Source organism: Hetaerina americana, unplaced genomic scaffold (genome assembly GCF_022747635.1).
Source record: "Hetaerina americana unplaced genomic scaffold, ioHetAmer1.1.p SCAF_6, whole genome shotgun sequence".
Classification (NCBI taxonomy): domain Eukaryota; kingdom Metazoa; phylum Arthropoda; class Insecta; order Odonata; family Calopterygidae; genus Hetaerina; species Hetaerina americana.
Genome location: NW_027287205.1, coordinates 48,118,488 through 48,262,666, shown reverse-complemented (window position 1 = coordinate 48,262,666; position 144,179 = coordinate 48,118,488). Strand labels below are relative to the sequence as shown.

Below are 144,179 nucleotides of genomic sequence, written 5' to 3'. Positions count from 1 at the left end.
ATAATCCTAACTAATTTATTTAAAACAACATCGCAGTGGATGGCCCTAATTTTAAATTAATTTACATCAAATTAAAATATCATTTCATAGAGCTGATGAGAAGAGAGGAGAGAAAGTGATTCGAACGATTCCTGCGCCACGTACATTCTATCATTTAAAAGCGTCGAAAAGTATTTCGCTCATTTTTCATTTTTAACGATGCTTGAAGTAAAATGTTGATTTTGATTATTACATTTTATTTTTTCATTGGATAATATTTACATGTATTTTCTCAAGTTCAGTTTCTCCGTGTTATATAAGGTATTACAATAATTAATTAGCGCTTAAAATCTTCGTGAGCGTTACTGGATTTAAACATCAAGACTCAAACGCACGTTACAAAAGGTATTTTTCCTCATTTCGCGTTAGAACCATAAAACTAATCGATGTTCATGATATCTGCTGGCATTATTAATTTTTACCATTAGACCTTCAATCGTATCAGGGATCGGGAAGGTGTTATGGCCAGTTTATTGACTTCTCACACCGAGGGTTCGAGTTAGTATCCCGGCAGTGACAGAATTTTTCAGAGATATCCCGATTTCAACAAGGGTTTAGTTAACTGTAATATAATTAGACTTCAGCAGAGATAGGGATGAGTCACAGAGAATCAGTGGAGAAAAAGGCTGGAGTAATGATACCATTACGGAATATTACTGCAATGAGATAAAGATAACGCTACGACTGAAGGAATTTGTAATTGGTACTTGATCTTCATCGAGAATAAAAAAGTAAAGGCAGTAGAGAAGCTCATTGTCTCTCTAATTCATTAATGCGTTTTTGAGGAGGTAATATCGGAAAACTGGCACAAATGAACTCTAGATTAATATATTGAATATAAAGAAATCGGCATTTGGAAAAATTATTCCTACATAAAAAGGGATCTGAAAGGGATCCTGGAATATATTTTCAATGCATTAAAATTATATCTGCATAAAAAATCCTAAAAATTGAGATAGTGTTCTGAATTACAAGGAAGTACTTCGAAAAATAAAAGTACGAAAAAAACGATTGAACATATATTTCATTTATAAAGCAAGATTACCAGCGATGAAAGTAGTCGGGGAGAAATGATAATCAGTCTATTGCAAGTAAAGAAAAATTTCCAACATGAAATTACCATTAGCAATAAACTGTACCATCATAAACATAACAAAATGATTCAGAAAAACCTACACATTGAGTTTACTTGTTGAATTGAATGATGTAAGCTGCCGAGAAAAGGAACTCAGTAGCCATAGAAATGCGGTGATAGAGGAGAATTATGAAAAAATGGGCAGTTCAATTGACCAATGAATTAACAATAAAATGAAATGTGAATTTGCTTGAGAAACTGTTGACAGGAAAACTGATTGGATACAAATTGAAGCATAATAGTTACTGAAGACTGCATTTGAAGGATAAATGTAGGTGAAATATTCTAATTACCGCAGAAATCTATAAAAGAAACGGAGGAAAACTAATCACAACCATTCCCATATAATACGACTCAACAAATTTTTAGAATCCTAACAGAGGGATTCACTATGGAAGAAATAACTAATTAGGAAGGCCAAGGATGATTTTTGAAAGAATGTGGAAATGAACCGGTTTATATTGAACATCACATTTTTTAATTATTTTTTATTGATGAAATCAATAACTAAAATGAAATTGGATGAAAAGAAACTCAATAGAACAGATAAGTGTCATAAAAAGTAGCAAACTTTCAACATAACGGGTTTGAATCCGGCGGCGGTAGATATTTTTCAGTAGTATTCCCATCCCTACTTGAGGTGCCTTGTGGAGGTCCGTCGCATGGGACGTTAAGCTGCGGACCCCTTGGCGCCTTCCGTAAAGAGTAGGCTAATGCCGACGACGGGTTTCTCTCCACCATTTATCCTTTCCTGTCCATCCCTAATGGTACAAATGACCTTAGCTGCCGGTCGCCTCCCCTATATACTACTAATATTGGTAAATGTTATCGTTTGCATTTTTTTAAACTAGATTGTGTCTATTTCGTATGCGTCAGAGGTAAAACATAAGTGGTTTCGTAGATTTCTATAGCAATGTTTTCAATATTTACAGAAAGGACAACAAGAAGTATAACCATGATGTACAACAAATTATAGGTGACAATAACGATCGGGCATTCATTAACTTAGGGTTGAGCAAACCGTGGCGCATTTCATCCCTGCGCCTACTTATTTTGTTTAAATAGGTGTCATAACTGAATCCATCTTAATATTTTCAACACCAAAGTGATCTCAGTTCAATTGGTACAGCCTTCAGTAGCCTTCTTGGTGCCTGAAACTTAGACTGGAACTTGTGAGATGTTACTTTAGGCGGGTTTACAGAAAGAAGTATATTTTTATCGGTGTTGCCATTCATTGCGCGTCCCTACTCAGATCGCAGACACCACTAGCACCAATATCATGTGTTTTAAGTCACGAGCGAATGAGCGGTGAAAATGTTTTTAAATGTTTTATATTGAAATATGACTGCATTATACACCAAGAGGCAGTGCAAAGAAAAACTTAACTAATTTTTTTAAACCACAAGGCAAGGGTAAATTATTTCCTAACTAAGTAAATAGCATCAGTTCATTACCCTAATTATTTAAAATTAAATTAAAACTGTTAATCCCCCAGTTAGAATATAAGGATTTAAGTCAATTTCCAGTTTTGAAAGAGCAGAGTGAATGTGCTGCGAATAATAGCAGTTTGACTAAATACATAGAAATAGTCAATGTATTGCAAGTCTTTGAAAGTCGCTTTCATGATTTTAATAAAGAAGAAGACTGCATGCTCGTATTTATAATCCCATTTTCACTTGGTGAACAAAACTTAATGCAGATGCCTAGTGACATACAAACGAAACTGATTAATTTAAAAATAAATTCATTCATAAAAATGAAATTTCATAAGCTTTCCCCCTGTACAAAATGCTTCTGATTCAATTAATTTCTGGAATTCATTACCCAGTAAACATTTCCCATAGCTAAGAAAATGTGCAAAACGGTATAGATGTCGCTTTGAAACGACACATAGATGTAAATAAGCATTATCATCCACGAAATTGATTACAAACAAAACAAGGTCACGAATAACGGACTCATATTTGAAGAACTCTCAGCTGCTTTCAAATTTAGCACCAAACATTAAAAACAGCGAAATCCAAGCAGGCGCCACAGTTTCCATGAAGGTAAGTAATGTTTTGCACTGTAATAGATATTGCTTTTTCAAATTATATTAATTCATTTAAAAATGTCAATTATGTCAATAACCATACTTTTATTCAAAAGGTCCACCACTGTAACAAATAATATGGCAGGACCCCTATATAATAAACATACATCTTTTGGAATGGCGTTAATTCATTAAATCAATTGAGTGATGGAATTATTCATATTCCTCCCTTCAGGCAAAGCAGATACTACTCCTTCCTCTATTTTATAACCCCGAACATAAAAGTAAGAAGGTGAAAAACTTGCTTGAGTTGTATGGAGCATCTGACCTGGTCTGTGAAAATATTGGTGCATGGTATAATTTATGTCGACCACCATCGCACTATCTCAAATAGAATTGGGTTGGCAGGGCTAGCCAATTGGGTAACGCGCTCTCCTACTGGCCCAAAGGTCATGGGTTTAATTCTGTCTCAGGCTTGTTTGCTGTGTCACTATTGGGCTTAGCCCCTGGGAAACCTGATAAAAGCCATAGGCTTGTCAATACCCGAAGAGGATCAGGGATCAACAGAGGCATCCGGAAACAAAATAAGAATTATATTATTATTATTTGCAGTATTTTTCGCTTTCATAGAATATTTAGTCATACACGCACATGGTTAACCTCAACATTCATAATCTATCACTCACTAACTGCAAGATGCACTCTTAAATTGGATAGTTCAACATGGGAATTAAGGAAGTATTGTTGCTGTATGGATTGTATTGACGTCGAATTCAGGCATGAAGGCGACATCAATACAGCCCATTATGCACGTAGGCTTATTCTCCCATATGGAACCCTCCATGTGTTCAAGAGTTTCAGCGTTTATGTTTTACAAGTAATTTTCCTATACTCCCTCCAATGGACTACAACCTTGACGGGGTGGGAGGGCTGGTGCGTTCCGATGACCCCTAGAGCTGTGCTAGCGGGAACAATGATAATCGCTCCTGGTAGGGTCACCCATGCCAAATAGGTCGAAGGTTAGGAGCCAGACGAAAGGGAGTCCACGCAGCGTCAGTTCCTCAGTAAGGCGGCTACAAAGGCGTCTGACCCCAGTGGGGCGGCCATTGAGTGATCGTGTCTCGTCAAAAATACTATTGAGAAAGGCAACGAGAAATGACCTAAATTATTAATCCCAAAATGAAATGATGGACAGGATTTTTGTAGTGAGTCCTGGCAACTATATGTACAGGATTCGGCCCAATAGGCCATGATTCCTACCCGGCAGCGGGAGAGTCAAAATTTCCGCAGTCCTCACCTCAAGAAAAACCAACAGCAGCAGCACAGAAGACGTAAAAGAAGAAAACCAAATTATTTAGAATAGGAATTCAGAATATTATGACAATTTAGAGGATAGGAAAATTTGATAATATAAAGTAAGAGATAGATAGAGGAAATATAGATATTTTAGGTATATGCGAGGTGAGATGGGAGGATAGCGGGGATGACTGGAGTAACATACAGCGGAGAGGATGAGAGCCAGCAGGAGGTTGCAATAATGTTGAATAAAAAGGTAGGAAGAAGTGTAGCCAGCATTAAGCAAGCAACGGATAGAAAATAAGTAGTCGAGGTAAAAGCAGAACCGACGAACTTGGTCATTGTTCAGGTACACTTGTCACCTAGCAATCATATGGAGAAATATGTCGATAGGGTATACTATCAGTTTCAGGACATGATCGCGTGTGTTCTTACAGGGAAACATTAGGCAGTGATGGGGGACTGGAATGAGACGGTATGCGAAGAAAGAGATGTTAGGCGAAGACAGAGATGGTAATGAGGTGGGGGACAACGGTTTAGGTACGAGGAATGATCGCGGGGAGAAAGCAACTCAAGTTCTGTAGGAGACAGGGGTTAGTCAGCACAAACACTTGGCTTAGACACCACAAAAAGCGTAGGTATGCATGGAAAATGCCAGGTGACTCACGAAGGTATCTGTAAGATTACATTATTGCCAACCACAGATTGATAAGGCACATATTCGAACAGTTTCCTGAAAGCGGATGAGGACTCTGATTACAATTTAATACTTATGAAGTGTAGGGTATGATTTAAAAAGATAAGGAAGAGTGGTGTGTAAGATAATGAACTTTAGTAGCACTCATTGGAATTACAAGAAGTATCGGTAGGCTTTGGAGAAAATTATGAGTGTGGGAAAAGAGATGAGTGCTATCGAGGTAAAATGTTAATATATTAAAAGCCGGCAAAAGAAACTAGATGAACTGTTAATAGGACAAGGAAACCAAGGTTCATGGAGGAGATAATCATAAAGATAGATGAAAGAATAAAATGGAAGAATGTAAACACAGAGTTTGACAAAAGGAAGTACAAAGATTTAAATAATAAATTGAGACGGGCAACAAATAAAGCAAAAGAAGCATAGTGGAAAAGGCAATGCGAAAATATGGAAAGTTTGCAGATGGGTGAAATAGGTGCACTGTACATCAAGGTTAAATCACTATCTGAAAGTAAGAAGGGAAGATCTGTGCTAACAGTTATAGATACGTAGGGTAAAATAATAGTTGGAACAGAAAAGATCCAAGAGAGATGGAAGGAATATATATGCAGAAGAACTGTATAGTAAAGACCTTAGGTCAACAAGGTTAGACATAGAAAGAGAATATGACGAAGATGAAGATAGCTTAGGTCCAGGCACACTCGAAAATGAGATAGATGATAATTACTTAGGGGAGGATCAGTTTGGGTTTAGGAATGAGAGAGGAACACGCGATGTCATTGCAGTAATGAGATCAATAATCTAGAGGAATATATAATACAGTCAGGAAGTATTTGCCTGGGTCGTAGATTCCGAAAAGGCGTTTGATAGATTGAATTGGGAAAAACTCTTCTGTATATTGCAGAAAATAGAAATAGGTTGGATGGGCAGGAGGCTAATCCGCAACCTCTACATGTCTCAGCCTGCTCAGGTGCGAGTGGGGGACGGACAGTCCGTATGGGTAGGGTGGGGGGCAGGGTTGCCCATTGTCACCGGTGCTGTTCAACATAAACATGGGTGAAGGAAATGAATAGTCGAGAAGGTCAAGAGAAGAGAAAGGAAAATAAATGAGGAAGTGCTGTGTATGTTGGGGGCAAAGAGGGGATTGTTAGGAGAAATACTTAGCAGACAGGAAAAAAGGATGAAAAGCATTTTGATCGGCAGTGGGATGTTGAAGATTGTGATAGAGGGGAGAATGTTTGGCAAACGATGAAAGGGCAGGAATAGGCTAGGGATGTTGGATAGAATGAATGGAGGAAAGAAATATACGGAGATGAAGAGAGGTTTGTTGTAGAGTGTGATACTGGGCTGTGTTTTGTTGGGAGGAATAAAATATTTTTTTGGTAGGTGTGTCCATCCAAAATCTGCCTTAACCGGTAGATTACCCAATAATAATGATTCCAATACTGTTAGCTCCTATATCACTATCCTAGTAAATTACTATATTCTTCTCCTAGCAGTATATTATTGTTTTATAATTACATTTAAGATTTTAGGTAGACATGAGAACTCATAAATTCTCCAACCACCTTCGTCCGGCCTGCTAAGGTGGCACAAGTGACTTACTTCTGTGGCCAAACATGAATTATAAACATCTTAACTAACACCTTGATCTCATAAATCTGTTCTCCATACTTAGATTGATGTTATCCAAGACCATTCAGTCTTAAATTTACCCCAACCTGTCCTACCGGGAATAACAGCCTTACACTTGTACTAAAAATCTCGAACTTCCGATGAAAATCCCGCTGAAAATTAACTAGTGTCCTCTAACGGAGACTCTTAGTACTTTAGAGCCATAGCAAAGGTATTGCAACCCTTATGCACCATCTAGCGGTTGATGAATGCAACTTGTCAAAATATTGGCGCTGTTGCTTGAATTGGAAATTAAAATATCGTTCTGTATCGTTAAATCACAAATTTATAAGTTAACCATTATCAAAGTAATCAACCCCAATAATCAGCATGTGGAAAATATAATTAGACAACATATAATTTTAATTCATATACACCTATGGAACTTCTTTGAAGTTCTCAGTTGTCTGTTACATGAAGAGGGGGATGAAAAAGTGTGTTTTTATGAAGTAACCCAGATCATAATAGCATTAAACCCCAGACCGTAGTGCCAACTCTATTCCCTATCCATTAGCTTCAGGTTCGACTAATTATCCTGCCACGTGAAATGGAATTGTGGGTTTTATTGTACTACATAAACTTCATTTAATTGTAGCCATGAAGTCGGCAAAGTTCATGATAGTCAATAAAGTTCATTGGCTAAATCACTAGGATTTCTATTGACATGAATTGAAAAATTTAAATTTGCCATTACTTTTTTCAGATATTCCATAATTAATTAATACATTCTGTCCAAATCTTTGCCTTTTATAGCATCATATATGTTTTCAGAGTTCAGGCACAAATGTTTTGTTGACAAACTTTAAATAACCATGACAAAACAATAACAAAAATAAAGCCCGGCATATCATATTTGAAATAAAAACTTTAGGCATCAAATATTAATCACATTTCAATGCCCATCGTATCTCAATCATCTCAGTTACATCATTTCTGTAGAAGTTAGATTGAGAATTTTCTTTAAGAATTTCTTCTGATTGAAAGAATTTCAAAGAAGGTTGGAACTGAGGAGAAATAATCGGATTGTGCCTTGTAAATGAAACTTTCCTCGGAAAATCAATGAATATTTAAAAATGCTCAGACACATTACATTGGCACGGAATATTATAACGGCTTCCCTCTTTTTTCACACATTAAAATTCCATAAATCTTTCGTCTACCACCAATTCGGCCGCTTTTTCTTTCGCCGCGTAATATTCCTCGTGTGAGAATATGCAAATTTTTCAAGGTGGCAGGAATCCTACTTTTTATCTTCCACCATAGTTCACTGAATAATTAGCTCGGCTTAGCGGTAGAAGACAGAAAGAAGATCGATGCTCTCCGTTCTTTCCTAGGAGAAACTTCGCATACATTACAATCACTCTGTTTAAAAATTAAAAAAGACGAAAAAATTACTCGCGAGGTTACATTTTCTGATCGGGAAAACAATATTTTTTTCTTTCCATCCTCGAAATTTAATTTATCAAAAAAGGATTAGCTTCAGTGATTGCATTCCCTATGCAATGGTTCTATAAAATAAATAGCATATAGAATTTAGGAAATTCGGAGAAATCCCCAAGTGAGAACCATTAGAATTATTCTAGACAAAGGTATGTAATCATGAACTTCTACCCATCAAGTAATTTCAACGCAAATTTTGAGCCCGTAGAAATAAAGCACCATTCACTCCACTCAACACCAACGCATACAGGCAATTGCATTTTAATTATTATCCTCCCAGAATTAGTATTTTCGAATTTGACTACGAAAATCGTTCATTCAAGGCTTTTACTTTTTTCAGTCTGAGAGATAGTACGGTTTAATTAGCCAATGCATATGGGTTTGAAATGAATAATACTGGATAACGATGCCAAATAATAATCACAAAGGCATGACAAAAGGTTTCCACATAGTCTAACTCCTTCTCTGAAGCAGATCTTTTCATCACGGAAACCCTATTTTATAACTTTTCTAGTGTAAGGCCTGTTGCCCATGTCTCACATGTGAAAACGAGTCTCTTACAAAACATTCCACCTTAAGGCGTTGGCTCAATACCAAAGTACTATCCCGTATGTTTCCCACTTCAGTGCAGCTTCCTCCTCATCGACCTATTTTCAGCCGCTCGAGTCGTTAATGTGCCTACGTTCTTGATTCACATACGCACAAACTGCCTACACGCCGCTCTCTGTTAATAGTGGGCGCTGACAAGAAAAGCCTAGTCGTGAAAGGAATAAGACTCTTTTGTCTGTTGTCTTCATATATACCCATCTTTTTATAAGTTTTCCGCCTTTATCAGACATAAATTATTTCATATATGCTCTTATATGTTTCATAATCCTATTTCTCGTCTCGTTGTGATAAAATATTGAGAATCTCTCTGACCACATTCCACCGTCACTCTTTCACTCTATTCCTTCCTCTCAAGTCATTTCCTATTTTCTCATGTACTTCTCTCATTGTGACTTCTCTCATGCCTAAAGCCAGAATAGTACACTTCTTTCATACTTGTCTATTATCGGTGCATCTAATTTAAGTTCCTTAATAACTCACTCATCCTTCGCCATATCTCTCCTATTTTCACTAAAAACATTACTCGATTATCCCATAACCACCTTATTCGGCCGACATTTGTCTTCATCCTGGTTTGCCCAATTTTCGCTTTAATGCAGTGATTTGTGGCGGTAATATCGTATTCTCTGATTTATTTGTTCACCAACACTAAACGCAACCCCTAAATTGCACCACACCAAAGACTAAAAGTATAGCACAACAAAGCATAGACAATTAGCAACAATCGATGGACCACTTTACCTGATTTTGAATCTGTATAAATGGTCACCATTTTTTTAAAAAGGCGATGCAATCTGGATAAATAAAAACAGGAGACGTGTGAGTTCACTCGAAGTGTCTTCATTCTTTGAAATTCAAATTGATTATATTGAAAAGAAATTAAAATTCGCCGCGACTTTGAATAACTGATCAATGATACATCATATTTGATATGATGATATGACATAATTTTTCCAAGCAAGTTCTACTTTTGACAAATTCACTCACAAGGCCACAAATAGGTCTTTTTAGGTTTTATACCATAAATCATGTAATCATTACCTGTTTAAGTTAATTTTGAATATACTGTCAGAGTAAAATGTCTTTTTTTTCAAATATTTGTTTCCGAAATAAACATTATATGAAGCGCCAGAAGACCTGGAAGTTCATTCAAATGTGTTTGCATACGATGAAGTTCTTAGCGATGAACTTGGTTGAACAATAAATAGCAACCTAAGAAAATCACATTGAATGAATAAATAGAAAAATCCGGAATATATTTAATACAGGAGAAAACGAAGGTAAGATAATTCCCAAAGGTTAAAAATGGCAATAGCAAACCAACGTTCGGATAGAAACTCATACTGTTAGACTGGCTATTTTCTTTAGTCGATTACTAAACAGCATAACTCAAAGCGAAGGCTGATTAAAGGGGGGGAGGCACTAGGCCAGACCGTGTGTGAAACTCATATTTTCAAGGTATGGGGTTATTTCTCTTTCCTGTGGCAGCTGCACCTTTTCGCTGAGTTATAGGCTACATAAAATGGAATCAATTATATTTTATATAGTTGTCCCACAAAAATATATTTGAACATAAGATACTCCAGTCAGTCGCCCAACGATCCCATCGGTGACATCAAGCCACCACGCCAAACCAATACAAGCGATAAGGCTTATCTCCTGTAGGTTATCATTGACAATACGAGAAGAAATTTATGATTTGACAATTTCATTGAGAAGCCAATATTTGTATCTGTTTTGTGTGCTTTTGTGTTTGAGTGTATATGTTTATCATAGATTCATGCACATACATGCATACCACTTTTGCTTTTTTTAGATTCAGAAAATAAAACACTGCCATCCTAAGAGGGCATTAGGATGAACGAGCAGTTGAAGACAATGAATCTGACAATGAAAAAATTGAGAAATGCAGAGGTTATCAGAGAATAAAATAAAGGAGAAAGATACCCATCAATCCAAGGAATGTATACAGATACCTGTGAATGTATACAGATACCTGTATACGTATTATAATGAGGAATGGGTTTACATACAGTTAAGTGCCTCCCATCAATTACCTAGCAGGTGTCCAGTAAATAAAGATGATCGTAAATACTTTGAAGTAACTTAATTTAGTACTTTTCAATGGAGTTAAAATTTTATTGAATTCGACTAAATTAATAATGCGCTTTCTATTAAAGCAATATTCCTTATTTGCCATAAGCACTTAATGGTATAATATAAAACATTTGTTACCTTCACCTTCTAATCATTGATGAGCATAGAAATAATAGGAATAAAAAACTTATCAAAAAATAAATAAATATAATTAAATAACCAACAAAGTTTATGCGGAATTGAAGAAATTTATTGAAGTTTTGGGTGTCAGATCGAGCCTTGTCATGCGAGACAAGGAAATTTAGTGCTGTTCATCCAAAAGAAATGCAGTGCTAAGTCTATTCGATAAATCTATCTTAAAATGCACACTACCAAATAATTATAATATCCGAAAAATTAAAAGTTTCCACAGTAATTGGACGTTCCTAGGAAAACGCCTCATTTTAACATCTAAGGATAATTGCACACACAACATCATGACAATAATAGCCCATTCCCGATCTCATAAAATTATTTATATGTGTGTATATTTGTATATATATATATATATATATATATATATATATATATATATATATATATATATATATGATTACTTCTCTATCTTCCGACGAAGACGGAGCATAATTCCGTCGAAATGATCAAGAAATAACTAGTGAGTGATCTTTTTATGCGTTTCTATATTGTTTGTTGCTGTCCAAATCATTATATATACATATATAATTTTATTTATATATATATGCATATATATATATATATATATATATATATATATATATATATATATATATATATATATATATATATATATATATATATATATATATATATATATATATATATATATATTATATTTATATATAATTTTATTTATATATATATATATATTTATATATAAATATATTTATACATATATATTTATATATATATATATTTATATACATACACACACATAAATTCGTTCGAAATGGAACGCTCTTCAGCGACGCACAAATATATAGAAACACAGGTATAGATTTTTAAAACATAGAAACACAAAGAGAGGACACTCACATATGCACTCATAGTTTTGACGTTTCGACCGTCGTCATCAGAATCAGTTCTGATGACGACGGTCGAGCCGTCACACATTCACACACACAAGCACAAGTGGTGTATAAAATTGGAAAAAATCTTGTCTTTTGCCTTAATGTCTAAATTTCAGTTGTCTAGTTTACATTTGTTTTTATTACAAATTTAATCGCACAGTGCTTTGATGTAAGTATTTAATACCCTTTAGAACCGACTTTAGCCTTTTTCAAACGAGTAAATTCATATTTAAGGTAAAATACTGCATCCCTCTTGCCTCTCTCTCGCGGCCTGCATTGCTGCAACCGCCTACGAGTCCCTTCTGCCAACTCTTGGAGTCTTATTCCGACGATTTGTTTGGTTACCCTTCTCTTGGTTTTGGGTCCACTCAGTTCACAATATATATACACATATATATAAAGTTTCATATCCATTAATAATTGATCGAGACATTCATTAAAATATTATTCCGTAATGGTTAAAAATCGAGAGTGCACTTTGAACACAACATTTACAGCCATCTTCGAACGCCAGTTAAATTTTAAAGATTGTAATAAACCGTACCAAGCGTAAAACGAGGCATCGAAGAGAATATCAAAATATATTGCCATCTTATAAGCTATGAAGGTAGGCATACCAATTGAAGAGTTAATCTTTAAAACCCATTAAATGGGCTTTCGTTGGTCCCTTGAGATCAAGGGTCACCCGAACTGTCCAATGCCTACTTTTAAACGATAGATCACCTATCATTATATTCTAACATCCGTGACCGTCTTCCTAAAATCCCAGTAATTATTCTTCATTTGTGCTATTGTATAAAATCTCCATGAACATAATGCTGTTCCAGTTCCTTTTGAAGTAAAACTATAACAATCGTAAATAATCACACACGGGGTGTAGTTAATTTTATTCCTAAAAGTGTAATGAAATGAAGGAAACACGAATTATGAAATAATTTTTTTTCTTCAAGATATGAGAAGATCATGCATATCCTGTATAGTATTTAATGCAGAACAGTCTACGCACGGGTGAACTAAGGGAATGAGAATAGCACAGAAAAAGAACTTAACTTGGGATTAAACTTCTCGCCAGCGATTAGGAATAATATTTGAAAATGCAGTGAATGCTAATGCGAAGAAGCTGACTTGATTTGTCTGGTGGATCGTCACCAAACAAAGACGATTTGGCTTCAAATCCCTCCTCGCATGCAGATTAGGATCTTCCGCAAATCGAATTTTTACATTTGAATAATCTCTTACTCCTCCCCGATCCTAAATTGTGAACAGGGTCAAAATCTTTTTGCCCTACCAAACCATCAATAACTAATATTTTCTGTTCTAAAAGCCGCTATACAATCATCCGGCGTTAAATATTATTTTTTATGCACAAGTTTAAACACTTAAAACTTTTTGCGTCTTCTGATTTATATTGTTCATGAATCAAGCATCATATATCGTTCTTTGTCTTACAAAATGTTAAATTAGCAGCTTTTCGTTGGGTTGCGAAACAAGTCGCACTTCGAATGAATTTCATCTCGTATTAAGAAAAATTATGGAAAATTATAGTTTCAGAGACCGTAATGTTCCGGATTTTTCTGAATCGTGACCTGTTTAAAACTTAACTGTCTCTTGGTTCTACTAATTTTTAGGAGGAAGACAGGAAAATGTATTTTGGTTGAAAGTAAACAGATAGAAGAATACAGAGGTAAAGGATGAGTTATTTCAACAGGTAGCGTAGGATTTAAAATTGCATTTCATGAGTTTAATCCTGAAGTCATGGAACTTACAGCGTTAGCTGAGCAATTATTAAAAATTGCGTATTATTGACGGTAGCCTACCGGCCTAGTTTTTGGTGAACCCTGGCACTATTTTATAAACAAGTGGTAGTAATAGCATTAAGGGGAGGCGACCGACAGTTGAGGTCATTTGCGCCATAGGGGATGGGCAGGAAAGGATGAAATGTGGAGAGAAGCCCGTCGTTGGCATTAGCCTACTCTTTAACGAAAGGCGCCAAGGGGTCCGCAGCTTAACGTCCCATCCGACGGACGTCGTACTCACTCAAAGTGCCCTCCACAAATCACCTCAAGTAGGGATCGTTTTATACCAAATTTTGTGTAGGTAGACAGTGTCATTCTATTTTTATGATTATCCCAGGGAAATACATTATTATTAGTTGAAACAGATGATGATGATGTTTAAATATGAAATAAGTATTGTGCTGATAAATAAAAGTTATGTCTAGTTTTACCTAGTTATTTTACCTTGCCACATTAAAATGCGAATTCATGAAATCAAGGTTTCTACAGCCAGCTTTAAAGCAGGCTCGTTTCTAATCCTTAAATAAGAAATGTATGAATTATTTTTTCAATCTTGGGATTATGTATCAGCTTCACGGGCAATGACAGGAATTACCTTACGGAGTCCTCGCCATACGACGGACAAGCTACACCAGAAACGTTCTCCGCGAGATATTCGAAGAGAAAAAATACTAAAATGTATAATTACCGATAGAATTCGAACCCGGTTCGATGTCCACGGCAACCAGAACACAAGTAACTGCAAGAATGGTTTACTTAATAATACTTTCCCAGAACTTATTATATCGACTTTTCTAAAACTGAAAACAAAGAATGCGCTTTAATTTTAAGGAAAATAGCATGCGATATTCATTTGAAAATATCACATTATTTGAAGTAGAGAGAAAAAAAACGGTTTAGGGCCTGTAACACGGTAGCCGAAAATTCGCTGAAACGTTAACACTATAAAATACCGAGACCTGAAACATTCACTCCGATTATCATTCAATTACTAAATTAATCATTATGAGTAACCAAGGAATGACCAACAACAACATACGACATAATCTACGAAAGAGGCAACTTTTTTCGCAAATGGTAAGTAAGAACCAAATAAGTCTCCTTTTCACACACTTAATTAACCAGCGAGGTATTGTTTCGACCTCAATCTTCTCTTATGTCATATCAGCGATATGATGTGTGTCCAGATTATTAAATAATGGAATTTGATTTCATACCCCTTCCTAACGTTTAATTATGTGAATTTCTTAATTTCCCCAAAATATAGTATATCAATCTCGTTCAAAATGGAAAGGAATGTGGAATTTCTGGGGCGTGAATATTGCCCAATTACCGCTCAAAGGTGTTTTCCTTTGACGGCAGTCGAAGAAAACAGCATTTGAAGAACAACAAAAGAGAAACAAAATGTGAGGACTTATTTCTGCCTCGCAAAAACCTATATCGCTATGTAGAAAGTCTTTTATGGCTGCAAAGACTTCGAAATACCTTAAATAAATATTTCACACATGCAGACCTAAAAAAATCCTCCTTGAAAGATAAGATCTTCTTTACCCCTAATGCATGGATTTAAATGAATGAAAGCTCGTAAGCCCGCTGGCTGGAAGAAAGCCACATGGAAATATCGACCTTATCCAGAAATGGGGTTTTACGGAACATAAGCTCTGCAGGGAGCCCCGAAAAAAATGGCACGTCGAAGAATCAGAAAAAGAAGGCATAGCTCGAGGGTTTTGCCCTGAGTTGTTCCTTTTGAAGAGTTAAACAGCTCAAGCTTGGCATCTTAATTGGCACAATAACAAACCTATGATAATCGAGTGGCAGAACATTTTCTACTGCGAAAAGACAAAGGAAGACTTTTTTTTATCACATCCTTATCTCCGAATTCGTGATAATTTACCATACACTGTATTAAATATTCTTTGTTTTTCAATCGGAATGGTGACATTCTTTTGGTATTCTTAAATATTTTAAAGAGCACTTTAAAATTCAACTTGTTAGGGTACTGGTTAAAGTTAGCAACACCTTCAAAATGTCGAAGGCAATGGTAATATTAATTGCCACATTTAAGCCTGAATAAAACAATAAAATTGAGTACTACGTTTTTCCTTAATGCCATCAGGGATAATCGCGAGGAAAGCCTAAGTATATTTGCAAACGGAGTAGTTGTCCAAGTCCGTTCTCTCACACGCGCCACTACACCACGCGAGCATAGAAGCATTATTTTGAAGTTGATGGGAAGAGGAAGTTGGAGAACAAAGACTCTAGAATATCAATGTAAAAAAGGAAAGCTATAAGATAAGGAACATAAAAAAATAACATTGAAGAACAGAAGAGTTGTATTTGCCACCTTGGGAATGAAACCTTATCATGATGATAGCAACATTTTGGATAAAAATATCACCTTAGTCTATCACTCCAAAGGGCCAGAAGTAAATAATAATTAAATACTAAGTGAAACGCGACGTAAAATGACAAAGATACTTAAATATACGATTATTTTTATTTTAATTTTAAATTTTTCACCAGCATATATTTTAGAATAGTGTTCCTTCGGCAAATAACCAAGGTGAGAAAATGGCTTACTTCTTGATGTCAATAAAATAATTCTCATGTAATCAAATAACATTTTCTGGAGCATTTTCTCACAAAAAGGCGTCACTTTTTGACCACCTAATTCATATAAATGATTTTTCTAAAAATTATGACCCTTAGCTGATTGGCGATATGATGATTTGCAACACATTCGTCATTCCACATATTAAAGAAAGAGACTCCTTGTATGGTTAATTAAGTCCTATTCTAACAATAAGAAAATAAATACCAAACAGGATCGTTTCATAATCTGATGAGAGCACAGAATAGCACAGAAGAGGGAAACACAAAGGTAAGCTAGGCCCTATAAAGCCTTTGTTGATTGCCAATCACTTCGTTGCCAAAGATCAATTGGAGACAACCTCATCTGCATTCGTTAGACCAAGTTTTGATCACAGATAATCACGAATTTTCATTGGAGGAACTAAATAAACAATGAAGTCAATAAATGACCAGCAATCAAACGGTGATTGGTGACGGAGAAACCAGATACCTGACATTCCAATTACGACACACATCGTATTCACTCGAATGCACACAATGAACGAGTTTTGTTTTCCAAGAGGGAGAACAAACGAGTTTTATTCTCACATCGAATAAATAATTAAGGGCCAGACTACAGAAGCAGATTACCCCATCCTGTTAAAACAGAAGAAAAACTCTCGGGCACTTATAAATTCAACCAGATAAATTTTCATGTTTTCATTTGAACAATTCGCTATCCCAATATTTTCAGCCAAATCACGATGTGACGCTCTAGGGGAACTATTATGTAGTAATAATACCTTTTAACTTATGCTATTATTTATCGTTAGAAGAAAAAATGCAGTTCGAAAGTGGCGTAGGCTAGATTCAATTTTAGTTGAGTCTAGATTTAGGCTATAATTTAGGCTAGAAAGTATATTTGGACAGGGTGAGAGACGACGGCCAGAGTTTTAAAGGTGGTGGGCGAAGAGAGGCAGTTACTAGGATAAAATCTAAAAATGCACAAAAAAGAGTAGAATGGCTATGTAAGCTGTGTAGAGTAAGGAAAAGATCAGGCTTGTTAAACAGCATAAAGGAAGACAGACGTGACGAAGAAAGGAACAAGGATATCATGTAGCCGGTAAACACAAACATAGGAAGTTGTGATCGAGAGGAACTACATTACTTGGTAGATTACTTGAATGAAATAAATAACAAAATAAATGATTTTCCCAAGCCTTTTCTCTCCTCGGAGAACATAAAAATATCCATATAAAATGCTATGCATTCCAAGGCTATTAGTTATTTACTATTTATAATGATCTTTGTTCCCAGTCAAACACCATTTAGATTGCATTTTGACTGCAATACTTCAGGTTTTGCCAGATTTCTTTCTGAGTAGGTCCTTCAATCGGTTTTATTCACGAAATTAATCTAACATCCAATTTTGAAAACATTACCACGAAAATTGAAGTTCGATAAAAATGATAATCTGAGGATGCAACCCCAGTCCACCCTTATCTACTAAAGGCCCCAAATCGCAAATGCAAATTAGTTTCTTATATTTTTGGAACCATAAGAGTCAAGTGGCGTTCGGTTTTTAGTGTTTCCGCGACGGAACTCCATACCCAGAAAAGGGGTCGGAGCTCGTGATACGAATCATACTTTATAAGCACCGACTCAGTGAGCGCATAGCCAAGCCATTTCCTGTTATTCCTCCTCCTACCCGCTCGTTCAGAGAATTCTTGGACTCCTTTCTTCCTCAGAAAACGACAAAAGAATGTCTTTCTTTTGGATTCCTGGACAAGTCGGGATTAAAGGGAGTGAGAAAGGAGATAGAGCAAATTCGGAGAATCGAGTGGTTTATGACCTACTTTTGGAGTCTCAGGACCTTAGAAGCATGTTTGAGAACATACTCTGAAGATTGAAGATATATGAACACTGTACGTATAAAAATAGAGTGAACACTGCAAATATTGCTCTTTATAAGTCTTCGTCTAAGACTTTGCGGATAGAAGTCGTAATTTCATCTTTGAGAATCGATCTACTCCCACCTCTTCCCTGAAAATTAAGGTCTACCGCCTCTTCGACGGCAGTCCTTCAAGAAATATCTATGCAATTAGTGAGCATATTCTGGAAGCAACGGTGTAGGCAGCTATCTATCATAAAGTGATGCTCAGTGAAATTAATGGTAGATGATCCTAACATGACAGGCCGAATCTTAACACTTCATGTTCCACCACGTTTAAATTTTTACCATCCAGTGAAAACTTAACCGTGATTTTGTTGTAACGTATCAGTAAGCTTGTATTTGTTCATCCTATCTTCTCAAGAATAAGCATTTATGGGTGTTTAGGGAGGAATGTAACGTAAAAATCAAATAACAAAATAGCTTCACTCCACTCTGTTGAATTCCTAGAAATCCACGAAGCAAGAAGCTATACCTTTTAAATTTATTCTTTTCCATTCATGTTCTCATTAACATAATGGATCACGCGAACCTTTCGACTTCCTAAATCGGTATTGATCTCCACCTAAATAGCACCAGGAACAAATTAGAATCGAAGATACGCTAAATGTAAGGTTCCTCTCGGGCTTTGATGATGGAATATCTAGATTGGTTATTGGTATTGAGAACTCATATTTAGAAAAACGATATTTTTTTACGGGTGAATATACTTCGATTATCCCCAGGAAGGGTTTTCGCAGGAGTGTGAGAATTATTTCTAACTTTCCTTCGTGTAGGTACACAATATATAATTTGATTATTCGCACTGTGTTATTATTTGGTAGTCTAAGGCAGGTATAGCATGGACACACATTTCTTAGTTAAGCGTAACAAGACAACCTGACACCCTACTCTGCAATACGCCCTTCTTAAGTGTCACATACATTCTAGCTTCCTTCATTCCACTCAAAATGACAACTCGACTCCCTACATCGCCTGTCTTACGTCCTCCTCTCTATCATATTTAAACAGAAAATCCGCCAAAATGAAAACAAAGACTTTATTTTATACAAATTACCTTTCTTGATAGATTAGACTAATTTTATTTGCCTTAGCATCAAAGGCAGAACCTCAAAAAGCGCGGTTTCATATAGTCACATCAGTTTCATACACGAATACGGGAAATAACACATTTACTCTTGGGCACATTTTGTTGCAAATTAATATTTCTTGTCTTTGCATTTTCCTTCAAATGAAGTTTCGAATTATTACGGATGATAGATTTATCTCTAGGCATTTTTTGCTTCACTTGGTTAGCATAATTTTTCCAAATAATAATGTTGGTACGCCTAAACCAAGGGAAATCCATAGATCAACTTTTTCGCGTCTTCCTGGAGACGAGGAGTCCATTTCTTATATTGGTATAATTTTTTATGCGTTTCCTGAATAAAGCTTATTTATCGTAAACTTATTCTTAGATTAGTAAAATGTGTAAATAGTTATGTATCCCTGCGTAATCAATTAGTTAGAAACATAACCGCAGGCAAGGGTTGAAAATTATCGAGCATCACGTTATTGTTCAATAAAGTCGAGTTTTTTGGCAAATTGCCACGGTTATTTATTAAACTTACCGTGGTAACTTATAGACTGGCTGGAAATCAGAATCAGCAGCGACGGAAGAAACAATAAAAGAATTATAATTAGAGCTTACCGGTAGAGAAAACAACTAACGGCTACAAACGATGTTAATACATTGAATGGAGGATACAGTTCATTACAACATTACTTGGGGCACGACTATCTAGGGTGAGCAATAGGAGCATTCGCAATGTGGAGAAGTGAATCATCGGTAATGTACTAAAGAAAAATGATGAAGATTAAATGAATGAGTGTAATAAATTCTGAAAATGTTCTGAGAGGTTTAGCAGAAGAATTTTTGTCTTGACTGAAAGAAAGGATAGCCTAATGGTAAAATTTTGAGAAACAATGGCCCGATGACAGCCTCTTTGAGAGAAAAGTGAAAGGTCAGGTCAACGGAGTAAGACCCCTAATAAGATGGGTATATAAAACTAACGTCTGTCACCAAGCAGAAAAAAATAAGTCAGGGTGAAGAGCTCAAACGGTAGGACAATTGAGTGTGTAGTTACTTCAAGCTAATGCTGGGATCAATGACCAGTGATGGTGATTTTAATCTTGATCCTTTGGCTATTGATCTTTCTCTCTGACGCATGTCCACATCACGAGACTAAATGGAGTGATGTCACCACGTGAAAAGGGGGGGTTGGGAATCCAAAAGCCGTTAGTACGATGCATGTCAACATTTCGATTTAGAAGCGATATAGGGGGAGGGAACGGGTCGTAAAATCCTCCCCCGTTCTCTGTCCTTGTTGTGTCTCTTGTGTTATCCCATTTGCAACACTTGAACTGATGCTGAGACGTTCTCTCTACCTCTAATAAAATGTAAATTAATTATGACGCCCACACTTCACGACTATTCAGTAATAGATAAGGGAATAAGTTCCATTTTCACGCAGACCAATACGAGAGACAGAATATGGTTTGAAAAATCACTGGATGAAAGTCGAAATGGACTGTTGCCAAATCGAAGGAAATCAAGTCGCTGTGAGACAAACAAGTAGAGCAAAGATAACACTGAGATCAATAGCGATGAAAAGTAATAGTACAGCTCAGGCTACTTGACAACATTCCAGCGGTATGCATGACGACGTTTAACCGGTTCGACGATTCGTTTTATGCTGACTCGTTGATTCCCTGCTATATTATGAAAATAGAAAAGTGTCAGAGCCTAACAAACTCCTAACAATAAACAGCTAACACTTAAGATTCCGAGTAAAGTTCTTTAGGGTGGGACAGGAGTAAATGAGACGTTCCTGTAATCAGATCCGTCCGACGGCCTATTACGAATTAACAAGCCCTTGGCCGCAATTAGTAGAGATTTGACGATCAATAGGCCTTTATCATAAAAAATTACGTTATTAAATAATGAGTCATGTACAATTACGAACTGGAAATGGTACGCTTTAAGCTCAGCTTCGCGTGATCTTATTCCAAAAAGCTTGATTATTTATTGGCAAGTTCATGGTAAATTTTTTGATTAGCTATCATTATCTTAAGTCTGTGCAAATAAGTATTTTTTCATAATTATTGCAATTACCCATGAGAAATAAGCCAGCCCTGAAGTGCGAAATATTTTGCAACACCGAGCGCATCCAGGGTTAAATTTCGAAGGAACCAACCTGGCCACAGTTAAATGTTGGGGATTGGGGAAAGAGATGACTGAAGTTTGCAAGAACGTAGTAAATGTATCAGTCTTGTCAAAATCAAATTTAATCAGTTTGGCGTTTCAATGTGAAAAGCAATTGATTGGAAACAAAACGACATAAATAAAGAGAGCTGAACCTCTTACGGCTGCACCCCTGAACTTGCAACTGTCTACACTTAATTCTGGGAGGGGCCAAGAAAAATATTTACGATCGGTTTACAGTCTGCTCTTCGCGGCTAGAGTGCTAAGCGAATGGTGAATACTTGTACTTCGATTATTAGCCACCGTACTCAATTATCTATCCCTACCATACCTAACGAGCAGTCTCAGGGGTTTGTGGATCTAATTAATCGACGGTATATTACTCTAAATTAGTCGTTTTTGCCCGATACACCAATGCGGTGTGGAGCTTAAATTATTTCATCGACGTCGATTGAATCAAACGATTGAACACTGCCTTGCATGTACGATATGTAACAAGTTCAATCTATCAGTCTTCACACCTCACAACCCCAAATGATGAAATGATTCCGTGACGCTTTGTGCGATGCCAATTGTTCGCAAATCGAAGGGTTTCTCTTTCTCTTTTGTACGGTTCTCGAATCATTGTTTGGGATGAGGCGAAAGTGCTCCCTTTACATTTGATTTTTGGACTAACTACGGAGGAACAGCATGCTTTCTTCACGTTTTCATCTCTATTTGGCAAAACTGTTTCATAAATTCTAGTTTTTCAGAATGGCGCCGTATGTTACTTTTCTTCCCCAAGTAAGGTCCGATGTGATAGTACCCTCGTATTTTTCGAGGACACTGATTGGAATATCTCCGAGTGTACCCGCAGGTCTTTCCGTCCGTCCTCCGTATTCAGAAGCACGCGTACCACCATATATTCTAGTATTGAATTCTATAACGAAGTCAACACGCTATTCATAAAAATATGAATTCCGCCGCAGAGTACTTCACAGTCTGTAATATTTTTGCTAATTACGCTATTGTCCGCAATAATTCTGATTTTGATGCTCGTTTTAGAATTGAATATTTTGCTGTAGAACAATATAGTAATTTTACCCTAAATGCATTTGTAAATGTCTGATCATTGGTAATTTTCTAAGGCATCAATCTATTAAATTGTGATAAATAATGTAGCCATCTCTTCATATTCCTCAAGGATATTGTACTGGGTGCCATCTCACACTAAACCAAACCCTTCTTCAATTGAGCATTCTCTGTCACTACCCCATCCAATATGCCAATCCTTACAAGACCTCACTTGCCCGACATTCTCCCAACTCTCATCATCTATAACATTCCTTCGCCAGTCATAGAGCACTAGATTCACTTTCCTTCCCACCTTTGGATTTTTCCCAACACCCCTCTCCTTTCCCCTCATATAGTCATATGCACTTTTTTGGCTGTTTTCCTTTCCACTTACGCTGCAACTATGTCTCAAAATCCTCCTATCTACAGCTATCATCCGGCCTCAATGACAAAGATTCTGAGCCAATACACTGCCACACCCCATATCAAAGTTTGCATGTATGTCTTTTCAAAACACCCTCAAGGTCCTTGATGATGAAAGTTAAAAATCCATTTGCGATTTAGGTAGCAGAAACGTTTTTGTAGCAGTTCTAAGAAGATGATAAGAGTCAAATTTCACTTTTTCTGTGCACTTTTACTCAATCAAGCCTCACCTGGTTCATCCTAAAGGCTGGCTAGTGAAAATAATAGTATTTCAACAGCTGGCAGCGAGGCCTCTCGATTTTCTTCGTACAGACTGAGGATCAGAAATAGTTCATGTTAGAGAAAGGAGGTTGTGTTAAGCCCTCAAAAAAATAGTACTGTTTTTCTACATATTTCTCTTAGCTATCTTAAAACAAAGCAATTGTCAGTTCATATATTACGTAGAGAAGGGTGGAGCCACCTCTCATTTCCAAACAAAACTTGTAATTTACATTCTCTCATAGAATAGTGCCTTGTTTACTCGATTTGCAGATATTCATTAGGTGCCAAAGTCCATGTTGTCCTTCAAAATTGTATGTAATTGCTTGAATCATTTGTGTGAAAATATAATCATTGAAGGCTGCTGGCTGCCATGAATTGCAAATTCTGATATTAAATAATATTCTCAGGTTGTGTTTGCCACAGAATAGAGTGAGTAATATTCTATTCTATAATATTAGAAAGATGGTGAATTTGAGTAAAGATAAGAGTTATAAGCTGAATTAAAGGTAAAGAGATAATTTTGCACAAAACTAAAAGGAACAGATGCCAATAAAATGAACCACTTTCACATGACAAAACATATTGGAACCAATATTCAATCATATAGTTGTCAGATATTGAGAAAAATGATTAAACAGAAAATTAGAGAGGACATGCCTAGCAGAGCCAAAAAATACGACAGCATAGAGAATATAATTGTAAGCCAGGAGAGGTATAATATCATTTAAGGATACATTTGGAGAGGATAGAAATATCAACAGCTGAAGAAAGCAGACACCTTGAAGAAAGTTTCAATTAGCTAACATAGGATGTGGAGTTGTTTGTGCCATTATAAATGGAAGGGTAATCAGGGGTCAGCAGTATTTAATGGAGATAAAAGCACATATGAAAGCAAAGACATTGTTCTAAAAAGGACTGCAAAAATCTTCAGAGATCACCATTGTAACTTAAGAAAGTGAATATACCATTAAGTCATCTCCTCACAATAGTTAAATGATTGAATATTTTGCATTTGGTGATGCATATGCCAAATGAGTGAGGTAACAAAGAGAATTTTCAACTAAGGTGATGTGATGGCAATATCGTGGAAAAAGATAGATCATACACAAGATGTAAAAACCATAAACACAGTAATCAACCGGAAGGTCGGTTTAGTAGGTGATGGTAGAGTTCACCTAGTACTAAGTCTGACGTCTTGTAAAATTCACATATCAGGGTAGCGGGGCCAGTTCCTTTCCCTGTGCCGGTTATGGTTTCCCGGGAAGATCTAGTAATCCGAAATATCACATAGCTTGGGTGGAGCTGAGGGTTCCCAGAGAGACTTGCCCGGAAATCGAACCCAGGACCCTCTGGTCAGTAGTCCAATGCTTAACCCCTCGACTACCGCGACCCACAGACAAGATGTATGTGTGTGTGTGTGTATGTACTACTTGATTGATTACTAATAATTAACATAACCCATCAGTCAGGATGTGGATGATATGATTAAGTACTTTCATGATCTTCATTTTCAGACAGAGTGGTCACAAAAACTAAGGACAAAATTCCATTACATTTCCAGGTATTCTAGACCAAAATTGCAATTCTTCCACTTTTTTGCAATTCATAGTATAAATAATTTAATGAAATCATTCACAGATCCAAGGGAGGAGGGTATCCCTCCTTAGGGAATATTTTTGGTTTTAACGAAATCAAAATGACTATTATTTACATGCCCAACACTACTTTTGCATAGCTGCTGTCCCCTGGGTATAAAATTTTCTGCTTCATTGCACCATTTCAGTCAAAATTACTAGATTTTCAAATGTAAGATTACTTCCAACATTCTTTTCAAGAAAAATTTTGTGTCTTTTCACACACAAATGAAAATTTCAATCTTATTGGAAGTTGTTTAGATTCACTAATCTCTGTAACAATAATAAAAAATTTTCCTTCTATAAAATAATCCACATTCCACTAAGAACCCATTTTCTCATAAAAAGTTAAATGAGTTTAATAAAAAAAATAATAATTCATCTTAATGGTGACTTGGTTGCATTAGTTATGTTCTCTTCATTATGCAAGTGTTTTTACAGTATAATGTATGCTTATAATATATATATATATATATATATATATATATATATATATATATATATATATTATATATAATATAATATATATTATAAGCATACATTATATTCTAAAAACACTTGCATAATGAAGAGAACATAATTAATGCAACCAAGTCACCATTAGGATGAATGTTTGGATCTTTTCTTTGGAGTTCTATAGCATTCTAAAAACTGACACAATATAAAAATTAATAATTGAAGAAAAAGAATAATTATCAAGATTAAATATCAAGACAATACACAATTGAATCACCTCTAACAGCTTCGTATCACTTTAAAAATGTTTAGATTAAGCATAATGACTACATACAATGCCTCTCACATTCTACTCATATTTGGCTTCAAGCATAAATAAGGCATTTAATCAATTAATAGCAGCATGATTCCAGATCAACCACCCTCTTTTCAGTTAATTGATGGGCTGCATAGCATCTAAAATAATAATCTCTCATGTTATGAATTTGCGGTCTTGGTTAACACTGACTACAAAATACTAACAAATTAACTCTTTTAAATTGGAATGAATGGAGTGGCCAACAACAAGTTATTCTTTTTTTAACCTATGGTTAAATGTTTAACAAGTGATTAAATATACCTGCCATACATCAGGTAAAATTAATTCCAGATCTTCTGGCCTTACAGAATTTGACTCTTCCTTGTATTCATCATTGACTTTGAGTGAAAAAGACATTCCTTAAAAGAGATGACACATCACATTTGATATCTGGTAGTTCCTTCTCAAATTTAATCAGCAATGTCAATGCCTTTTATAAAGGAGTGTGTATCTCTGGTGCCAAGATAATAACATTAAACTTAATCTAAGGTGGTCAGACAGTTTCCTTATTTCCGCACAAAAAATATGTGACTCCTCTAGTATCATTCTAAAATTGGAAAAATCATTCATAGCACATTATGAACCGGTCATGTTCCTAGAACTACATGTAAGTGAAGACCTTGACTAACATGCACTCATTACTAAGATCTTAACAAAGACTGCAACTAGCATTTGTATTTTATGGAGGCTAGCACCTCCCCTTTTAGTTGAGGTAATTAAGATGGTGAGTAGGCAAAGCTTCATTCCCCTGCTAGGTTTAATCTTTTCGGTGAAGAGCAGCACGGCTAGAAAAGTCCTTTCTTTTCAGAAATAGACCATTGAGGTAATATTTCAAGTTTCCCGCCAAACACATAGGAAGCCCCATTCATTCATCTATTAATTGTAACTTTATGCACAATATACAAAGTTCAATTCTAAAATGTATAATTTTTGTGAAAGCTTATCTTCATCCATTACTACTAATAACATCTATATAATACTTACAGTAAACAGGATGTAGGCTAAAATAACTAGGGAAAAGCTGAAGTAGTGTCTGGAAGGACATTGTAACACAGCATCTACTCAGTGTAATAAACTCACCTAAGCTCCATTAAGTTCATTAACTCTTTCAATATTTACAAGAACATAATTAAAGCCCCAACTCAGTAAACCATATTATATTTTTTATCTCCTGAATGATAATTGATGTTATTTCCTCAATCACTTATTTTTCACTTTCTTTATCGTACAACAGGTGTGTTCATATTTTCAACCTGTATTAATTCATCTTTATTGGACTTGCTGAAGTAAAATAAACATTTTAACATATTATTAATATGAATAAGATGATGGTAAAAGTGATTTTGGTCAACTCTGCCCCTGTCTCTTAGATGTAATACTGTCCTTGACACTGCAGGGGACTACAGCCCCTCTTGATCATGAGTAATTAATAATCACTCTTATTGTTATGCACTCATATACTCCATTGTGTGATACAGCTAAGTACCTACATTCAGATAAGAACTTGCTTGCTAACCCTGACAGCAGTGCCTTTGATGAAGCTCCTCCATAGCCAGCTTGGAGATTAGAATAAGTGTCTGAAATGTGCCATGCAGATTAATTATTCATGGCTCAATTTATTTGCCTAAGTGAAAAATGAAAAGCTATAATTTTTATTCAGCGTAATTAGTTTGTGGGCCATATTTATTTTTAATGCCATGACTTTAGCCTCTGTGCAATTTGCAACTTTCCAATGTTAGCTAATAACTTGCATTCATTCTTAAGCAAAGCCTCACACATTGTACGTAACTTCGTTAATTCTGCGGCTAACTTACTGTGCTGTGACTGAGTGTGAAATTTTAATTAGATGAGAGCATTGAGAGGCACATTTCTACAATAACAATTTTATATTTTTCAACAGAAGTTTTACTTCAACATTTCATGCAGCAATAAAAAAACTGAATGTCACATGACTTAATCTATTTGTATCTGATCAAAAATAACGAATAAAATGTATGAATCGACTTAACAAATATAGTCAGTACCTAAATACGTTTTGAAATTAAGTATTCCACATAAGCATTTAGATACCTTTCAATGTTATCAACAATGTGTACTGTTTTATGTTTACTTTTAAAGAACGATTATTTAATTCTAATTGCCTGTTTTTGTGCGATAAATCCTGGTGACCTCCTCCGAAGTATTGGGGCTGCACACCTATCTTCTTCTTTTACCTCAAATGGAGTTTTTGGGTCCCATTGAACTCTTCACTCTAAGTTATGCACATATGAATTGATTTAATAAAAGTACATACCAATTAGTCACCTTCACCAATTCCAATTATTAACAAACCACTTTGGTAATAACGGCATTAAAAATCGGGGATCGCCAAGCTTATTACAGAAATCACTCGGGGATTTGTCGTTGACTTTTTGGGCGAGAATGGTTTATAATTTACCTTATAACATCGAAAATGCCGTTTACCAGAAATACTCACTTCAGTGGAATTGCATTTGCTCCTAGTTTTAGAGTTTTTAGTTTAGCTAGTGTAGTTTTAGAGTTAATGAGCTAAGAGTTGAGTAGATTCCGTTAAAAGTTACGGTGTTAGACTGACGACCTGCTAGAACCTGAGCATATAATCCTGGCGCTGAAAATTAAACCAATGAGGATTCAGGATACAAATTTTTAAATTACAAATATTTTTAAACACATTTATTATAACTTTGACTTGAAATATTTTTATTTTATTAACGTTAAGTAACGTTTATCAGAATTTTTATTCACAAAATTTAATCTAATACTCATATTACACAATATTAAATTTTAATTTTAGCCACACAATTCCCGCTTAGAATATGTATCGAAGTATAAATTTAATTTGTTATCAAAGGAATTGTTATTAACAATAGTGTTTTTTATAAGGAAGATTTGACGTAAAACTATTTATCAAACATTACTCATGAGATTTAGAGCATTTTCTAATTGTTCCACTGACATCTGACACCAGCTCCTCAAAACTACAAAGCCGGTTTCCAAAGTCATCTGAATAAATTCTTAAACGTAGCACAAAAACTTTCAAATTTCACTTTTTAATGTGCGAAATAAACAAGTTCTGCTATAATTATTACCTACTGCTAATTCTGTATGGGTAATATACAAGGGTTTATAAACTGCTTTGTAGTTTTCAAAAACGTAACCTGATTGGAACATATAAGTAACTAAAATGAATAGTGCCTAATATCAAAGAAGGTTACTCCTTTGAAATTCATAATATTTCCCGTGGCATCCAATGGTATAGTTAAAGTAAATAAATTATAAAGGAAATTTTAATAATTTTTTTTACAATCAATGGACTAGTAGTGTGATCCCTCAGAGGTTACAGTGTTTTATTTCATACTGCATTCATGTTTGAGATACCATTTTTTAAGCTATTCAGCAAAAAGTAAATTGATTAGTTCTATTTGAGGTATTTAAAAATGAGGATAAGTACACTCGCGTTTACTTGAGCCATCTTCTTCATTTAAAAATATATTTTAAACATTTAAAAACATATTTTTGATTAATTTGGTGCTTTATTTGCGCTAAATCTATAGGATAAGCAATGAACGTTAAACAGTAGTTTTCGTCTCTCCCGCGAAATTTATTAGCAGACGGTCATTGTTAGGGGGTAGATATGCCGTCTGAATCACCCCGTTATTGGTCTTATAAACGACTAATACCGAATAAAAATACGTAGACTCGAAATTTATTGTATTTATAGGCACTTAATTTTCCTCATTTAGGATTTATGAATCAACAACTGTATACCATCAAAGCATTTCTCTTTTGGTGTTAATCCATTGAACAGCAAACCTCAGTGAAACCGTGTCAATAGATGTCTCGCCATTCAATTCTCACAAGAATGAAAATGGCCTCAGAAGGTGAAGACTGTCGCGAAAATCTGTTTTGAGTAGCGTCTATGGACGTATGAGTTGTAGTGGTTTTATTCTGAAGTTGACAGTTTAGTGTTACATTAATGAAGGAATGTTATTCTTGTGTTATTTCGGAAAATGAATTGCCACCAGATCTTAAGTGGATCGTGTAATGCAGGCGATCATTGCTTTGCTGTGGGAAGTGTGGAAGGAATACCTTTCACGGTATGTATTAATTAAATAACGATTGGGTATAAACATTTTTCCAAGGGTAGGCCTTGGTAGAATCTCATCCTTCCGATTTTACTTTTAAAATGACTGGTGACATTGATGTGTCGAACGTCATTGATTGGTAGCAGACGGCGTTTTGCTGAAACCAGCCCCTTTATTTCAAAGCAAACATTTCTTAATAAAATACTGTTCCCTGACGGATGGACTTATTATCTCTGTGAACATTTTGAAACAGTTGCGGGCTTAATTCTTGTTTCAGTGCCGCTAAAATTGTGGTTTGAAGACATTATCATAAATCTACTTAATATCGATGTGGTAAAATTCCTTATTTTACTTCAAATTTTTGGCGACCTATGTATATTCTTGGAAATATATAGAAATAATGATATATTGTTGCTATTGTCGAAACGTGAAATGTAGCATTAGGGTCACACTTTGCCAATCATGGCAACATTAAACTAAGTATTCATGCAGTATTGTATAATTTCTCATTCCACCGTTTACAACTGCTTCAATTTTCCATATAGGCATATGCAGCTGGATGTAACATTGTAATTTTGGCGAGCACATTCGAACGAGTGCAAATCATACCTGGTGCTTGTCATAATTACATTAGAATCAGCTGCCTTGACTGCTCTACTGATACAGGCAAAATTGCTGCGGCCTATGAAAATCAAGTCTGTATATTTGAACCAACCCCACTGATTAATTGTAACAGCTCTCATGTAAGTATAAATGTAACTACGTATATCCATTTTACGGGTGATATTGATTGTTTACATAGAATTAAATAATGTTTGTGTAATTAGGATAAAGAAGTAGTTTGTCGTAATGAGGGTTCTCTGAGCCCCATTTCTCTCGTAGTTCAATTCTATAACTTCACATTACTTTGATTACTCCATGTCATGATATTTAGTGAAGACTAACCAGTGACATCGTGTAACTGCAAAGTTCTAGAATATGCCTATTTTGTGTTTCGTTTGTATTTTTCTTGAACCCATAATCATACATTATTACTTATCTGGCGGAAGTAGCTCTTCACTAGCATTTCATAGGACAAGCGGAATATTTTGCCCCTCCTTGTCACGTACGTACATCCTTGTTTCATGGTAAATTAATAAAATGTCTCCGCAATAGAATTATCAAACTCGTATTATGCTCTACTTCATCTGCTACCATCCAACTACTATATTTTGGAGTTTTGACCCCTTCAATGCTTAAATTAAGCTGAACTACTTAGCCTTCAGAAAGTAAATTGTAAAATTACATGGTGAAGCTTTAACGTCGTATATCTTTCTGTGAATATTCATAGTCATTGATCAGCATGACACACTTTCATTTGAGATTGTCGAGAAACAAGACGTCATTAAGTATATAGTAGTTATAAGCTTCATGTATGTTCCAGTCATTAAGTAAAGGGTTTCCTGAGGGCCAATATCCCCGGATTACCTTTCAAACATTTAGATATTGCTTACAAACTTGATTATGCGTATGGGCTTTTATATCTTGTAATAGGATTAGGTTTTGTTACATTACAAGTAATTTACAATTTTGCTGTTTATTTAATGCTTGCTTGTTGGATATTGCTATTTGGTATAATAATAATGAATATCTGCATTTCAATAATATTCTTTATTCATCCATGGCATAATATCATCTATGAAGAATATCGTACCACTGCAATGTCCTCCAGGGTTACTTTTTGTATATATTACATAGTTCATCCTGCTGTCTTATTTGATCAAGTGAGGCCTACTGCGCTGATATTTTGCTTGCATTTAATGCCACAATGTTTTAATATTTTATTTACTCTCAAACAATGTAATTACTGCTTCATTTCCATGTGGAAAATTAGCTTTCGTTGTCATAACATAGTGCTCAAAGCTCCCAATAAACAAAATGCCTATTACTGAGAAGTAAATGTGTGTAGCAGCTTCATTATCATCCCGAATATTCTACTTAAATGAGGTGAATATTACCTTTGTTACTGAAAATGTATGAAGGGCATATTGATCGGTAGTGGGATGTTGAAGACTGTTGTAGAGGGGGGAATGTTAGGCAAACGAGGAGAGGGAAGGAACAGGATAGGGATATTGGATGGCATGAAGGGAGGAAGAAAGTACTCGGAGATGAAGAGGGGCTTGTTGTAGAATAAGATGTTGGGTTGTCTTTTGTTAGGAGTAACAAAACATTTATTTGGTAGTGGTCCATCCAAAACCTACCTTAACCGGAAGATTACCAATTAAAAAAACTGAAAATGTAACATTTATAAGCCCATCACATAAAAGGGAAAATTTTAAAAGTGTGGTGATGTTTGGAAATTGAGAGAACTTATCTCCCAGTATGTGGCAAGGGAGTGTGTTGTGTGTACAAATTAGAAAACAATGTTCAGTGAGTGTTACTAAACTGTATCATACAATCATGAAAGTTGTGCAATAAGTCTGTTGACAATTACAGTTATAGCTTTTCAGCTATCATGTGAATGCAACAATTCTAAAATGACAAAATTATGTAACTTTCACCCATGCTCTGAAATTGAGTTCATTTCTTTTTTATCTGCACGCAAGTGCAGTTATGATCGTGCTGCCAATTATAAAATAGCAGCCATTTAGGTCAGATTCATACTGCTTAAGTATCAAAGCAATTATCACTAGTGGTGATCAATGGTAATTCTAATTAAGAGAAATGTAAACTTTGAAAATAAGGCTCAAGGTATAATTAATCCTTTCTCCGAGATCTAATCGATGAAGTAACAAAGGGCTTGTAATATTTAATGATCAGTTCATTCAAGATTGAGTACTTATGAAGAAAGTACATGAAGAGGTTAGCCATTGAAGTCTATGACTAAAGTTTCAAATTCTATCTTCTAAGAGATGATGTATGATATCTCCATATCTTGTCACTAAATTATTCATGCCTCTCTCTTATTTTCAGCTTTTAGATTATCGATGGGTTCAGACAGGCACATTGCAGACAGAATCTCATATTACATCCTTGTCATGGAACTTGGAAGGCACCCGCCTCCTTACAGGGGGTGGAATGCTGCAGCTCTGGCATCAAAACATCCCCATTATCCAATCTGGTGATGACAACGGCGTTAATAATGGCCATGGTGGTGGGGATACGGGGGTGGAAGGAAGTGAGAATGGAAATTGCTTCTTACTAAGCTTAAATTAATTATTTGGGCTGTCAGTGGCATATGCTATTTTTATGAGCTCACTAATGCTTCATCATTTATTTATTTGCTAATTTTTTTATTCAAACCCAGTTGTTTCCTGACAATGAAGCGATCATTTTTTATTATAATTATTTAATTTCTTATTATGAGAGAAGATTGAGGAGATCTTCTTCTTACAAATTTATTTTTATCATGTCTTCATATTTATGGCCCTGCCTCATAAGCTATCAGTTAACTTGCTAGTTTTTCAATTTGTTGCTCGTCGAGAACCTCCTAGTGGTAAAAATTTTGTTCAAACATTTCTCACATCTATGTTAGATAGGAAATGTGGTCTCAAATCATTTTTATTACAATAGTGATTGTTTTTGTGGGACTTTAAATAGATTTTTGGATTTGAAAAAATAGCTCCTAGCAGAGAATTAACTTCCCCTTGCATTAAGAAGCTAGGTACTTATGTACATGTTCTTAAACCATAGTTTGGGTAATTAATAAATATATTCTATTAAGTTTTAAACCTTTACTTAATGGGCAGTTACCTTGGCTTAATGACTCTTAAATCCAATAAATAACAATAATGTCATGTATTGAGTTAATGAAAGGTTTTATTGAATGCTCATGTGAGTGCAACAGCTAATTTCATTTCTTTTCAAGTGTGCTAGGTGAAAGTTCAGTCATATATTTTCTGTTCATGGTGTATATCACATTAATGAATTTTATTGTTCAAATGTAAGATTACATAACAGTTATATAACTCATAAGACTTCAAGATATATAATCAAAATTCAGGAAACTGATAAAAGATTAAGGTACATGTGTTTCATGAGGTGTACTTTCAGTGAAGGAAAGTCTGATAATGCAATAAACTAAGGCTTATTTTTTTTGTAGAAAGAGTATGGTGGTGTATGAAACAGTAGAGCAAATTCAAAGTTTCTTTACACCACTTTTTAATTTGTGTTCCCTTATTTAATTACTCACTGTTTCTCTTGCATTCACATTATTTCACTTATGGAAGCATTTATGTAATTGTGGTTAAAATCCTAGATTTGATTCACCTCTGTTCACTGCTGTTTTAACCTCCCTAATTAGTTCATATCTTTGTTCTTGTTTTGAATTACTTTTTTTGGCAAATGTTAAAGTAATGCCCCATGTAATCTTATTATTTGTAGCTTTTCCCTTCCATAATACCTTCTTTAGGAGTGTATGTCAAAGTTAGTCATATTACATTTCCTTATCTACTTATCAATGTGTTAAACAGTCTTCTTTTTCCCCATTCTTCATAGAAGCTCTTCATTAATCCTGAAGTTTTATATCTTTTGAGCCTTAGTATTTTCTCTAATCATCATATTTTATTCTTTTGAATAGACTAAATACATTTTCTCAGGTATGGTTTCTCCTATTGCAAGCTGTGATTTATTTGCAATCAAAGCCCCTACCAAAAATATCTACAATCACTTAGTTACCTCAATCTTTGGTGGATTCTGGCACTAGTGCAGGAACTTGTGTCAGAATCCCTTGTATACTGGCATAATACTAGGGTAACTATAAAATTTCTTGGAATGGAATAGAAATAAAGGACTTACCTCAGTGAAACTTTTTTATTTTTGAATGTTGTCTCTCTGTACACTTAGTCCAGCAATGTTCCAATGTCTTGATCCTATCTTGAAAATTAGATTCCTTCTGCCCTGCAAAATACCTGTCTACTTGGTCTGTTTGTTTTTTGTTTGAAGAGAATCTCTGTCCCCCAAGGAAATTTTGAGCCTGGGGAAGAGATGCAAATCTGATGGAGCAGGCAAATAAGGCAGGTGTGGCAATAATTCATATCTTAGTTCATGTCTCTTTGCCATGGCAATGGCACTTGCATTTTCTTGATGAAAGATGACTTTCTTCCTTGCCAAACCTGTCCTTTTTTCATGTATCTTTTATTTCATTTGGTCCAGGGGGTTAGCGTAGTATTTTCCAGTAATTCTTTGAACAGTGGGATGGTATTTCTCAGAAGAATCCCTTTCACATCCCAGAAAACTGAAGCCATTGCCTTTCAGGCTGACCGCATTGCCTTTACTTTCTATGGCTGTGGTCAATCAACATGTTTCCAATGCTTTGACTGCTGTTTTTTCTCTGGGGTATAGTAGTGGATCCAAGTTTCATCTGTGGCTGGCCATAAATGGGTGCAGAAAATCTTGTTCATTGCTCTTAAAATAGTTCACATATTGTCAGGAAATTTCTATTCTGATGCATTTGTGATCCTGCGGCAAGAGTCATGGCACTCATCGAGCAGATAATTTTCTCATGTCCAATTTCACCGTGAAAATATGATATGCTGATTCAGATGACATCTCTGCAGCTTCAGCAATTTTTTGTACTTTCAGTTGGCAATTCTCCTTGACCATTTTATGCACTTAAGCAATAATTTCTGGGGTAGAGGCACATTTTGGCCTGCCACTATGTGGATCATCATCTAAGCTGTCCTGACCAAACTTAAACCCGATTGTCCTTTCGGCAACAGTTGAATATGAAGGAGCAGAGTCCCCTGGAGTTTTCTGAAAGTCGGCATGAATTTCCTTTGTTGTCACACCTTTATGAAGTATTTAATCACTGCAATTCAATCAAGGGGGATTGGGATGGTGTGGTGGCTAATGTACTTGCTTCCCACCAAGAGGGCCCGGGTTCAAATCCCAGTAGCAGCAGATATTTTTCAGTGGTCTCCCGATCTCTACTTGAGGTGCTTTGTGGAGGGCACTTTGAGTGAGTACACAATCCGTCGGATGGGAGGTTAAGCTGTTCACCCCTTGGTGCCTTTCTTTAAGAGCAGGCTAATGCTGATGGTGGTTTCTCTCCACCCTTCATCCTTTTCTATTCATCCATAATGGTGCAAATTACCTCAGCTGTCGGTTGCTTCCCAAAAAATACTACTTTATCTATTTCAATTATTCAGCTAATGAATTGATCAAATTTTTACTTTAATGATGATAGTTTTATCTTCAGAAAAATGGCGCTCATTTTCTTTTGCAATTTTAACAGTAATGAACCAATGTGTGGTCACTACTTCTCTGGTATGTGAAAATGCTATCATCTATTGTCTTAATATATTTACACATGATCTGTAGATGGTGGTAAAATATTTAAGAATATTAGCGGTGATGATGTGGCACAATTTGGTTGGTGACACTTTAATTTCATTTGATTTTAGCATAGATTATGGATGAATGTTTTTATGATTGAGTTAGTCAGGATTTGCCCAGTTAATACCACCATGTGAGCATTAGCTTGCAATTTTTGTGATGTGCCATTTCGACAAAAATATTTTTGGATTCTCACATTTATTTCTTCCTTTAGGATTCCCAAAATATCAGTTTAGGTTTTCATCAATTAGGGAATGAAATGATGATGTCTTTTTTCATAACCCCCACAAGCTTTGCATTTTTCTAATTCTTTTAAGTAGAGTGTGGTTATCAATATTGATATTATCCCTTGACAGTACCCTTAAACCAGTGGCTATGATCAGCATTTGCACACATATGTTTGGACACCTTTTTTTTATCAATCTTTCAGCTGTGAACCTTTGATTCATATTGTAAAACTAGCATATTTTCTTTTGAAGCGCTGCAGTTCAGATCCATTTCTTCTTTATTATAGACCTGAGATTATTGTGAATCATATTCAGCCATCAGTGCTTTGCATGTGCTCCTTTAACTGGTTCAACTGTGTCACTATCAGTTCCACTAATATAGTTACCTATGTTGTAAATACTATACCTCTTCCTAAACTGCCATAGCCTACCAACTTGCAGTGAAGTTCTCTGCATGCAAGTATTTGGCAAGATTTTTATGCTGTATCTTGTATGTCAGTGCCATGCATATCTACTTCATGCAAAAATTTATGTGCATACCAACTGTGGATGGACCATTCTTATCTTTCATCTTTCAATAACATAATATTTTGAATCTGCTATTCAATTTTGGGCTATTTAATGCAATTGTAAGAGCAAATAGAAGGTCTGTAGTCTCCTTTTTTCAGATTGGATGATGTCAAATAGTAACTAACACAACAGAAACCTACGCATCATCTCAAGAAACTTTTATTCTTGAAACAAAAGAAGAAAGTTTTTTTTTGATGTTCTAAGTTATGATTATTTCATTTACTGACCCTTCTTTGATGCCATTGGCAAGAGTTTATTTCATCGTTCTGTAAATAGATTTTATGGTAAAAAGTATCTAGACGTATGAAAAACCACGAAATCAATTGGGAAGGGTTAGCCATCTATTTCAATTATAGTTGTCAAATCTTTAAAATGTGTGATGCTTAGGTGAAAATGAACTATGTTCCAGTGGCAGCAGTTGATTCATAATTTCAAGTTTATAGTTGGAATATTGCTTGAAATATGGTTATTTTTAATCATATTCCAAGATACTTGCATTTTAATCTTTTTCAGCAGAGTAAAGTTTTCTCTCTTGTAACCCCTTAATGAGCCATCTACAATATTCAGTTGCTCTCTGTTTAGAATATATAGCAGTCCAAATTAATGTGGTTACTCTGTGTGAATTAGATAGTTCAGAGGAACTTCTCCTTCATCTTTTATCCCTGAGGACTGAGATAACACAATGGCTTTTTGATGAACGTTCCATGCTTCTTCGGGGAATTACCATCGCATAAGTTTGCTTGTTGGACAACAGTTTCACCCCCAATCCTGGAGGTATCTTAAGCAGGAAGGTCCATTAGATGCAGAATTAACAAGCACCTAAGGGCTACTGACAAGAAACAGTTCAGACTCTCAGCAATCGCCAAACATGCGTGGATGGAACCAGGACACACAAGGTCGACCAAAGTAAAGTGTTGGCTAGGGAAAATTGCTATTTCCCGAGAATCTTATGGGAAGCGATAGTAATAATGAAAAATTCAAATAATTTTAACCATGAAGGCAGCTACACCCTGACTTTGGTATGGAAAAGGTTAATTCCACCTTACCACCCAGGAACAACCAATCAGAACACTCCGGGCCGGCCTGCATCTCCTATATATATAGAGACCAAAATGCAATGAAGATCACTTTGACCATCCAACCTACGCGATGGTAATTTCCGGAAGCAGAATGGAACCTTCATGCTTCATGATATTTCATATGCCACCTATAGACACTAATAATTTCATGGCCTTCTAGTAACAAGAAGTTGAATGCAATTGGGATAAAAAAATAGACTACTGCATTGGTTAAAGGAACAGATGTAGTTTAATATCAAATACCTCTGGTATAACATTAAGAGGGTACAAAACTCGGTCTAAACTTATGGGTTGTTATAAATGAAAATTCTGGGTCCATTCCACAAAAATCTCTATTTTGTTTAATAATATTTGAGCGAAGAAAAAATAAAAATATTAAAATTCAGGAATTTCATTAGAATATGACTCCATTAAAGTAACAGTTGCGGCATCTACCACAGTTCTTTGAATTTAATAAAAATTGTCGCATAAAATACTATAGGGATCGAGGGAAAACTTTCAATAATTGTAGAGGTCATTGAGGAAAAACTTCAAGAATTGTAGATGTGCAGGGTTCATATGTACAACAGACAGGCCTTGGCATAAAAAAGTTGGCACAATTTGATCCAAATCGAAAAGTCTACTGGTGAAACCTTAGTTGTGATATAAATTGTTGTCCCTAATTTATAGGATTGTGCATATATTGTGGATCTAAAAAATACTGCTCACAGAAGAAAGTGAAATAATATACATTTTTTAAACTTTGCAGCAATTAGTTCAAAGCAAGAGCTCCTGGAAGCTAGAAAAACAAATGTGCAAAGTCATGACAAAAATAATTTAATAATGCATGAAAATTTAACCGTGGGTATGAACCCTTTCAGGTCTTTGCACCAAAATTCCACATCTAAAATTAATAGCATTTCAATCAGTTTCCATATGGCCATCATTTTTATAGGTAGTTGACATTTTTTATTCTTAAGCAAAATATGTAATATTAAATATGTCTTTCCAGATGAAAAAGGGATAATAATCTGGATAGTAATAATAGAAACATGAGCAAATTTCCTTTCTTCATGAGTAAAGGGAAATATTTGCTGAATCATTGAGAGACACTGTGCTGTCTCCTTTCATCTGGCAATTTAACTGTCAATGTGATACTTCTCATCACACAGTTAATCATGAAAGTTTGGGAACCTTGTGCTGTCATGACATCCAATAACATATTGAGATAAGGAATTACACGCACTTAATCACATTGATCGACATTTGACTGTTAAAATTCATTAATGTGGTTTAAGATTGTTTTTCTTTAATATTCACAATTCGTTACAGAAGTAGCAAAGAGTTGATTTGTTAATTGATAATAGATTTTAGTATCTTTCAATATACAAAACCAATCTCTTTTGTGCTGGTGTTAACATTGATCAGCTATTTATTTGTGTTCACCTTGACAAATTTATGAGATTACTCATAAAATTACCTATAGTCAGGTGATAATGTCCATTTAGGGGCAGAGTTTCTAGCCATTTTAACTACCTGGTCATAAGTCAGGGAATGTGTGCATGGTTTAGATTTTTATTAATTTATAACAGAGTCCCTGATTCTTGTAGTGATGAAAAGGCATGGTTTTGGTTGAAGTGCTTTGATGCTACTGACTGCTTGTTTTGCGTGCTGAAAAATGTAGGCCCATGTTTCTGGTCATTCTGTGAATTAAGATAACCTACAAGGTAAAACAAACCTCTGCTCATATGAATTTTACTCCTGGTTTTTTTACTAATTATATCGCTATCAAAAGCAAAAGTTACTTAATTCTCTGAAGTTATTTGATGATTGCTTGCAATTTCCCTTGAATCCTTGTATCAAAAAATAATCCTTTTAAAATGTAAACTGATTGCACATTTTTAGCAAAAATAATACTCTTTTATTAATGCAATGCTCATGCATGCTGATAACTTTATCTCTTTACTTTCTTAAGCAATGGAAAATGATATTATTTAATCATAATAAGGCTTTCAGGTATGTATATGCTGAAGGTAAATATAAAATGAGCATGCCTATGGTGGTAAAGCAATGAAAAACCAAATAGCCGAGACCATAAATGTGATTGGCACTAGGTTTGTGAAGGGGGAGGTAAAAACAAAGGTACAAGCAAGGGGAAAGATATGGAACCCACCCTTGGTCACTTGGGTGTGTTTGGGAAACAGTGGCCCCCATATACCTCAATAATACACAAAAGAGCAAAATTAGTAAAAAATTAAACAAACGTACCACCACTCAATCACTAAGGTGTGTTCAGGAATAACAGTCACTCTCGTGAATCGCATTCATATACACACTCAGAGTTTTCAAGGATGTCTTTTATGCCAGGGATCTGTTGCAAGTGCAATAAGGACAAGTTTTTACATTACATCATTGTAGCATAAAAATTATAGATTTTGGCAATTTTTCAGGGGTATTATTTTTTCAGTAAAGTGACATCTAGTTTTTTTGTAATATTAAAATGCATGGATGGTTAGGTATTTAATCATTTTATTCTCATTCTTAAAGGATCAAGTAATATAAAAAGGGAAGGTGCACATTCCCTCTTTCATTTTTACTCATTTTCAGGTCAAACACCTGTGGGTGTAAAATTCCAATTAGGGGAGGATGCAGGGGGAAGCAGTGGAGGACCTAGAGTCCTCCATCATAGTGACGAAGATGACAAGGGATGGGAATGTGTTTGGAAGTGTCACACCGCCAGTCCGGTCATTCATATGGCATTCTCACCAGATGGGACCCTTTTTGCGACTGCAGGAAAATCTGATCGACTGGTTAAAATATGGTTTGAGAACAAGCAGTGTAAGTTATTTCCCATTGTGGTTGGGAAATGTGTAGTTGAGGTCTTCAAATATGATTTATTAGCTCATTGTTCCTAATTAGCTCATTTCAATTTATTTTTTCTCATACTTTCATTGAACAGTGCTGTTTCCATCTAAAAGCGTGGATCATACGATGTCATATAGCCAATCTACAATGAGTGAATACAATTACGGGTTTGTTTACATTGCTCATCCTCGTGCTGTGACTCAAATATCTTGGCGGAAAACAAGCAAGTTTATGCCAAAGTAAGTATGACTATTTTTCTTAGGGTAAATATAAATGATGATGGGAAATTACAATCAAATACTATATTAATAATTTTTTTATAAGCTAAACTAAAAAGTATAAAATAATAATTTTATTTAAAAATCAACTTTTATCTTGTATGCATGTTTGCTTCAAGATATTAAAGAGCACTCTAATAGTTGGTTAAATTTTTTGCCCAAGTTTCAATAAATATATGTATGGAGTTAACTCTTCATACATTTAGTGATATTAAAATGTTTAAAAAACTTCTATAAGTTATTTTTAGATGGCTATTAATTATCAGTATGACGAATACAGGCATAATTATTTTGGAATTGTCATAAAAATATATCATATTCCTCTACTTCATTTTTGTACAAGATGCTATGTTTCCCATCCTGAATATTTTGCAATGATTTAACCAAAATTCTAGCAGTGATATGACAGGAAGTGTGTGCATTTTGTGGTTACCAGCATATTTATGCAATTGACAACATGTTTTGCCTTAGTTCTGCTATTTGAGTACTAAGAAAATACATTCACTGAAAGATGTGCATTTTGTGGTTACAATCAATATGTCTGTACTAGGTACCATCAAAATTGTGGCAGGGTGTATTCTTTAAAAATATTTGAAATTCTTACAGTGATTTACTATATGGATCTTGGTAAAATATTCCTCATTTTTCAAGATTCATCTTGATTACTTAAATTTTGATTTTTCTTCCTCTTAAACATGCCTGTACATTTTATCGCGAGATTAAGTTTTTGAGCATATCCTATAGATTTTATGTGCATATTAATGTATTGAAAGATTAAAGGTTTTTCTGCATGTTTTTACAAAAATGAATGGATTTTTTGGTATTTTTAATTTTATTCTTAACATTTATAGTACTTGCCACTATTAGAAATAAACACTAGTTACCCAAAAGTAAACCCCTATAAGATATATGTTACTCTGTTTTGCTGTTGAGACTTTCATTTTGTTGGCAATGCTTGTATAATGCCACTCTATGATCTCTTCATCAATTCACATGTACTTCAGTTGCTTGCAATAATGAGATTCCATGATATAGTCCTCTTGTGCTATACAAGGTTTGTATAGAAAGTGTCGGGAATATTTTCTTAAATATAGATTTATTTCAGATATTATTTCAAAAATTCTTAAATGTACATCCCTTGAGTGTTGACACACTTGTGCCAGCAGAATTTCCATGAGTCGAAGGCTCTCTGGTAGGCGAATTCTGGAAGGTATATAAGGGTAAATGTGCAAGCTTCTTTGACAGTACTCAGGTCCCATGGTGGTGTCCTTGGAGGGAGAATTTCACTTTAGGATATAGTCTGCTAGTCCAAGGTTGGCATTGTAAGGGGGTTGGGGAATCATTGTGATGCCACTGCAGAAGTTCTTCCAAAGCAGACACTTGGCTCTGCTCATGGTGATCCAACAAGACCTTGGGAACGAGTTTAATGCAGATCTTTCACATCGTCAAATATTCATTGATAAAGATGTACTCTGTCATCTTATCAATGCCAATATGATTTGCAATCATGCGCACCCTTAACCAATGGTCTGAATTAAGCATTTCATGCACACATTATAAAAAAGTTGTTACCGATTTATTTTATACAAACCTTATATTTTATTAATAATAAGTGGCCAGCAGCTGCCCTCTCATGATTAAGGCTAACTAATAGAAGAGCTGGAAACGAAGATGTGTACTATTATTTTTTGGGCTGGTAATATTATCCTAAAATAAAGGAAAGATAGCCATTTAAAAAAATACACTTTATTGACATCTGGTTTCTATGCTGGAGACAATCTTCCAGTCCAAGAAGATATTCCGTATCGAAAACCAATCAAATAAATTGTATTTTTTGAAACAGTAATGTTTTCTAATTTTTTTTATGGTGAAAGAGGTCACCTAGTCACACCAACTAATAATGCATATGGTAAGAATGTGATTATCATAGTCTGCGATAATCCCTCTTTAGATTAGTATCCTGCAGCTCACCACTTGTTTGCTTATTTTTTCCCATCTATTTTTCTCTCTATCAAGGCCTTCAGGAGATAGCAATGTTGAATGATATGTATTTTCACATCTTCTTTGCATTTTTTTCATCAGACCCAAGTACACTTAGAACTTCATGGGTTATCACTTTTCTGAAGCATCACATTTTCATTGGTTCTACATCTATGTTAGAAATCTTAAATAACAAATGAGAGATCAGAAACCTGTCATTTCTCAATCAACATGTTCTGAAATTTTTAGGATGTAATCATACTAGTTATATCTATGTAATATGCTTTCATAAATTCTCAGACTACTGAAAATAGAATGATATTTTGTAATTTTCCTCATGGTTTTGCTATATATTGTCAACTGCAGCATATACACATCATTTTACGTACTTTTTTATGAAAATAAAGTGTGTATGTTGAAACTGCAGTTGACAATTTCTGATAAAACTGTGTGAAAAAATATTAAGTATCTTTCATTTAAAACTATGGAATACCCAGTTAATCCAGGTGATATATACTACTAAAAAATGTTACTATGTGTACAGTCAGGCAATGTTTCCCTCATTTTTTGAGTCCCACAGTTAACCTATCCTTGCCTTGCTAAGTTCAATAAGATAAGTAAAGTGCAAAAACCCTCATAACTTAAGGAAATACTTGGCATTAATTTCTTGATGTACGGTTAAACACTGGTTGTACATTGTAACAGGAGGGTAGCAAAATAGGGAAAATATTTTTCAGAATTCATTTATCAGTGTGAGGTTCTGTATTTTACTTTTATGTCATCAACTTTTGTTCTCTTTTGCTTAATTTTTGTCAATCTTTATTCTTAGGGGCTCAGTGGCAAACATGCTTGTAACATCCTGTCGGGATAACATTTGCCGAATTTGGGTAGAAACTGTGTTACCAGAAGATGGCCTCATCAATATGAATCAGTTTGACCCATTGGCATCCCAGAATCCAAAGTTTAGAACCCATCGCCACAAGCATCGCTTCATGCAGAGGCTTAAGCATATGAAGTAAGTGATATCAGTTTACATCTTAGTTTCATGTAAGTGATTGTAGTTCGTAAACTTTTATTTATTTAAAGAGTTTATTGGGGGTGATTGAGACTTCACAGTCCCTTCTTCCACCTAACCCCTACTTATCAATTAAAGACAATTACAAACATATTAGCCCTACGTGGAGGAAAACCCACCTAGGCAGGAATTGAACCCGTGACCTCTCAGTTGGCAGGCGAGGACATTGCCCTGCTGCCACTGAGACCAAGCTGCCAAGACTGCGCGTTTGATATAGTGTGAAATCTACCATCTTGTCTAAATTTACATAATAAACAGAGTTTTAGTTTTTTCTCACACTGAATTGTGTCAACATATATTAATCTAGGAAATATGTCAGATGTGTACCTCTGAACCATTCATAAAAAAATCCCATAGGGTTTACATGTTTTTTTAGTTTTTTTCATCTTTATAAGTTTTATATGTTCATCATTTTGTGTTCAAATTAGTTTTTACTGTGTTTATTATTTTTATGGCGTTAAAATTGATTTATTAATAATCACCTGTGAAGTAAGTTTTCTGTGCATTATTCTAAACTGTGTAAAATGCTGTTTTTGTTGTACCAATGGGAGGTTTTTTTCTGAAATCTCTTGAAATAAAACTAGCAGTCTGTTTTCCATAATGTAGCTCAATAATGACTAATAATAACAATTATAATTCTAAAAATATTAATTCTAACTAACTTTTACTTAACTCAAAATAATTACAAAATATCAATTCAAACGTATACAGCTCATAATATGCAGCAGCAGAGTTTTATCTCTTTAAGTGATCCTAACTGTCGCATATTAGCTGTGTGATTACTCGAACATAAATTTGGTCTGTGTGAAACCTTTTAAAATGTAATTTAAGGTTTCTGTGGGGAAAGAATACCACATATTTTGCGCAATATATATTTTTTAATAATGCCTTATGAAAACCCAAAATCCATGCCCTTGAGGTGGCATGGTGTGTACATTAATGTATTGTTCATTCAAATAATATCTATTTCAAGTGGTATTTAGAAAGCCTGTGAAGGAAGGAGTGAGGATTAAGATCAGTGAAAAATGTTCCATAATTAAAGGTTAATAGCTCTAGCAAACTCATCCAATTCTACTTGCAAAACCGTGTTTTTATCTCACTGTCCCTCGGTAGATTAATATTTTTCTGTATTAATGCTCCAAGTATACTTCTATGTAGTCAAGTGTTGCTTCTATTGTTACAGGACATGCTTTCACATCAGGCGGAATGTGAAACACAATGGTGGTTTAATTATGGCAGGCAGTTCAAACACCATACCAAGCCTACCATCAACTTACAGCGTTCACGATTTCCACAGTTATGGTTTTCATGGAACTGGAATAACCCCTGGTGCTCTTCACTTCCATCTAGCAGCCAGTATTAATGCAGAGACTGGTAATAGCAATGGTTCTCTATCTTTATTAGGTTCTCATATCTGTATTTAAAAGGATGTTCCCATATAGACCAGGGCTTTGCAAAGCAGAATTTATTTGGTCAGATTGGATCACAAATCAAAAATGGAATTACATTTCTCTCAGCTGCCAATCTATGGCCTTGTGGCATGATGAAGTATGTATTGTAAATTCATTGGCCTCATAAATTATTAAATCTTGCTGTCAACCAGTAATTGAAGGTCTAACACAATTTTTCCTCGTCAAAGCTTTATTCCTATGTAGTGGCTCTATGGGGTAGTATGAGTTTCAGGAGAAAATGATTCGTACCTTTAGTTTAAGATTTGTGGAGCTAATGAATCAAATGGCATCACACAATGGCATATATTTATCCCCTGGACCGTGTATAGGCTTAATGAAGTTAAGTTTTATTCCTACAAATAGTAATATAAATTCCTATAAAATCTGATTCACATTTAATTCGTTAAAAATAATATTTAATGGAAGATTTTAATTTATTTTTATTAGTTAATTCTCCTCCGAATTCTGATATTTCCATGTGCTGGTCTCAGCTAAAAGTTAAATTCCTTTCTCTTTGGATTGTAGTGTCTTTGATGACCTATCAAAGTCAGTCACATTAAACCAGCCAAATTAATTATGTGTCAACAGTTATGGAAACTATTATTAATAAAAATTAATTCAAAAATACTTCTGTGCATAATTCAGTTCTGATATCAAATGACACTCTGAATGATAAGAAATTAGAGTGCTGGCTTAGGAACCCTAAATATTCTGGAATTAAATGACTAAGAGTTTTAGGGATCGAATATGAATAGTGCAACAGTCAATGGACGCTAGTTCTATTGTTACTGTCTTGTAAATGGAACAGTATTTATTCCACAAATACTTTTATACCAAATAATAATGCTAAACAAGGAAATCAAGAGACATAGCCGAGAAAACAAGAGTGAAATAAAGTGTCTGCTATCATTAGTATTTTAATTCAGTGTGTGTCAAGTTTTAAGAATTCGGTTAAATGAATGGAATGGTGACTGGGTTACACAGGTGGTCAATACACTTTCTTGCTATAGCAAAGATTTTGGCATGCTGCAAAAAATAAAATTGGTATAAATGTGAAAATTTAATCTAAGAAATAGTTTCTTAATAAGTGTTTTTCCATCTTTTTTATGCAGATATCCCTCTAGTTCCAAGCTTAGTCACCGGTGATCCAGATGAAGAACCTAACCTTATCCTTCACTGGCTGAACAATAAAGAAATGCACTTTTCCCTTCAGGCTGATGCTATGTTACAGGAAATGACGCGGAAGGTGTTGGAGAAAGAGGATGGACTGGACAGTGATAGAGATGTAGACCACCATGATTCTGAGCATGATGACCATTCTCCTAGTGAGTGTCAATATTAGAGTACTTAATATCCTTTTGTGTGTTTCAGTTACATACCATTGGTTTAGTCTAGCTGTTTTTCTCTTAAATATTAGCTGAATTAATGCTAAGAAGAGCTCTCATCAAAGGTATTGGTCCTATTTTGCTTTTTAGTTTGTATGAATTGGAAACATATGCAATTAAAGTCAAATCCATGACATGTGATTGGTTTCATACAAAAAAACTCCACTTCCAAAGCATGTTCTTTATGCTTGGTCAATAATCAATCTTAAATTACATTCAATAACAGTCAGAATATCCAAAGAGGGCAGGAAATATGGATGCAGAGCATGTTGATTGGTAATGGGTCATTGAAGACTGATAGAGGGGAGAACATTTGGCAAGCAAGGAAGAGGCAGGAATAGGGTAGGGATGTTGGACGAAATGAAGGGAGGAAGGAAGTATGCAGAATCAGTATTGGGTGGTGATATGTTAGGAGAGGCAGTTGTTGCTGATTTGTTTGGTAGCTTGTGTCCATCCAAAATGTACCTTAAGTGTTAGATTACCAATAATAATAATAAGACAGACATATGAACTATTTTAACCTTAAATCAGTTGACCTAGCATGAATTTTTGTCTTGAGCTGCGATGTCTCTTTTGTTAGAGTGCTGCAATGATTTGTTTCTGATGCACACACTAGTGCCCACGTCATGGAGGATATATTGTGTGTATTTCCAAAAATAGAATAAATAATGCTCTTAATTTTGTATTTGATGATTTCTGGCCCAGCTTTGTGGAAGTTCATGTTCATGGGATGAAGAACACAATGTATTTTTTCACTGTTCTTTATTTTGTTACTACTAGTTTCAAAGCTTAGGCGTCGTCATCGGGTACAAATTAAGTCAAGTTGTAGTACATTTATATACCATTCTTGTGGGGGAAGGGGTGGGTGCGAGGGGGGGGGGAAGAGGAGGGGTTGTGTTCAGCATTGATGGGAAGTAGGAGAGGGATGTTTAGCATCAGGAAAGGCGATTAGTGGGGTTCACGGGGGGGGGGGGGAAGTTATTTAGATCTTTCCATGAAGAAAAGGGATACTTCTAGGATTGAGGAGAGGTGTTCAAACAATAACTCGTTAATATAATGACCCTTTTTCAAATTCCTTCTGATTTCCAGCTCTTGCCACTAGTGGGATATTTTAGTGTTAGTATGCTCTAAAGGCTAAAAGCCTCTTCACAAAATGTTTCCATGTCACATAAACAGAGCTTTCATTTCCTAGGTGGAATCCCAGTCTATTTACAATGTATGGTGAAATATATGTAAACCTGAAAGGAATTACAAAATAATGTAACTGCCTAGTTTGTTATAGCAGTCTTAAACGAGTTAGTTTTTGTGATATTTTTGTACATATTTTAGTGTCAACTTTTTTCAAATAATTTTCATTTATTTTAATTGGAGTTATTACTTATAACTTATAATGAGGTGAAATTAAAAGGAAAAAAAGGAAGAGGAAGGCCAAGAAAGAAATTTGAAGTACATATAAAAAGTACAATGAGAGTAACAACCTACAATGAACTGAATAGAACAGCAATGGAGAGAGACCAATGGCTGCAATGACCAGGCTCTGCCTGTACAAGATCATGATGACTTATAAGTTGCATGCTTATTTTTTGAAAAACTTGTTATTATGCAAAGTCATTGAAAACATCATACAATATTGTACAGTCATAATTAAAGAAAAACCTGAGGTCGAGGAAATGTATTTAATAATGAAAAGAGAAATCATTTATGTAAATTTAGGCAAATATATGAGATGTTTAAAATCTTTGAGAATCCTAAAAGAAAATCAGAAAGTGCTAGTGTATTTCTAACTAATTGAGGGTTACCTTAATAATTGATAGTGAAAGAGAATTTCAATGCAACTCCCAAGCAATTAAATGGAAACGAGGTGCAAACAAAACATTGAACTGTAAAAAGACAATATTTCAATATCTGTTCTGAAAACAGTATTTTACTGATGGGCTTAAACCATTAGAAATGTTTAGCAATAATCTGTATGTAACATACCACAATTCAAACATGAATTATGTGATTGATTATTCTCTCTGGCCTTTCAGGAAAAAAACTTCTTAAAACAACTGAACAACATAGGGTGAAGAAATCACAGTCTCAAGATGAGAGTGGTAGTGATGAAGTTAGTGGCCATCACCAAAGTGTACAGTCGAGTAGCATTCCTAGTCATCCATCCTTAAGGTGTGTAGATTATGGATTTTATGAAACCCATTGTCTTCTAACATAGACGAAAGGGTTATAGGAATTCACTTTTCTCTGACTGAATAATGTGATTTTAAACATATATAAAATATTTTTCTTAGTGTAAGGGGAATTATATTTTGAGTGATTAATTTGAGGACTCCATTTATATTTCAGTGCTGCAACGTCCATTAACTCCTTGGCAATGGACCCAGGAGCAACAGTTGGTCAAGTAGGGGATTCATTAGATGCCAAAATAGAATGTCTTCTAAGAGATTGGCATCATGGCCCTGATCTCCTTTTCTCCATTCATCCTATTGATGGCAGTTTCTTAATCTGGTATTAAAATAGCTCAAGCATTTTTTTTCATTATAAAGAGTAGATGGTAACTCATAGTGTCGTAAATTTGAAAATATTCTTGCTACTCTGATCACAGCTTAGGTTAACCTAGGTTTCTGATAGTGGGAAACTTTTCTATTACACTATCCCTTATCCTATCATGTTAAAGAAAACAGCAGGATAACCACAGAAATTCCATTTTATTGTGATAGGCTCTCAATGAACACATTGCCTACAGCAAAATCATTTTTCTGAAATCACCAATAAAGCAAGTAATTATAATGAAAAGTAGATTTCACTGGAGTGCCTGAAGTTCCTTCACAGGTTGCAGGTTGATATTTTAATCTTTGAAGATTTTAAAATAATATCTTAAATGTTACTATAATTCTTTACAATTATATGATATCCATTCTGAAAAGCTAGTGGGTCAGTTTATTTTCATATGGATTCATAATCAAATGCATGGCAAATAGTATTGGAAATTTCTTTCCATAATTTTTCTCTTCTCTTCTTTCAAATGAACAGGCTTGTTGATTGGCTTGATGAATACCATCCAGGCTCCTTCAGGCAAGCACAAGTATCTTTTTCTACCAGAATCCCTTCTGCATTCCCCCTTGGAGATGCAATGACAATGTCAACCAATGTTTCCTTGTACCATACATGCCAACTGCTCAGTAATTTACGTACCAGTATCCTGAGGCAACCAACGGTTAGAGCCCCTCAACAAGCATCGCCAACTCCCCAAGACAAAGATGATATAGGAGGAAGTCGTTTGAGTCCAGTACCTCCTGGGTCACCACCTTCACCACCATCGTCACCCCATCATGCACCTTCACCCACCCCTGATGGTCCTGGAAACCTAGCCGAGGCCAATGCTGGAGCAGATTCCTCCGAAGGGTCATCACAAGATGTTGTTGGGAATCCTTCTCTTGTTGTTTCAATGGTTTCCAAGCACAGTAACGGCACCTTGAACCTTTGGCAGTTGACATTTAATGAGAAGTCCAAATTCAGTCAGGTACTGAGCATCAGTCATGCATCTAGAGCATCAGGTCATCGTTTTCGTGTAAATGATATCACATGTCACCCAGTCCTCCCTCTCCTCCTCACCACATCTCATCATAATATGCCAGATTTCCCAACACCAGGGAGTGAAGACCATAGCAAGCTTGGAGAAGAGGGAATGACTCCACTCATAAAAGTGAAAGAAGTTACTGCTCCGACTGTAAGTATATACTTATTCACTCTTTTGCAGTATAAATTTAAACAGAAGAGCTTGAATTATTGAATGAACTGTTATTCCTTTAATATATATTCTGATGACTCAGTGAAATATGAAATCTTTTTGCACTATTTCATTTGATCGTGCACCTGCATTTCTTTTTCTTCCTCGTCTTCCTTGAAAACTGTGTTTAATTATTTCTGCATGCATGCAAAAAAATTCTCTAAATGAAACTATTATTTTTCACATTTTTAGGGGTTCTGTAGTGAACTCATTTTATGGAGGGTTGATGCTGTTGGACCACTATCTAAATCTGGAGGGGTTTCAGAACTAGCAAGGATTAATTCTCCTGAAATTTCTGCTTTTTCTAATGTTGCCTGGATTCCTACTTTACTGCCCAGGTAATATGTATAGCAAATTAAACAAACTAACCATAGCATGCCAGTGCATATAGGAAAGATCAACATTCTTCTAAATATTGTCAATGTTGCTATTAAGCTTTTATCGTGATAAATATTGTTATATTTATTTTTTTATTACTATGGTATTTTAAAACTATTTTTTGTAAGTATATTGAATTGTTCTTTGTTCTATAGCACCACATTGGGCAATTTGTCCAACTCACCAAGTGCCTGCTTTGTGGCCTCTGATGGACATAGTTTAAGAGTGTATCAAGCAGTAATTGATGCTAGGACACTGTTGGCAGAGATATCTAGTTCAGAGAGAAGAAGTAGAATGATGGTCAGTCTACGCCCATTTAATTTACTGATTTATACATTAGTTGAAAATTACTGAGACTACAGTTTTGTATGAATGCTCATTTTATAGGATTCAATGGTCAGCATATCAACAGACAGTTCCTTAGATGAAGGCATGAAGCAGTCATCTCTGCACAACAAAATTAAAATTGTTTCTCAACAGTCAACTGCAAGACCTGGATGTGTTATTCAGTTGGATGCAATATCAGATGCCACTCATGTATGTTTGCTCATAAATATTTTCAGTGAAAATGTATTAAATAAGTTAATGGTTATGCTACAATCAGGTATGACTGTATCAGTTGTACCCTACCGAAGTCCTTTAGTATGTTTTTATTAGACTATGAAAGAAACTTACAATTAGTTGGGTCTTGGTGCATGCTATATGTTAACCTATTTGTGTGTCAAAATGATCTGGCTTCATGCATGTTTATTCTGTACTATACCCTTTGGTACTCTTTGTTTCTGGTACAGTATTTATCAGACCTGCTAATTTTGGTGAATTAAAATTTTATGTGTAACCCGCTTGTCAGCAGTTGAAATGTGATTCAAGATGCCCACAGATTGTGTAATTACATTTATTATGATAGAATAATACTCTGCAAAATTTCATTGTGTGTTTCTCCATTAAAAGTCAAAGGCTCTCTTATGACACATGATTAATTTGTACAGAACTAAACAAATTTTTGATTGGAGTCTGATTTTCAATCTGCAGTTTGGCCGATGGTCAAGTATGAAAAGATATTTCAGTACCTCCCTAATGAGTATTAGAAGTGAAGAAATCTATGATTATAATCAAGAACTCATGTGTGTTTATAAGTTCATATTGAATAATAATAATTTTTCTACCCGAGTTTTGATAATTTTTGATGCCTTTATTTTAGGACTGGCAGAACACACAGTTCCTTCATGTATTCCAAGAACAGCTCATTACTGGTGAAAGGGAAACAAAGACTGGTTTTGAACTACCCAAAGAAGGTGATCTTGGTTTAATGGAAACTCATTTAGGTGCGATGGTTGATTTGCAGCAGTCAGCTGTTTTTGAGGAGCCGTTTTACATTGTTGTTCTTGAGAGAGCTGGAAAAAGTACTGTTCTACATATGTGGCGATTAGTCATTGCCTCTCAGCCCGACAATGCAGGTCAGGGAAGTGATATAATAATCAATCCCTTAAAATAAATAGGAGAAGTGGAATGATGTGCATTTTTTTATATTTTCACAGAGTTAAGTGGGAGTATGATGTATGTTCCTGATAGTCAGCTAGTTCAAGATGATGATGATGATAACAAAAGTAATGCTACGGATGTAAGATGTGCAGGAATGCCTTACAATGGCACTCCAGCTGACCTTCATCCCAAGCCTGTGGACCATGTACAAACTTCCCATGTAGTAATTTCCACAACTAAGGTAAAGTGTTTTCAATTTTTATGTCTAATTTATTATCAGAAACTGATAGTTTATAGGCATAAATTGAAAATCTTGCAGCACGGCACTAACTTACATTATCCTCGAAGAAAATACCTTATCTAAATATAATCATTGAATATAATTTATGAACAAAAGCATTAAATTTGGCAAATAATGGAAGGCCTTATACCAATTCAAATTTAAAATGTGGTAATATCGCTAAGGTGTGTGGTTAAAGAGTAAGCAGTGTGTAGAATACTGAGCTAAAGCAATTCCATGCTGAACAGTTTTTTGGTTTTAATCCCATCAGTTCTCCATTTCAATCTTTGTACAGTTTTTCTGCCACATTTTCTAATTAACCCTTTGAGTACTGACCAATTTCTAAAGAACTATGCTAAAATTGCCCTGGCATTTTTGCTGAATTAGCAGTGGTTTAGGAAAAAAATGAATTGCAAATAAATTAAGTTACTTATTCAAAAACTCACCGAAACCTTTATTTCATTTATCTTCATCTCTAAAACATTGTTTGCTGATTGTATCATGAAATACTAGTATGAAAAAATTGTTTTGCGAAGTATATAATGTAAAAATACAAACATTATCAGAGTTCAATGGGATTACATTTTGACCTGAGTGATAAGGAGCGTGAAAATCGGCCTAGGAAACTTTAAAGGACTCCAAATTATGTTATGCATATAAATTTATTAATATTTTATTTTCTTTGAAGAATTGTTGATATTTAAAAAATGTTATTATTTCAGTTCAATATTTCCTTATTTTCTTTTCTTTCACCTAATTCTTTAGGTCTGCACACAAGATTTACCTTTACCAGAGGGTGTTGAAGTTGTTCATGCTGCTCCTGCAGCGGGTCATCTTAGCTCTGCATCTATCTACCCAGCTTGTTATGCTCCTTACATAATTGTTACTGCGTGCTCAGATAGTTCAGTTAAGTAAGTAATTTGCTATTTTCGTTTAAGTGATAAATTATTAAATTAAGTCTCCTTGTGATGTTGACTTATAATGCCTAACAGTAAATCCATTAAGATCAACAAAAAGCGGCATGTATTATGGAGTCAATTATTGACTCTTAATTGTCTTCTTATGATATCCTATCTTGGGGTTCTTGATCCTTTTAAACTATATAAAATGATCCCAAAAAAGTATATAAGTACTATCTACATTATTTATTATTAAATGTTTAATGTTTCTTGAAGACACTCTTTTTTATCCCATTTAGGTTTTGGAATTGCAAAGTTTCTAAAATGGATACCATGAGGAGAAGTAGGACTTATGAGTGGACAGAATGGGAAATGACAAGAAAAGACCATGAATCAGCAATAGACATCCCAGGTAGGTCAATTGTTCTTTTAATCCAGTTTTAAATGTTTATCTGATTAAAATATATCCAAAAAATGACCTAACTTTGCATTTCTTGTCTAGGTCAACCGCTAAACATTAGTGCTGCTTACAGTGGAAGGATTGCCTGTGCATATAAATATGGAAAATCTTTTACCCGTCCATCAAAAAGTGATAAGGAGTCTAGATATGTTAACTTGTGTGTTGCCATTTATGAATGTGAAAGTACAGGAGGTGTGTATATCCTAGTTGATATCTGGTCATACTACCTACCCTATTCTTGGTATACTTAATATTCTGAAAGGAATTTAAACTGCTTGGATTTCTTAAGTGCATGCAATAACTTTATGGTAGCACGAACAAATGACATAATTTTTAATACTGCTATTGGTTGATTGGATGTTTTTTAAATACATGATGACTATTTTTATTTTCCTACTGTATTACATAAGTAGGCATATACAGTGCATTCTTTGTGTGGACAATGAAAATATTAGCAGAAGGTAATACAATATTTTGCTTAAACATTTCTGACAATCTGTTACAGGCTCTGAGTGGGTGCTTGAAGATACAATTCATTTAAAAAATATTCATTTACCACAAATTAATTTAGATAAGCATTTAGACTTAAGTTATTTACATGACAGAACATTCCTTCAGAAAAAGCACAAAATCACCAATTTAATGAAAACTTTCTCTCAAGAGGATATTAGGTCTCCAAAAAATGGAGACCAAGTGTTTCATGACAACGCAGCTGGATTAGGTAGGCATGCTCTACTTTTTTAAGTTTCTCTCTATTAGTAAAATACTCATCAAACTCAGAAACATTTTAATCAATTCCACTATACCATGTCTAGTCAAATTTTTAGTTTGAAATTTGTATACCTAAGGCTCTGAATTAAAATGCTTTAATTTTAAGTTTTGTAAAATTTGTTGTTTCCATTTTCTACCTTGTATATGACCATAGAGGGAAAGAAACTAAACTCCCAATCCTGCTGTATTAATTTGTCGCATTAATGGGATGTGTCCCCCTTCTCTCCCTGAATTCTATGCCATGTAGACATGCATATAATTGTGTACATTGGTAGTATTTAAACACTGCTGTTTTAGCCCTCTAGAAGCCTAAAGTTGATACACTCCTGGGAAATATGAAGGGACTCATTGGAAGGAGGAATTGGATATTAAAGTTATTACTTTGTAGTTTTAATTTTTAAAATTAAATTTTATTTAACTTATTTCTGTGTTTACCATTCTATTAGGGCTCCTTGCTGTGCCAAGTTTTAGTACATTACAGTCACTGCGAAAGTCAATCACAGAATGTGGAAATGTTTGTCCTCTTACACAAAAGCATTTGGTTCAACTTGATTGGGTTTCAAATGAAGATGGATCTCATATTTTGACAGTTGGTGTTGGAAGCAAGGTTTGTTATCTTAAAACTATTTTATGCTTAAGGAAAATACTGAATTTGAATTAATTTTACTACTACCTTATAGAGTTTCCCAGCCTTATAGATTATTACATATTGACCTTTTTATCTCAATTATGGACCAATATTTACCTTACTTAACCTTACCTTACTTAAATTTTTTTAGATATCAAAAGGCAATGGTACTGTAAAAAATCGTTGTTTACGCTGAACCTTATACTCTCTTTCCCATTTGCAAATGATCTGAGAAAAAGGTGGAGATAGTTTTGCTTAACATAGGTGGTGGAATCAATAGTGAAATAAATAATGGGTAAATTTTAAACAAGCTCTGGCTAAATTGTGCATGTCATTTTCTAGATCGATAGAAATTATTTGACAAGGCGGATAGCACAGTTAGAAGTTATAAAAATGTTAGGCTCAAAAAAAGGAAAAATTTGAAGGTGTGTGTAGCATAATTATATCCATGGGATTAAAAATTTTTTACGAAATGGTATTCCTTTCAGTTGGCCCTAGGATTTCATTTTTGTAATATGGCATTAAAAATGTTTGTTTGCGCGTGTTGTTTTGAGTAATTTTTAGAAGAAACTTATGTGCCATTAATGTCAATTGACTCCCTTTTTTGCCATCCTTCCAATGACTTTCAAAACTGGTGTGTGTTACCCAGCACCGATATTATCCTTTTGTTCTGCTACACAAGTGTCGATAAGCTCAACAGAGTTGACCTTGAAAAAGGTCAAGATTCTTTTTAATCAAAAATGTTTCATGCATGGTATTTTTTTGCTAATTATTATGTTAGCCAAACATGTTTTGGGGAATTGCTTGGGCATTAAGCCCAGATTCTGAGTTTGGCATGTTGTTTACGTTATCACTACCTAGCCAAATTTTAATTGTTACCCACCATGTTTATAAATTGTCAAACTATGTACCAGGGTATGTAAAAGCATATTATATTCAAGAATAGCCCTCTGTGATTTGTTTTTGTTGAATTAAAAAATATAAGGTGGAAAATATACCCAGAGAATAATAATAACAGAGAATAAATATCCTGTGCAGATTAGCTGTGCACTATTAATGAGGAGTACACTCTGTTTGAAAAAAGCTGTCATTCTGTGTTGGTCGGTACCACTTTTGACTGTCACGTATCACCAAGATGTAGTATATTTTTCCCATTTGAATCCTCTAACAGGTGAAAATGTGTTCATACAGATTTAATTCCTAATTGCTGATTTGTTTTAAAATTTATGCAGTGATCTTCTGCCATAGTCAAGTTAACCTATATTTTCCTTCCTCCGTCATCCTTCCACTCTATGCTACTTACTTACTGCTCTATCTAGTAATAATTTTATTTGATACTGTTTCTCTGTAACACATTGTGTCTTTGTGAGTTATGATTTTCTTCTGATTTAAGTTCAAATAATCACTTTTGACATCTTTAAAATTATACTTCTTCAGGTTATGTTGTTTACACCAGTTTCCAGTGATTTGGCTCAAGCCAACATGAAAGCAATGAAAGAATCTCAGTCAACCAACAGACCAATTCTGAGAAAAGCCTCCTCTTTAGCTGTGGCCAATTTCACTGATGAAATTAGGTAATATTTGTTTTATTATTCATTGCCATGCCACAGAAATGAGAAATGTTTGCCATTTAATGAGGATTTTACTCCATGGATGAGCAACTTTCAGAGGTGATTGTGTTCGTGTTTCATGGTCGTGACAGAACTGGGAAATCAGTTTGTGTTAAATCTGTAGAAAAGTTGAGGCAATCCTAGAGAACCTGCTGGAAATAAACATTAAATTAGTGTATCCCATTTGAATGGTCCAGGTGCCTGCAAGTGTAGTGGTATGAAATTGACTCTATTATCTACAGCCTGAATATGAAGTAGGGCTATCATTAATTATGTTTCTTAAAAGAAATGTGTGTGGTGTGCCTTTTTTGGAATGACTTGGACAGGGGTTTAGAAATTCTCATAATCCTCCAATGATAAATATTGAATCAAATTGCACTGTCCATACTAATAGAAAATTGTATGTGAAAATATGCATTACATATCACATTTAAATATGAAATATAATGCAGGGAAGAAACAGTGAGAAATTACTTTAAAATATATGAAAAATCGAAAGAAAAAAGAATGGAATCATCTGATTGCTTGCATACACATAAATACCTGTCTAATAGTTTATATGACATAATTCTCCACTTATGCAACTTTTCAGTTTTAATAATAATAATACATATTCAATTGAAATTTCACTTAAACACTATTTTTGAGAAATGCAGGAAAAAAGTGATTCCTGCCAAAAAAAACTTCAACTTTGAATTGCTGCATGGCAATTTGTAGCAAGGATTTGCTTGCCATCTTGGTCTAGGAAAGGTTATCTTTTGGAAAAAACCTTAGTGATACCAGCTGATGAGTCATCACCAGATTAGGATAGTGACTTACAGTAAGGTCAGGAATGTATGTAAGGAAAAAGAGAACAGGAGTCAGAAAATGAAAAGTAATAAGAGGTAGTAGGATTACCATTTTGATGGCAAAGCTATCTTCATTAGGCAAGATATTATTGTAGATTGACTGCAAATCACCTAATCGCAAGGAAAGAGGGGACCATGGAACTCAGGGCCATTGATGATCATTGATAACATTGTTAATTATTCTTATTTTATATAACCATGCCCCCAAGATTCCATTCTGAAATGCATATTTTTTATCAATTTTAGTAATGCAATCCACTAGGATCATATTTTGAAAAAATAGTTTTATTTTCTCATGATTTCATTTATATTCTCTGTTACTTTTTAATGATTGCTATCTCCTTCATTTGTCTCCCATAAGTAGTGTACCACACTCCTTCATACATTTTTTGAATTTTTTATCATAAATCAAGAAAAATTTCAAATTTTGGGTGATGGAATAAAATTTGATAAATCCCAGGTAATAAATTTGAAAAACTGACACTATGTGGAGGGAATACTTGAATACCAGGGTAGTAAGGTTAATGATTCACTCATAGGCTGGTAGTTTTAAGCCCTTATGTTTTCTATTTCTCTATGCTGGCTTTTCTTGTTATTTCCCTCTCACTAATGTTCTACTTTCTTTTTTGGGTGGCATGAGAAAATGGATATTCATGCCAATAGATGCCCCATATGGAATTTACAGCAGGCAATGACAATATTTAAATTATTAAATGCTGAGAATCATAATCTCAAGAAATTTTTCATTCCAGTTCTTGTCACTACCATGTATAAGGTAACATAGAATTTATGCATATTAACTTTTCCTGCTTTGATTGAGAGAAGCTAAAACAATTGGTTAAAAAAGTAGAAAACAGTTGAATCTGAAAATGCCTTAAAAGGTAATGTTAGTTCAAAAACATTTATTTCTCCTGAGACACTTCATACTTTGGTCCACAAGTCTTAATCACCATTCTCTTATGTTATGCAGTGCATCTGAATTATTTTCTTTAAAAGCTGCATCATTGCTGTATTATGTTCATGACAGCCATCTTGCAGTGGAATGACTGCACCATCATCAACTGATGGTGCCACTGGATGGTTTGGCTTATTTCTTGTTTCTTTCTACTTCATGTAATTATTTTATTCATACCTTGAAAGCTGGCCATTTTCAAAGGACACAAAGGATATTCTAAGATTCTTTGAAGTCCTGTTCAGCCACTGTCCATTGCATGCAGCAATAATTTCTGGCCATTTTTATGTTTCTGCTGTCATTACATTTATGATTTACATGTTCAATTAACAACAGCTAAGTGCTCAGATTAGATCAGCCAGTCACATTGGATGTGGCAAAACAGTGCTGAGTAATTTAAATCAATATTGTTGTACAAATTTAGCTTGGTAATGAGAACTACACATAGTGAGTAAATTTGAAATTTTCATTTGGTTGTCAAACCTGTACAGTGCCAATATCAATCAATTGTTGAGTGTAATTCTGTGGCAGTACAACCAATTTTTTTCTTTTTATTCAAGGTGGATGAAATTAAGGAAAATTGATCTCCATACTGCAGATGGGCTCCCACCTTTGCCAATGCAGATATCTTGGGTCAGAGATGGCATACTGGTCATTGGAATGGATAGTGAAATGCATGTCTACTCTCAGTGGAAGCCATCAAGTAATTATATTAATATTTGAATTCCATATGCATATGTTAGTATTTACTGTTTAAATCCTTAAGGTATCAGCCCCACAGTTTAAAATAAGCTGTAGATTTTGTTCTGTAAATTTTGTCATGAGAGCAATCTAAAATTGGGATATCATGATCATCAGATTAACATATGGATTGAGAATTGCCTTTTCTTTTCAAAGGATAGGACATTCACATAAGAAGGCTTTATATTATTGATATTTGGTCCTCATTTAGGTAGTAGTAGTTTTGAGGGGAGGCGACCGACAGCTAAGGTCATTTGCGCCATAGGGGATGGACAGGAAAGGATGAAGGGTGGAGAGAAACCCGGCGTCGGCATTAGCCTACTCTTTACGAAAGGCGCCAAGGGGTCCGCAGTTTAACGTCCCATCTGACGGACGGCGTACTCACTCAAAGTGCCCTCCACAAAGCACCTCAAGTAGGGATCGAGAAACCTCTGAAAAATATTCAACACCACCGGGATTTGAACCCGCGCCCTCAGGGTGGGAAGCCAGTACGTTAGCCCCCGCACCATCTCGATCCCCCCTCATTTAGGTGTACATATAATTTTCAAGTTTCATTTCGTCATGTACCATTTCTTTTCTGTAGCTTTTCATCTGCTCACGTTGCCCTCCTATCCAAAACTAACAATTATCTCTGCAGACATTCATATCTATGAATAATCCGTTGCTAATTAGTAGCTGTAATGCTTTACTGCCGTTTACTAAAATATTAATTCATGTAAATTTGGAATACCTTAAATTAATAAGGTCTGAGCAGTTGAAACAAGAAGTGCTAGTTCAGGAATACTAAGTGCTCATTTCCTTGCTATGCTATCATTGTGGGCAATTCTCACAACTTCATATTCAAATGAGTAAACTAAATTGATTACACCTAAATAGTTCTGAACAGAAAAACTAGCTGTATCAATAGTTAAGGACACCATTGACAAGGTTGCACTTGAAACCTTAGTACTTTTTGTCAATTCATATTTTAGATCTACTAGAGCACGAGCATGGCACCCAACTTATTCATCAGGAGTCAGAAGAAATCCAAGGGTCAAGAGTTTTAAAAGATGAACACCTGAGAACTCTTGCTCAGGTAAATCATTGATGTTTCCAGTCTCCTAATTTAGTGCTAACATATTCATTTGGCTTGCTTGAAGTAGCTTATTTCATAATTCTATCAAGTGTTGGAATTGAAATATAATTATTAATAATTGTTGTTTCAATAAACATGTAAAAAATTGTTTGTTAATTGAACTTATTTTTATAGCTTGTCAATTTTTGGTAAATTTTATCTTCAAATTATCTTTTCTTCACTAAATTACAGGAAACATCTCAACGTCGCCTTGCTACAGTTAGCTCTGTGACGCATTTGTCAAGGGTGGCATCAATAAATATAATACTCTCAGGAGACAAGAAGAAGCGAGGTAACACTCAAGGTGATTGGTGTTTGTGTACATGTTGCATGCTGCTTCCTTGGCTGCTGTGCACATCAATGTTGCCTACTCCAACTCACATGGAAAATTATAAAATCATGAATTCCTGCCAGAAAAACTGCAACTTTGAATTGCTGCATTGCGATTTGTAACAAGCCCTCAAATTTATTAATTCTCCAATTAGCACTTTATAACAGTGCAAAATTCGTGGAATTACACCAGCTATTTTCTGTGAACAAGTTGTCAAGTCTCATTATGTTTTGATGGAGAAAATGATTCAAGTTATTTCCAATTGATTCAAGTGAAACGAGATGATTGTTTTTTGGTACATGAAAGGAAGAATGATAAAATTCATGAGCCTTTTTGATTCTTAATTTTTTTAAAGTGAACAGAATAAGAGTGTAGTCATGCACATCATCCTCCATTGGGGCATGCAAGCCTTTTCACACATGGTGTAGCTTTATTATATGAATGTGGAGTAAAACGTCAATTTTATGCTTTGAAGGAATCAAGTAAGTGCACACTTGAGGAAAGTTGAAAATAAATGAGTGTAGACGAGACAAATGTACACTTACTGCAATTAGGGCAAGCCCTATTATATATGCATGCTTAAATGCAATTAAAAGGTAAATACATATATTCCAATTGATTATTAAGTAAGTATTATGTCATTGCCTTTAAAAAATCAGAAAACAAGTTTCTATAGTCAGTCATTTTCAAATGTTCTTTCTATAACCTTTGATGTTTTACAACATCACATTATTTTCAAGTCCAAATATGTGACAAAAGTGCATGGACGATTGATAGATAAATTAAAAGCATCCCATTGTCATCTTCTTAAGCCTTTTTATGTATCATCCATTGAAAGACTGAACTTTCTTCCTTGAGGGTTTCCAACTTCAAATGAGTTTTCCTTACTATTCAGTTTCCTAAGCTTAACCTTGCACTTTATGTATCTTTGAGTGCAAGTCAGAAATGTTTTACATTTTGAGGATGATAAAAATCTTATAAATATTTTGTCTTAGGTAAAGTCACAGAATAAGATAAATCAATCTGGGTGCATAGTTTAGCATATAACAAATAAAATATGTGTGTACGTTGAATGGTAATGCTTGATGCATAGCCTACGAAAAACAATGCAGAGAATTTAATTTTTTTGGATGCAGAATTTCAGTGGTTTCTTTCCTGTATTATTGTTCTTAAATGATCAATATTACTCTTCTGCTGCTTCTTCCTGGTGAGTCACGGCAACCACATTCCATTCTCCTTTTTTGATGTAGCTATGTTTATCTGCACCACACCAGTGCCATTTGGTCTAGTTTTGATTTGTTCCATAGCAATCCTTTTGTCATATTGCTGAAAGCTCTTCACTATCACCCCAGCACTGTTTCCTTATAATGGTTTGTGCTCCTACATTTTCATTTATAGATCCAGTTTGAATAATTCTGAAGTTCTTGCTCATAAATTCTGTTCTAAAATTCCCTTTCTTCACATACCTACTCCTAGGTTTTTAGTCATATGCTATCTATTTGAAGGAAATTGGGAAAATGAATGCTCACTTCAAGAAAAGAAAATTTTGTATGGATATTTAATACTAAATTTATTCTTACATCATGTGTTACCTTAGACCTGTATGTGGTGTGTTTATTTTACAGAAATTTATTTACTAATTACCCCTTGGAAAACATTGGTCCAAGTGTCAAGTGAAATGGCTGCATATACATTTTCAATTTATTCTCTAAGGCTTAATTGTTAAGTAAGCTTTCAATTTAAAATTATGTACATTAAGGTTCCCCCTAGGTAAAAGTCTGTGGTACTGAACTGTACTTCTTTGTCCTATCCAGCATCCTTTGAAACCAGAAAAGTTCATATAACTTGATGGTAGTGTGTTGGTGCACCATTTTTGTTGCATAAATATCAATCATTTCCTTTAAGTTCACATATGACGAGTCAGATGGGTTTTTTTTAGTATTTCTAGGTATGCCTGATCATTTACCATGCCTTCCAATGCTATAGTTGCGGGAGCAACACTTTTTAATGTCTGTGTTTGTGCATTTTTTTGCTGGACTCTGTATTTATTAGCTAAGCTAAGTTATTAGGAATTTACTGTTTCAATTTTAATTTTTTTAAGCTCACTGATCTGATTTTCTCTCTCCAAGTTTTTCTTACATAGAGGTCCAAAAATGGCGCTAGTTTTATCTTTTGGATTTTATATGAGATGATAATTCCATATCTGTTATTAAATCAATAGAAGTGGAAAAGAAGAGGGTGAACTCCTCTCCTTGGAATAGTTATGCATGGGTTATCCATTGTATTCCAAATTTCAGTACTACAGCCATTTGATGCCTGAGAAAAAGAGACTTTGCCCCGCTTTCATATCTTCGGCAGTTGTCAGTTTTGACCTTTCAAAAGTTTGCAGAATCCTCATTGGATTCCTTTTTATTTGTTGGGCCTGTATCAAGAATCGTAAGCCCTTTTAAGTGGTGTCAGTTACCGTTAATGGCTCTTTATTCATCTGGCAAATACACGTACTTCAAAGCTAACCCATGTATTTAGAGGTTTACGCATTATCTATGACCTGGAGGATACACTTTATTTTACTGGAATAACTTTGCTGCTGCTTTTCAAACATTAAATTAATCAAAGAATTTTGTATTTTATGTTCACTGTTCATGTTTTGGGAAATTAATTTTATTCTTGCTTCCATGCAATGCAGAATGTTGCCTCTGGCTTCTGTAAATGCTTAGCCATCAATGTGTTTGCTTGGAAATATGAAAGGGCTATTGCTTTTCACTACAATTTGCCCTTATAATGTTAAATGCACTTAAAATATCATAATGCCATTTTTCTGTCCTTGAATAGTGTTTTTTGATATGGTCTACGTTTAGAAATTCTAGTGAATATAGTGTTAATAAACTTCTTTTTGCAATACTATTCTTCTATAAGCCTTCAGAATCTCTCGTTGATAGACTACTGCTTTATCCATTATTGGTAAACGTTTAATAGAGGTATTCATAATTCACTAAGATACAAAACACAAAGCAGTGGAAATTTCCTGAATATTAAAATTTTATTGTCCACAGAGGTGTAAATATTATTGTCATTGCATGTAGAAAGACAACACATTTCATTTTAATGTTTGAACTTCTTTATCCTCAAAAGTTATCACATAAATATAATGGTTAACTTAACGATTATAAAAGTATTTTCAATTCCAGAAAACCCTTAATTAGGAGTGGAATGGCATTTTCCTGATTAACATTAGAAAAAATTAAATGAAAAGTCGTATTGGTAATTCTTATAGAAGATAGCAGTTCAAGCCAGCCAAGTGTGCTAAATAATACATTAATACAATTCTTTCAAATTCACTGGCTATGTTGTTTGTGAAATCACTAATAATAATTTTTTTACATAACTTTAGATTCCCATTTGTGTGTTCTTTATAACGTCATTGTGAAGGGAACCCATTTTAATAGTTTCTGGATTTTTTTTATTTTTGTACAAGAATTGCCAAATTATTTAAATAAGAAAAATGGCAATTTGTTACCTGTCATTTTTAGCACCAAGGATTCTCAGTTATAAGCACTTAATCCACACACTGCATGCTAACATAATTTTAATCTATTCCTCTTATGACTGACGTGCTAGTTTTTAATTGTCTGGTTCTTTATCAAACTTTTAAAGTGCACGTTTGTAAATTTTATATTCCTGCACTACCTAAGTTATTTCATTAAATACACTTCATGTATTAGCTCTGTTGTTAGAATTATTCATCAAGTTTAAGAATTTTAATATGAAAATGAGTTAAACAAAGTGATCAATCAAAGTTTAACTGTCTACCTATGGTTTTGTTTTTCCGTCATACTAATATACTCGTATGGCTTATATGTGACCATATAAATTAATTTTTAAAAATAATTTTTTTTAAATGATGCACCTGTCAATGTTGCATATTTGTTGTGATAAGTTTCTTTGTCACAGTGTTGATGTTGAGATATTGACTTTCAAAAATAGACTGAAAAAGTAAGAAGGGGAAAACAAAGACCTGAGGTTAGATGAGATTGGATTTAAAGTAAAAATTTGTGTGCCACATTTAAAGGGTACAAATATGGAAACATATGTTTTAAACCCAAGTCCTGTTGTTACAAATAATTAAAATTGATCACAAATGAATTATTATTTTATTCCAGGCATGGCACCAAATGACAATATAAGCAGTGTAGATTATATGCCAGATTATGGGTTATTTGAAGCTAGTCGTATTGCCTGCCCAGTATTACCCCAGTATCATCCAAAGCAGCTAATGGAATTGTTAAATTCTGGGAGAATACGTTGGGTGAAAGCTATCCTTGCACACCTTGTCAGGTGAGTGTGGCTGATTCTGTTTTCGTTTTTAGGTTTTCCAAAAAGTTAATATTGCATCATTTTGGTAAATCTCATTTAATGTTTACCATGTCTTAATGAATATGAAATAAGTGGTTTATAATCATATCTTTAAACTACCATTAACATAGCCTTATTATTATAGAGAAGAATGCTCCAGATATTTTAGTGAAGTGTTTCCTTGCATCCAATGTCATGTTCCAACTTTTGGTACACTCTTCTTCTGGCAGAATCTTTTTTTTCTTTGGGCTATCCTAATATTCATATGACATGAGTCAGCTTCCACGGAGTGACTACCTCTTACCCTTAACTCACCAAATGCATATATTACAAGGTGTGATTAAAAAAAAGACAGGACTAATTTTATTCCTTGTTTATTTCGACGGATACAGCTTAATCAAACTTGTCACCCTCAAAGAACATGCCTTGGCTGATGACACACCTATGCCAACGTTTCTTCCAGCTCTCAAACCCTGCCTTGTAAGCTGCCTTAGGGACCCTGTTCAGGTCCGCCGTACAATTAGTTTTAAAATCCAGAATAGAGTCGAATACGTGCCCTATCAAGGTTGATTTTAACTTTGGAAACAAAAAAAGTCTGATGGAGCCACGTCTGGAGAGTAGGATGGCTGCGGGATAACGGAAGTTCCGGTTCTGGCGAAAAATTCGGTCACGATCAGTGCCATGTGTGCTAGCGTGTTATCGTGGTGGAAACGCCATGTATTGCTTCTCCACATGTCCGGCCTATTTCGGCTCACTTTGACCCTCAGCCTCTTCATAACCTTTAAGTAGAAATCTTTGTTGATGGTTTGACCTTGAGGGTTGTATTCGTAATGAATCAGCCCGTGCCGAAGGAACTTGCCAGCATGACCTTCACATTGGACCACGACATGCAAGCTTTCTTTGGTCGTGGAGAATGAGAACCTTTCCACTGAGAAGACTGGGCCTTTGTCTCAACATCATAACTGTAAACCCAGGTCTCATCACTGGTTACGATGGTTTTAAGAAACTCTGGATCGGCATTGGCTCGATCCAGGAATTCCTGACAAATGTCCACACATTTAGTCCCTGTTCATCAGTCAGCACCCGCAGGACAAATTTTGATGCAAAATCCCATCATGCCCAAAATGTCGGTCAAAATTGTCTGACAGGGTCCAAAACTTATGTTCACTTCCTCGGCTATCTCCTTAACAATTAAATGGCGATTTGCCCACACCAAGTCGTTCACCAATTTGACATGGTTGGGGTCTGTCAAAGTAGAAGGCTGCCCCGTTAGTGAATCTTCATCTGTCAAGGTTCTGTCTGACTTAAAACGACTGTACCACTCAAAACACTGCCTTTGACTCGTAGCTTCATTAGCAAAGGCTTGCTGAATCATTGCAGATGTCTCCGTAGCACTTTTGCCATTTTGAAACAAAATTTCACGCACATACACTGTTCCTCTAGCTCCTTTATTCCTGCTGTTGCACGCGGCGACGAACAGGTTAAGACATGTTCTGCTGCTGCTGCGTAACAACTCAATGTAAACAAACGCAGCACCTCTCGTTTTAGTTGCCTGATGTGTCACTAGATGGCACACTGTATCTCATTTTGATCTGTTGAACAGTTTGTGCAGAATAAAATCAGCCCGATCTTTTTTTGATCACACTTTGTGATATTTGTTGTACTTAGATGTGAGGCAGATGGTTAAAAGAACTGCCCAAATAATGTATTTCAAGTGAACTCACCATTTATTTTGATTCCCATTCAGTGAGCTCATTAACCACCTTATAAAGTGGCAGCTTATAGCCTAACACCTATCTCTATTTCCTAGTATCCATTAGTTCAGTTCCTCCCCTAGCGTAGCATCCTAGCCTATTTCTTACACACAGAGTAATATCTGCCTCTTTGTAACGTCTGAAATATGGTATAGTGTGCTTTTGAAACCTCCATGTGCCTATCTAATGTATAATTGTTTTCATAGGGCTTGGAAATAATTTCATGAATTGCATTGTATTATTTCACAGTAACTTTTTAACGATAGCATATATGCATTCATATTTAAAATTTTTTTCCTATTTCCAATTATAGGTGCATATCTGGAACTTGTACAATACGACAAGGATCAGTATTTCAAAATAATACTGATGAAGAAAACCTTGTGAGGCAAAGGGGCTGGTCACGTTCTCGTACATTGTCTGTTAGTTATGCTGGTGCAGGTAAATGAATTTTCTAAAGCAGCCACATACTCTTAATTAAAACCATATTTTAAATGCTGAATAGAAAATGCAAATGATTCATTCAATATAAATTGAAGTTGTGGTAACAATTAGAGAACAGATCTTAGAGCATTCATTATGGTAATTCAGCAACTTTAGGAAACTGTTGGGCTTGCAATTATTGTTTGATCACCTTGCTACCCTAATGGAATAGCAATAGTATAAGCCATTGACTGATGAGTTTAACAAAGAAAGAAAATGCTGAGCTAACTTGAAGAATCTCTCAGTATACTCAGTACTAGTATTTGTGTGCTTCATTTAATAAAACTTGGCATAGAATTTTCTTCTGTAATTATCTATCTATAGAGAAAAGTAATAAATGTATACTTTCATAAACTATCCATAAGTAAGAATAATTAGATAACCAGATTTATCAACCTAAAGGTTGCAAATTTTTGTATTCAACTTATATTTTTAAGTGATTATATTCTTACTTCACTGTGAGTAGTAGATAAACTATTGAAGACAATTAAACCAATAAGTGTTTGAACTCTATTTGTATCATTTAAGGCACATCCAGTCCAATGGAACAACGGGGCTCGACCACTGCCATCCCTGAAGAATTGACTTTGGATTATGCTGAAATAACATCAATTCCTCCCTTACCCCTGTGGACACTCTTGGCTGCAGATAAGGAGCGTTGGGGTGGAGTAACTGGGCCAGGAGGTGTGACAGCTGGAGGTGGAGGAAATGATTTGCCTAAAGGAGAGTATGAAGACTTGTTTGATGGAGGTGTGATGTCCGCAGGAGAAGAACCTTTGGATATGACATTAGATGAGGAGGAGGAAGGGGAAAGCACTGTAGGATCCCCAAGGAGTCGTCGTGAGCGCAGACCATCCGCAATTTCAGAGCGGCAGGTTGGACTCTCTCACTTCGGACCTCGTCAGGTAAGATATATATATAGATATATGACAGAAGTCATTGACTAATTAATGAAAGAGGTGGCAGGGAGTATTTCAGGGAAAAACTAATTTTCATTGAAATTTGGAATTAAGTGGTAAATGATGGTGAAAAGGATGTCAGAAAATGTGATGTGCCATTGCATAATATAATTCGTGAATCCAAAATTGAGGCCATGAATAGCTTTTTAATGAATTAACCGAACTTCTTGCATCATCAATTCATTTTGAGCATCTTAGGGAACAAATTTAGCGTTGAAATAATTTTGAAATGCATGAATATTTTTTGCACAGCTGAGGTCATTTGAAAAAATTATTCTTTACATTACTCCATTAGTTTTTCTTGAGGAGAGCGCAATGTGATTTTAAAAATAATGTTCCGATAAAGTAGATTGTATTAGAGTGATGACTGGCTTCGTAGAATTTTTCTGTGCTGGCCATTTTTAACTATATACTGTATGAATAGGAATTTTATATCTGTGTTGGTTTACTTTTTTGAAGGGAGTTTAAATAGCATAATTGCTCTTAAATCGATCTCCAAATGTTGGTTATAACTTAAAAATTAAATTTTAAAAAGTGAAATGGTGCTTGCTACATTTACTATGTAAAGCCATTTTGATTGCAGGCCATAATGTTGTGTTATTTGTGGCCTCTGAAACCATGTATTTATTTATGAAAAAATTCACATTTAAGAATAAGAAGTCTGTGATAAAATTAGATAGCTTTCATTAAGTAGTTGTAGTTTAAGGGAAGGCGAACGACCGCTGAGGTCATTTGCACCTTTAGGAATGGCTAGGGAAGGATGGAGGGTGGAGAGAAACCCAGTGTAGGCATTGGCCTGCTCTCAACCAAAGGTGCCAAGGGGTCTGCAGCTTAACATTCCATCCGACGGATGGCATACTCACTCAATGTGCACTTCACAAAGCACCTCAAGTAGGGATTGGGATACCACTGATAAATATCAGCTGTCTCTGAGATTCACACCTGGGCCCTCTGGGTGGGAAGCCTGTACTTGAGCCACCACACCATCTGGATCCCCCCGATTTCATTAAGTGTTCACTAAAAATTTACTCTTTATGTATTCATAAATTTCTATTCTTTGAGGATGTTTTACTCTTTCATTGCCATCATCACTGTTATGCATGTATGTATTAGGATCTAAGTGACCACTAATATTTTTTAATGAATAACTGCTTTATAAGTCTGAGGAAATAGTAGTATAATTTAGGGAAAAGGGAAGTGTAAAAGAGGGAAAAGTTTTGGAAAAATATATTTATTTTAGATATTGCTGCAATGCCTCAAAATTTATCAAAGTACATCCCTTGAACATTAACGCACTTTTGCCAGTGGTTTTTCTGCAACTCGAAGGCTTCCTGGTGGGTGGAATTCGGAAGGTCCTTAAGGGAACAGATGCAAGCTTCTTTGACGGCACTTAGCGTCCCATAGTGGTGTCCTTTGTGGGAGGATTTCAATTTTGAGAATAGGAAATAGTCTGTTGGTGCCAAGTTCAGGACTGGAGGGGTTTTGAGAATCGTTGCGATTGGAGTAGATCTTCTCAAGCAGACACTCTACTCTGCTCTTGGTTATCTGTCAAGACCTTCTGGACGAGTTTAGAGCAGATCTTTCGCGTCGCCATATTTTCAGTGATAATTGTGTGCATTGTCATGTTATCATTGCCAATACAATTTTCAATCATATGCACCCTTAATTGGCTGTCTGAATTTAGCACTTCATGCACATGTCAAGAAAAAATTGTTACCAATACTTTTTATAACAACGTTGTGTGTAGGATTTCCAACTTCTACTTGATTGAATGTTTGTATTTTCTTTCATTAGAAATAAAAGTCATGAATGGAACCTGTGAAATCAGTTCATTATCCATGGCTATGGGATTTAATTTTAATTCTAGGTTCAGAAAGACCTATGATGTTCTTATTGCATTGATTAGTATGGAGACAAGTCTAGATGTAAAAGTAATTATTTAAATTCTAAGTTAATTTATCTTGAAATAAACCATATCATTACTTTCTTCCTTAATTTCATCTAATAGGGACGAATGTTATCCAGGCTTTTGACCCACACCCATCTACCTGGTCTATCAAGTTTGGATCAGATGCATTTGTTGGCCTTAGCTGATACTGTGTCTACTTGCAACACCGATTTTGCAGAACGCTTTGCTAATGATGCTGCCAAGACTGCTATTGCCAAAGAAAATCTCACTGGCGTTCCTGATGGGCAGGATACATCAACAGGTTTGTGTAAATGAGTCTTTGATATCATCTAATTGTTCACAGTAATGAAATTATTACTCAAATATCAGATTATGTGTTTTTTTTGTGTTGTACTTTTTGCATTAGCTTAAATGCAATATGATTGCAAAATTCATTTGAAAATCATTCTAGTTTTTGCTTTCCAAGTAATGTTAAATTTTGATTTAAGAATATATGAACAGTAAAACTTCTCCTTACACTATTGTGGATATCTTGATATAAGTATGAATAATGTACGGTGCGTAAACGTGGTCATTGAAGCAGGAGGATAGATGTAAATTGGAGGCTTTTGAAATGTGGGTGTGGAGAAGAATGGAGAAGGTGAAATGGACTGAGAAGAAAACAAATGAGGAAGTACTTGGTATGGTAGGCGAAGAGAGGGGTTTGTTGGGAGAAATCCTATGGAGACAGGAAAAGTGGATGAAGGGGGTATTGACCGGAAGTGGGATGTTGAAGACTGTAATTGAGGGGAGAATGTTGGGCAAACGAGGAAAGGGAAGGAACAGGTTATGGACATTAGACGGGATGAAGGGAGGGAAAGTACTCGGAGATGAAGTGGGACCTGATATAGAGTAGGATGATGGATTTTGTGTTTTTTAGGAGTCACAAAATATTTATCTAGTAGCTGTATCCATCCAAAAAACCTACCTTAACCGGTAGATTACCTAATAATAACTAACAATCAGAAATTTTAATTTTAGGAAATGTGTTAGTTGCTAGATTTTGAAAATCAAAAATCAAATGTACGTAACCTGCGAAAATTCAAAATTCGCGTTACTTTTTGAACAGACCTCGTATTCTCATCTTCTTCCATCATTACTATTAGTAAATGAAAAAGAAACACTTTGTTTCAATCCACCACTTTATTACAGGTACGACTAGTTTCGACGCTACGGCGTCATCCTCAGGTACAAAGTTTAAAGTCACAATCATTGTATATATACCCTCTTCTGGAAAGGGTGGGGGAGTTGTGGGAAGAGGGGGCGGGGAGGGGAGTACGGGGGTAGGTACGAAAGAATGTGGGAGAGGGTAGGAAACACCAGGAAAAGCATTAGTGAGTGGGGGGGATTGGAAGGTGGGTTAAGAGAGGGGAAAAATTTCATTGGTCGGTATAATTTGAGTCAATGGCTAATGGGGATAAAGGTACGGGTTAGGAGTCAATGGGAGTTAGGGGGAAGGGGTTAGAGGTTCTGTTTTTCTGTTATTGCTAGGGAGGCTTCCAGGAGAGGTGATACGTTTTCAAACAGAATGTCATTGAGTAAAGGATGTTTCTTCATTGTTCTCCGGATCTCCAACTCTTCCTTCTTGTCCATCCTCCTCCCTTTTTCTTCACGATGTAGAATTTTGGGGATGAAATCACTGGTGTGATTTTCCTCCCACAGGTGTTTGGCAAAGTGGGATTGGGCTAGGTTACACTTCTTGTAGCACCTCTTGTGTTCCTCCGCTCTTGTCCGCACCGCTCGACCACTCTGTCCGATGTACCTCGCACTGCAATCCCCGCAAACCATTTCATATATCCCACTATTTTCCAGTGGCTCAACTTTATCTTTAGTTTTATTCATGAACATTTTTAGATTTTGTTTGTTATAGAAAGCAATTCTGAATTTGTCTTTCGGGAACAATTTACTAATTTTTTCGGACGGGACACCATAATAGGGCAATTTTACCCACTTAAGTTTTCCCTTAATAGTTATCCCTGAATTGTAAAGTAGCCGTTGGGCTCTTATGGAGCGTTTCTTGCCGAGCATTTTGTCCACCATTTTTTCACTGTAGCCATTTGTAGTTGCTATAGATTTGATTGTCACCAATTCCTCGTTAAATTTTCCTATCGAGAGGGGAATATTAAGTAGTCTATTCAGTAGGAAGTGAAATGTGGATAACTTTTGGGATATATGATGGCGGGAGTCAGCAGGAATTACATGGTCTGTAGTGGTGGTTTTGCGATATAATTGAAACTCGAATCCTTTTTCCCTTTTAGTAACTGTAACGTCAAGAAAACTTAGTTTTCCTTCATTTTCTTTTTCACACGTAAACTTGATATTATTACACTGAGAATTTAAAACCGACAAAAAACTGTGCAGTTGTCTTACAGTGCCAGTCCATATTGCAAAGATGTCATCCACGTAGCGGACCCAGAAGTAAATGTTTTTTGTGTTAACTGAACTATTCATAAACAATTTATGTTCGAACTCGTCCATGAAAAGGTCGGCTAGGAGCGGTGACAAAGGTGACCCCATGGCTAAACCTTCTGTTTGTCTAAAATAATCACCATTAAATTTAAAATAGTTTTGCTCCACACACACTTTGGCAAGGGTCACTAGGTCACTGACGACGTTTGTGTCCGTCACTGTATTTGATAAAACTTTCTTTGCCACATTGACTGCTTCCATCGCCGGGATGTTGGTAAAGAGGTTCACCACATCAAAAGACACTAAAAAATATTTCGTGGTGGGGGGTTTTATTTTGGAAAGTTGCTCACGAAAAGCCACAGTATTCTTCACTCCATATCTTGGCTGGAAATTAGTCAACTCTCTAAATCTAGAATTCAGCACCGCCGCGAGTTTTCTGGAAGGGGAATTCACACTGGAGATGACCGGTCGGATAGGAATGTTTACTTTATGCAATTTTGGGAGGCCGAAAAAGATGGGAGCTCTTGGATTCATAGTAGTTGCTTTGTAAATTTCGCTGGACTTCAGAAAAGTTGGAGTGGAGGAAAGCGATTTTTTCACAATTTCCTGGAATTTTTTAGTGGGGTCCGATGAAAGCTTTACTATTTTGTTATTCTTAATGAAGTCGTAACATTTATCCGTGTAGTCCTCTCTCTTCATCACTACCATTGCGTTCCCCTTGTCCGCCTTTTCAATGATTAAATTGTTCTCTCTCAATCGCTTCTGAATAGAACTAATAACTTTGCGCTCCCCCGACTCGGTTCTCGTTGGGACTTTCAGTAAGCTAGGGAGTTTTTGAGCGATTATAGTTTTCAAACCAATATCCTGTTTCTCCAAGGACACTTCACAGTCTAGTGCCAGATTCTCGACCTCCTTTGCTCCGACTGGAGTACTGGGTACAAACTTGAGTCCTTTTTCCAGTAGGGCTATTTCTTTCGTGTCGAACACTACGTCCGAAAGGTTGATCACTCTGTCGTGGAAGGTTATGGGAGCGTTCCCCCTTTGAGGTTCCTGATGGGAAACCAATTTTGTCTCTTGCAAGCGCTTACAAAATTGGTTTCCCATTTCTTTTGATGAGTTTCATATTTTTAATTTAGTGGTCCACGTTAGGATAGGATTCAACAGTGTTGCCACGCAAGTATGATAATTGTCCCAATTAAAATGTTCATGGTTTAATTTTTCTGCTTACCTTTCTTTTCATTTGAATCCATCATCTGACCATAATTCTTAGGATGATTCCATATTACAAAATTAGTTTAATGATTCACAGGTATTTTACTATACAAGATGTGTGGATTTAAACCAGTAATGTGTTTTGAAAAGAATTTTTGAATTTCTGGTTTTTGAACTTCTTTCTTCTTTGAACTTCTTTTTTCACAAGGAATGATAAATACCAGCCATAAAAAAATATGTTTTGCATATCCTAGTTGAGTTCAAATATATATTTGTTCCTATTTGCTTACTCAAGAAATAATAATTAATTATTTCAATTCAAGTTCTAAGTGTTAGAATATGCTTTATAGCAATAAACATGAGTGATTGTAATTATTCTATGTATAAACATGTCTTTTCTCATACTCCAGGTGAACTATTCTCAGGATATTCTCTGATTGAGTGTAGAAGCAAGTATTGTAACTAACGTACAAGGATTTGTTTAACCAAATGATGATCTAACTTGTTGAAGTATCATCTGTTACTTCATGTCATATCATTTCAAAGTTAATTGTACTGAGTGAATTATAACCAAATTTGTGCTAATGGTTGTTTTTATTCAAAAACAGATTCCTTGGACGACTGTGGCCTTCGTTTCTTGCTTGCCATGAAGCATTACAACTTCCTCCTAAGGTGTTTGCCACTAGCACAAAGAGCACAGTTTCAGCGCCAAGGTGTTGGCACAGGAAATATAGTCTGGGCTTTCCATTCTGAAAGTGAAGAAGAACTTCTGAACCTCATCCCATCTTATGCTAAGGGGTCGCCACGTTGGAGCACCCTTAGGGAGTTAGGTGTGGGATGGTGGTTGAGATCAAATACGTTGCTTCGAACATGTGTTGAAAAGGTGATTGATTGATACTCTCTTATCTTAAAAGCAAGTCATCCTCTTATGTTGAATGAAATTAGCCAAAACAAATTAAATAAATACTGTTTCACATATTTGAAACATTTTCCATTTTCTTCTTACTAAATGTGTCTATGTTATGAATTGACTGCAGTCATTGAATCAAAACTTGATGATTTCTAAGAACAATTATAATACTTTTTTACTCAAAATGAATTTAATCAAATATCAGGCACATTTGAAAGTCCTCAAACAGATAAAACACTAATCCTCCAAACATTATTTCCAGACTGAAAAACTTCATATGGCCTCTGTATATTGCATGCACTAAGTTGCTTGTTGCAAGGCAAAAATGTTTACAAATGGAGCGTCACACCTGCAACGCATTAAATTTTATGAATAGTGTTACTCTGATTATCTAAAGAGTAAAGGGTCCTTCATGAAAACGGTTATGATTTTCCAAGTGGAAATTAAATTTATTTTCTAATTACAGATTGCCAAAGCAGCATTCCAAGCTCGACAAGATCCTTTAGATGCAGCTCTGTTTTATCTTGCTATGAAGAAAAAGAGTCTTGTCTGGGGTCTATTCCGTTCCAGGCGTGACGAGCGTATGACTGCATTCTTTGCAAATAATTTTGCTGAGGATAGGTGGAGAAAGGCTGCACTCAAAAATGCTTTTGCACTGTTAGGGAAGCAGAGATTTGAGCATGCTGCAGCATTTTTTCTCCTTGCTGGGGCTCTTAAGGATGCAATAGATGTAAGTGAGCCCATCATATTTGTCTTTTATTGATGTCTTTGCTGATATTTGATAGAATGTTGACCGATGACAACAAGAAATAATATGATGTGATTTTTTTCAAAAGATGTCATTTCAACCAAATTAAAAATGTTCAGATTTTTATTATGTGGGAAAATTGTATCAGGTAGATGTTGATTGATTCCAAAATATTAGGTAGTTACATTTTTTTTATTTCCCTTGAAATTCCCATTCAAAACATAAAAATTACATTCACTTCAAATTTTATGAGCATAATTTTGTATAATTCAAAGCTATGATGTAATTTGGGGCAATTACAGTTTTTTTAAATTACATATGAACCCGGTAATTAGTTAATTTCTGTTGTTAGTTAATGCTCTTAATTGCATTTGTTTTTTTATTTAGGTATGTTTAAATAAATTAGATGACTTCCAATTGGCAATGGTGATATCTCGTCTTTATGAGGGAGAATTGGACTCAGCTCCTCCTAGTTTACAAAGGCTACTGTATGAGGTCAGTATTTTACAGTATTTTCTCTCTGTTTACTATTAATGATGAAAAATTAAGTTTGAACATCATTCAGTACTAATAGATTTGGTTTTGCATGACTCTTGACTTTATATTTCACTACTAATGGCTACCTATTTTCACATCTTCCTCTTTTAACATTTCCACTCACATTTTTGTATTCAGCATACAAATACATATATGCATCATGATGTTATTTGATATGAACCCTAGATATGATGGTTTTAAATCGATGAAAAATTCTAATCAGTGGGTATGCTTTAGTGTGCTGAAATTTAAAAGTATATTTGTTTATGAGGGATATAATCATAAGTATTTGATAATTATGTGAAGTAATGTTACCTAATATGTTACACTTGAGCTCAATATCAATAATTAATCAAGTAATCTTTTTAATATTGAAGTAGTATGATGAAACCAATGCATAAAGTCCTCAGAAAATGAACAAATTCATTCTAAACTACCACTGAAGCTTTACAGAACTATTCTTGTATATTCCAGTGCTCTGTAATGCACAATTGACCATGAATGCCATACACTTTACATACATACAATCCAATTTTTGAAGCCATGAAAGCACCCCTTTTATTTTTAATTAATGAATCTTTGATACAAGGGATTTTCCCATCCCAATTAAAAGAATCAAAAGTAGTGCCCATTTATAAAAACCATGGCTGTGTAAATGTGAATAACTACAGACCAATAGCCGTCCAAAATACATTTGCTAAAATATTCGAAAAAGCTATGTATATGCAAATAGCATCTTATCTTGAAAAAAACTTCCTACTTTCAAATTCTCAGCATGGATTTAGATCTGAAAGGTCTACCACAACTGCCATATGTCAGGCAATCGACAGCATACTTAATTCATTAGATGCTAAATGCAAAACTCTTGGAATGTTTTTTGACCTGTGAAAGGCTTTTGATAATGTAAACCACGATAGACTACTAATTAAACTCAATAGAATAGGAATTAGAGGAAGTCCTTTAAACTGGATGAAGTCCTATATTCATAATCGCACTCAGAAAGTAGTGTTATCAGTTGATGGGTCAAAATATTCATCCGAAGCATACCAAGTTAACAAAGGTGTTCCACAAGGCTCAACCCTTGGGCCACTCCTCTTTCTGATTTACATCAATGACCTACCTAACTGCTTACCAAATAATGATGGAATAATACCAGTGTTGTACGCTGACGACACTAATGTAATAATATCAACACAAACATATCCCAGCCTTGTGGAAAAATCTAAGTCTGTCACACTTGCAATAAACAAGTGGTGTACAGACAACCTTCTAGACTTAAATGTAAATAAAAGTAAAATAGTATATTTTACACGCAATAAGAACGTGTCAGATGATCTGCTGGTAAAAATCAATGACCTATCAATTGAGTGTGTGACAGAATGCAAATTCCTAGGTATTTCTCTATGTGCTAATATTTCTTGGGATACTCATGTAAAAGCCCTTCAACACAAGCTCAGTTCAACTTGCTACTTATTAAGACACCTGTATGAAACTACAAGTAAAACTGTACTACTCAATTTGTACTATGGGGAAATTTATTCAAATATAACCTACAGTGTAATATTATGGGGATCAGCTGCTATTTCTCAAACCATCTTTAAAATGCAAAAGAAAGCTGTTAGAATCATCACCAGGAAACCTCACAATGCTCCATCAAGGCCTATTTTCCGTGAATTAAATTTGCTACCACTCCCATGCATCTACATTATGTTTTTAATTCTATATATAAAAAATAACACCGGCAACTATTCTCTTAACTCTGCCTATCATCATCATTACACCAGAGGCAGGAATGACTTCCATTATGGGAATATAAGAACTAAAGCATTGAAATTAGGACCCAATGAAATGGGCATCAGATTATATAACAAACTACCCAAAAGTATCAAGGATACACAGGGAACTGCTGCATTCAGGCATAAATTAAAAAGATATCTACAGCACAATATGTTTTACTCGGTTGATGAATATCTCAACAATATTCCCCACTAGTAAGTTCATACTTATAGTTTCTAGCAATGGTCATGGTCTGATTCATGTTTGTGATCAATGATTTTTCTGAATTTGATATTGTATGTGCATGTTACTGCCAATGTTTATGGGTTTGTACCAAACACTTATGTAACTATGAGCATCTTTTCTTTTATGTATCTTAACTGAGCCTGTGTCTTTGCTCCTCATTGACGTGCCTTATATCATGTACATACTCCACCCACCTGGTATTTTTGTATTGTGATCTCTGGGCAAATAAAAAGTAATAATTATAATAATATACATGTATGATTTAGTGGTGTAGTGCATCATCCTACATTTTAGACAATTCAGCATGTGCACTATTGTTTCTGTCAGAATTATTCTTTGTTAAATTAAATTTTTCTGGCCAGTGGCTGATTCAAAGTGACCTCCAAAAAATGGCATACTTGCCTTATTTTGGCTCATATCCATTGGGCTTGGCATCAAAAAATGGTATAGTTGTAAGAGTTTCATAATTTTTCTATCTGTTGTTCCATAAATAAGCTTGAAGTTTAATTTTAAATGGCTTAAGTTTTAAGCAGTTTTTAGGATAGGGCCAAACATCATTTTCTGAAACCCTGACAAGATCATGACCACCCCAAAACAAAAGTCTGGATTTGCTCTTGTCCAATTCAGGCTTGTTTTATCCAAAATTATGTAGCTTATATAACTGAAAATCATATCCAATCATTAATGCTTGCAATTTCCCCAAATGGTTCAACATAATCAACATCAGCACTCATGACTTAACCAGACTCTTTAATAATTAATAGTATGCTCTTAAAGTGCCATAATCAATCATTTATTTGCGGTGAAGTTCCATGTGTACAATTGCTGTTTTTGTACTTTGTCTTGAATGACTTTGCCGTAAATTTCTACCCCACTTCATTACTACTGCTCATACCATCTGTGAATAACTTCTTTCAGGCTTTCATCTTCTAGTAATCTTATTTTTTTCTAAACTTGACTAAACTAAAGGAATTATTGAAATATTGTACTGTGGTGTTTTTAACAATTTACTTGGTAATAAAACAGTTTTTGGCAGAGTATCACGATGCTGTCATCTCAGAACCTTTTGATAATCCACTCATACTACATGGCCCTACTCTCTGGATTATGTGAGTCTTGACTAGCCAGGTCCAGATTACCAATGGTTATTTGTAATTGAAAAAATTGTCTTCCACTTCATTTTCTCAGAACAAGACTCATATATTGATATCCTGTGAAACCTTAAACAAGATCTCCATCTGTTGGAAAAAATCGAATATTGAAGTGCATATCCATGCCCAGATTGTTGAAAGCAAATACTCTTATCATGTTAAGTTCGGACGCAGTGTAACTTTAGAAAGATTATTTTGTTATATGCTCAGAGCATATTCTCAGTAGTGTATGCTTTGAGCATTTCTCTCATTAATACATGAATCAACATCCAGTGTTCACCCTGTTACATATATTTGTGCCATGAATTTTATTTGGTACCCAATTTTTAGATTAAAATTATAGCATGTCTGTGTTAGTCAATTAATGTTATTGTTGTTATTTTGTTCCAACTAAAGGAAATACTTGGATGCAGTAGCAGTGGTGAAAATCAAAATCTTTCAAGGGCTCACCCTGATCCTTTCCTTCGTTCCATGGCTTTGTGGATACTGAAAGATCATACTGGTAGTCTCAATACGTTGTTACAAACAAATATAGGGCAGTTACATGCGCAGTACATTGATGATGACAAACCAGAAGGAACCACAGGTATGTAAGTTATGCTGTTGTGACAATGAAAATTTTATTTTGCATTTAAAATCTTATCTCTTGCAAGAGTATTTTGTTGTGAATTATGTCTGATGATTAATAGTCCTCTTAAAAATTTCTCTTTCTGAAATTTGAATGAAATCTTAGAGCAGTGTAAATGTGATAGAGGTTTATTAGGGAGGTATAATTATGAAAACATTGAATGTTTATTTCATTATGTATCTAATACCACAAGAGCAATGTATAATTGTATGCCCTGAAGTCTAATGGAAGGTACCATTCCACTTGCTTCACCACAATCTTACATATTTCTGTTCTTTTGTGATGCATCACTTAAATTTATGTTGAATTAGTGCAAATTTAATAATTTTTCCTAATTTTAATTATGTATTATTTTACTGTTTTTCAGCAAACCCAAATGTGTTCAACTTTTATGTGTACCTAAGAACTCACCCATTGCTGATAAGGCAATACATAGCTTCAACAGCTCAGGACAAAAAGAAATCACATGCTGTTGTCTTATCAGGTTTTAGCTATGGAATGGACACAAAGACAGCCAACTTAGATAAGCAGGTAAATCAAATGATTTAATTTCATTTGTATAAATAAATTGTTGTAAGTATCTTCTGTTGAATACCTTGAGAACATGCTTTATCAGCATTTCATTAAGTAATTTCTTTTAATGTTGTTGGTAGCTGTATGAAAATACATTTAGTCCGCCAAGAAAGGACACATTTGGAAAATTATTAAATGGATAGGTCCATTCCGTTACTCTATAAATTCTAAAACAAATCAGGGTGTCACTGGTACCAAGCATCAAATTTTGTTGTTACATCAGCAACAGAATTTTCAGTGCACCAAGTAAGGCCAAAAACTGTAATTACTGTCCATTAATGCAGCTGCTGAAAAACATCATTCTAAAACTGATGAAATGTAGCAGTCAGTGCCGGGCATCTTTAAAATCTCTCCACAGGTCCAGTTGTGAGTTCATCAATGGATGTATGAGTTCTAAGTTCAAGTTTGAAACTTTCTGACGAGGGAGAATTACATGATGTAGTAATAATAATAATATTTTTACTGTCCATTGACCATACACATCATGTAAGTGTAGGAGTCATCAAAACACAAAGTACAATATAAATACATATCTATACTCTGCACATGCTTAGTAAAAAAAGAGCCTTTACATTAAAGTATGTAATAAGAACACAATGCATTACAGCTGCTTATTATTTAAAAATTCATTCAATGAATAATAATTCCTCATCAGGAGAAATTTCTTGAGTTTCAATTTGAAACTACTTAATTTATCACTCATTTTCCTTGAGTGTGGTAAATTGTTACAAATTCTTACTCAAATTGTCATTGGGCTTTTATATGAAATTGACTTTTATCTGACTTCTGATAACTTTTGTGGGTATGGTGATGATTTCTAGTTGCATGTGAATGAATATCACTATTTACATGGAAGAGATGGATGTTATTTTTGATGAAGACAGAAATGGCAAATATATACATGGATGGAATTGTAAGAACATCTAATTTTTTTCTTTGGGCCTTCATGGTGTCCTATAAGAAGCATCAAATACGCATCAATTTTTTTTTATTTAGAAAACTTTGTGTAACATGCATACAGATGATCCCCAGAACACCATTCCATATGATGCCCTGGAGTAAAAATTTGAATAATACACAAGTTTCAATGCCTCTAAACACTGTGTTATGCAAGAATCTAGTAGTGTACATCTCAGTGTGCAATTTAGAACACATTATTGACATGAATATTCTATGCACCAGTTTGTTGAACATGTAGACCTAAGAACTTAGTGTGGGATGCACAATTAATCCTTTGATTGTTAAGATTAAAATTAATATCCTCTTGCAAATACCCTTCGATTAAATAGGTTTGAGGCCTCTCTTAGGTGGTTGGTTAATTTTGGTGCTTTTATTATTATTGGTTAATGGTGATATAGGGTTTCTCTTCTCCCTTCCCCCATTCCCTGAAAATGCTACCTCTACCAAATACCCACCTATGCTTCATTATGCCAATGGCTTCAGTTTTCAGTTGCCACCCCTAATAGCCACTTTTGCTATGAGAAAGATTATTCTTTATTAGTTGTTGAATCCATCTAATGACTGTGCTTCTTCATGAAAGAATCATTAAATTTCTTCTTACAGATACTTTTAGAAGATTCAATCACCCCATTGGAACGGCAGCTATACTTCACCACAGCCCATGCACACTTCAAGGCAGGATGTCCAGCTTTAGCATTAGAAGTTCTCTCTAAACTACCCAGTAAAGTTTTAGATTCTAATGGAAACAACTCTCCTAGTAAGTTATTTTTCTATAATTATATATTGTTTGTGGGTCGAGGTAGTCCAGTGGGTAGAGCGTTGGACTGCTGACCGGAGGGTCCTGGGTTTGATTCCCGGGCAAGGCACTCTGGGCACCTGCAGCTCCACCCAAGCTAAAGTGATTTTTTGGGTACCAGGTCTTCCTGGGAAACCATAACCGGCACAGGGAAAGGAACTGCCCCCCCCCTACCCTGATGTGTGAATTTCACACGCCGTATAGGGCTTAGTCCTGGGTGAACTCTACCATCATCTACCATAAACCAACCTTCGGGTTGATGACTGTGTTTATGGTTTTTTTTATATATTGTTTATATAGTTTGGGAATCAGTTATGTAGGGTGAGGCAAATTAAGTTCCATTTTTCAAAAGCAAAATGCTTTAAAAAAAAAAGGAAGTTATGTTTCTGTACCCTGTATTTCACTGTTAAAGAAGGGGAACATTCAATTATTGCTTGCAGAAATGCAACAATGTTTATGCAGAGAAAATTGTGACTGGAAATCAATACTGCAATCACATAGTCATTAGAAAGATCTGATATTAGGTGATGACAATTAATGGACTTAGGATCATCTAAGGAAAAGTATGGAAACTGTTTTTATTCAGTGTGTTATATTTTGGTCCTTTCAGAAATTTATGCATAAGACATAATTTAAATTTTCATGTATGAACGAGTTCAAAGTTGGCACAAAGGATAATTTACACAAAAAATTATATTTTCTTTCCAGGCCTTTTAAGTAGCCCCATTAAATCAAGAACCCAAGATCAGCAAATAGACACTGGGATATTGGATGATAAATCCATGTGGACATCAACTGAAAAAGGTAATAGGGAAACCAAATGCTCATTAAGTGAATGTTTACAGTTATGATAACAGATAATGAAACAAACTCATTTGGTTTGCAGCTAATGATTTCGATTGTTCAGCCCCTGTGAAGGCAAAGGAAGAAGAATTGGTGTTGGATTGGTCCCAGCCTGTTTCAACTCAGAGGAAGGATTCCTTAGAATTAAAATGGGATGAAGATGACGACGAGGAAGAGAAAACCAGTGATACACAAAATACACAATCAACAGTAAAACAGATGTCAGGTTGGTAAATGCATGCATGTTGATGGCCTTGTAACATTACTGTAATCATTTGATCATTGAGCTGGGTACTTTATTTTAATGCTTATAATTATTGCAGGTTGTTATGAAGTGTTCTTTTGTCAACAATCAATTATCTCTTTAAGTATAGTCTTTTGGAGAGTAATTATGTAACATGCAGAGCACAGTAAAAAGCCCTTATATGCAGTTTCAATCAAAGCAAAAAATATAGGGCAAGTCTCTTAGACGAAGAAGAAACTCTCTGGGTCATAGTGGTAGGCCCAAATCACAGACTACTGGAGAATTATCCTTAATAAAAGCCTGGCATAATGCGCTTACTCTTGATTGCAGTCAGAACTAAGTAAATGTAAATATAAAATAAATAGAATGCATATTTTTAAGAATCAGTGCATAAAATGTGGAATTGCAATTGAAATTAAGCTCTTGTGTTGATGTGTAACCAATGTCAATATTAAAACTGTAGTAATAGGATATGACCAAAAAATGAATGCAATTCCATTTAAAATCAAAATGAAAAATTTGTTAAATAGGTTTTCATGGTAATTTTGCACTCATAGTGGCTTCCCTTATTAACTGTTTATGAAACACTTTTAGGCTTAATATTTCTCCAGCATAACAGAGAACACCTTCAGAAGTAGAGTAATTTGAGGGGCTTATTCCACTGTCCAATATACTGTTCAAATGTAATGTAAGATGGTGGAATAAGCATATCGCTGTGCTCCTGAAGATGTTCACTGTCACACTAGCGAAGCTAAAAAATGCTCCATACACAGTCAATCTCAGGAGCTTCCAGATCAATTACTTGGCCTTTTTAAAGGTATGAGATAGTACTTTTTATCTCTGCAAAATGAAGCTCAATGACTTACCTTGGGTTTTACATCAAGGTCATTATTTCTCATGTCACCAATAAATCATATATTACTAGTTCCTATGCTCCAGAATTGTATTGTGTAAAACCACATATAAAGTGAAACCTAAGGAATGGAGATTTTTTTCAAATAATGAGTTATCATGCAAAAATTAGCATCTTTACTGTTCAAAGGCATTTTCTTGTAAGCTTTACACAGCTTTGGTACTGTTCCGTGCAGTGTAAAAATATTTTAATATTTAAAAATATGGCCTAAATGTGTATCAATGTTAACAAAGGCAAAAGATTTCATGAATATTGAAACCAAAGAATCAATCGAAAAGTATGCATTCGATGAAAGAAGCAGTCTCGTACGTTGCTTAAAAAATGTTATTATTTTGTAGGATCGATGTGACTTAGAGTGTTGGAACTGGATTGCAGGCAATAGAAAAATTGCCATTGGTTAAAAAATAAACTTTAATATTGGACAGGTTAGACAAATGGTGTATGTATTAATGTCTTTGATAGGCAAAAGAGAAGACACTGAGGATGGGGACAAGAGTGAGGATGGTGGTACCAGTGGACCTGATTTGGATATTATGGCACAGCAGTTGAAGTTCGTTGCATGCCTGAAGATTCTGATGGAGGAAGTGTCAACCTTGGCAACTGGTTTTGAAGTTGATGGTGGTCAACTCCGCTATCAGCTCTATGTCTGGCTGGAACGGGAAGTAGAAGCTCTAAAGCATCTTTGTAATTACAGTGCTGGTGGACCTTCCCAAAGTGGTCCTAATGGAGAAACAACCTATCCTAATGATTTAGGTATTTAATCATGTTTTTACAGATTCTTATCAGACCATGTAATGGATTTTTGTGAATGGGGTAATGAAAAATTTCTGTGCATGTGATGAAAACAATAAGGTTGCTCTCATTTGCTCATTTCAGAAGATCCTTTGATGGATCCAGAATTCCGGGAGCATCACAACATGACACCAACTCCAATAAAGCCAGGAGAAAAGCCCACACTCCATGAAATTCTATTGGCTGAAAAGTTTGACTTTGAAGCCAAAGTACACCGTGCTGCTCGGAGGAAAAAGTGGTTGAAAGGTATTTGAATTCTCTGCTTAATATAATTTTCTCAGATCCGTAATTATTTCATCAAGGCTTCCAAAAAAACTCTTGTCATGTGAAATTTAAAATGTTCCAATTAGCTTTCCAGGACAAGTCATGTGTAATGTCATTAAACAATGGGATAATATGTATAAAAATCAACGTTTCAAAACAGTGGTTGGTAATTCCGCCAGAACTTGCTATAATATGGTGAAGTGCATTCCAAAACATTTTTAATTGTGTGGTCAAGTGCTAATCCCGATAAAATGAGTATTCAGAATCTCCATGAAGCTAAGCTGAAAGCAGTTGTGTTCATCAGCGACAGCTATTCATGTTTTTTTCAATCTATGCAAAGAAATACATTACTTCATTTGAGATTTTTGCGAGCTCCTACTCTTACGGATATGTATTATTTAGTGAATTTATAAAAAAAATTTAACACTGTTGATTTTCAAGGGAATCTCATGATGCATTATTTTGCTTGATAAATTAATGTATTTCAGACATATTAACATCTTATTTTAATAAGAAAAGGAAGTTAGTGGTTTAAAGTTCAATTTTTTGAAAGCAAAAAAGTAAATGATGTTTTAAGTTTAGTGTAAGAAATTTTACATACAAGCTATGTTTAGAAAAAAACGGTATTTCCTTTGGACACCAGCTTTGAACATAGCAATTTTGTAAACTGGTCTACTATTGAGCCCGAAAAAGTTTTGGCAAACCCCAAAATGTTGCCTTTTGGTCATAATTATTTTAAATGAGTGTATGTACATAAATAATCCTCCCATAATGCCAGGTATGATATTCTAATTTATTTTTGAAACAAATGAAGTTTTTCCAGCTAAACCTCTATAATTCAAATGAAAAACTATTGGAATATTCTTCCAGCTTTTAGATGTAGCAATGCTGTAAAAATATATTAACTTCACAATTAAAATGTCAGAACTTTTCACCCCATAATAAAGAAATATGCCAATTGATTTTCATTGAGCAGATTGTTTCTCAGATTGTACTCCTAAGACTGAAGCTCTTAATATTTAAAAAATTATATTTAATTTCCAGCGAATGAAACTCTGCTACGTACTCTGTTGAGCTACTGTAGTCTGCACGGAGCCAGTGGGGGTGGCTTGGCATCTGTACGCATGGAGCTTGTGATTCTACTCCAAGAACTACAGCAAGAGAAAACTCAGCAGCAACTTCTTTCTCCACTACCTTTCCCCACCACTTTACCTCTACTTTCAGCTAGTGTTGCCTGCAACAAGACTGTAATTGCTGATCCTGTTCGCCACCTTCAGGTATGCTTTCAATGCTACTATATGTGGTTATTTGGTATGTAAAAAGTTAACTGTATGAATATTAATCAGTACTTCATTTTAAATTATGTAATCAATTAGATCCTGTCAATTTTCAGTAGTAATCTTGTGGTAATCTTGTAGTACAGAGATGTCATGTGCCAAATAAATCAATTTCCCTGCTAGAAATCTAAGCTAATGATCAGATGTTGTTATTGATGTATAACTGTATTGCAAGTAAGTCACAATATCTGAAAGGAGAAAATTTTTAAAATTTTGGTGAATCGAAATGAAAAGGTTTAAGACATTTTTCATCTTTCACCAGAATGTTCATCTTTGTATAAATGATAAGAAAAATGCATAGGTACTGCCAAAATGTTAATCTTGTAGCATGATATTTCTATAAATATTGTTTTACTTAAAAATATTTTCTTTTCAACAAAAAAGTGCTTAAATCCATTTGTTTATTTAGCTGAATTGAATTCTGCATTCTACTGAAGGGAGCTCTGAGACATTTGCTTACACTCCAAAATTTTGAGTTACAATCTGGGTCGAGGCAAATGATTGTTATGCTTTGAAAATTGTTGCATTGCAAGGTGCATTAGTGGATGACTCAAAAGTTACTCTTGGGGCATCTCCTGCAGTTTCTTGGGATTTACTTATGAAAATTCATAAATAATAAGCTCTACTCTTTACTAATTTAAGTTTTACATTAAATTACACAATTCCCAAACCCGATTGCTACATCGTGTACCAGATGTATTGTGCTCAAATAGATGATAAGCAGGATTAGCTTTTTTATACAGGGACTTATCTGCTTCTTACTTGCTAGTTTTCCTTGGGCAAAACAAAATTACTCTTTTTCAAATAAAATAATGCTTGGTATGTCTATCATCAAATTTTCAGATTCTGATTCCTGCTACTATATTTTTGTTCTTTATTTTACAGTCCAAAACTCATGATATGCTGCAGACAATAGTAGAACTTCGTTCCCCTCCAATGCCAGTGAGAACAAGGTTTTCTGAAGTGTTTGTGTTAAGAGATTTATCTGTGGCACTTTCTGCTTGTATTTATCAGTCACTGTGTGATTCAGATTCATTCAGCATTAAGCAGCAGCAGCAAGACAGGTAACCCTCAATATTTTAAACATTTCTTCAAAGTATTAGTGAGCAACAAAATAGCAGTGGCAAGTGATTTTTTCAAACATACCGTAAGGTCTCAATTATCTGTGCGCAGATCATCCGCCTTGTGGATTATCCTTGCTACTCTCATCCCGGAACCTCAAAATTTTGATAAAATCACAATCATAAAGATAATTAATTGCTTTGAAAATTCAATATAATTTAAAAAAATACATGTTTGGAATACCTCAGCTTTCTTATTAGTTTTTAATTTCACTAATAAAAAGTTTTCATTTTCCCATTATCATTTCCCTCACATTCATTAGCCCTGAGAATTCCATGGTGAGAGCAAATATGTATATAGTTTTACTTTACAACAAATAAGTCTTTAGCAATCTACGCCGCATTATTTTAATTTGTGCATCATATGACGAATATGAGTCCACTCCTGTTGAAAATATTCAGCCTTCATCAGTCATTTATTTTTGTCCTGGCTAAGAGATGGATTTAGCTTGCTGAAGAATATTTGTTCTATTTATGATATTTCGGTGTTCTTGTAAATCTATTATTCCACCCTTATAAAAATCGTTAAAAACAGAAAAATTTTATTATCCATTGGTGAGAAACTCTAATTAATTACATGCATTGAAAAAAGTGGTTTCCATGTAGATATCCATTTATATCACAGCTATATTTTTCATGTATTTCGATAATCCATATTTTTCTATTATCTGTGCTTAATCATGCAGCCATTAGTATGGATAATCAAGTTTACTGTAGTTTTAAAAATTGGCACCTAAAAGTCATTAGTAACATGGTAAAGAAAATTGAATTATAGTAAAAAATCCAAGGGGTGTACTAAGAAATAGAGGCTTAGAGAAACAAGTTCCTTCAGTTCAAAGACATAATTCTGACATTGCATAAAATTGAGATGAATTCTGGATTCAAGGATATGAAATGTGAGGTAAATGGTAGAAATAAACCGTATTTAACTACTAACAACTGTAGTTTTACTGAAATAGTCATTAGTTATGCAAATATGTTCATTTAAACATCTCTTTTCGTTTTTGCCAGGAGGAATTTATTAATGTAATCAACTTGATAAACAAGTTAAATAACAACCTACAACTTTGCCACAAATAATTACATCCTTTTGTCCCCATTCCTCCTCTGTGGTACCTCCCATCTTGTGATGCCATATACTATTGAAAATCATAATTAATGTTCATAAGTTTTCTATGCTTGCCATACATTGATTTTCCATGAAATGTGTGTTTAAGTATCTAAATTACGTATTTAATGATTCATTGTATGCATTGGTTTCAAGTGCGTAACAATCTTTGTGAAAAGATAATCCTTTAAAGTCAAATTGTAATTTTCAACATCTTTTAAAAGGGGATAGTTCTGATTATCACATTTATTTTTCCTTGCCCTTGGCGCTACAATATGTAATGATAATGATTTAGTAAATTACATATTAATGTAACCAGTGGGCTATATGGCAAGTAATTTTTGAATTTTTTCATCACTATTTTAGTAGGCATTTAGTGTTTATTTTTATTATTTTCTTTTAATTCTTTAGTATATCATATTTGTAAAACATCAGAGTAAGATTTGAAATATTTATCCCCAGTTTTACATAATCCTTGATTTTAATGTATGTTTAAAATTCACAAGATGGCCATTGCATGTGTATGTTGAAGATAAGATGACTTGCCTACAGATTTTTACTTTCTCTGGATCCCAAAAAAGAAAAATTTATGATTTTACTGTGTGTTTATAAAATCACCTCATGGTCATTTGTGTGGCTGTTGAAGTTATTGATTGGCTGCACACAAGCATTCCATAGTGATACTATTATTCTGTTCCATGAAATCACTATGCAAGAAAATAACATGAACTGAAATAATAATTATTGCTATTATTAAATGGGCTGCACGAAAACCATTTATTTAGATTGATATTGTATGAGATTTAGGGTCAGCCTTGGGTAGGGTCATTTACAGTCTCATGACAAGCTACCTTGAGAGTACAATGAATCACTTTAGGGCTAATTCTTCCCTCAGTGTGGACATTCACCAGTATACAATAACCATTTCCCCATGAAGAGAATAAATTCTATGGTGATTTCAATTTCAACCAGTTACTAATTAAGGCATTCTCAAAAAACTTTTTAGGTCATAGTGCTGTTCTTGTTAGAAATATGGAAATTTGATGCTTTTTTTAATCAAATTACCCTGGTAATTTTTGTCCATCTCTAATAAAAACAATCCATTGAAGCATCGACTGTCAGGGTAGATAACCTTATTTTAAGTGCTAATTACTGATGAGTATATTTTTTTCAGTTACCAAAGTGCTGGAATTGAGAATATAGCACGAATAAATATTGTCAACCCGAATAGCCATTTAATTGCGGGACATAATCGAAGGAGAAGATACAGTAGTGATGAACCACTTCAAGTGACCACTATACCTAGTAAATGGCCAGGTAAGGTTTATTACTAACTGAAATTTTATTTACTCTAACTGATTTTCTGTATTCTGCCATGAAATATAATCAAATATTATTTATGTGAAGGATTATTGGGGGTGAAATTCCTCCGATTGATATAAATTTCCTGAAATGAGTTTGGAATAGGTTCACATCATGGACTTGAGATGTTGAGATTATTCACAAATGAAACTACTTCGTAACTCAAGTTTATTATTTTGCTCAACTTGGAAAAAGTTAATTCATGAATACATGCAACATGCTACAAAATTATTAGTTCTTATTTATAAGTATGAATTATGTAAGTATTGAGGAAGTTTTTAATAAAAAAAATGTAGCTTTCCTATAGACTACAAATCACAAAAGAGAGAATGAACTGCGTTAAGTTCTTATTGCTTAACCTTATTAAAAGTACAACTTTTATAAAATACCAACCCAGTATTTAATGGTTTGCAATTTCAGAATTCTGAGTTCCTTCAAAATGATAAGGAGAATCCACAACTCCATCATATATTACTATTCTCCGAAAAAAAAACATTGAATAACCGTTTTCACAACTTTCTGGAAGGACTAAAACAATGGTTTAATAGCTCTGGTAAATCAGTTGCATAAGACTTCAATTGTGACTTAGAATTTAAGTTGGTGATATACACTTGGTAAAATTTAGTAATAATACTTTCCTCATTCTACTAAAACTAATAAACTCTTGTACCTTTTTTAACTATGGTTCAGTAAATGTTTCTAGTAATGATATTCCATGGGAAGTGCAATGAATAAAATATGTTGCAATGTGGATAGGATTGATATGATATATGTGATGGAATGGATTGAACCATAAGAAAAATTTAGGCAAGATTTTCATCAATAAAAATTAAAGATATTTAAGATGTATGTGACTTCATAAGTCACTATTCTATGGTGTTTGTGGAATTCATTGCCAAGCACATAAATAGCGTTCACCGAAATGGCTTCCATTATGCAGTGTTGCAGAGTTAAATATAAACATGTACCTGCCACAACTCTGGTACTAGAATGCTCTGCTAGTAAAATTTGATGAGCAGCTCTATTAAATGATTAACTTTGGTCTTCATTCAATATTCTTAGATATCCTGGTGATTTCTAATTTGGAGCACGTTAAATTGATTTCTAATGTGTGGTATCTATGTAGCTAAATAAAAGGAAATTCATGTGGAGAAAGCAGATATATTATAAAAAATTATTCATTATGCCTGAGTAATAATAATATGTGACATTTCATAGCCTATAGCATATATTAAAAACAGAAACCACCTATGGAAACTAGTTTTATGTCCATTAAGAAACACCTCTGATAAAATACGCACATTGATGAAAGCTATAAAGTTTTAGTGTGTCTTTCTACTAATAAAAATGTTACATACTATACCCATTTCTTAATTGTGCTGTAACTTTTGTAAACTAACTGAATTAAGTAGATTAGCTAAAAGAATCACTGAATAGGTTTTATGGATTTCTTTTGTTAACTGTAAAAAGTGATAATAGTGCTGCTGAATATGGAAATTAGCATGTTAATACCTAGTTACTTATAAGCTATAATTGAAAGAAATGCCTAAAAATGATATTTTATTCATGTATTAGACCTTTCGTTAAGTGGAATAAAACTAAGTCATTTTTCTAAGGGGTTCAAGGAGTGAAGTGGCTTGCTCACTTATTTTCCATTAATACATGGTTCAGTACTAATGGCTAAATATTCCTATTATTCTAACTCTGCAGTTATAAATGTGTGGCAACCATTAGCCTTGAAAGGATTTTTTCGCTTGGAAAATTTTTAACAGAAAAATTTGTTTTTAAGTCAACATTTGTTAACTCTTGTCCATAAAATCATTTTCTTATGTTTATAAGTCATACAACAAACATTTGATCTGAATATTTTGTCTTTAGGTGTCACCAATCTGCGTGCCCTTCTTGCTCGAGAAAAGGATGAAGATACTCCAAGACTTAATGTATTGCTAGTGGAAGCATTTGTGGCTACTTTTGTCAGCCTTGTTGTTTATGCTCTTTCAACATGCGATTCCAGCATTCTGTATCGCTTAGCTGGACAGCGTTTCGCTAACAACACATGGGCTGCCCTTTTTGGAGGTGGTGTTAAGAAACTTCTTAAAGTAGCTGCTGGAGGAAGTGGTGCAAATGCTATTGGCTCAGCTCAGGTATGTGGACAAGCACTTAATAAATAATAATTAATAATATTCCAAGCTATTTGCATTGTTATCAGGTTTGTATTCAGTTTACTGCATATGTTCAACAAAATGGTGGTATTAGTAGAAGTCTCAGTACACTTGTTAACCTTGTGTATCAGTTCAAATTCTTGGCTTGAATAAATGATCCGGACAAACTTGAAGTTTGATTAGCATTGTTTTCAACTGTAACAACTTGTAACTATCTGAATATTATGTGTTCCGCATTGGCTGGAAATTTAAATGTCATGATTTATTATTTATTTTATATTTATATAGAATAGGCTAAAACATTTTGCTGAAGAATGTGGAAGGAGGCAAAAGAGTATTTTAGTGAGGATCAATTTGGATTTAAAAGATGTAAAGGAACAAGAGAAACTGTTCTTGCTCTCAGACTTATCATAGAGAAGAGGATACAGAAAGATAAACTCACTTATATTACATTCTGGAATTCTAGAACTCACTTATATTGCATATTGAATTCTGATCTGGAAAATACCTTTGACAATGTGGACTGGAAAATGGCGAAATATATCCCAAAGGAAATTGTAATGAACTACAATGATAAAAGATTTCACCATATATATTTATATACCATATCTGGCAGCTCTATTCATAGAGAGCTGGGAGCAGTGATTAGATGCTGTGAAAGCAGTGGAGAGACTAAACTAAAGATAGCAGTAAGGCAGGATTGCTCATGCTAAGGCGAAGGCCTGAAGTAATAATTGGGAAGCTAACCTACAAATTATACTAGAGGAAAACTCAGTTTTGCTATTTAAGCAGCAGGACCACCAACAATGGAAGAAATGAAAGGGATACAGTAAGTAGATAAGGAGTAATGAAGAAGGCTTTCTATCAAGAAACAACTGAGAATGGCAAATGCTACTAGCATAGGCATAAGGAAGTGATTCATTAAAAGTTGTTTATAGTTTAAAGTCTATGATTAGAGTTTAGAGTTATATGTGGAGACCTTTTTCCAGCCGAGAGACTTGAAATGATTGGAACAGCATAGAAAAGAAAATTAGAAATGATAAAAATGTGGTGCTACCCACTAATAATGAAAAGAAAATGGATAGGCCCTGTAACAAATGAGGAAGTATTTCAAAGAGTGATTGAAAAGAGAAGCCTATGGAGGACACAAGAAGAAGAGAAAATAATGCTACAGTATCAGATAGTAAAAATTGCATATCTTGATCGGGATTCAAACCCAGATTCCTCAATATCCGGCTGAGTGCTTTAGCCAGTTAAGCTATCGAAACATCCTCTTACCCTCAGAAATTTTGGGGACTTTCAAAGGAACAAGATGTTGTGACAAAATACCATACTTACAATGTCAAAAGCATTCGTAGTTGTGCACAAAGCACCAGTCCATGAGGTTAAAAACAAACTTTAAACACTAAGGGTGTGTTATCTTTGACAAATTCCAAGAAACTGCAGGAGATACCATGGCATCGACTTAAAATGGAGTAATTCGCTATACGACATCTGTCCAATAAATACGAGAACTTAGGCCTAAAAACTTTATCATGCAAAATTTAGTCTACATCGATTTTTTCCCCTTCAAAGCTCTCTCCATTCATTGCTATGCACTTATTTCACCTTCTTTTCCACTATTTAAAGCACCCTTGGAAGTCCTCTGCAGTTAGGCTTTTTAGTTTTCTCGTCGTTTCTTGCTTTATTATGTCCCCATCTTCCCAGTGAAGTCCCCTCATTACAAATTTTCATTTTGGGAATAGGAAAAAGTCCCAGGGGGTGAGACCTGTCTAATAAAGAGGATGATCAAGGATGGTGATTGAATTTTAGCCAGAAACTGGCCAACAATCAATGCTGAATGCACAGGTGCATTTTCATGGTGAAGGATCCATCCATCATGTTCAGTAAAAAATAGTATGTACTGTTGATTTCCTAAATTCAGGTCATCAGCTATCATTTGGACAGTTGTTCGACAATTGATTGAAGGACAAGGGACAGAACACAATCAATATTGTCATCCACACAGGTTGTCCCAGCCTTGCATTATCCATGGCAACTCGTCGGCCATCTTTAAAATGGTTAATCCACTTGAAAACAGATGTTTTCTTCAGAACATTATCACTGTAAACAGACGTCAAGATTTCAGTTAATTCTTCCCAATTTTTATCACACTTCACCAAAAAACTTGATGTCGATTCGTTACTCCGTGATTTTTTCAATTTCCATTTTCAACAAACAGTAAAAACAAGGACAACAGAAACTAACATAACTGGTACCATACGCATAGCTTGACGATCCGCCTAGCACAGGCGGCTGATTGGGTCTTAGGCAACTAGCGGCGCTAGTGGGTGGGAACTATGCACTACACGCTGAAATTATTGCATAATAATGTACATATAGCGGATGACTCCAGTTAAAGATACTGTTGTGGCATCTCCCGCAGTTTCTTGTAAGGAAAGGAAAATTGATTGGACAAATCCTGTGATATGATAGTTTACTGAAGATCATAAATGATGGAAAAATAGAAAAGGGGAGAATTACATGGGATGACTCAGGATGAACTATGAGAAGCGGGTCGTGGAAAATGTCAGTGCAAGGACCAATGAGGGAATGAAGAGATATGCAGGGAACATGAAAGTTCGGAAAGCTGAATTACAATATCCTCAAATCAATGATGATATTCTTTTATATCCTATCCTCAAACCTATGGTGATGATATTCTTTTCAAAATAATTTGTGATGTAGATGATGTATTTTGGTCAGGATGATGGAAGGGACTAAATTAAAATTAAAAAATGTGGCATTCTTCAAATTGACATGAAATAATCCTTATTCTAAAATGCTAATGAAATGTATGGTGGTTATAATTAATGGAATGAAATGAATGTCTAACTCTTACTCCATTGAAATATTTTTAAAGCGGTAGTGTGTCAACCATAATATTTTTTTCATTTAATTTTCTTAATCACCATTGACTAAAACTAAAAATTTGACGATTGTATTTCGTTTGAGACTGAATTGGCAAAGGAAAGTTAATCTCATCTATCTAGCTGGTACTGTGTTTTTGTGCATTTCTGGAGAAAATCTGAAGGAACGTTACTTTTCATTTGTTTTCATTTCTGGGGCATTGTTATTTCTGACTTGCAATTCTTCTCTCTTAAAAAAAAGCCTGGGAGTGGATCTGGCAGTCTTGATAAGGATGCTGACAACATTGGAATGGGTGAAGGTATGTGGAATACAGTGACAACAAGCCTAAGCAAGCAAAGGGTGAGGCTGAATATGCGCCTACTCGGGGGTCAGCCAGGATCTCAGCCAGGAGGCACTCCTCAACCTCTCAACATGAAGGAAGACCGCCCAACATACAGGGAACAGTTTGTTCCACCTGAGATGTCAATGGTTTCTTATTTTCTTTTGAAGGTTGGTTTTTTATTAGGAACCCTTAGTCATTGCTCAAAATAAAATAAGCTTATTTTATTTAAAATCTAGTCTGAAAAATTGAGAATCATATACTAAGTTTTTCAAAAATGTGTCAATACTCTGAGCCTATTATAAAGCAAGGACCTGCTGTAACTATCATGTACAGAATTTGAATTATAGAATGTGAACTATTGGCTTAAAATTTTAGAGGAAAAATCTTAAGCCAAAAAGTCTATATTGAAGAATACTAACTCCTATTCCAGTATTTTACAAGGCTTGTATAAAAAGTTTCTGGAAAAGTTCCGGTAAAATAGATTTATTTCAGATATAGCTACAATGCCTCAAAATTCTTCAATGTACAAGCCTTGTACATCCCTTGCGGGTTAACACACTTTTGTCGATTGCTTTTCCACCACTCGAAGGCTCTCTGGTAGGTGGATTCTGGAAGGTCCTTAAGCCTTAAGTATGCATGCAAGCTTCTTTGATGACCCATAGTGGTGTCCTCAATGAGAGGATTTCACCTTTGGGAGTAAGAAATAGTCTGCTGGTGCCAAGAGGGTTGGGGAATCATCATGTCATGTCGCAGGAGGTCTTAGCAAGCAGACACTCAAGTCTGCTTTTGGTTGACCATCAAGACCTGCAGGATTAGTGCAGGGCAGTTCTTTTGCATCACCAAATTTTGTGTTAACGGTGTGCACTGTCATCTTATCAATGTCAACACAATTTGTGATCATATCGACGCTTAACTGATGGTCTGAATTCAGCACTTCACTTGCACACATTGCATGTTGTCGTTGATTCTTGACGTCGATTTCCCCATCCAGGGTAGAGCTCATTCTCCACCTTCTCGTGGCCATCTTTGAAGATCTTGTGCCACTTAAAAACTGCAGTTTGTGACATGCTTTCATCCTTGAACACTTGACGAATCATGGCCAATGTCTCTATACCCAATTTCCCCTGTCCAACCCAAAATTTGATGACGTACCGCTGTTCAATGTATCGGTGCATTTAGCCTTTACACCAAATCAATCGACAATGGTCCATTAAAAACTTAAATCTAGCTTGAACAAATGCTTGCTGGAAATTGGCGCTTGGCACATGTTAAAGGTCAGACCCCCCATCACCAAGCCTGCATGCTGCAAGGGTACTGCGACGTACAGTCAGGACCGGAAAAAATTGTTCCTAATATTTCTTATATAAGCCTTATAGTTGATACACTTGCCATTGAAGGGAAGAGAGATGTGTTATAATGGAAATGATTATGAGAAGATAACCATCACAAAGGATGGACCGTGATCAAGATCACTTGATGGTGGTATGTACTTAGTGTTGGTTATTCATGACTCCATGATTATTTCTATGAATACACATCTCTCCTCCCCATTGATTGTCACCAGGCCAACTAAAATACCAGCATAGGAGTTGGTTACCTTCAATTTAGACATATCAGCTGGGCATTTTTCTTCTAAAAAAATGAACAGAATCTTTCATAACTTTGCTGATTTTTTCCTTAAAGCTTACCTCTTAGAAGCTTCTAGTTTCGCATTTGTCTTACCCATTAGACTGTGAATATTTGTACCTAATCAAATCCATTTATATAACTAAATGATTAAGAAATATGGATGATTGAAATTATAAGTTTTATACTACAGCAAAATAATGTATCATAGTTAAGTCTTGACTAAAATAAATATTTTTTTTCCTAATGCTATAAAGGGTGAAGGGAGAAAATAATATTTAATCTAGTCAGTCTTAAAGAGGTCATAAGAAGCTCAATTTATCCTTTCCATTTGTAAAGTCTACCAAAAAGTGATTTCTAGAGAAGCACAGAAAAATTGGTGAACTTTCCTCAAGTTATTTCTAATTCAGTTGAATATGAGTTGATATTTGAAGGTAGTTGCATGTGATTTTAAATTTGCCTACTATTAGGAAAATTTAAATTATTAATATAATGGTAAGTTTCAACTTTCACTCTACTAATGCTGATCCTGAAACTTTGCAGCCTCAGACGCCAACAGATGAGGATTTTGTTGACTATGATTCGGCTGATTCACAAGCTAGTGATGGAGAGGATAAAGATGGGGATGATGAGGATGAGGAAGAAGATGTTTTTGAGGGAACTAGTACCACCCCTGCTGCAAACCTTCGAGCAAGAATGGTCACCAAGGAAAATACTGAGCATTCTAATCCTTCGAGCTACTCTTGGTGTGTTCTCCGTTTGGCCATTGCTCGGCTGGTTCAGCAGCAGCTCCACGAGTTCCTCTCTGTTGCTGGAATCGAACTTCAAGGTAAGAAATATTCCATTGCTCTACTCCAAGGTTGCTCCGTACTTTGTAAGACCACTATCTCTTTGCGAAAATATTGTTTTTCATGAATCCCTAATTCAGATGTGATTAGCAATAAAATGTCTGATTATAAATGTATTAAAAGTAAAGTTTTCACATCTTCATGCTGATGCTGTTGATATGGTTGGTATTAAGCACCTTATGCAGCTGCTAATCTCTTCTGGCATAATAAAAAATACGGATTATATTTGTTTAGAATTTTCTTACAAATTGTTTAGTAGATGATGCAACAATCTAATTGAAAGAAAGTCCTGCATTAAAAAAGTTGTAATGTGTATAAATGCTCAGAAATGATGGACAGCTTAAGGTAGTGGAAAATATTTGCTCCCAGCCTAAAAATATGGATAAAATTTTCCTGGGGATCAGGTTTGTTACTAAGGTACTGGCTTCCCACCCTGAGGGTCCTTGTTCGAATTCTGGCGGTGGCTGGATTTTTCATTGGTATCCCGGTCCCTACTTGAGCTGCTAGGTAGTAGTAGTGTTTAAGGGAGATGACAGACTGCTGAGGTCATTTGTGCCATAGGGGATGGACAGGAAAGGATGAAGGGTGGGGAGAAACCTGGCGTCGGCATTAGCCTACTCTTAACGAAAGGCGCCAAGGTGTCCGCAGCTTAATTTCCCATCTGAGGGACGTCGTACTCACTCAAAGTGCTCTCCACAGAGCACCTCAAGAAGGGATCGAGATACCTCTGAAAAATATTCAACACCGGCGGGATTTGAACCCGAGCCCTCCGGGTGGGAAGCCAGTGTGATAGCTACCACACCAATCTCAATCCCAAGCTGCTAGGTGAAGAGCACTTTGAGTGAGAATGCCATCCATCAGATGGCACATTTAACTGTGGACCCCTTGGTGCCTTTCATTAAGAGAAGGCTAATGCCAATTCTGGGTTTCTCTCCACCCTTACTCCTTTCCCTGTATATCCTACCCATACTGAATTACCCACTATCCCTTTAGGTGCAAATGACCCTGATTTTGGTCTCCACCTCCCCTCAATAACTACTATTACTTCTGCAATTTTACTATATTCATGTTTATCTTATGGCCACTCGACTAATTCGAAAATTTGAGATAAAGTTGGTAATAACTCAAGTTCCTTCAAAATTCAGGAAAAATATGAGTTCTACAGGTTTGTTTGTTATCATGAGTAAATGTCAATTTCCCTCAACTTTGCATATAGCTAATCTGCCTATCGTTTATATTTTGTCCATCATATGGCATTTTTAAAAACTTGCCTTGAATTCTTTGGTTTTTAAATAGTAACAAAGGCAAACAAACCCATTTTGTATGAATTCTAATGGAGAAAATGAAAGATAACAGGTATTTTATTCTCGAGTTCTGCTGCATTGTTTCAATGGTCGAAAGAAATTGAGCCTGAAAATTATTTAAAAGATGAATAGTTCACCCTTTTATTTTATGAATAAATACATGTATTTGATAATAATGAAAATTCTACCTTGCTTATGGGGAGCATTGTACTCACGTATAAGGGTTGAAAATATGCAAAATTAGCTGTAGGTCATTGATGTAATTTACTAAATCATGCAAATATTGTCGTAATTTTTAAATATTATGTTGATTGAAGCCTAGTAACACTTTTATTGCTATTTAAACTTGCATATTTGCTATTATCTAGCTTATATTTAAACAAACCGCATTTCACTCAATTTAAACTAATGGTTAATTTATCAGAATCATTTGCGAACTTTAATAATTTAAAAATTTTAGACCAGTAGGATATTACTAAGCAACAGTCATTTTAACAATAACGAACATCATGAAAACAATGGATTTATTTAATTTACAAACCGAGTTGGTGAGTTTGTCTTTGCCGATTTTGGTGTTGCTATGGAGATTTTTCAAAGTATAATGTATATTTCTCATTAAATAATTTACTGTTAGTCATAAATAACAATATAAGATGGAATTAAGTATCTTATTTAAACATTTACTACAAAAAAATGTTTAAAATTTGAATTTACTATCCATTTGTCAAGCTCTTTTAAGGAACGACATGGTGTTCTGTGTAAAATTTGTTACACGAGGAGGATCTCCAATCAAGAGCAATGAAATTTTAGAATCACTCGCCAATCTTTGGGAAATTGTTCCATTTTCAAACAGTTCCTGTGTCAATTCCTTTAAAGCTGATATAGTGCATATTGTTTTATATTGCCTTGGTGTTTGTTTCAGAACTTCCCGTTTGCAGCCCTCTTGTTCATGGTGTTTTACGTGTGGTTGGTCAGTGGCAAGATATGTTGAGAGATGACCTGGATTCAAGGGGGCCTCCACCCCAAGATTATATACCCGGTTGCTTTGTTGAGTCCTCAACAACCTCTGGACCTGCTATCCATAAATATCGCTCTCTTTTGGATAGATATAATACCCCCTTTCAGTAAGTAATTGCTCATTCTAATTAGTGGATGATAGTTATCTAAAGGTGTTTTCTGCAATTGGGACTAAACTATAGAGGTAGAGGGTGCAGAGTCAACCAGCTTAATCCAAAACCAAGAGGTAATGAGGAGACAGTGAGAAATGTTAATAAATAATGCTGATTTTAAATTAGGAGAAATCTCAAGTATTTTTTCCATGAGAACTGAAGAGAGGCCTGTGAAGTTGGAGCAGTAATCTTAATGTTTTACTTCTGTTATTTTTATTGGGGCTCTGCAGAGTTAACCATATTACTCAAAGCTTGCATATACTTTTAAAGGTGTATAATTTGAAAAATTGAAGAAAAAATGGAGCAAAAGCAAGTGCTTTCCTCCATTACCGTATGCAAAGGGTTGAACTGAAATTGTTAAAAAGAAATATTTTCTCATGATGCTAAATGATAATTGTTTTCATTCAATGTGTGCACCAGTCAATTGCCTTGCCACTTACTTTTGTATTTACTAACTTCCTGTATAAGTATTTCAATCCAATTGGAGTGGTGATTAATTCACATTATATATTTTTTTAAATGGATTGAATCAACTGTCAAATTTCACTTTAATAATTATAGTATATTGATTTGAGTGAGCCAATTTGTAATTTATCATGTACATTCTCCGACAAAGGTAGTGTGAAATGAAAAACCATAATTATATAGGTAATATGTTTGAATTTAATTCTTCCTATGCTTTTTCCTCATTTATCAATAAAGTCAGATTTTTATCTTGAATTCATTATCTATTTTCATGATTTCTCTTAATGGTTTGTTGATGAATTCAGACATCCTCTTTAAGTATTCTTTGTAGGTATTGCTTTCATGTAACTCATATAGATTGAGATTATTCAAATTTAATTTTTAGTTACAATTTCATTTCAGTGTGTACAGTTAATAAAAATCTAAATTGTGTTAAAATATCAATAAAATGATTCTGAAGGAATAGGTTGTCCGAAATGGATTTCACCAAAGTTAATGGCACTTCATTCAGAAAAGTTTCAACTATGGACTTGTCTTTTTGTTTCTCATCATTCTTACCTTGTTTTAACTGGCAGGGATCTCCAAAATGTGTGAACATTTCCGAGTCAAAAATCTCAAAATAAAACAACCATGCACTAGAGGTGATTAACTACATGCTATTATTTACACCATCTAGCTCACGCCTTCCTGCTGCTGCCCCAGCCCGCAGATTATGGAGCTTTTTAGTTCGCCATGAGGAAGTGCAAGACATATTTATCCGTGCAGTGTTTGGTAAACGCCGCTCTATTCTGGCAACCATAAATGGTGGTAGTGGTTTGGGACTGGGGACTGGTATTGGAGATGTTCAAGAGAGTAAAGAACAAATGGGAACCTCAAGCACATCGGGTCCTACTGTTGGGCCAACCGGTGATTCCGCAGGTCCATCAGCTCTATCTCTTCCGGAGCCAGTGAGAATAATTCATAAGGAGCAGGACTCAATTTCAGCTTTCTGCTTAAATGAGGTAATAATAAATAATTGTACTTTATTTACCCTATCGACTTCGGTATTAGCGTATGATATGTCAAAAATTATGAAATACCTACATGCAATAAATGAATATTCACTAATAGAACTTCTTAGCATCATAATAACTCATTAAAAACAAGTATTTATTCACTGCTTTTTTAAATTGAAGGGGGCTTATTTTAACAGCTTTAGTTCCTTTTTGGCTCCATATTATATAATATCACTCTACTAGTGTGAAAACTTGATGAACATATTGTCGATAATTGATGTTTTATGAGGAGAAAATTGCCACCACCTGTGTCGCATGTGTGAAAAACATTACTTTTGTCAAAATCATCAATATTTTTGTTAACAAATAATAAATTTCCCATAACCTCCAACCTTGACATGGTGGAAGGGCTTGTGCATTCGGAAGACTCTATTCCAAGGCAGGAGAAGTGAACTACTTGAGGGTCTAGGGACACATGGAAGAAAAATTTTTTATGGGTTAATTCTTAGGATTTATTTAGGAAAAATTTGGCAAGAAGCTTCTATCAGTTCAGTGTATGTTCCCATCCCAAAAAAGGGAAAGGTAGCCATTTGTGATGACTATGTAATCAATAGAACTTGATTTCACATGCAGCTATAATGGTACTTAGTATCATCTAAAATGAATGCAGAGGAAGGCAAATGAATACTTAAGGGTCAATGTTTGAGTTCAGAAAAGGAAGAGGTACTTCTGATACCATAGCAGTGATGAGGCCACTGATAAAACAAGCAACATACTCTATATACTTAATATGTTGCTTCATAGATTTTGAGAAGGTATTCAATAAATTTAAGCGGATCAGATCGATTAATATATTGCAGAAAATAGTAGTAGATTGGAGGAATAGTTGGCCTACCCACAACCTGTGCATGTCTCAGACTGCTGGTGTTCTTGTAGTGTATGGAGAGTTGGAATTGGCAATGGTAGGCCAGGGAGTGAGTCAGGCATGCCCACTATTCCTCTACATGCCCTTCTATTTTTTACATTTATGCAGATGTAATGATAAGAGAGTCATGGTAAGTGCTGGAAGTAGGAGTGTAAGTGGGTGAAGATTCCATTAAATCACATTTGCAGATGATGAAGCTTTAGTTAGTCACTCCAAGTGGTTAGAATTATGATTGAGTGTATTAGAAAATCAGAGTAATAGGTATGGGTTGAGAATCAATGCTAACAAAATAAAGGTTTAGAGGTTTTTGAGAAGAAAGAAGTCCAAGTTAAACTTTATAATTGGCAAGCAAAATCTAGACCAGGTAGCACAGTTCGCCTATCTTTGAAGTATTTAGGATCAAGATGGTCAAAGTAGTTGGGGCATAAGAAAAAGGCAAAGAAGCTTTCACTAGGAGTAGGGATTTAATGGCAGAGACATTGAGTAAGAATATTTAGAAAAGATAATGGAAAACCTTGATATGGCATGGGACCATGGTCATTGAAGCAAGATGATGGTCATAATTTGGAGGCTTTTGAAACGTGGATGTGGGGGAGGCTGGAGGTAAAATAGAAAGAGGAAATCAAATGAAGTAATAGGCGTGGCGGTTGAAGAGGAAGGATTGTCAATAGAAATCCAAAGGAACCAGGAAAGGTTAGGTGAAAGCAAGCATTTTAATTGGTGATATAATACTGAAGGCTGTGATATAGGGGAGCTTGTTAGGCAAGAAAGGTTGGGGAGGAAGCAGATGACTATGTTGGACAGAATGAAAGAAGGTGGAATGTTTGTGGAATTGAAGATCAGTTTAATGTTTTTGGTGTGTCAGGGTGTGTCTTGAAAGGCTAAAAATGTAGAGGAGCTAAAACAGCCTTAAATTGAAGACTAACAAAATGTAACAAATAACAACATATATAGAAACATATCGTAGTTAACACACTTATTTTTCTTAATAATGACTTGCAGTGAATTCTTTACTAAGCCTTACACATTAGTTGTATAATCTTTTTTTGCATTACAGGAATATCATGGAAATTGGAAGATGAATCGTGTGACTTATTACCTCTCGAGTAAAATTAAGCGTGGTATAGCATTATCAAAACTTTTTTGCTGAATGTATGTCTGTAGTGGAAATAGGTGCACAAAAGTATTTAATTTCTTTAAGGGATTATCTTTGTGTGCACCCCACTTAAGCTGATTGTCAACAATTATTATTCAGTGATTTTAATTCATTTGTAAAATCATTATTATTATTTTTTAATGTCAAAATCCATGAAACTTGAGGAGAAAGGATTGTTTGTAGAAATCCAAAGAATGCATTTTATCTGTGTTATTTCAGTGGGATGAGAAGTCTTTTTTTTTTTGACATTGGTTTACCTGACAGATATCAGTACACCATGAGTGCAGTGTCTGTATTCTGTTGATGTCAAATTTTGGCATGGTGATAGCATTTTTTCCTCCTGTATTTTCTAATTATTTTGTTAAATTTCAAAGATATATACTCTGTGCAGTCTCATAAATGCATGAATTTCATCTATGAAGTTTTAAATTATTTATTGCTTTAGTAACTTAGTTGTTCCATTCATCCATAACATGAAAGAAATGTATGATGCTCATTAAAATATTTGCAGGTAACTCCTGGTTTCCTTGCCCTAGCAACACCAAGAGAGGTTCAGGAAATGGACATATCACTTTTGTTGGAATTGCCAAGCTGGCTGGAAGATGAATGCGAATTTGATATCCTAAATCTTTCCAAGTACGTAAATTTTAAGCTAATGATGTATTTACTTTGTATTATTCCTGTTTCAATTGTATTATATGAGCCATGCTGTTTTATATTTGTGTTGCTTAGAGTGGATCATTGCTTTTTTCATTCATATGATATTTGATTCTATCCAGTGGATAGCTTTCTCACCTTTCATTTAGTTTTTCAAATGTTTTGTGAGAGACCCACAAAAATTGGTTGCATTTCCTTGCCTACGTGATTTTCCCAGTTGTAATCCATTACTTCTATTCCAAAGAAAAAGTTGCGCCATTACTGCAGATGTTATTTCAATCATAAATGTTGATAATAAACAGATGTTAGAAGCAGTAAAGAGACTTGTGGGTGACCACTAAAATTTTAATCAACATCCAACAACTTGGAAAGCATATTCCAATTTGGAAGTAGAGCTTTGTTATTCATTTACCTAATACAAATCATAATACTTCAATTTTGACCATTTTTATCTGTGCAAAAAGTGATGATTTAGGTTACCATCATGGAAGTGATGAATATATGCAGGATTATCTGCTGCTTTTGGTGCTCCTCCCTATCACACATAGGCACTTATGTTGATAACAGTGTGTCAATTCCAGGGATATAATTATAATTGTTTATTGGGTGTTTTCCTGTACTCAAGATGTCATCCCTTAATGGCTAAATGGATCTAGACCTTAATCCATTGCCTTGGATGCAAATTAATTATGGAATATTAATTCAAATGCTCATAGGGGCCATCCAGTTAGATAAATGATTGAAGCAAGCCAGATGTATGGCTTAGCATTATTGTATTTTTACTGCATTCTTGCTATTATTAGATTATTAGTTCCAGGAGTTGGTGGCCTATAAATTTTCTTTTGTATTCAATTAACAGTTTTTGTGTTATTGTAGTTCTGTTATGTAGTCACATATTAATAAATGAAAAAGAAACACTTTGTTCCAATCCACCACTTTATTACAGGTACGACTAGTTTCGACGCTACGGCATCATCCTCAGGTCCTTTCGACGCCGTATCGTCGAAACTAGTCGTACCTGTAATAAAGTGGTGGATTGGAACAAAGTGTTTCTTTTTTATTTATTAAAATGAACTTCCACAAAGTTGAGGCTGAAACTATTGAAATAGTCACATATTATTTCTTTTTGTGAATATCTTGCCCCATGACGTTGTTCTGGAAAAATCAGCAATATACATACCTAATGCTTCTTTTCTTGCTTCAATTAAAATTATTTTTGTTGGAACACTAATCCTGTTCTTCCTGTTATGTATTATCAACTTCTTAGCATGTTCTTCCTGCTTAGGCCTTTTAGTAGCATATGCATGTTAAGATTTTTTATTTATCTTCATTTACTAAAGCCATCTTCCACTTCCTCTATTCTCATATCTCTTCTTAGCCAGAGGTCGACCAAAATACTTTTCAACTGCTTATTTTACCTGTCCAAAAGTGTAATTCACGACTTCAAGTTTAAATGTAATACTAAATGACAATATTCACTCTTTACATCCAATGAGGTTATTCTAATTTTAACTTTTTATGTGATGCTTAGTTTCTGTTATTATTTTGATATTAAAAAAACCATAAACCCAGTAATCAACCTGAAGGTCAGTTTGGTAGGTGATGGTAGAGTTTTCCCTGTGCCGGTTATGGTTTCCCAGGAAGATCTGGTACCCAAAAAAACACATAGCTTGGGTGGAGCTTCAGGTGCCCAGAGACTTGCCCAGGGATCAAACCCGGGCCTCTCCGGTCAGCAGCCCAGCGCTCCACCCCCTGGCTACTACAACCCATATTTTTTTGATATTATTAAAAATTATATCAAAGGCAAACAAACATATTCTATGCCTTTACGGCACTCTTACATTGCCCAAGGTTGAGGTCCTGTAGACTCTCAGTTAATCGGGATAGATAGAATGTATTGGTGGAAGGGTGATAACCCTGCTAGCCCAATGTATATAAGTTTCACAGCAGCACCACATGTGAGGTATAACTAAATGCACTTCATTGTATACAATTACAATTTAATCCAGATTTTTTATGTAGTGCTGTCAAGGAATTTTAAAAAATATTGCATAATACTGACTTAACTTATATTATGAAAATTGGTAATAAATATAACCATTTTATATGCCATATGTGGGATAAATACTTAGGCCTAAGGGCCAGGAAATATCTTGCTTTCATAATAACTATAACTTTGAGAATTTCATTGCCCATTGTCTGATTGCAAGCATATTAAATGTTACTGTATTTGGGATGATAGAACTTTTTTGTTAGGAGCATTGATTTACAGTTTTAATAAATCTATGTCATAAGTAGTACTATTGCAGATTAAGGAATTGCATGTATTGCTTCATGAAACCATGGATTAATTTCTTTGCCAATACAGAGAAGCAGATTCAATGCCATCCAGTAGCTTCTTGGTCATTCAAACTACTCAGGATCGTCCACTACTAAGCCAGTCACAGTCAGTGAGCTCAAACCAGGTATCAAGCTCTTCTAGCTATCCAGCTGGAGTGGGAGTTGGAACTGGAGGAGGAGGGCAGACCGGAAGAGGTGCTACTGTGGTAAGTAGTAAGGACAAAATTTAACCTGGATGGGAAAATGGAATTCAAAACATTGATTCACTCATAATCATGTCATGGTCGTGGCTTGAATAACTCTATTATATGATATCAATCTTCTTCCCATTGATGAGAAACGCTTGCCATCTACAGAACAATGTATATTCTGATTTTTTTAGTATAAATGTGTCCTGACCTCATCTTGTGCTATTTCAATAGCTTGAACCCAAATTTATATTCTGTGATCTTAGCTCTGTGGCTTAACGTAGTGTACATTAATGAAATTTGAAATATATCCATTTACCCAATGCTTCTTAGTCATACAAAAGATTTTCAAATTTACTTTTTTGAGGAAATCTGTGAAAAAATTTAGAAGTTATTAAGCCACAGCCTCTGTCATCCCTTCAAGAACATACAAATGATGCCTAATACATGTATGGATCAGTTATAGTTGCATTGCAATGTGACTTTCCCCAATGCTGGTTTAGTTTGAAATAGAAAATATATTTTATAACAAATAAATTTCTTAATAATTAAACACCACAAATCTTGGCTTATATGTGAGGAGAGCTGATATACTTTTTTCATTCTACATTTGTTGAATTTATTGTTACTGCATTATTCCCAAGTTTCTTGATGTGGAAGAAGATTGACAGCATTTATTTTCTTAACTTAATCAATTAAATTATTGACTGCTTTTTCATGAGGATTCTACCACAACATTAGGTTTTCATTAGCATGATTACTTTCAGCTACACAAATGTGTTTGTATGTATGTGGAAAAAATAACTTGCTTGTGTACTCTGCTTTCAGGCTATAACATTTTGGGTATTATATTTATTGTAGTGGAATTATAACATTTTTCCCTTAGTAATTAACACATTATGCTAACCTTGTGGTACTTTGCAAAACCACCTGAAAGTATTTTGATAGAGCTGAAAATGCAGACTTCCTCCTTAAATTGTGCCTTAATATGGAAGCCTAAGAAGAGAAGTTATATCTTACCCTAAAATATTCCTGAAAGTTTAAAATCACTAGCACATAAATCACGTGATTCTAGATTCATAACCAAAACAGAAACATAAACCCAATAAAAATTTGGAATACATTATAACAGAGATGAAGACTAACAATTTTCCACTTAATAAAGAGTTAGTCTCGACTAGTTTCAATGCTTTACATCATTTTCAAGTAAAGCTCTCACTGTGTTGTCCAATATATATTAAATATATGGGAAAACCAGCCTGTCTCCACGTGCTGGAAGGGGTTAGGTGAGTTGGAAAAACTAAAGCTTTGAGGATGGGAGAAAAAAACAGGTAGAAGTGGGAGGTATAGGGTTAATGGAGGAAGAGGGAAAGACAAAGGATTACAAAAAGTCCAGTTGGTTGCAATGAGATGGCCTTTTCCTCTTATCTGAAGTCTTTATGGCATCCATCATCCTGTCTTCCCACGGTGTTTGGGGAAGGAGGATGGTGTCCTGTGGTGTCAGCTCGGGTCCGTTCGTTGGCTATTTACTCTGTTGAGATTGGTCGGTGTCCTCCCACATTTGTCTCTCAAGGCTAAGTCGCTGTGTGAATGGCTGGGGTCAAGGAAGGGTCTGTCCATGGGGGGGGGGGGGGGGTGGTTGAAGAAATATCCATCCTCCGTCGTGGTAAACTCCGGTTGTTCAAGTGTTACTCTATTCTGTGTGTTATTAAGTGGAAAATTGTAATAGTTTTCGTCTCTGTTTTTATTGAATAGTTCCACCACATCACACCTAAATCTGTAATTTTTATTGAATACATTGTAATTTTTTACCACCAGGAGTGTATAGTACATTTTTGCGTCAATTTAGGAGTAATTACAAGTCAGTATTCTAGTGAATCAAGTCATAGCTAAAATAATTTGTTGTCATACATCTGTTAGTTCACATTTGTTAGATACAGGCATACATGCAAACTTTTTCATGTGAAAATTTCTGACTTCTGAAAATGCAAGTAATGGTGCAAGTGTTTGTATGTAATATACAACATCTAAGTGTGTAGCAAATGATTAGGGAGTGTTTTCAAAATGACTAGTGATTATTAGTGGAAACCCTGGTGCCGCATGCACCTATACAATATGCATATGCTATTTAAAGCCGCTAAGTAAAGAAACTACTAATTTTCTGAACCGGTTTCAGAAAATATAATAATAATATAATATAACCTTCTTTGAAAGTAATAGCTTTTTTTATAACACCTGTGGTAGCCAAAAAAATGTTATGGGAAGATTTTTATTTATCACCTTAATATTTATAATGGCATTGGCCTAAAAAATGGCAAATGAATAGTGAAATCAGTGTCACCATACGCCTCATGTCAAGTCTGAGTCATTTACATTGATACCTAGAGCATAACCAATTTATAATCTATCCATCTATGTCCTCAACTATTCATAGTTCAGCAATGGGTGGACTGATTTTTGGAAAATAAATTCTAATGGGAAGTTTGCCCTTAGGCTCCTCTGTGCTAATTAGTGCTGAGAAGTGCTATCATGTTTCCAGATGCATGATTCCAGCTCATTTTATCTTCACCCTGCAGCACAGTTTCCTATTTCTTCTGTGCCTTTGGTAACCCTTAATTTCTCACTTTTTGTAAAAGTCCACTGCTTTTTGCACCTATTCATTTCAGGAACAATACTGAGCCCTGCTCAGATTGTGATAGCAAAGTTTAAACTTATCAATGTAGCCATTGAAAAGCATCTTTGTAATACTTGAATGAAGTAAACATGGTGCATTGGTGAAAGAGCATTAAAGAGTACTTGCTAGTGCCTAATGGATTTGAAACTCAAGTAAGGGAGCAATACACCTCTCCTTTGATCTCAGGCTGTGCCTCAGGGCCTAGGAGGCTGAGGAGTTTTTGGCTTATATAGCGTGGGGACTTGGAGATGGGCAGAGAGATAAGGAAGAGGCTTAAACTTGTCTAAGACTCACCCTCTTTTTTGGCATCAATATCTGGGAGACAAATATACATATGGTACACAAGTGTATATAGTATTTAGAGTATATTATTGACTTCACTTCTAAAAGACGTGTGCACTTCATCCATGACAGATGAAAGATGTTAGATCATGACAAATATTATTAGCAGCATGATTTACAAAAAGAATTTCATTACATTTCATAATATCAGTTAGTCTATATGGTCTTATAATTGAAAAGGCTAAGAAACTTCTTTATATTTTGGAAATATTCTGTTATAGATTTACAGGCTAAACAACTGCACTACATATTCATTGGCTCTTAATGTAAATGGAGATGGTTGTAGATGATTTGACAGTTAATTTAGTGAATTTTCCATCTAATTTTATGTCAATATTTGTGTTTTAATTGAAATTAGGACCACACTCAATCTCACATCGATATAGTAAGAGCTGAAAAAAGGTAACTCTTTCTCAAGATCACATTGTTGAACAATGAATGAGAGATACAAGTAATCCATTATTCTTTTCATGTTATAGGTATTTGAATATGTTTACGCATCACATATGTTATTTTAATAAGTTTCATTTCTTTCACATGAAACAGAAGGAAACAAACCATTGTTGTAACAACCCATAAAATTTATTGGAATTGGGATGCAGGAGTTGTTCTTTTGCCAACTATATTGAAAATCATTAGATCTTCTGATCTTTGTCCCTCCCTGGGCGTAAACTGCCCTAATCAAATGGTTAATTTAAACTCATACTTCTTGTGTTATCTCCTCTTCATGAATTCTTGTATATCTAGCCCCATGGTTTTCTTTCTATTTTCCTTGAGGTATTATCTACATATTTTCTATTTTAGTAAATATTAATTATAAAGCAAGCAAATATTCATTTTCATTGTCGATTCCAAATTAAAATTCTCTAGTGTATATTTGATGTTCAGGCAATAGCAGTACCTCGAAGTGATATTTTGAATGTAAAAATTTGGTGCCCAAATACAGTGTCACAAATTGCATACTTAATTAAATTTTACCTGGTCTTTGGAATGGTGTAAACTCCATTGCCTCCATACATGATTCATGCCTAAATATTGTGTGGCTTTTGCACACCCAATATGCACCCTTTATATCATTATTGCTTCTGCACTGACCTTTAACACCAGTAGCAATCAATTCACCCAGAGGAAAATTGCCTTGTATTACTATTTTTATTGATCTCTAGCTTTCTAATCCTTAAAAAAAGCTCACAATTGAAATGATTTCTGTACATTTCTGTGTCCAGTATATTTGGCTATCATTTCCCTTTGTTTATAATTTCATATCATCACATGCCAAAATCAGCCCCAACAAAGCTGCTTTATAAAATAGATGTGATGTGGCATTTGTAGTGTAGTACTTATTTATTGTAGATACAAGCCATTTTCTCCATAGCTCTTCCCTGAATAAAATATTTTCACTATTTCGACCAATAATCGGCCTATTAAGAATTAGGCTTTATTAAAAATATTTACTGGGTTAATTAGTCATTTGGTGGAAAATCATCTAATTCATGATTTTATTCATTCAAAGAAACCCTACTTTATACTCCCCAAGTTATCAGCCTGCATTATTTTTTATCAACTAAGATTTCTGTCAGTTATGCTATAAAATTCCAGTGTGGAAATGAATCTATAATAATTTAAACTAATAGAATACCAAAAGTGTAATGTTTGCAAACAATGTTATTTTTCCAATTCCTACTGTCAATTTTTAATATTGATGGTATTTTGTGAAGTTCCTTAAAACATATGACTTTAAAATAGAGCATAATGGATTACTTACAAGGATAATTTGAAAAAGGTATTAGAAATTGAAAACTACTTCATTGTTCAGTACAGAGTTGCAGATAATGTAAGTCATTATCATTCTTTGCACTCTTTCTTGTCCGCTAAGATATGCAAAAGTGTCTAGAGAGGACTACAGATACCCTAGGAAGTTAAAAAATGAGTGCTAGAGATATTTTAAGTGAGCTCTGTATCAATTGTTTAAACACTAAGATTAATACTCATGATTCTGAAGAATGAAGAAAACTAAGTGCAGCATTGTATACATCTTGCTATACAAAACATGGTTTCTTAATTTTTTCTTCACTAGTTAAAGCTCACAAATTATTATTTTACAATCAAAAATTCATAGTTTCACATAGTTGTCCGTTAACCCCCATATTCATGAGACGTATTCACTGCTTGTGATAGTCCCGCAAAATGTTCATATTATGAACATAATCTTATGTAATGATGAACTAAATTGCTTTCATTAGAGTTTCATTAATAAGTTGTGGAACTCTTTGAAAATCAACTTGCCTTTTTTTTTAGAATAATTCAATTGATTTGAATGAAAAAGTATTCCTATTATTCCTTTTGCCTTCGGTGGTAATGTCATGATTTTCCCCTTTCCTTAATTGTAACATTTTCATCTCCATACCCCTAATGACATTACATTGTTAGAGGATATTGTGTTTAATGTATTTGCCAGTAATGGATTCTCATGCAATTAGTGTGCATGTTATTATATTCTATAGCTTATTTATCATAAATAATTGAAAATATTTGTATTAATAGTCATTAGTAGCTGAATTTAAGTCAATGCATTCAATATGGCTTCCATTTGGAAGATAAAAATCATTTGAACAAGCACACATTTAATTCGAGCTGGTAAAATTGGTTTTATAATGCAGATAGGCTTGTCAATGCAACCTTAATCACTGTATGGTACTATTGATTCTCATCTGAAGTAGTTCTGAAGAGTAATCATGATAGCATCATAATAAAAAATGGGGTTCAGTAAAATGTCATCATTTTACTATAGTATTTATTTCTTTATAAGTTTATGGTGTCAGAGCAAGCAAAGAGAGTCTATGGTATTTAAATGGATAGTAATTTTTTATTAAATGTTATTAATGTGGGAATTAACATTCATTTTTTTAATATTTAAACTTTTTTCAAGGCCTATCGATATTTGATTTTACCATCCTTCAGCAATATTGGAGCATGTATATTTATAATTATTTAATCGTGCATAGCAAGTGAGTGCTTTTGTGAAATTTCAATTAATTTTCTAGGTGGAGTCTGGGTAAGAATAATTTTAAATAGTAAAATTAAATATGTTACCAATATTACCCAAGGTATAATTTTAGTAATTTGGGAACATGGGGATGAGATACCCCTGTCAAATTGGAGTAATACTTTCAGTGTAGATGCTAGGGTAACTAGAGTATTATCAAAGTAGGCATGGTATTTTTTCTGAGGAGAGAAATTTCTAATTTAAATCAATAACAATTATCTAGCATAATTTATTTGGGATACAAGCCCTTGCCATTGATGTGCTTAGTCTGGTATATACCATCATTGCATGTTACATCATTCCATCATAGTATTCATAACTTGAAGTGATTATGCCATATAAGTTATCAGTGGCCAAAATTAGACTTTATAATATGTAAAGTGTCATAGCTTTGTCATCTCTTCTTCAATCAAGAGTCAAGTCAAAGTTTCCATAAACCTCACTCCTATAGCCATAAATATTTGACTCAGTTTGATCCAAATTTGGAGTGGCTGTTACAATGGAGTACATTATTTCAATAAGTGTAACATCTGCTTCCATTGAACTTGGTTTTATAAATTGGAATCACCAATTACAAAACTTGCGTAGTCGTTCTATTCTAAAAAAAATTGATAAAGCATTGAAACACTAAGAGTGTATGTACACCTAGAATCTCATTTTCTTAATATTATAAATATTTAATCAAAATTTCTTTTGCATCTTGGTATAAATATCCTGACATATTGTATAATGTGGATTTTTCAGGTGTTTGGGTGGATTAATTTGACAACACAGGATTTGAATCTTACATTACAATAATTTTCTCTTAATCTCTCCCTGTTTAATGCAAATGGCCATGTTTTGGCTTCCCCAGGAGAATGATGGTGATTATTAATTATGGAATTAAGGCTTTCATGAGTTTAATTTTCAATATTGGCTTAGGCATGTTTGGATAGAGGCATCTTTACATACTGAATTCCTTGGATGGTGGCCATTTTCATGCATATGATTGCATGGTTCTCCTATTTGACTATGTTTATTGAATGATTATTCTATGCTGACTGTCTCTGGAAATTGATTCATGCATCAGTTCTGAAACTTGCCAATTACCAATAAAAGAAGTTGTACAGTTTAATATTGTCTCTCAGTTCAAAATGCTTTGCTATATTTTAAAATTTAATATATATTATTGAATTATTGAACTCTTTTTCACACAGCTTCTTGTAAACCCACGATATATTTTTCCTAATTAATAAGCTAATAATTAAAGTTAACAGAGATGCACATCATAAATAATTTCATTCATTGCTATTCATTCCCATTAACTATTGCGATGATTAATTTCCAAATTATTTTGAAAACACATTCATTCAGAAATATGTGTATAATTCCTATAATAATTGTTAAGTCTTGCCATCTGAAATACTTTAAAACTAAAGTTGTGTAACTATTCTGTAAAATTGCTCTTTTTTCACATTTGTTGCGCTATACATGGAACACATTTTTCATGTGTTCATTTTACGTTAGAACTTGGTGAATAATGTTGAATGCATGAACCAAGATCATGCAGCCTAGGAGTTATCAGTAATGTTCACTGGGAACATACAACATATGCTTTAGGTTTAATATCTTATCTTTCCTGGAAAAATTTCAAAAAGAGTAGAAATCTTTGCAAATATTCCAAAAATTCGCAGGAGATAATTATGTGAGAACAATATGTATCAAAATTCTGTTTGAAGACAAACAAATACTCTTTAGAAAGGACTAACATAATCAACAATTTTCATTTGTGAAAATTTTTCTTCTTTTAAATTGAAATAGCTTACAGACCTGGAGGAACCATCCATAAGAGTGCATCTAGGCAATCTTTACTTTTTCTCCATGGCATGAAGAATAATTAGTAACATAACTTCACAATATTTGTGTATATTATTTAATGAAGAATTACATCTAGAGTCAGTGTTTTAAATTATTGTAGAAGATGTAGGTTGTTGTGAAGATGTGAGACAAAGTTTCCAAAGCAGGGACAAATTTTATGTTTTATAATTGGTTTAAATGGCAGTGGGTTTGTGTATCAATTGCCAGGAAAGGCTATCAGAAATGGCTCAAAAGTAAAAAGATGATTATTTTCCTTTTTATGATTACAAGATTTAGAAACATACTTGCTACTTCTAAGATACTAATGGAAATCCCAATATATTGAGCCTCTTTCCATAGCTAGATATTGACCCTAAGGAAAACTACTTAACTCATTTCTCATTGAGCGCAAATGGCCATTTTTTAGCAACATCATTTGGTTCATGCATTTCAACCTTTTTACCCTACAGGTTGATGTTTAATTAGATTTCATATAAAATTCTAGCTCAGGTTCTAGTGTGTGTGTATATATATATATATATATATATATATATATATATATATATATATATATATATACTATATATATACATATACATATATATATATACTATATATATATATATATATATATATATATATATATATATATATATATATATATATATATATATATATATATATATATCATAAGCTTTGAGCCTTAAAATTTTCCACTACTGATCTCAACACAGATATGTTAACTCTTTCTTCCTGTCCTTATATTACATAATTTTGGAATGTTTTTGCTGAAATGCAAAATTGATCAATCTTCAAAACCAAATGTATTTTTATAAATCTATTTTTAATTCCTCTCTTGCATGCGTGATTCCACAACATTTTTCTTTGCATTGACCCATAGGTTGGATTATGTAACTACAGTCATTCACTGTTCACCATCTTCAGATGAAGAAATGTGTAAATTATGTCCAAGTGTCTGCTGCACCTAGCTACCATCTCTAATAATTGTTGAACTCATTCATATATCCTTCCTTTTTATGTAGTAGTATCTTAAATTATCTATCCATTAGCCAAAAATCAACAAATATCTCCCGGCTAAAGAATTTTTCATAAATAAGTAACTGTGTGTGAAATATACATGTATTTTTTATTTGATCAAAAGAGAAAAAAGATTATATGGGTGAGACACCAAGCTCAGGAAAAACAGAATTCTAAGAAGATAATCCTTAGAGTGGTTTGAAAAATTTAATCTTGCACTGTCTAATATTTCATTAAGGTATATTCTGCTACAGCAGTTAATTATGTTTAAAGGTAAATTCTCTATCGTATGACGCAGAAAATTTGTTTTGAAATCAACTGAACAATGTTGGTAGTCTATCCTTGAATATAGTATAAAGCCTATAGTGGTCATTACAGTATCTCGTATTGTACTGCTTGGTAATGTGAAAGAGAACAGGAAAACAATATTATTATTCTGTAGAGCAATGGCTCATCACTTTTTTCATGTTTTTTTTGTAAAATGATCCGTAAACTCCTCAAAATATTACAGGTATGCAGTTCCAGAGTGATCATAAGCCAGTGGAGTTTCATAATGTAACTGAAAATTGCAGATGTATTAGTTTTTTCCATGTAGTGAAATAAACTCCTGTTGAGCAACTACATATGTTTTTAGGTATCTATAAATACATTGTTATTTAAATCATACTGAAGTTCACTGCTCACTCATTACTTGTAGAAGGTTAAATTGTGAAAGTGAGGTAAATCTGTTACTTATTAATAAATACCAGGAGGTCTAGTTTGTACATTGCATATGATTATTATTTGTAGTTTTATGTGCTCCTGGGACTCAGTGACTTCGTTTGAATTGATATTTTGTTCAAACATTCTTTAGAATGCATTAAGGTTTATATATTTATTTGGCTGTAAATTTCATTTGTTTTAAAGTGAAATGAACTTTTTCCCAAGCAATGACCAATCTTCAACCAAATAACCAGGAAACTGCGGGAGATGCCGCAACAGTATCATTTTTGTATTCATCAATTATGAGTACATCCTCTTCATCATGTATAGGATAATCATGTTACTGTTCAAGCTCACACCATGACTGTCTTTTCATTCTGCTTATGATGACCAATTTGTTTCTTGACTATGGCAATAATATCCGCGAGGCAATTCCTGGGTTTCATCTGATGTATTGCCAAAGTGGATAATTATGACCAGATACTCCTGTAATCCCATTGAGGTTTCATCTTGTTGCAATGTGTTTCAAATGCTACATTTATTTCCTCTCATCTTAACCTTCTTCTTATTAGATGAAAGGGCTCAACTTTCCTGGGTCTCACAACCCACGGTTCTGTCAGTTTGTCATTGATCGTAGTCGCCACTTGTTGAAACCGGTGAGCCTTATATTTTGCCTTGAGTAGCTTACAGAGTACATATTTTTAAATTGTGTTTTTGTCTTTCAGTTATTTTTGTTCGCCTTGCCCTTTAGTGGTCACGTTTTAAATTAGATGAGAATGCATTGTATCAAATATCACATTGTAGTTATAGAAATGTAGATGTGGCATGGCACAGGAGTAGGAGTTATAACATTTGCACTGACAGTGTTTTTAATCATGTAAGCAACAAAATTGCTTGCTTTTTTGATGTTTAATCATTTCTTTGCAGATTTTCCGATAGAAGTTTTTTTTTTAAATCTGTAGTTATGAATGGCAGTGTAGAACACCATGGTAAACAATAATTCATAATTTCAACTTCATTATTTTTAAATGCTGTGCTCTGCTACAAAAACCAGAAATGGATCTGAGCATATGAAGTTGTTTTTTAGGCATCTTATATTTTCATCCTTATTTCTGGATAACTGCTTTGTTTTAAGTAATTATCATAGTTTGCTTAAATGTCTGTTGCATTTGTAGAATTGTGAAATTAATAATAACTTGAACAAAAGTTTGTTTAGAAGAAGTATTCATTGTTACAACAAGATATCAAAATTAGAAGCTTGGTTTTGTGTGTTTTTCCATAAAAACCCTTGACACACTCATTTGAGCATATAAATTTTCATCTCTTTACAGGTATTGAAACACAAAGTTGATGGAATTAGAAGAATTAGTGCACATCCGTTGCTGCCACTGTGTAAGTATTTAATCATAAAAACGTTGAAATTTATGTCTTACATATTCTTGTATGTATGTAGTTGGTCTATGCTCAGTATATATAATGGATAAATGATTTTTTAATGCTTATGGATTTCATTGGAATTTTCCCTTATATGGTTTAGACACAACAAAAGGTATAAGTACGCATGGAAATTGCCCGGGGATTCTGGAAGTTAGAGCAGTTAGACAATATTATGGTTAAGCATAAATTTAGGAACACGTGTGTGATCACACGAACAATGTGATTAATTCATACAGTTCGCTGGAAGGGGATGTGGACTCAGACAATAATGAAGTAATAATGAAGTTTAGTCTCCTATTCAAAAAGTTAAAACAGGTAAGATGGTTTAGGAAATGGAATGTAGAAACACTAACCGGATTGACAAGAAGTATCAGCAGGCTAGTAAAAATCATGAGTGTTTTTCGTACATACCCTGAAATACTTGAAGGCTATGTACAGATATTCTTTCTGCATACAATTTAAATTGGTGATACCCTGTTGAGCTAGTTGATACACGTTGGAAATTTAACTCTGATGTGACATTAAATGAGCCCTATCACTAATGGCACGAAATAAAATATGCTTAAAAAGGCTAGCTCGACTTTATGGTATGCTTATTGATTATTATGAACAAAAACATATAGGGCTGCACTTTGGTGTGTAATATATTTGAAATAATTGGCATCTTAGGTAAAATAAATGTATATAGTATGAGTCATTAGGAGAAAAACCATTTACAAAAAGGAGGGATTTAGTTCTTGGTGCTCCAGAGTTACAAAGAAAATATTGGGAAAGAATTTAACAGTCTGGTCTGAAAAATTGTCTTTGAGGTACATAAATGGTAAATGTAGATGGATAATTTGGCTTGTAAATATGGATAGTGGTGGAACAAATAAGCTAGGTTAGGTTAGGTTACTGGGTAGTTTGAAAGTTTCTCAGAATCATCACCAGATATTAGTGCTAGCACAACAAGTTTTCTGCACAGTAATAGATAATTCTTTATGAGTAAATACGTAACGCATCAGTGCTCTGGGAAGAGATCTGTGGTGCAAACGCCTTTCTGTTGTTGTCTCCACATAGTGATTTGTGAAGATGGAAAACATTGAGATTCAAGCAGTGATTAAATACTTGGTAAAGAAAGGTATGAAAGCAAAGGAAATTCATGCTAACTTTCAGAACACTCTGGAGGACTCTGCTCCTTCATATTCAATTGCTGCCAAGTAGACAAGCTATTTGGAGTTTGGTCGGAACAGCTTAGATGATAATCAGTGTACTAGTCAGCCAAAATGTGCCACTACCCAAGATATTATTGTAAAAGTGCCTAAAATGGTCATGGGGATTGCAGACTGAAATGAAATTGCTGAAGCTGTAGGGACATCATCTGAATGGGTATATCACATTTTAACAGTGGAATTGGATATGAGAAAATTATCTGCAAGACTCTTGATGCCGGATCACATATGCATCAGAATGGAAATTTTCAAACAATGTTTGGCCCACTTTAATAGTAACCAACAATGCAACAATTTCAGAGGGTAAAAATCATTTGCCTTGACTGGCAAATGATTTTTACACTCTGAAATTGTTGCATTGAAATGCACATTAGTGGATGACACCGTTAAAAGTTACTGTTGCGGCATCTCCCGCAGTTTCTTTGGAAGTAACCACCAAGTTTTTCTGCACTGGTTCGTGACCATGGATGAAACATGGGTTTACTTCAATACCCTAGAAACAGAACAGCAGGGGATTGAGATGGTGCGGTGCCTATCGTACTGGCTTCCCGCCTAGAGGGCCCGAGTTTGAATCCCAGCGGCATCGAATATTTTTCAGTCATATCTCGATCCCTACTTGAGGTGCTTTAGGGTGGGCACTTTGAGTGAGTATGCTGTCCATTAGATGGGACGTTAAGCTGTGGACCCCTTGGCACCTTTTGTTAGGAGTAGGCTAATGCCAGCGCTGGGTTTCTTTCCACCCTCCATCCTTTCCTGTCCATCCCTAATGGTGCAAATGACCTTAGCTGTTGGTCGCCTCCTCTAAGTATTAGTACTGCTCCAACAGAACAGCAGTCAAAGCAATGAAAAACATGTTGATAAACCACCATCAAAGACAGCAAAGGCAATATGGCTGGCCAGAAAGGTGATGGCTTCAGTTTTCTGGGATGTGAAAGGGATTCTGCTGATAGGCTATCTTCCCACTGATCAAACAATTACTGAACAATACTATTCTAACTTCCTGGAACAACTACAGCAAAAGATACATGAAAAAAGACCAGGTTTGTGAAGGAAGGAAGTCATATTTCATCAAGATAATGCATGCCCACACTCAAGTGTCGTTGCCATGGCAAAAATTTGTTAACTAAGATACGAATTGTTACCACACCTGCCTTATTACCCTGATTTGGCATCATCAGGTTTCCATCTTTTCGTCAAGCTTAAAATTATCCTTGGTGGACGGAGATTTTCTTCAAACAAAGAACTAACAGCCAAAGTTGACAGGTATTTTGCAAACCTGAAGGAATCTAATTTTCAAGATGGGATCAAGGCATTGAAACATCGCTTGACCATGTTTGTTAGTGTTCAGGGAGATTACGTTGAAAGATAAAAGAGTTTCACTGAGGTAAGTCATTTATTTCTATTCAATTCTGAGAACTTTTGAAATAATCCTCGCATTTAATCACTGCTCGAATCTCAATTTTTCTGTCTTCACAAATCACTACACAGGAACAACAGTAGACTGGCATCCGCACCACAGATCTATTCCCAGAGTTAGTGTTACATGTTTACTCATTAAGGATTACCTATTACTCATATATGGGAAACGCGTTGCACTAGTGCTGAATTCTGGTAGTGATTCTTAGAATATTTTTAACTACCCTCATAGCAGTGTATATGATATTTGTAGCAGGTTTTTTCATCTGTAGCTCCAATTTCCTTCTAAGACCATGTGATGCATTTGATCATCTAGTGGCATTAAACAAATAATTTTTGCATTCATGAAGAATTTGAATGTGTAAATATATACTTTATATATTAATTCAATTTTATGTAAAAGTGGTGTTGTGTGTGATTTCTGTGATGTGAATGTTAAGAATATGGACAAGGCAATAATACCAGGGTCAAGTAGTCAAAGTGCTCAACCTGAGACTTTCCTAATCTCACGACCCCCTTGCTCCAAGCTTGCTTTGCTCCAAGCTTTTTGTTCATTGCCCAAGGATCCCCATTTCATTGGTAGCTACATCTTTCATATATTTTGAGACACAGTCTTCTAATTTTTTCCCGTTTTACAGATTTGACTGGTTCTCAAGATGGTTCTGTTCAAATGTGGGAGTGGGGGCACACACAACCAGTATCTACACCCCGTCCAGCTGGAACTTATGCCAAAGTCACAAGAGCTCGCTTTAGCCAACATGGCAATAAATTTGGCATTGCTGATGGCGATGGAAATGTTAGCCTTTGGCAAGTTGGTTTAGCATCCACGGTAGCTCGTCCATTTTTTGTGAGTATAATGATTCTTTTATTCTAAATCAAACCATAATTGATGCTTTGTTTGAAATGGGGTCACTTCTATGGGATAAACTAGTTCAGTTTTTCATAATCTTTGTGTTTGGTTTTTTTATTTCATGCATTCCTTGTTTTAGATGGCCTCTAATACAGTGTTGTGTTTGAGCTACGTGTGGCATGTTACATTATGTATTTCTTCAGCCATTATTCAGGCTTTTTTGTTTATCGTGCAAAAAAATTGAGCTGTACAATCAAAACCCTGCAAAATTGAATGAAGTACAGAAACAATGATCTGTTGCTAAGGGTATTAAAAAATGTAATTTATTTTGTCAATGTAACAGCAAAATAGTGATAGTTTGGAGGTTTATGATGCATGAATAATATTTATTGGTCTACCCAAATGCATATGTGTCATTCAAATGATACCATTTCACATTTTTTTAATGAAAAATATGCAAGGGAATCATTACAAAGTGTGTCATCATATTTTTTAGAATTAAGTGTGATGTTACGAGATGCATAGTCACAAAGCAATTAAATATTTTTGCAAAATTAAATTCATATTCATGGTTGAAGTTTATTTATGATCATAGTCTCCTTCAAAACTTGCCGTAAAAATCACAGTCAAACATTTCCCATGTCGAAAATGTTGAAAATTGTGGAAAGTTTGAAAGTTGGTAAGTGTTAAAGTTGAATAAAAGCAAATTGTTGGCAGAACGTGAGTAAAGGTCATGTGTGGTGGGGAAGTATAAATCCCTGGGGTAACAAAATGACCGCATCATGTATGCACGGAATATCATTAATTGTGACAGTAATAGTTTTTATCCCAAATGTGTATATGTATTTTTAGTTTTTTTTTTTTAATAATTTTTCATGCTGTTTCCACATTTTAAATGTATTCATTTATATCTATTTCCAGACATACCAATGCCACAATAAGTTGACAAGTGACTTTGTGTTCATGGGATCATGTAGTTTACTGGCTACTGCTGGACACAGTTCAGAGAGCAAAAATGTGGCTCTGTGGGATACACTATTACCACAGAAGAAGGCTCTCATAACAGGTACATTTCTCATCAACTGGAAAGCAATTAACTCCTTACTTATCTTGGTTTTGGTTAAAAAATGTCTTAGTCCTTAGAATGACCTTACAACATTGCGTACTCTTATTCTTGCTTAGTTGATGATATTTTTTTAAAATGTATGCTTTATTGAGGGAAACGTCAAATGAAACAGAATTTCTAATTATGTGCTTGCTTGTGCATCTGATAATAAACTTTTTTCTTCAAACCATTTTTTTTACATATAATATAACTTTTATTAACCGCTGGCTCAATACATAAAAACCTCAATATTTAAATCCCTTTTAAATCAAAACATCATGTGATTCAAAGCTAATAGCAGTTACCTGTCATAAGTCTAGAACTTGCCATGCTTTTTGGTATGGATGAATGAAAAATGTCTCCTTTGAAACTATGGCCTGGTGTCACAACTCATATATTCATGATTGTTATCAAAATATTTCCCCAAAGAGATAGTTTGTCATTAAGAATTTACATATTGCAAAATTTCAAGAATGCTTAATAAGGATTTATTGATAAATTCTTCTGTGCACTGTTTATCTTATAGAAACCTCAATTTCCTCCATAAGTATCAAATATGATGTGATGGAAGCAGTGACTTAACATTGAATTGCTGGACCTATAACAATTTTTTAAATTCTTCTGGGGTGTAATGTTATCCATTGGTTAACGTAATGAAGGGCTAAGAAGCTCAAAGTGGGCTCGTAACTAGATCAATGCTAGTCATCACTTGCCATCTTTGTGCCAGTATTTTATTGTCTCTTTATTGGTTGTGTGTGGTCAGTATATTAGGCAAACAAAGGAGAAATCAAGGTTATCTGAGTTTAGGCTTCTGTATGAACACTGATATCAGAGAGAAAGAGAGAGTGAAAAGTGGGGACAGAGTTGGAATCTTGTAAACATTGAAACTGTTTACAATATTAATTGCACATGGGCATCTCAATGCCCTTTTAAGCCACTGTCAAAACGCTTTCATTCTGTCATAAAATTGTTGCTGTTGCACTAATTAGTAAATTCCTTTTTCTGGTGTAATAATAATGAAACCAGAAGGTGTCATGTAAAACATAGACATGACTCTAATAACCATTCCTAAGTTATAAGTAAAGCGAAAATCAGCTGATTAGTAATTATATCCAGCAATCATTTAATTGAATTATTTTGGTAGGGTGCACTTTGTTAATGAATTTATTTATTTTCAGCATTTTCCTGTCATGAGCAAGGCTCGTCAAGCGTGGTGTATGCACCCCAACATCAACTGTTAATTTCTGCTGGCAAAAAAGGTGATATTAGTGTGGTGGATGTGAGGCAACGGCAGTTAAAGCATCGTTTCCAAGCACATGAGTCTCCAATCAAATGTTTAGCCATTGACCCTTCAGAGGAATTCTTTGTGACTGGTGCAGCAGATGGAGATATTAAGGTATTATCATTATCAGTAGTCTATCATCTTATGGTAGGTTTTTGAAGGACCTACACTTTACTGTGTTTGTAAGCCCCATAGTACACAATGCCTTGCCTCATTCTTTAATTTTGCATACTTTCTACCTCCTTTTATGCCATTCAGCATGCTCTCATTTTTCTTTAAAATGCCATTCTTTTCCTCTTTTGTCAAACATTCTCCCTGTTGTCATTATCTTCAGCATCCCATTGCCTCTCAGCCTCTCCTGCATCTCTGCCATCCTGTTGTTTATGAAATTCTCCCAATGCCCATCTGTTTTCCTATATCATGCCTTGAACTTCATTGTTGGTTTTCGTGAAAGAAGCTAACTTTCTCATAAATGATTTTCCGTATGTTATATCAAAAGCAAAAGTTATATATGTAAAACTGCACCCACATATTTTTAATCCATTTAAAAGATCTGAAATCTGGATTAAAATATTCCTGAGTTGAAAATAGTTATACTTAACATCAACATGGTTGTGAATCTGGAGCCTTAGTGCTAAAATTAATTTTAAAACCAGGAAATATCTCTGAAAATTAAAATTTCAACGATTGAATTAATCAGTTGAAACTGAAAAATTAGTTACATTTATTAATGGTGATGATAAATCTAACTTTTCCAATCACTTGCGTGAAAACAAACACTTTAGTAATTTTAATACTGTGATGTCACATTTTATGAAAAAAGGGCATGTGAGGATTTCTTTGAACAATTTGAAAGTGTGAATAGCTGGGCTGTTGTTTTACTTGGTAATGACAGTCTGTTCTCTTCCCTTTCTCCCCTCCTGAATAATTGCCTGTCTCATGATCAGCCAACCTCCCAAGTTGTGGGAAAGTGATTTACATATTTGTGTTTACTTGTTCTTTCTTTCTGCTCTAAGAGAATGAGTTCACATCAAGGCTAGTCTATCTAATTGGTATTCTGTACTGTATCTTTCCACTCTGCACCAGCGAAGAACCCAGACCCCCCATCCTAATACCTATAGGTGTACTGTGTTTGATAGCACATAAGATGAAACCTCTTTTCAGTAGGGCTCTTTCAAAAAAAAAGTTGTAACAGTCCGCATGAAAGCTTATGAGGAAGTTTATGATCACAACATGGAGATGGCAGCACTCTCCAACAAAGGTTGGGGAATGTGTTTGTGCAATTGTTGAAAGGTACTCTCCAAACTTTCAGCCATATTGGGCATCGGTTTTTGTTTGAAAATCAGTTGAGTGAGTCGCAAAGGTTTTTTTGTGAGGTCTGTTAAAAAAGTTCCTAAACTTTTTGAATATTGTGCCTCAAGTTGGTTATTTTTTAATCCAGTTGGAGGTGTTGTGATTGCAGAAACTTTATGAGTTACGGCCTAAAACCAATTTGTTCATATCTTGTTTCTTTATTTGTTATGGCCGTTTTTGTGAAGGGGTGTTAGTGAAGTGCGGCAAAGAGTCAGATCCACTGAAATGAGCTCTTTGAAAGTGCTGTGTTGTTCTGTGAAATTCAGTGTGAAACTCTGCAAATCATTGATGAAAACTTATGAGTTGATTACCATTGCTTATGGTGAGGATGCTATGAAACGTACCGTGTATTATTAGTGGTTTACCCTGTTGAAAAAGGGTTGGCAATCAGTGGAAGATGATAAGCATTCCAGAAGACTGTCAAAGTGTATGATGACCCCTCACTTCAAGAAAGTGAACAATCTTGTTGGTGCAAATCAATTTTTAACTGTCTGGGAACTTGCAGAAGAGTTTTTCGTCTCAGTTGGTTTGTGCTATGAAATCCTGGCTGAAAAATAAAGGATGCCTGGAGTCACTGCCAGATTCATGCCTCACCTGATTGCAACAGACCAAAAATATCAAGTTTGTCTGTTGGGAACTGTTTGGTCGAGCGGAAGAGGATGAAACTGCCTTGTCCAGAATGATAACAAGTGATGAGTCCTGGGTTTATTTTAATGAGATCGAAATAAAGTTGCAATCTTCATAATGGATTAGTGAAACATCCCCCTGCCCCAAAAAAGCTCGACAAGTTTGCTCAAATGTCAAGTTGAAGGTTTTTTTCAATGCAAAATGGGTTGTGCATCGTGAATACCTATCTAAAGGCCAGATAGTCCATATGGAGTGCTTCCAGGGGGTTATGAAACATGTAAGAAGCAAAAATGGTCTGAACTTGGGAGGAATGATGAGTGGTTTTTTCACTACGACAACTTGCCAACTCATTCGTCTCGCAAAACTACTGTGAGTTTTTAGCCAAAAACAAGACCAATGTGCTTCCCCCTCCCACCCTACTCCCCAGACCTGGCCCCATGTGCCTTCCAGTTTCCCAAACCAAAAACCTTGCTTAAAGGAAAAAGATTTGCCACCGTTCCAAAGAGAGAGAAAAATTTGAAAGCTTATGAGCATTCTGGAACTAGTGTTCCAGGACTATTTCCAAAAGTGGAAACATCTTTGGATAAGTGTATATGTTGGGGAGGAAACCACTTTGAAGGGACCCTGACTAATAATTTGTGTGTGAAGTATTTTTTTTATAATAAAGTTCATGAACTTCTTGAACAGACCTCATAAATAGAAAAAAATTGTATGTTGAGCTGTCATTAAATATTTGTTTGGAAAGGCAATATGCCTATACAAATCACAGACAAGTTGGATGCTGTGTATGGGGATTCTGTAGCAACATTCACAGCCATGAAATTTTGGGCAGCTGCATTTAAATGTGGCCATACCAGCTTAGCTGATTATGAGCATTCAGGCTGAACTGTGACAACCACTGATAACATCAAAAAAGTTCACCAAATGATCCTGGACAACCGTCAATTTTAGGTTAGAGAGATAAGAGGCTATGGGCATATACTATATGCGTAAACTATCTGCACTTTGGGTGAACCATAAATGCATTTGGATGAACATTTCCAAGGCCCTGTTGGGCATGGTAGAAGTAATGGATGGATAAGAGTGAACCTGTTCTGCAAAGGTGGAGACAGTTCCATCAGCCAGGAAGGTGATGACAACTGTTTTTGCGATAGTCACAGAATTGTGTTCATCAATTATCTTCAAACACGTATAGTAATAATGGGAGAGTACTACTCATCATTACTTGACAAGCTGAAGGGAGATATTGCAAAAAAATGACTGATTTCAAAGAAGAAGAAGAAGAAAGTGTTTTTCCATCAGGACACCTGCTCACACTTTGGTGGTCTCCATGCCTAAATTCACGAATCGCAATTTGAATTGGTTGACCATTTACCATATTCACCAAGTCTGGTCCTCAGTGACTTTTCCTTTTCTCCTAACCTTAAAGTTTCTCTTGGGGGACAGAGATTTTCATTGGACAAGGAGGTTATTGCACGAATATTTTGTGGGGAAAGATGTCAACTACCATTTGGAATGGCTGATAAAGTTAAGAACATTGCTGAAAAAAGTGAATCTGCTTTAAAGGAGACTACATATAATGCCTTGATAATTGCAGAAATTGTCAAAACTATGGTCAGTTAAGTATAAGAAGTGTGGAAATTTACCTAGTGACTGAAATTATGAACTATTATTTTTGATAGTGTGGTTCTTGATAAGGGTTGAGTGATTAGTCACTTTCTTCCACTTAAAATTCAAATTAGCGCAGAAATAGGTTAACACCATTATAAGAGTGCTGTACCATTCTGAATTCTGCAGCTAAGCCAACCAAACTGTTTCTTTCCTCAGGTCTGGGGCCTTAGCGTTCATCATGCATTCTACTCATTTCCTGGGGAGCATGCACGTTCTAGCTTCTTCAAAAACATAGGACAAGGTGTTACACAGCTACATGTTGATTCCGCTGCCCGTTTATTTTCATGTGGTGCTGATGGATCAATGAAAGTCAGACGACTACCTGACCGTGACTTCCCTTCCATTGTTCAATCACTCTATTAAGGTTTGAAATCAAAATTGTTGATTCAAGTTTAAGGCAGGAAAACATAAACTCAATGACATTTTTACATTCTTTCTCTCTCTCTATCTCTCTCTCTCACATTCCTTTTTCATGGACCTTTGTTTCAAAGTTGTGGCTCTCATGATAAGGAGTGTGTTTTGAATGTCAAAAGCAAATTTATTTTATTGAATAATTAGTAGGGTGCTTTTCCTCCTTTCTGGGTGTAAAATCATATTGAAAGCCAGTTTTAAGGCTCGAAATGTGTGAATTTCTTAAAATCAGGACGTTCATTGCTGCAGTTGCCCACCGAACCAAATTGCCTTGATTGCACATTGTTATATTGAGCCTGTGAAATTGTGTCAAAGGAGTGTCAAAGAGTTTTTGAGTATAGATAATTTTGTTTAATTTTTATTTCTAGTATGATCCATTGCGTTTATACAAATTGATGTGGTGTGATCAACTAAATAATTATTTTACAGAAATGGCTTATCTGTTTAGTGACTATTTAACTGCAAACAGTGAAATCATAATTTCATTTGTATGTTGATGGCATAAAAAGTTTCTTTTCTTCATGCCTTTTCTCAAGAGTTTTAATTATAACTTGCAAAGTTATATGAATTCACAGCATAGTAAATTTGACTGATGTTTTTTTTTTCAATTTTTTTTTTGATAATATATTTGAGATAATCCATTTTTGGTGTATGTGGTGACTTCACAACAGAAAATAATTAATCCCAATTGACTGTATGTTAGGATAACAATTATTTATTCAATGTGACATTTAATTCATTTAAAGTCTCTCCAAATTTATGCACCCGTACAGTTATGTGATTTTCAGCATAACCATGTACTTTTGTCATTCAAGTCAAAATGATGAATCAAACTTTTAAAACGTCTCTCATTGTGCTGTGAAAATTTTATCTGGAGTGCACTTCTTGTGGAAGTTGCACATACATTTTCCTGATCATCAATTTCTAGTCTTGAAGTCAGCTGTACTTTGTGTAATATATTCTTGCAAATTAAAACCACAGCAAGTTAGCTCAGTTGATCTGGCCATGAGGTTATAAAACATTATAAATATCATCTTAAGCAGTGCTCTTGCATGTTGAATTAACATTCCAGTCATGCTTGTGGTAAAAGAAATCAGCTGTAATGATGTGTTAAATCTAAGGCTGTGTTTGCTCTAAATGATTTGTTTGTACCTTGTAATCATTCCTGATCATGTTTTCAGCATTTTTGTCTTTTTTGAGTGTAGCCTTACAATGTTCTACATTATGAAGAGCCCAATAGCCACCTTTTACTTCTTGAAAATGACTCAGAAAATGAGTTAGTTCAATTCAAAATTAGGTGTCACAAATCATTTATGTTGATAAATCCCAAGTTGTTTCAATTTATTTTAAAAATATTATTTATTGTTGAAGATGTTTAAGATTTTATTTTCTGTTGCAATAATTTATATAAATGGCAGAAGGTTGATACATAAATTGTACATTAGTTTGTATATATATTTTCACATCCTAAAGTGTATTATAGTGATTTGATATCCTGTATTAATTTGAAATGTATATGTATATTAATGCTGTGATTTATTTCTTGATGACTGTACCGCAATATGTACCTCAACTTGAATTGGATCAGGGTTAGTAGCAATCAGTGGTGGTATAAATATTAATATAATGTTTGGCAGCATTCCTAAAGTGCTAAAATAATATATCTCCAATAAGAAATGTTAAAACTCTTCCTTGTTGGTGTAGACTTGATGTGAAAGTGCTCAGTCACTATCTGTATACATTACATTTGTTAATATATCAATTGTATATAACCAATAATCCCCTTCTCCAGACAATATATGAGTGTACAATGGTGCAAAATACTGAATGCATACTACCGAATGTGTATTTTATGTTGTAAATTACATTGGTCGCTATATTCTGAAATGATCAGTGTGTTCAATAAGTCTCTAAACATGTTGTTGTAGCATAGAAATGTTGGAAGAATGGTTGATTTGTATGTATAGTAACACAGTAAACTAAGCAAATGCAATACATATGAATTGTAATCAAAACTCAATGATGGATATTTTTGCGGAGTAATCAGTATATGTTTTAAATTATAGTATGTTAAATAGTGCCTTGGTAGTAATTTTTTGCTATTATTTGACAAAATATTAACTTATTGGTGTAAAAAAATTCCTATATTTTCAGAAATTTGAAAGATTTAGGTCTTCAGTATGGTTTTAATTGTCCTTTGAGATTGAAGCACCATTATTAACATCACTCTCATTTCCTAATTGGAAGTCGTGGCAGTGCTTACATTTGATTCCCAATGTCTAGTATGTGAAATGTATAAGAGCAAGCGTGTTGCGCTGGGAGTACTTAGGCTTGATTCTGGTTAGTACCTGGAAATTTAAGGTATCATGCCCCTATTGTAAATGAGTGCATTAAGGAAAAGCATATTAAATACTATGAAAAGATCATTTTATAATAATTTATATCTCATCAGTTATTTTTTCATCAGATTATTCTGTGTGCTCTGTTGCAATCATATTTTTTTATCTGAACTACATATGTGTAGGCTTTTCATGAGTTCTTGAATAGGACAGATTCATTGCAATGTTATATGCTGGCATTCATTAAATCTTTCACTATGCACTACAGACAATATTAAGCTCCTGTAGATGAGTTCATATTACACTGTCCATTTTATTCATTATGGTTTCTGCTTTCAGGCTGAATGGTAGTATTATAATTATACATATGGAACTCAAAAATGCCAAATTTTTGGTCTCATTGTTGATGATATGAGAAAATCTTTTAACCACCCCTTGTTTGAATAGAAAATCATCACTATTTGTGTTCAAATAGTACTGCATTTAACAGCTACAGTTTAGGTGATGATAATACTTGAATTGGTTGGAGAAAAATCTTTTAAATATGTATGGCTTCAGTTATACATTTTGAGATACCCAGAAATAATCAAGAGTTGAAAGAGATATGTATGAAACATTAATGATTCTTTATCATTTAATACCAAAATAGTATTTGGCAAATTTTTTCATAGTTTTCTTCTTTTTCAATGCATAGCTCTAAACAATAGCTCAGAATAATATCCATTTTCAAAGTACAGCAATTAATCTTGCATTCGAATTATTTTCTTGTTGTACTTACAGTTGATTTATTGCACCAAATATATATTTTGTTATGAATCTGGTTATATATTTAGGGTTTTTAAAGCTTAAAACATATTAAACAGTAATGGGTGATTCTTTTTATGGTCATTATTTATTCAGTCCATGTGGCTATGTTATTTTCCACCTTATGCTTAAAAATCTTCGACTTTTTTTGTAGGATACTAGATCTCCTGCGCACAATATTTCTATTATGTTAATATTGAATGACTACTTATTTTGGTTATAATACTTCAAACAGCATTTTAATCTGGTTAGTATACCCTTGTGGTGAAAATGTGTATTGTCTTGAGAGTATGTACTTAACAAGCTAATTTGGGGCAGAATTGGCTGCAGAAGCGTTCTGCTTATAAAATTTGGATTCATCTAAACCACGCATAACGCCATAGTGAATTAAATGCCTTCTTATATTTATATACTGGTGATTATATTGAGCTGCGTTAAAAGTCAAAATATCAACTGCTTGTTAGTGCCATGTTTTTTCTTTTGTTATGTACATTGTGATTCTTTTGCATAATTTTAATTGTTTTAGACTTGTGAATCAACATTGAGACATCACATAACAAAGAATTGTTTTATTTGCATTACAAGATTGCTCCCAAGTATTAAAAAGTCCGTTGCCATGTGAAAATGCTGACTTGCATAGCATGTTGACAATAAAAATGTTAATGGGAAGAGGCCGATTAAATATTGTTATGTAATCCAATGAATTTTTATGCAATGAATAGTCTGATATTGTATCAAATATAACGTTGGTCAAATGATGTTGGAATCCTTCATGTATTTTACATTTTTGTCAGTCTTTTAGTGCTGTTGAAGGTTTACTTTATTTTAAGCCTGTGAGATATTTCTGTTATATTCATCATTTAAATAAAGCTTTAAATAAACTTATTTGAGGTAATTAAAATATTCATATATCTATGAGGTTAATTTTTAAATTGAGGTTAATTTTGCATTGAATTACTATATACTTACATTTAATGCTATGTAATTGAATTTTTTCAAGATTTTTTGACAGTGCATATAAGTATTTTTTAGGCATGATGATGAATGTTGAGGGTTTTGTTGATTTCTTTGATTAGATAAATCAATTACCCAAAAAATTACCATTAAAGAGTCATATTTTGATGTAGGTGGTCTAAGGTTATCTCAAGTTAGTTTAAAAAATGTGCACATTTCATTGCTTCTTGATTATTTCAGTTTGTTGAGTGAAAAGGCAGTTTTAAGAGCATAAAAATAATGTTTGTAAATATGTCATTTTTTTCATTCTTAAAGGATAATATTTTTTACCATTTTGGAAGAGATCATGTTTTGAAAGGTTTACTTGAAAGTGAGATACAATATTATCCAACTTATGAAACTGGATTGGATTGTGGCAGAACATCCTCGGTAAAATTCATGGAATATGATGTTTTGTGCTGATTGTGAAATAAAGTATTATCAGTGCTAATTTTGTGAACAAGTTATAATCACCCTTTTCAGTAATCATTGGTATTTAAACTCTCTAATCCCTGATAGTTGATACACATTTATGTGCTTTATAAGTATGTATCTGTAGTTGTGGAACAGAATAAGGGTATGCACCTGGAAAGATTGTACTCTTTGTTTCTTAATTGGAATGTTCACAATGTTACCTAATTAAAATAGCCAATTTTCTTCTCATTCAATAGACTAGTAAAAATAAATGTTTTGCATGCCTATACTTTTGCATACATATTAATCTTTTCATTTAAAACTGAATAATACCAGACCTACGGATGCCTTTTAAAGTAGCATGGGAATTGAGAAATTAAGTATTGTAGCTATAATTATAAGTAGTATATTGAAGTATTCTGAGTTATTGTATTTTCATAATTGGCTATGAAGAATTAATTTCCTCCTAAAACTTTCATTGAATTCTTTTGTCCATGGAGGTACCAACAAGTCCCTAAGCATGATGCAGAATGTCAATATAACAACTTTTATGGTTTATTGAAAGGTAATACATGTAACTATGCAAGTATAGTACTTTAAAATGTTTACAGAATGGGCAATCATTTTAAATTTGTAAAGAGAGTGTTTAAATTCCTGCAAAAATGTAATGTGTTCAGCCAACTCTGCAAATTAACTTGCTGGAAATATTTTGCTCAAAAATATTAACAGGATATTTTCTGGTATGAATTAGTGGCAATACTAGATCAAATTGATGTAACACACTTCCTGTCCTGAGGAATTCATTATTTGAAGAGACTTTTATTAAGTAGTATTTTAAAAGAAAGATCATTGCAGGTGGATACATTTTCACTGAAGTTAGATAAGTTCATCCCATTACAAAGTGGTAGCCTATTAGGACAGTTTTCCCCTATGATATGAGTAAAACTATAAATACTTAATTTCATTCATGTATCAGGTTAAGGGAAATGTTACACAAAAATGAAGTAGCCTAAAATTAATCATCAAGTGAATGAAGATTAAGGCAATGCAATCAGTGTACAGATTTTTTTTTAATTCAAAAGAAACTGAAAATTGAAAAACACACCTACTGAAAATGTATACCAATATGAACATGAAATCAAAAGAATATTTTGGCTTGGATTTTAATTGTCTGACTGAACTTTATTTATTACAAGATTACTCTTGTCTCTGGGTCTTGGTCTTGTGTGAACCCATATCAGAAGTATTTATTATAAGTATGAAAGCATAATATAGATAGTTGTATGGCATTAATTTCAATTTGAAATTGCTTCTAAGTGATTATTCAAAACAGCTGTGTGCATTCCAATGAAGCAGAGGGATGGACATAAGAGGCCAGATATGTAAAAAGTATAGGAAGAGAATGTTATGAAAAATGAAGAGAATAACCAGAATATTAAATGATTTATATGTTTAAACATCTTATATAGGGATGATTTACATATAGCCTGTGTTGCCGTTGTTTTTCATGTATTTAATTTCACAAGGGAACTTTGTCATTGATGGAATAAACTTTTGGAAACACGCTATGAGAATGGTGGTGAATTTTTGAAATTGTAGAAGTTTTAATGGAGCAAATCACGAGTACCTAGCAGTAGTAAATTGCTTCCCACCCTTAGCATTTGGGTTTGAGTCCTGGCAGTGCTGTATGTTTTTATTGATCCCTACGTGATTGTTGTTTGATGGGCACCTAAAGTGTGTACTCCCTCACCAGTACTACTCCATCCATCAGATGAGATATGCAATCATTGACCTGTTGGAACATTACAGTAAAGTAGAGTAATGCCAAATTCAGATTAATCTGCACATTTCCTCAGTTCTTTCGATCTGTATCTAGTTGCGCTTCTACTCTAAACGGCACTAATGACCTCGAATGTTGGTCACATTCTGTAATAGTACCTCCTTACACAAGTATCAGTTGTACCTTCAATGCATACAGATTCATAAGGAACAAGTTTTATCAGTTACTTATATACTGAATTTGAAGGTGATCTCATATGCCTTACCAAACTCAAAACAAATCTGCCTTATTGTTTACATTGCGCATGTATGTGTTTGTCATGTAGGTACTTAAATAATACTGTATGTTTTGGAGGACTATTGTTGGTGAATTTTTGAGTGTGTTATTACTGAAAATTTCTCAAATATCTTAAGGATTTTTTCTAGTAATACTGCTTGGAAATTGTTTGCAAGCATAATTTAGGCAAAAAGTATCATAAGTGGGTGTCAAATGTCCATACTGTGCATAAAGTTGCAATAAACCTTGTTTTAATAGTTTTCAATTGAATTTCATAAAAAATTCCATGCATTAAGTTCTTAATATTAGATACGATAAGATACTCTATGTTTATATTGATCAAACATGTCAATTTGAGGCCAGAAAAGGTTGCACCTCTTAAGGATTTTTATTTTTAAACATATAGTTATCTGGGTACACAAGATATAGCTTTGAAACAAAAAATTCATTGCTAATTACTGCTGTATAGAATTTAAGAAAATAACATTGCAAGCATTGCCATTATTTCTCATACGATAATCCAAGAAGTGTTTTAATGCAATGAACATTGTCCAGGCCATCTTTCTTGTCAGTATTTCTTGCATTTTCTATTAATTGTCGTTAGCCATTCTTTTATTTTAAAAGTATCTGTAACTCACTTCTCTTTTCAATGATAGATTTTGTGTGTTAATTTTTAAGGTTTATTATCACTGTAATGGATAAGAAAAATTCATCATGCATGAGTGCATTGGAAGGTAAAAAAAATTCATTCCACACCTCATAAAAACAGTTCCAAAATTCTCTGTCAGATAGCAAGAATTATTAGAAATCAGTATTAGAAAAATAATTATCTTTCTTTGTGGAACTAATTACAATGGTCATAGATGTCGTATTAAATTGAATGTTGATAATATGAGTACTATCGAGAGGAATATAGAATAAAATCAGGAAGTATTTCCCTGTTTCGTGGATTTCAAAAAAGCGCTTGATAGAGTGAATTTGGAAAAACTAATGAGTATATTGAAGAAAATAGGAATAGATTGGAGGGACAGGAGGCTAATCCGCAATCTGTACATATCTCAGACTGCTCAGGTGCGAGTGGGGAATGGGGAGTGCGGATGGGTAGTGTTAGGAAGAGGTGTAAGGCAGGGTTGCTCATTATCACCGTTGCTGTTCAACCTGTATGTAGAGGAAATGATTAAAGAGGAACTGGAGGTAGGAATGAAAGTCAGAGGGTCATGAAATCAGTTTGGTTCGCTGATGACCCAGCTTTAGTTTGTCAGTCAGCCAAGGGGTTGCAAGCATTGCTGAGTGAATTGGACATTCCGTGCAACAGATATGGGATGAGAATCAATATTAATAAAACAAAGGTCATGCAATTTTCTAGTAAGAAAAAGGCTAAACTAAACATTAAAATAGGAGGGTATAAACTAGAACAGTTTATGTATCTCGGAAGTGTTTTGGACCAACACGGTCAAAGTAGTGGGGGCGTAAGGAGAAGAATTGCACTAGCCAAAGAGGCTTTCACAAGGAGTTGATGAGAGGATATTAAGAAAAGACTCGTAAAAACTTTGATATGGAGCATAGCTATGTATGGCACGGAAACATGGTCATTGAAGCAGGGAGATAGACATACACTGGAGGCTTTTGAAATGTGGGTGTGGAGAAGATGAAATGGACTGAGAAGAAAACAAATTAGGAAGTACTTGGTATGGTGGGCAAAGAGAGGGATTTGTTGGGAGAAATCCTATGGAGGCAGGAAAAATGGTTGAAGGGCATATTAATCGGTAGTGAAGACAGTAATAGAGGGGAGAATGTTAGGCAAATGAGGAAAGGGCAGGAACAGGATAGGGATGTTGGATGGGATGAAGGGAGGAAGGAAGTACTCAGATATGAAGAGGGACCTGGTGTAGACTAGGTTGCTGGATTGTGTTTTGTTAGGAGTCCCAAAATATTTATTTGGTAGTTGTGTCCATCTGAAAACCTACCTTAACCGGTAGATTACCTAATAATATAATAATTATATGAGGACTGCAGTATACCTATTGGATTGAACTATTGTTACTTTTTTGTGGTCTCTATAATTAAATAGGTGGTAAGTCTTTGATTATTCAACATGGAGATAATTAGATGAGACATTTAAAAAATTTAATATTAAAAAAAACGTTCACTTAGAGTTTTATTTACCTTCACAAATTATGTATTGTTCTAGTCGGGCCAGCATTATAAATTCTTGTTATACTGAAGGTGAATTTTAATATCTATTTAAAGCTGAAATCAGTTTTATAACCACCAATTAATTCAAAACTTACCATTTAAATGCTCATTAACTTAAAATGTTACTAAGGTTAGCATGTTAATGAGATTGATAATAATCAGAATATTTATAAAATGTGTCATTTTAGTAATGATGTATGTAAACTAATCCTTTGATTTAAGGAGACATTATGAAACTGGGCCTTGGAGTTTTAAAATACATAAAAATGGAGGGCAGTATGCAGATATCATGTGGCTGTCTCCTCAGTTAAACTTTCTATGTATATATATATTTTTTTTTCGGGTAATCTACTAATTAAGGTAAGTTTTGGATGGACACAACTACCAAATAAATATCTTGTCTCCCCTAACAAAACAAAACCCAACATACTTCTCTACTACTAAGTCCCTCTTAATATCTGTATACCTCCTTCCCATTCAACATCCCAATTCCATTCCTGTCCCGTCCTCATATGTCCAACATTTTCCCCTCTACACAGTCTTCAACATTCCACCACCAATCAGTATGCATTTCATCCATTTTTCTCCCCCACCATACCCAGCACATCCTCATTTGTTATCCTCTCTGTCTATTTAATCTTCTCCATCCACCTACATTTCAATTACAATAAAAAGTTGTAACAAATGATGCATATTTAGACTCAGTCTCATCTTTGAGTACAAGATCAAATCCTTTTATTTGACAATATGTTTTTAAATATTGTGGTGGTATTTTATCCTGATGGACATCCAGCATACTTGTAAATAACCATGATAAAATATTTCTGAAGTTACTGCTCATTGAGGCCCCCTTTTTGCTAATAATACCAGGTGAATCAGATTGGATTTCAAAGGGCATGTTTTCTAGGGAGGAGGGGAGGTCATATCTCTATCCAACTCTCCAGATTCAATTTTTGAAATATTTTCATTTCTCCATCACAGTGTGAAGTGAAGGTGGAGTGAACAGAAATTAGTATAATTCAGTTAATTCTTATGCATACATATTAATAAAGAAATGTACAAGTTCATTTTTTTATTTTCTTAATATCCTAAGATTAAGCTCTAAAGAAGGCATAAAGCACTCTCCTGGAGTTAGACTTCTGGGATGTTGCTCAGGTTATGCATTAAAAAGGAGGGAGTAAATGGAGCAGTTCATGTATCTGGACAGTATTTCAGAGGAAAAGAGGCATAGCAGTGGGTGCATTAGGAAAAGTATTGTTTGCCATAGAAACATTTACAATGAGAAATTTAATGACAGGTATGCCAAGTAAAGATGTGTAGAAAAGATTAGTAAAGAATTTCATTTCAAGCGTAGCATTTCATGGATATGAAACTTGATCTTTGAGACTAGAGGATGAGCATAGATTTGAGGATTATGAAATCAATATAATGAGGAATGGAGAAAATAAGTAGGGAGGAGAGGAAGACTAACAATTAAGTTTTGAATATGATGGCTTAAGAGATGAATTGGATCAGGGATATCAGTATAAGGCAGAAAAAGTGAGTGGAGGAAATATTGAAAGGTAGGGGGAGGTCACAGGTCATGATAGCATAGAGAATGTTGAGTGGGCAGAGTAGGGGAAGGAATAGAGAAGGCTCTGTGTGCAACATGAAGGTAGGCAGAAGTTACAAAGAAATTAAAAAGGAAATATGTTTGATACATACATAGATGATTATTAGGGATTGTCTAGAATCTACCATTAGTAAGTAGAATATCTTGAATGTCATGAAGATGGCCTTTGAAGGATCCAGATGTGTCAGAAGAGGCATACCCTACACCAATCTTCCCGGACATCAGTCGTCAGTGAATCCCTTTCTGTGTCTTTCTGGCTCTCTCCTAATGAACCTCATTCCATGTTTCTTTTATTGTGCATGGACCCTCATTACTTCATCAAGCCTGAATATGATCAATAGTACATTGTGCTTTGCTTTCTTTCTTCTGGAAAGGGGGAGATGTTGAATGAGTGTCTTGCATCAATTCAAACTTAATACATACAAGGTATGTTCAATAAATATGGGAATTTGAGTTATTTGGAAAGAATTTTATTTGTAAATGTCAATGTTATTCCCTTCGAAGTGGTCCCCATTAGATATTATACACTTATGACAATACTTTCAATCCTCGAAACACTTAAGGAATTCTATCTATGGTGTAGCCTTTACCTCTCTCAGTGATGTATTTTTAATCTCATCTATGCTTGTAAAACAATGGTCCTTTAAGGTTCTCTTTATTTTTAAGAACAGAAAAAAGTCACTCTGGGTGAATATGGAGGCTTGGATATCATTACAGCACTGCTTTTGGCCAAAAATTCATGAAAAACCAGTGAGCAGGTGCATTATCACAGTGCAAAAGCCATTAATTGTTTAACCACAAATGTAGGTGTTTTTTTGTATTCCTTTGCACAAATGGTATTGAACTTGTAAGTAGTACTCTTTATTGATTGTTGACCATGTGGCAAGAACTCATGGTGCACTATGCAAATATTACTAAATTCCTTTTTTTGAATATACCTCGCACAACATATGATCTGGGCAGAATAAATTTTGGAGACTGATTTTGAAAGTAGCGCATGGAAACCAAAAAGTACAAATTTTCACACAATGTACTGCCAAAAATTGAATGATCCTGGATGAAAATCTAAAATTTTTAACTCCAAGTCCTCATCATGCTGAAGAAACAGAATGCAAAGTTTTCCTCATCTGAGGGTAATGGATTTATCCTAGTGTAATGGTACAAGAAATTGAATGCACTTGTGGAAAGAAGGAAAACTATTGTGGCAATTCTGTACTACTGAATTGGCTTAATTAAATGTATTACCTATATCTTTTTGTGGCAACTTCATCATCTATAGCCTGAAACTTTGAACTAAATCAGAATTTTTTGAATCATTAGTCATTAAGATGGCATTTACTAATTTACCAAGCCTTTAATATAAGATTTGGTCTAAGAGCTGTTAACTTTTATATTTTTCCACTTCCTTTAAGGCACCCTCGTTATCACTTCAGTAAATCCATTAATTACAACTGCTTCTGTGAATTGTAATATTTTCACGAAAATCCATTTGACGAAACTTAATTGGACTGTGAAGTCTGCATTCTGTTAGCTAAAGTCTCATCATATGAGCTGCATAATCTACTCCATAGAGCAAAAATACATCATGAAAGAAAGATATTCTTTTTCTTTCCAGAACATCTCTTTGGAAGAAAATTCTAGAGGTTATTATTCCCTAGATGAAGGTGATATATGGCCTATTTGATGATGGATTAATAACATGAAAATCATTTGGCACTAGCCAAACCAAATTATCAAGCCTGAACTTCATTTTTTGACCTTGACTCTATTTTGAATCCTGTTGATCTACAAGAAATATATCTCAACATACCTGTATTACATTTCCCAGGTATGTTCTTTTTTATGTAATTTGAGTGCACACAAAGAAATTCAAGGCCAATTTTGACAAGTTTGTATGTGTATTTTCTAGCATAAAATTAAAATTAGGTAGGCCTTCTTTACATTTAGGAATAATATAGTTTTCTCATACAATTGTAGTATTGCTGACCAGGATTTTTTTACAGGGAATTTTTATTACTGCTTTAACAACCAATTCTGAATATAGCTCTGACTACATTTGTTCAGGAATAGTGTTTTATAAGTGATTCATATATAATGTTTTAAGTTAGTATTGTTATGATATTCTATCATTAAAGATAGGTTTTTGGTGGGCACAGACTAAGCAACATTACATTTCTTAGCCTCTCTAAAGAAGTCACCTAATTCTCCAATGTGTACATATTTTCTGCTATACATTCATGAACTCTTCCAAATTCACACTATCAAATGCCTTTTCAAAATCTATGAAACAGGCACATACATCTAGATTATATTCCATGCTCCTCTATTAGTGACCTCATTATTGCAATGACATCGAATGTGGCTCTCCCCATCCTGTACCCAAATTAATCATCCCATAAGTTCTCATTTGCCCTGCTCTCAATCCTCTTGTAGATGATTCTTAGAACTACTATGGCTGCATTATTACCCAAACTTATGTCCTATGGCCCTAACTATTGACTGCTTTTCCTATTTATGGGATGCGGACTAAAACTGATCTTCTGGCCAAATTCCTCCCTCATAAATTCTATTAATTATCCCGTAAAAATTCTTCTGTCTGATTTTTCCGAAACTCTTATGTAGTTTCTACAGCCTCCTGGTACTTCTTTCTTTTAATTCCAGTTTATGCTTCAGCATTCCATTTCCTCAACTGTTTTCCCTGTTTTGTCTCCTTGAACCTGACGCTTCATTAGTACTAAATTATGATCTGAATTCAAATATTCTCCCAGGAAACTGTGAATAAATCACCCTGTTTCTAAATCTTTGCCTAACTATAATATAGTTGTACTAATGTTTTTCTAAATCTTCTGGAATTTTTCATGCATAGTTATGTCTCATGTGGTTTATAATCCAAGTGTTTATCAACTGTATTCAACAGAATCCTATTTCTTTCTGCCCATGGTCATTCCTTGTTTCTAAACCATAGTTTCCCACATCTCCCTTTGCCCGCCACCACTTTCCAATCCACCATCTCTGTCAAATGTGTCCCTGCAGGTATAACCCCAATTATTTCGTTTGATTGATCATATTTCTTGTCGACTTCTTCCTTCCTGTGATTGCTAGGTAGCATATAAAGGTGAATGAAGACCATTTAAAGGTTCATTTAAACAGTATTAATCTATTAATAATATTTTATCGCTCACATTCTCAATGTTTCTATACCTTCTTCCTACCTTTTTGTTCAAAATTGTGGCCACCCCTCACCTGCCCTCCCCCCTCCACTCTATTTCATTCGATATCTATTACCCTATTAATCTCCACTCTCTCTCCTTGCAGAGCCTTAAATTTATACATTTTTCTCTCCATCTCCCACTTTATATTTTCTAATTTCCCTGTCCTTTATTTCGCCCTAGCATTCAAAGTCCCTACTTCAACCGGTTCGGTCCTCGTCTGTGTCTTCCATGCTGCTGCTATCAATTTGCTCTGCTAGGATTTCGTGAGAAGATTACCGTATAGAAGTCTTAAATCTGCTGGGCACGGCACATGGACTTGTGAACCGAGCCCCGTAGTTGCCAGGACTGTCACCCATGCCTATGTCCATAATTGGTTCATGGGATAGCAATTGAGTTAGTATCTCGTTACCTTCCTCAGTCATGTTTTTTACGTGACACCAACACGTAAATGGCCGTTCCACTGGGGCCAGACATGTTTTCAGTCGCCTCATATGAGAAGACGCTGTGCGGACTGCCTTTCGTCTGGCTCCTATCCTTCGACCTGTCTGACATGCTTACCCAACCAGGAGCAATAATCATTACTCCCGCCTGCACAACTCTTAGAACTCACAAGCCCTTTAACCATATCAAGGTTGCAGTTAACGGGGAGGGTAAAGCTCATATGGTAAAGTTATCATGTAAATAACGTATTAACTTATTTTCGTTTTTCGCTTTATTTCGTTGAACATCTCAATGTTTGGCATTTTGTACCATTTTTAATTTTCTGTACACATGCGATATTAAGGCATCTGTTAATCTCCGGTCTTCAAAACTATTAGAGGATATAGGTTGGGAATCGCTCACGCAGCGAAGGCTAAATTGGAGATTAAATCTTTTGCATAAATTGGAAGGATGTCTCTTTAGCAAATGATGTCAAAAATGCTTTATTAGCCCCATCTTATTACGTAAGGAGAGAATTAGTCAATACAATTCGACAGATAAAGTGCAGAAGAGATAGATTTAAGAAATAATTTTTCCCATAACGGTAAAGGGTCGGAATAAATTAGCATTTGTCCGACCGCGCTAGGAGGGAAAGGTGTTTTGGATCAAGAAACCGTATCGGTTACTTAATCATTAACATGTCCATTCGAAGCTACGTAACTTTTGTAACACATACCCAGGAGCAAATAGGACCCCATCAACTCGGTCCAGGGGTAAGTTGCTGCAGAGATGGTAAATTCAGCGAGCAGGATCCAAAAGGAATAGATTCAATGCGAGGAGCCTGGAAAATACTTGTCTTAGAAATTAATTTCGAGGCACGCTTAATAACAGAATTGCGAGGCTGAGCACGAGTACTGGTTTGAATGCAGATAAAACTTGCCAATAGCTTATTACTTCAGCAGATCGACTTGCATTCCACCCTTCAACCCCTGAGAGAAGGAAATGGCGAATGAGATCAATTAAACTATGGAGTCTCTGACAATTTATGAGAACAATGCGTTGGAAATAAGAAGTTGAGATAAATCACGAAAATTTCAATCTGCAAAGAAATTTGTGCATGCGAATCGGGACGTATCAATCAAAAAATAAGTTTACGTTGAAAACAGGCTCATGGCTGATCAGAAGAAGTAGTTGGG

The 144,179-nt window shown here is 34.7% G+C and overlaps 1 protein-coding gene across 4 annotated transcripts; it reads left to right on the top strand.

Annotated features, from left to right (window-relative positions):
• The first annotated feature begins 29,723 nt into the window (after positions 1–29,723).
• Positions 29,724–135,765, top strand: Rbcn-3A (rabconnectin-3 alpha). Of its 4 annotated transcripts, none has more exons than XM_071593579.1 (55): positions 29,724–29,969; positions 30,503–30,700; positions 32,910–33,057; positions 40,768–40,965; positions 41,087–41,231; positions 44,080–44,265; positions 45,509–45,699; positions 46,889–47,101; positions 49,192–49,327; positions 49,505–49,666; positions 50,192–50,888; positions 51,141–51,286; positions 51,482–51,626; positions 51,714–51,863; positions 52,528–52,783; positions 52,865–53,049; positions 53,854–53,999; positions 54,287–54,399; positions 54,490–54,639; positions 54,953–55,168; positions 55,665–55,825; positions 57,284–57,420; positions 59,817–59,959; positions 60,969–61,072; positions 61,304–61,415; positions 65,603–65,777; positions 67,863–67,990; positions 68,561–68,937; positions 71,000–71,201; positions 75,169–75,443; positions 75,937–76,200; positions 76,606–76,713; positions 80,325–80,514; positions 80,924–81,087; positions 82,693–82,846; positions 83,594–83,689; positions 83,772–83,954; positions 85,348–85,638; positions 85,762–85,923; positions 86,986–87,218; positions 88,164–88,342; positions 90,682–90,824; positions 92,748–93,013; positions 96,182–96,430; positions 98,433–98,718; positions 100,964–101,165; positions 102,352–102,676; positions 105,263–105,387; positions 107,777–107,954; positions 118,147–118,230; positions 118,906–118,966; positions 122,277–122,485; positions 123,410–123,554; positions 124,772–124,989; positions 128,683–135,765. In XM_071593579.1, the coding sequence occupies exons 1-55, from the start codon at positions 29,883–29,885 to the stop codon at positions 128,887–128,889; spliced, it is 10,404 nt and encodes a 3,467-aa protein (XP_071449680.1). In that variant the 5' UTR covers positions 29,724–29,882; the 3' UTR covers positions 128,890–135,765. The 4 variants fall into 4 exon arrangements, with proteins under 4 accessions (XP_071449680.1, XP_071449678.1, XP_071449677.1 ...); XM_071593577.1 differs by having other exon boundaries at positions 32,910–33,114; positions 40,735–40,965; positions 61,304–61,403; XM_071593576.1 differs by having other exon boundaries at positions 32,910–33,114; positions 40,735–40,965.
• Positions 135,766–144,179: the final 8,414 nt, after the last annotated feature.

Coding starts and splice junctions, on each gene's coding strand:
- Rbcn-3A (XM_071593576.1), top strand. CDS start 29,883: ATGAATTGCCACCAGATCTTAAGTGGATCGTGTAATGCAGGCGATCAT. Junction 29,970..30,502: donor TGGAAGGAATACCTTTCACG/GTATGTATTAAT, acceptor TTTTCCATATAG/GCATATGCAGCTGGATGTAA. Junction 59,960..60,968: donor CTCTCAGTGGAAGCCATCAA/GTAATTATATTA, acceptor TTCATATTTTAG/ATCTACTAGAGCACGAGCAT.